General features: G+C 43.1%; 5 protein-coding genes across 13 annotated transcripts; 2 read left to right on the top strand and 3 right to left on the bottom strand.

Moving 5' to 3' along the window:
• Positions 1-8913: 8913 nt before the first annotated feature.
• LOC100136615 (differentially regulated trout protein 1) lies at positions 8914-11099 on the bottom strand. Of its 2 annotated transcripts, XM_036981854.1 has the most exons (7): positions 11082-11099; positions 10710-10768; positions 10446-10586; positions 9967-10135; positions 9698-9775; positions 9380-9491; positions 8914-9135 (listed from the first exon to the last, which is right to left on the bottom strand). In XM_036981854.1, the coding sequence occupies exons 5-7, from the start codon at positions 9746-9748 to the stop codon at positions 9032-9034; spliced, it is 267 nt and encodes an 88-aa protein (XP_036837749.1). In that variant the 5' UTR covers positions 9749-9775; positions 9967-10135; positions 10446-10586; positions 10710-10768; positions 11082-11099; the 3' UTR covers positions 8914-9031.
• Positions 11100-16438: 5339 nt separating this feature from the next.
• On the bottom strand, positions 16439-22690 carry LOC110527502 (ras-related protein M-Ras). 4 transcript variants are annotated; one of them, XM_036982997.1, is made up of 6 exons: positions 22542-22690; positions 20832-21043; positions 20386-20539; positions 20136-20235; positions 18863-18942; positions 16439-17774 (listed from the first exon to the last, which is right to left on the bottom strand). In XM_036982997.1, exons 2-6 carry the CDS (start codon positions 21022-21024, stop codon positions 17675-17677), a joined length of 627 nt encoding a protein of 208 aa, XP_036838892.1. In that variant the 5' UTR covers positions 21025-21043; positions 22542-22690; the 3' UTR covers positions 16439-17674. The 4 variants fall into 4 exon arrangements, with proteins under 4 accessions (XP_036838892.1, XP_036838890.1, XP_036838891.1 ...); XM_036982995.1 differs by having other exon boundaries at positions 20136-20539; XM_036982996.1 differs by lacking the exon at positions 18863-18942.
• An 825-nt stretch (positions 22691-23515) lies between these two features.
• On the top strand, positions 23516-62622 carry LOC110528814 (tyrosine-protein phosphatase non-receptor type 4). Of its 4 annotated transcripts, none has more exons than XM_036982992.1 (27): positions 23516-23917; positions 28314-28468; positions 41617-41724; positions 41812-41829; positions 42458-42500; positions 42597-42675; positions 42814-42858; positions 42969-43021; positions 44283-44403; positions 44699-44786; positions 44991-45079; positions 45943-46006; positions 47878-48050; positions 49197-49265; positions 49502-49648; positions 49868-50026; positions 53060-53210; positions 53323-53463; positions 53584-53743; positions 54612-54814; positions 55442-55532; positions 55682-55746; positions 56041-56187; positions 56378-56506; positions 56684-56832; positions 57182-57317; positions 57943-62622. In XM_036982992.1, exons 2-27 carry the CDS (start codon positions 28331-28333, stop codon positions 59725-59727), a joined length of 4551 nt encoding a protein of 1516 aa, XP_036838887.1. In that variant the 5' UTR covers positions 23516-23917; positions 28314-28330; the 3' UTR covers positions 59728-62622. The 4 variants fall into 4 exon arrangements, with proteins under 4 accessions (XP_036838887.1, XP_036838886.1, XP_036838888.1 ...); XM_036982991.1 differs by having other exon boundaries at positions 49865-50026; XM_036982993.1 differs by lacking the exon at positions 41812-41829.
• A 2622-nt stretch (positions 62623-65244) lies between these two features.
• On the bottom strand, positions 65245-71103 carry LOC110527501 (ras-related protein ralB-B). 2 transcript variants are annotated; one of them, XM_021608813.2, is made up of 5 exons: positions 70950-71103; positions 69475-69656; positions 69088-69296; positions 66431-66608; positions 65245-66184 (listed from the first exon to the last, which is right to left on the bottom strand). In XM_021608813.2, the coding sequence occupies exons 2-5, from the start codon at positions 69586-69588 to the stop codon at positions 66074-66076; spliced, it is 612 nt and encodes a 203-aa protein (XP_021464488.1). In that variant the 5' UTR covers positions 69589-69656; positions 70950-71103; the 3' UTR covers positions 65245-66073. The 2 variants fall into 2 exon arrangements, with proteins under 2 accessions (XP_021464488.1, XP_036838885.1); XM_036982990.1 differs by having other exon boundaries at positions 71033-71053.
• Positions 71104-75743: 4640 nt separating this feature from the next.
• On the top strand, positions 75744-86476 carry LOC110527500 (inhibin beta B chain-like). The gene is made up of 2 exons (XM_021608812.2): positions 75744-76975; positions 84093-86476. The coding sequence occupies exons 1-2, from the start codon at positions 76561-76563 to the stop codon at positions 84866-84868; spliced, it is 1191 nt and encodes a 396-aa protein (XP_021464487.2). The 5' UTR covers positions 75744-76560; the 3' UTR covers positions 84869-86476.
• The last annotated feature ends 41794 nt before the right edge of the window (positions 86477-128270 follow it).

The following is a 128270-nucleotide window of genomic DNA, read 5'->3' as shown; positions in this document are numbered from 1 at the left end:
CCGTGCAGTAGCAGAGAAAACAGTCTATAACTTGGGTGACTGGAGTCTCTGACAATTTTGGGCTTTCCTCTGACACCGCCTATTATATAGGTCCTGGATGGCAGGAAGCTTGGCCCCAGTGATGCACTGGGCCATTCGCACTACCCTCTGTAGCGTCTTACGGTCAGATGCCGAGCAGTTGCCATACCAGGCGGTGATGCAACCGGTCAGGATGCTCTCGATGGTGCAGCTGTAGAAACCTTTGAGGATCTGGGGGCCCATGCCAAATCTTTTCAGTCTAATGAGGGCGAAAAGGTTTTGTCGTGCCCTCTTCACAACTGTCTTGGTATGTTTGGACCATGATAGTTCGTTGGTGATGTGGACACCAAGGAACTTGAAACTCTCGGCCCACTCCACTACAGGCCCGTCGATGTTAATGGGGGCCCGTTTGGCCCACCTTTTCCTGTAGTCCACGATCAGCTCCTTTGTCTTGTTCACATCGAGGGAGAGGTTGTTGTCCTGGCACCACACTGCCAGTTCTCTGACCTCCTCCCTATAGGCCGTCTCATCGCTGTCGGTGATCAGGCCTATCACTGTTGTGTCGTCAGCCAACTTAATGATGGTGTTGGCCACGCAGTTGTGGGTGAACAGGGAATACAGGAGGGGACTAAGTACATACCCGTGAAGAGCCCCAGTGTTAAGGATCAGCGTGGCAGACGTGTTGTTGCCTACTCTTACCACCTGGGGGCGGCCCGTCAGGAAGTCCAGGATCCAGTTGCAGAGGGAAGCTAAGGACTCCCAGAGTCCTTAGCTTAGTGATGAGCTTTGTGGGCACTGTGGTGTTGAACGCTAAGCTGTAGTTGATGAACAGCATTCTCAAATAGGTGTTCCTTTTGTCCAGGTGAGAAAGGGCGATGTGGAGTGCGATTGAGATTGTGTCATCTGTGGATCTGTTGGGGTGGTATGCGAATTAGAGTAGATCTAGGGTGTCCGGGAAGATGCTGTTGATGTGAGCCATGACCAGCCTTTCAAGCACTTCATGGCTACCGACGTGTCCTTGGTCATGCAACGCTGAGTCACAGCGTGTGACTATATCTTAAAAGGGCAATCCACAGATGCTACATCCATTTTTGGGCTATAACAAGAAGACTATAAGAAGACTATAACATATAAATGCCTAATTTATAATGCCTCAGAACCAAAGCTTGTTTTACTTCAATGTGTGCAAACATTGTAAATGTAAACAAACACTATATAGCCTCCAAATAAACTTCAAACTATATTTTTTCATTCCTTGCATCAAGAGCTCTGCATTTTTACCAACACAGAGGCAGGGTAGCCACTTTGTTATTGTTTCGACTACGGGTTACACCTTTAAGCTCTATCTCAGGAAATGCCAGAGTAACTCAATAAATTACGCATGTACATTTTATTCACTTGGTGGTCCAACCACACTGCAACTTTCAGGAGGAGGAATACCCCCTGCTCCATTTAAAAAATGGTTAAAGAATATGTGCTTCTATGCATGCGTGTGTGCAGAGAGGGGATCCTTGCAAGCATGTGGTGGAGGAAGTAGGTAGTTGGTGTGGGGTCTTGTAGTCTCCTGCAGGCTGCTGAATGGTATTTTCCACAACCCTGGTGGTTTCCTTCCCCCCTGACTGGGGGAAGCCTCTGCCAATGGGGTGTCCCCTACAGTATGGGTCATAAAACCAGGGTCGGGAAACCCCTGTGTCTACGTGGGAAGGTAGGAATGGACGTGATACGAGTTGCCTACTTTCAGCCATCGACGTATGTGTGTGTGATTGTGTGTGATTGTGTGTGTGTTTACGCATCCGTGTGTGAGTGTGTGAGTGTGTGAGTGAGCGGGGGGCTTTCCGCTGGCAACCTTTGTTAGCTTTTGGAAAACAACAATCACGTGTGGAGCATGAGCATACAGTTCCCTAAGGAGGTGTAACGATCGGTTATTGGAGTGTAATGAATTAAATAATTAACTATTGACACAGGCGGAGCTTGTCTCTCAGCATGGGTGTTTCAGTCAATACACTGCTACACAGAGTCGCTTGACTCTAGGGCTGAGTCCCAAATAGTACCCTATTCCCTACATAGTGCAGTACATTTCACCTTATGGGCCCTGGTCAGAGTAGTGCAAGAGCACTATGGGCCCTGGTCAAAATGAATGCACTATATTAGGGAATAGGGTGCCATTTGGGACACAGGCAAAATCATCATTATCTGTATAGAGTTTGAATTATTAATACATTTTGGTTTAATTCATGTCAAATGCATGATCATGATGTATTGTTGGGAACTGACAAATGTAGTTTCTTTCAGCGTATTAATAATGCATGTCTGTCACTGTGGAGTGATCTTCATGCTGTGCCCAGCTAAACAATAAACTATTTGTATTGGACTATGCTGTAAGTAGGAGCTCTGTTGACATCTAGTGGAGGAAATATGTATCCGTTTATATTCATTGTTGACAAATCGGCCCTGAAATCATGTTGTAATTATGTTGTAATATTTTCTGAGTTGAAGTTTGAAACTGCAACCTAAAAAAGATCTGTAACCTAAGACTATAACCTAAAAAAGATCTGTACCCTAAGACTATAACCTAAAAAATATCTGTAACCTAAGACTATAACCTAAAAAAGATCTGTACCCTAAGACTATAACCTAAACAATATCTGTAACCTAAGACTATAACCTAAAAAAGATCTGTACCCTAAGACTATAACCTAAAAAATATCTGTAACCTAAGACTATAACCTAAAAAATATCTGTAACCTAAGACTATAACCTAAAAAAGATCTGTATCCTAAGACTATAACCTAAAAAAAGATCTGTACCCTAAGACTATAACCTAAAAAATATCTGTAACCTAAGACTATAACCTAAAAAAGATCTGTACCCTAAGACTATAACCTAAAAAATATCTGTAACCTAAGACTATAACCTAAAAAAGATCTGTACCCTAAGACTATAACCTAAAAAATATCTGTAACCTAAGACTATAACCTAAAAAGATCTGTAACCTAAGACTATAACCTAAAAAAGATCTGTACCCTAAGACTATAACCTAAAAAAGATCTGTAACCTAAGACTACAGTGCAGTGTTCTGGGAATTGTGACATGGCAGGCTGCCATGGGAATTGTTCTAGGATTGCCACCTGGATCTTTCCCACTTGGTCACTATAGTAACAGCAGAGCAGCTCAAGTCTTGGGTGGTGGCAAATAGTGCTGCTCAGTGCTCATGTTTTATTCCATCAACTTACCTGACCAATCACATGCTAAAGAGTCAGATGATATCTGTATAGGCCCATCTATTTTATCAAACTGAATCATGATTTCAAGTTAAAGCTGACATCAATAAACAAATGCAAACTGTTGGGGAACGAAGCAACTTTCATTTTGTAACTACTTCACAACAGTAACGGATGGTAAATGAACTACATATGTGGTACTCTTGCGGTGCCAGACATCACACCAAATTATAGAATCAACTATGGTAGTCAACGGTTGTCTCAGTTGCATCGGCCAGAGGAACAGCACCAGACATGAATGTTCTCACTCTTGTCTCCAAACATCCGGCATTCTGACATCTGCATGCATCTCTTGAATGTTGAGGGAGCTGTGGAGAGAGGATTGAAAATACCAGATACCTAAGAGACAACCTGGGCCTGTATTTATAAAGCATCTCAGAGTTTTGATCCAGGAATAGGTCCTCCGTGTCCATATAATCTTATTCAGTATCATCTAAAAGGCTAAACTGATCCAAGATCAGCACTACTACCCCAAAATGTGTGTGTTTTACTGATCATTTAACCTTGGCAGGTCGCACAAGGTAAAGTGGCCAAGTGAAGGAGGGAGCTACACACGAAGTGAGTGTTTGAATGTGATTCTCGCGCAGATGTTTTTTCTCTCGCTTTGGCAGGTCTCCAGTGTGTCTCAGTTATGGTCTCCACAGCCACCATCAATATGTTTGTTTCACCTTAGGCCCTCTCCTGGAAATACAGTAGACCAGCATTATCTCTGGTGTAGTTTAGTAGCTTGGTTAAACCTGACTGAACGAGTCACGTTTAACAATGGGGAAAACATTTGTTTAGTAGCTTGGTTAAACCTGACTGAACGCTCCATGTTAAACATTGATGAAAAAATGATTTCACAATGGTTCAGTCTGGTTAATAACCAGGCAAGTATTCAGTGAGACAGTTTATCATACCTAGTAAGACACAGAGTACTCTTTTTGGGCAGACTCTCCATAGCTTAAAGCCAGCAGCAGGAGAAGGAGAGAAACACACACCACTTTCATATTTCCTTCTCTTCAGGTGTCTTTTGAGCTGTCATTTTAACGATAGAACATATGTCATCAACGAGTGCTTAGTGTGACTAACGTATATTGTCGGTCCTGTTCCGCTGCTTCACATGCAGGCTTGTGTATAATGATGGACATGGTGAAACCCAAGTAGCACAATTTAATTGAGACAAATATTTGTAACACTTTACAACTTTTTAAGCATTTTAGTGTTTGTGTTTGTTCTCGTAGCGTATTGTTATAGTGTGTTGTTATGAGCAATAAATAGTGAAGTAGTTGCAGGTAGGCTAGAACTCAAACAGAATCTCTGACCTGGTTAAGTTTCATTTAGAGACGTTCTTTCTGGTCCAATCAATTGTATTTTGATTCTAGCTTTCCTTTCCCTTCTCCTCTCCATATGTCACGAAGCAGCTAATATACTTGAATCTACTCTCTGATATTCATTAGGCAATGTTTCATTTATTCAGGTTTAGCACAGAATTTCCCAGGTGTCCTCTTGTCTGGATCTGAATATCAGAATGGGAATTCCTGGTTTTCAGAAGAGATTACGCAAGACAAGAAAGTTTACAGCGATCAGTGCCACAAAACAGGGACTGTTCCAGATCTGGGCCGAAAATCGTTACATTTTGTACTTTATTTGAAAATACAAATAGTTTTAAAAAGCAGTCATTTTTGGGATCTGTATTCAAATAGTTGTAGTTACCTCCAAAGTAACTATTTGCTCCACCGGATTAACTTTCCCCAACTCAGCTATTCAAGGTCTGCTCTGTTCCACATTGGGACATTCAACATTGGGACAGAGTGTGTAATGACACTTTTAAGCTGAATGGAGTCTAGTTTATAGCTGATAAATCACATACAAGTCATATACAGGACTAGTTTATAGCCTACATGATGTATTACCTAGTACCACCACAGAATATACAAACTTGCTCAGTGCAGTGCTCATGTTTCATCTGGCTAATCACAGGTTAATTATGTCAATCATAAATAATAATTAAATGCAAACTATTTGGAACAAAGAAGCAAAAGTACAACTTTATTTCTGTTACTTCTTGACAGTTTCAATCATGTGCATTGATTAGTACAATTAATGGACTGTATAGTATACAGTATGGTAGACAGAGGATGTGTCTCTCAGTTGCATTGGTTGGTGGTGCAGCAATAGGCATCAATGTCCTTGTTGCTTCCCAGCAGCAAGCATTCTGACATCTTCATGCATCTCTTGAAGTATGAGATAGCTGTGGAGAGAGAGAAGCGAGCCAGGATAAAACACCAGATACAGAAGAGACAAACCAGCACATTTTCTTGATTGGATAAAGCAAACGTTTTCCTTAGATGTCAATCAAAAGGATCCAATATTTTGTGTTTTCCCGATTGGTTACTGATCCTAGGGTTAAACACAGTAAAGTGCCTAGTGAAGGGGTATATACAGATGAAACTCAGGGTATACTGCCTAGTGAAGGGGATAATAGATGCAGTACGTACGAAGTGGGTACTTGAATATGACCATGGCACAGGTGTCATGGTCAACACGGCAGGTCTCCACTGTGTTACTGCAGCCATTGCCAATACATCGGTTGCATCTCAGGCCCTCTCCTGGAGAAAACAGAAGAACAGCATCATCTCTTGTATTGGAGTGTGTCTGGTTATCCATTGTGTATAATGATAGAATGGAGATGAGAATAAGCTAGCTTTAATCTGGTACATGTGTTTAATTGGCATGGTTCCTGTCAAATAAAGAAATAAAATTAGATGATAATTGTACATGAAGTTTAATTGGTGGGTGTCCAGTGAATGTAACACAACAATCAACAGTGAAAAGAAGGACGCCTGTACAGAATAAAAATATTCCATAACATGCATCCTGTTTGCAATAAGGCACTAAATTAAACCTGCAAAATATGTGGCAAAGAAATTAACTTTATGTCCTGGATACAAAGCGTTACTGTATGTTTGGGGCAAACCCAACACAACACATCACTGAGTACCACTCTTCATATTTTCAAGCATACTTTCCTTCGGCAAGGACTAGTGAGTTTTTAAGTGTAGAAATAAACAGAATAGAGCAAAGTACAAGCAAAATCCTAGAGGAAAACCTGGTTCAGTTTGCTTTCCAACAGATCCTGGGAGACAAATGTACCCTTCACCAGGAAAATAAACTTAAACACAAGGCCAAATGTAAACTGGAGCTGCTTACCAAGACAACATTGAATGTTCCTGAGTGGCCTAGTACATTTTTTGACTGAAATTGGCCAGAACATGGCTGTCTAGCAATGATCAACAACCAACCTGACAGAGCTTTTTTTTCTGGCCATTCCCCTTGAAATTTCAGGAAATTTCAGGAATTTCAGAAAACTTTCAGGTGCCTTGGTGGAAAAGTGGGGTAACATCTCACAGCAATAACTGGCAAATCTGGTGCAGTCCATGAGGAGGAGATGCACTGCAGTACTTAATGCAGCTGGTGGCCACACCAGATACTGACTGTTACTTTTGATTTTGACCCCCCCCCCCCCCCCTTTGTTCAGGGACACATTATTCAATTTCTGTTAGTCACATGTCTGTGGAACTTGTTCAGTTTATGTCTCAGTTGTTGAATCTTGTTATGTTCATACAAATATTTACATATGTTAAGTTTGCTAAAAATAAACACAGTTGACAGTGAGAGGACATTTAGTTTTGTAGTGGTAGTGTCTGCAGTAGTAATGGTGGTACTGTAACTGGTCATAGTTGACAAAGTAGGGTAAAGGAAATGTTAGGATAGCCTGAACGTGCAAAAATTGGTTTGGGGTATCTAGCTTCAACGGTTCAAGAGTTACTGTTGGTGGGTTATTTTATACAAATGTATATAGTTACAGTTTGTCAAAAAGCCATTATAATTTAGGATAGCCTGAACATGTGAAAGTTAGTTTGGTGTATGCAGTTTGAACAGTTAAAGAGTTGCTGTTGGTGAGTTATTATATGCTAAAATAAGACCTTGTTGGGCAGACTCACCAAAGCTACACACCAGCAGCAGGAGAAGCAGAGAAAAACATACAGCTTTCATCTTTCCTTTCTTCAGGAGTCTTTAGATCTGTCGTTCCAACAATAGAAAATAATGCATTATCAAAGACTCCCTTTCTATGGTGGGATTATCCTGTCCAACAATTACAACATGTACTGTAAGTCTATGTAGGTCTACACACTGTAGGTATACCTCTTATTTGCTTTAAATGTGCAGAAACATTCTGAAACCAACCATTTCACAACCCAAGTGGCACAATATCATGAGACAAAGTTATGAAGAGCAATAGATTGTGGAGTAGTTGCTCACCTGATTGTATTTCCTTTGGATGTGTGTTGAGCTCTCTTTTACTTGACTTTCCTCTCCTTCTCCTTTTATACAGCATAATATGCTAATAAAGCTGCTATCTGTGAGTCACTTGTGTGAGATAATGGCAATATTTACTTAGGTTTAGCACAAGTAGTTCCCTTAGCCTACTCTATATACAGTGGCAAGAAAAAGTATGTGAACCCTTTGGGATTACCTGGATTTCTGCATATATTAGTCAGACAATTTGATCTGATGCTCATCTTAGTCACAACAATAGACAAACACAGTCTGCTTAAACTAATAACACACAAACAATTATACGTTTTCATGTCTGTATTGAACACACCGTGTAAACATTCTCAGTGCAGGGTGGAACAAGTATGTGAACCCTTGGATTTAATAACTGGTTGACCCTCCTTTGGCAGGAATAACCTCAACCAAACGTTTTCTGTAGTTGCGGATAAGACCTGCACAAAGGTTAAGAGGAATTTTGGACCATTCCTCTTTACAAAACTGTTTCAGTTCAGTAATATTCTTGGGATGTCTGGTGTGAACTGCTCTCTTGAGGTCATGCCACAGCATTTTAAATCGGATTGTTTATTGCTGCCAAAGGAGGGTCAACCAGTTATTAAATCCAAGAGTCCACATACTTGTTCCACCCTACACTGTGAGTGTTTACACGGTGTGTTCAATAAAGACATGAAAACGTATAATTGTTTGTGTGTTATTAGTTTAAGCAGACTGTGTTTGTCTATTGTTGTGACTAAGATGAGCATCAGATCAAATTGTATGACCAATTTATGCAGAAATCCAGGTAATTCCAAAGGGTTCACATACTTTTTCTTGCCACTGTACTTTTTGAAACAGTTGCTTTCTCATGTCTGTATTCAAATAGTTAAACAAAAGTACTTACTTTCTGAGATGTGTATTTACATTTTAAAAAGTAGTCGATTTCTGAGATCTGTTTTCAAATAGCTTAGAAAAGTAGTCAATTTCCCGGATTTAAAAAAAAAACTTTCCGGAAGCATAGTTAAAACTATAGTTATCCATGGTCTGCTCTGTTCCACATGTGACAGTCGACATTGGGACAGAGTGTGTAATGATACATTTAAGATATCAAACCCTCAACAGAACAACTAAATGTAGTCTATATTTTCTGTGGAGGTATTGGGTAATACATAATATAGGCTGTATATGACTTATCATGTATAAACTGAACTTGCTCAGTGCAGTGCTCATGTTTCAGGCCATCACCTGGCTAATCACATGTTAATGATGTCAAACATAAATAATCAATAAATGCTAACTGTTTGGAGAAAAAGTACAACTTTATTTCTGTTACTTCTTGGCAGTTTCAATCATTTGCATTGATTAATACAATTAATGGACTGTATAGTATACAGTATGGTAGACAGAGGATGTGTCTCTCAGTTGCATTGGTTGGTGGTGCAGCAATAGGCATCAATGTCCTTGTTGCTTCCCAGCAGCAAGCATTCTGACATCTTCATGCATCTCTTGAAGTATGAGATAGCTGTGGAGAGAGAGAAGCGAGCCAGGATAAAACACCAGATACAGAAGACAACAAACCAGCACATTTTCTTGATTGGATAAAGCAAACGTTTTCCTTAGATGTCAATCAAAAGGATCCAATATTTTGTGTTTTCCCGATTGGTTACTGATCCTAGGGTTAAACACAGTAAAGTGCCTAGTGAAGGGGTATATACAGATTAAACTCAGGGAATACTGCCTAGTGAATGGGGATAATAGATACGTACGGAGTGGGGGCTTGAATAAGACCGTGCCGCAGGTGTCATGGTCAACACGGCAGGTCTCCACTGTGTTCCTGCAGCCTTTGCCAACACAACGGTTGCATTTCAGGCCCTCTCCTGGAGAAAACAGAAGAACAGCATCATCTCTGTTGTATTGGAGTGTGTCTGGTTATCCAATGTGTTGACTGGGAGACTGGAGCATAAATAATGGAGATGAGAATAATCTAGCTTTAATCTGGTACATGTGTTTATTTGGCATTGTCCCTGTCAAATAAAGACATGAAATAAGATGAAGACCTTGTTGGGCAGACTCTACACGCCAGCAAAGCTACACGCCAGCAGCAGGAGGAGCAGAGAAAAACATACAGCTTTCATCTTTCCTTTCTTCAGGAGTCTTTCGATCTGTCGTTCCAACAATAGAAAATAATGCCTCTATGTGGTGGGATTATACAATGTTCAACAATTGCAACATGTTATTTTGATTTATTTGAAATGTGCAGGAACATTCTGAAACCAACCATTTCACAAGCCCAGTAGCACAGTATCACGAGACAAAGTTATTAGGTGCTGTAGATAGTAGAGTAGTTGCTCACCTGATTGTGTTTCCTTTAGGTGTATTGAGCTTCCTTTACTCTCCTCTCCTTCTCCTTCTCCTTTTATACAGCACAGTATGCTAATAAAGCTGCTATCTATGAGTCACTTGTGTGAGATTTTGGGCAATGGATTTACTCAGGTTTAGCACAAGCAGTGCCCTTTGTCTCTCTGTAAAAGAATGGAAATTCCCGGATTTCATGAGACAAAGGTTTGCAGTGTCGTGTTCCATACTGGGACATTCCAGGACATTGGGTTAGGAGAATTTCGAAATATTAAAGCGCAACAAAACAACTGACTAGTGTGCGAAGTTTATCTAAGAGGTGGTGTTGGATGATGAATCATTCATATCACATGTAAACAAGTTCATATTATGACATTTAGACATATGTTGAAATCAGGAACAAAAGGTTAAAATATCATTTTGCAATACTGAATGTATTTCATTGCTATTTGAACTGGGCTCCTGCCACACGCATACCAATGATACAGAAGGTGAGTAGAGGCCATGGGTCTTATAAGTTGCAGTTGTTCCAGTTGCAGCAGGTGACTCTCAGACCCTCGGTCACACCAAGCTTCAGGCACTCCATCATCTTGAAGCAGGACTTGTGGAAGGTGTTCTCTGGAGAAATAGAGAGAGAAAGATAGAGAGGGGGGAGAGACATGATGATGACGATACCCACAGGGCACAGACATCAGTTCAACATCTAGTTTTGATTTACATTTGGTTGAGTTGTCAACTTACGTGAATTCAACACGAAATCAACAAGAACTGTCACCGTGTCATTGGATTTAGGTTCAAAGCTGGGTGATAAAAAGAGGAAATGCCCTGACGTTGATGACCTTTTTCCAACCCAATCAGTTTTCTATGTTGATTCAACGTCATCACATAGATTCTTGTGGGGTTAAAATGACATGGGAACAACATTGACTCAACCAGTTTTTGTCCAGCGGGTAATGACTTTCGACTGAGTGATAATCTTGTAGGCCTACCTAGTAAATAGATTTCTGTTGTTTGTGTGTGTATGTCTTTGATGGATTTCTGGTTGGATTAATAAGGCACTGTGGCAGTGATTGTGGGTGTATGCCATGCCGACTGAATGGTGCTCGGACTCACCATAAGGGGAAGGGTAGGTCACTTTGGCACAGGCGTCCAGCTCGGGAGGACAGGTCTCCACAGTCCCCACACAATCACCACTGCCTGGCGTGGCCCGGACACACTTATGGCCCTGCAGGGCCTCACCTGAGAGAGGGGGGAGAGAAAGAGAGAGAGAGAAATAGAGAAACATTAACGAAAACCTGAGTAAACCTTGAAAGTCACTGGCCACAGTCATAGTGTGTAGCCTAGTGCACACTACTGACCTAGAGGGAGGGTTTTTTTTTATTTGAACTTTTGAAAAGAAAAACATTAGGATGGTTCAACATGAAGAGATATTTACCATAGATGACGGCCACCAGGAGCAGGAGACCAAAAGCAAAGACTTTCATGTTTGGATGTGGTTCTAAGAGAACGAACGACACATTTCAACAGTGTAACCTATATAGACACGACAGTTAACATATTGTTCAATACCTTTACAAGTCTTTGTGTCCTAGGCTCAGACAGACGTTTCAAACAGGGTCAAAAAAGTGTGAAGTCAGTGCCCTTTTGTCCATCTTACCTTCTGTACCTCTGCAGGTTTCAGTGTAACTCTCCTTCCTCCGGCCCCTCTTTTATTCAGAAATATGAGACTGATAAACACAATGCTTTGGGAAAAGAACCCGATAAGAAAAGACATGTTCTTTTTAAAGCACGGACACAGGTGCAGTGTCAGACATGAGTACGTACAGTACTGGAATGGGTAGCCTACCACTCAAATGAAAGAATCATTGGGTTTAATATTCCTTAACTGTCATCGGCTGTAATTGTGTTGTAGCTGTGTGATTGCGCTGCGTCGCAGTTACAGGAGCTAAACACACTTTTTCATCTTCCACCTACTTTTCATTTTTTTTAAAGGGTTGAAAAAGGAGGGTGGGGGAGTAAAAAACAAGATGAACTATTTGAAATGAACCTGTAAAGCTTTGAAAATGACAACAAAAACAATGAAAAGAAAAAATGGGGAAATATAAAGAAACATTAGGCCTTCCTAACAAGCCAATGTGGTGGGTAACCTTGAAGAGAAGCCAAACCAAAGGATGAGGAGGCTGTGTAGCTTGCGCTGTGAACCTACCTGATGCTGCAGGTCAGAGATGGGTCCCATTATGTCTGGCGAAAACCAAACACTGCATTCCACAGTAAGAACCTCATACCAACGGTCAAGCATGGAAGGTTGTCGTGTGATGGTTTGGAGATGCTTTGCTGCCTCAGGATCTGGGCGACTTGCCTTAATATAGAAGGAACCATGAATTATTCTCTGTATCAGAGAATTCTACAGGAGAATGTCAGGACATCTGTCTGAAAGCTGAAGCTGAAGCGCAGCTGGGTCATGCAGCAAGACAATGATCCAAAACACACATGAAAATGGCTAAAAAAGTTTTGGAATGACCTAGTCAAAGTCCAGACCTAATCTCAATTGAGATGTTGTGGCAGGACTTGAAACATGCAATCCATGCTTGAAACCCCACAAATGTCACTGAGTTACAGCAGTCCTGCATGGAAAGGTGAAACAAAATTCCTCCACATTGACGTGAGAGACTGATCAACGACTACAGGAAGCTTTTGGTTGGAGTCATTGCAACTAAAGGTGGCACAACCAGTTATTGAGTGTAAGAGGAAATTTACTTTTTCACATTGAGTGTTGGCATTGAGTGTTGCAGACTTACATAACTTTGTTTATGAAATTAATGACATAAGTATATAATTGTTGTGTTATTGGTTTACTCAGGTTCCCTTGATCTAATATTAGGTTTTAGTTGAAGATCTGATAACATTCAGTATCAAAAATGGTCAAAAATAGAAGATTAGAAAGGGGGCAAATGCTTTTTTACAACGTTATACTGACAATATGACAAATAAAATGGGAGTATACTGTACATTTAAAACAGGTTAAAACAATAATGTTCTCACTTTATTCGATCCCAGAAAACTAGAATATAGCCTAGCAAGCAAATATGAAAAATCTGATATATTCTCAATGTAGCAAGGTGGTAAAAGCGCATAGCTGTATTAATTTATATCCACTAGATGGCACTGTCCCTTTACGAGATTCATAAATGAGGTGTGCAAGCAGTTATGGGATTGCGCATGCGCAGTGTGTGAGTGAGAGCAAGCAATTAGACTGGAGAGCTGTTGAAATCCATCGTTGGTCCAACATTACTTTAGGTGGGCAAATCATATATATTTTTTATCTTACTCTTGTACCGGAATATATCATAGTTTGCATAATCTGCAATGTATAAGAGTTTGTTTTGCAATATTGATGCCAGATGGTCATGTTAGCCTGTTGATACTTTCAGATTGACATGGTCATGTTAGCTTCTTTCTCAAGAACTCCTTGACATTATGTTGGCCTATTTAAAGAAGCATGTTAATTATCTACGCTGCTGTTGGTCTTTGTACTGTGTGTCGTGCTCTGCCTTATCCATTGTACTACTCTCTGAGCTGGACCATTTCCCCCTATATTACACTTTTAGAGGTTGATCACAAAGGATCGCATTACTCATCATCAACCCTCTTCACTATGACACACACTTAGTCACAAGCCTAATTTGGATTATTGTGAATTGAACATCACTGGCTAAATTGCAGCATGCTTAGAAAAAGGGCCACATGAATAGGATTTGATATATTCAGAAGATTTTCAGCGTCTAAATCTAAGAAACAACAAATTGATCCATTACATAAACTAGATTTGGCTATTTCAGTGCTTAGCTTTCTGTGGGATACAGTGCCTTCAGAAAGTATTCATAGCCCTTGAAAATGTAAAATGGCTTAAATCTTCATATTTTTTCTACACACAAATCTACACATAATTCCCCATAATGAAAAAGTGAAAACATGTTTTCAGACATTTCTGCACATTTATCGAAAATGAAATACAGAAATATCAAATTTACATAAAATATTCACAGCCCTGATTCAATACAAGTTAGAATCCCTGTTAGCAGCGATTACAGCTGTGAGTCTTTCTGGGTCTCTAAGAGCTTTGCACACCTGGATTGTACAATAGTTGCACATTATTCTTTAAAAAACTCTTCAAGCTCTGTCAAATTGGTTGTTGGTCATTGCTAGACAGTCATTTTCAAGTCTTGCCATAGATTTTCAAGCGGATTTAAGATAAATCTGTAACTAGGCCACTCAGGAACATTCAATGTTGTCTTGGTAACAACTCCAGTGTATATTTGACCTTGTGTTTTAAGTTATTGTCCTGCTGAAAGGTGAACTTGTCTCCCCATGGTCTGTTGGAAAGCACTCAACCAGGTTTTCCTCTAGGATTTTGCCTGTACTTAGCTCTATTATGTTTATTTTTACTCTTAAAAACTCCCTAGTCCTTGCAGAAGACAAACATACCCATAACATGATGCAGCCACCACCATGCTTAAAACATACAGTAACACTTTGTATTCAGGACATAAAGTTAACTTCTTTGCCACATTTTTTTTGCATGTTTAATTTAGTGCCTTAGTGCAAACAGGATGCATGTTTTGGAATATTTTTTATTCTGTACAGGCTTCCTTCTTTTCACTCTGTCATTTCGGTTAGTATCGAGTTAAAAAGGACACGTCTTTGTAGTGGCCAGGGCTGGATCTAGGCTTACGGGTGTGAGATTTGGTTGAGGGGCCCCGTCAACAAGAGGGCAAGATGTTTTAGTAGACCCCCTCTTGACGGCAGAGAGAAAAAAAGTTTTAAAGTTAATTTGCAATTCTACCCATTTTGCCATGAAGCGTACAGAAAATGTTGCCGTTTTCGAGCAAGTTTTCTGTAGTTCCACACATTTTGCCATGGGGTGGAGAGAAAATGTAGCAATTTTATAACACATTTCATGCAATTCTGCTCGTTTTGCCATTTGGCAGAGAGAGGTTTAGTGGTTCTAAAGCACATTTTCTTCAATTCTACCCATTTTGCCATGGGGTGGAGTGTTTTAAATGGAAATTCTGCCACTTTTCAACCTTGTATTCATCATCTTCATCACAGTGTCTACATACAGTGCCTTCAGAAAGTATTTAGACCCCTTGACTCTACACACAAGACCCCATAATGACAAAGCAAAAATGTATTACAAATAAAATCAGAAATGCCTTATTTACACCATCCCTATGGTGAAACATGGTGGTGGCAGCAACATGCTGTGGGGATGTTTTTCAGCGGCGGGGACTGGGAGACTAGTCAGGATCGAGGAAGAGTTGAACAGAGCAAAGTACAGAGAGATTATTAATGAAATCCTGCTCCAGAGCACTCAGGACCTCAGACTGATGCGAAGGTTCGCCTTCCAACAGGACAACAACCCTAAGTGGCTTCGGGACAGGTGTCCTTGAATGGCCCATCTAGAGCCCGGACATGAACCCGATCGAACATCTCTGGAGAGACCTTAAAATAGCTGTGCAGCAATGCTCCCCATCCAACCTGACAGAGCTTGAGAGGATCTGCAGAGAAGAATGGGAGAAACTCCCCAAATACAGGTGTGCCAAGCTTGTAGCATCATACCCAAGAAGACTCAAAGTTGTATTCACTGCCAAAGGGTCTGAATACTTATGTAAATATAATTTTTCCGTTTTTTATGTTAAAGAAATTAGCAAAACATTCTGAAAACCTGTTTTTGCTTATTCATTATGTGGTACTGTGTGTAGATTGATGCAGGGGGGAACTATTTAATAACTTTTAGAATAAGGCTTTAACCTAACAAAATGTGGAAAAAGTCAAGGGGTCTGAATACTTTGCAAAAGCACTGTATGTCAAAACAGCGCGCTTCTAGGATCTGTGGTTAAAAAGATAAGGTCCTAAAAATGGGCCCCTGGGCACATGCCCCAAGTTTAGATAATTGGCCAGGCAAACTTAGTAATCTAAAAATTGTTCGCTGACATGGCTAATTGAGTGACTGTCAGTGACTGGCAAAACAAGAGAAGAACTGCTGATGCACAACCACACTTTTAACTTGCACCTTGTGTATTCTACTATTCTAACTTGCAACAGTAAGTTCAGACCCCGACTGAGTTCCAAAAAAACCCACACATAAGCGACTGCTTATGTCGCTTATGCCTGGAGCCGGCCCTGGTAGTGACTTGGTACTGATACACCATCCAAAGTGTAATAATAACTTCACCGTGCTCAAAGGGATACTCAATGTCTGCTTTTTTCAAGTCCGACTGTAACACAACAAAATGTGGACAAAGTCAAGGGTTGTGAATAGTTTCTGAATGCACTGTATATCCCCCAGAACAAAGGGCGAAATGTACAACCATGCTAAATGTTGTTCCATTCTTGCAGTTACATTTATCTCCACTGGAGGGCACCATCAACTCACTAATATTCACTGAGATTGACAGAGAGAGACAGTCTTCTGTTTCATTATAATTATGGTTTTATCCAGACAAACCAGTTTACCCAGGATGTGTACACATATAATAGAACACAAAATGTATTAACACACATTTATACTTTGCCTACACGTCTTTTGTTCCATCAATTTCTTAGTTAAACTCTGTGCTTTGTGCCTCTCTGGGGTAGCCTTGTACTAATGATAACACAGCAATACATTACTTATATAAAATAAATAGTGAAATAGTAGCAAAGAAATCTAATATTCACATGTAAAAATTTGATTTCATCGTCTAGGATATGTTCACATCCAGGGCACTCACGCACGCACACACACACCACAATAGTGTGTTGAAAGCGTTTTGAGAAGTGCACGACTACATCCAGTGAGCACTGATAAGTCCAAATGGTCACGGTTCATAAGTGTACATTCAAATAAGACATTTGGTGTGTTCAATAAGCTACAATACAGTTCTATGACAGTCTTGTTCAGAGATTATAAAGACGTTCTCCATGTAGAAATTATGGGGCTACACATTGGCTGCCTCCCAGGCTTTAACACAATGTCTGGAGTCCCTTTGCCAGATGCTATCCATTTGGAATCTCTCTTTCTCTCTCTGTGTCTCTTTCCTCACTTTCCCTTCTTCTCTCTGTTGTCTGACAGGCCCACTGATTCCAACACAAACAGACATATCCTCTCCCCTCCTCTCACTCCCCTCTCTAATATACTCCCCCTCACTGGGGAAAGTTCTCAGTTTCCTCCCTCCTTCCAGTGCTTTATTAAATGGCCTCCATCTTAATGATAGGGACTATAACAAGAAAGCTATTTAAAAACAACAAGGACCAAGTTTTAAAGGCCTACCTCTTAGTAAAACGATGTTTGTGTGACCCTGCTACAGTATGTCCTAATTATTTACAGATTATCTTTGTGAGCCCATATGTCCAGTTTCTCTGTCAAAGAGCTTCATTGGTAGATAAAGGCAGTATTGATGCCACTTTATCGCAATGTAGTTGAGTAAGTTAGTGCACATTCCCAGAAGAGCTGTAAATTAATCCACTGGTCCTTTTAGGGCGAGTCAGTCACATCCCGTGTCTGGGAAACTCCTGTGCTGTTGGACCTGACCCTTCCACCTAACTCATGTGCCGGGATAGAGGGTACAAACTGCCTCCTGGAACTCTGTGTAGAGAGTAAACACTCCTAAATGAAATCATCTTCCCCCTGTCCTGTAGGGAGCAGCTGTACAAGTAAAAAACCATCATAGGACAACACAGTGCAGTCGGTGGGAGACAGTGGACCTGTCGGCTCGCCACTTGGTTTTCCTCTTCTTCTTCAGGCTCCTCTCTGGAATCTGTTGCCTGGGTGTGAGTGTGAGAGAGAGAGAGAGAGAGAGAGAGAGAGAGAGAGATAGAGAGAGAGAGAGAGAGAGAGAGAGAGAGAGAGAGAGAGAGAGAGAGAGAGACAGAGAGAGAGACAGAGACAGAGAGACAGCGAGAGAGAGAGAGACAGCGAGAGAGAGAGAGACAGCGAGAGAGACAGAGAGACAGAGAGAGACAGAGAGAGAGAGCGAGAGAGAGCGAGAGAGAGAGAGAGAGAGAGAGAGACAGAGAGAGAGAGAGAGAGACAGAGAGAGAGAGAGACAGAGAGAGAGAGAGAGACAGAGAGAGAGAGAGAGAGAGAGAGACAGAGAGAGAGAGAGAGAGAGACAGAGAGAGAGAGAGAGAGAGACAGAGAAACAGAGAGACAGAGACAGAGACAGAGATACAGCGAGAGAGAGAGAGACAGAGAGAGAGAGAGAGAGTGAAAGAGAGAGAGAGAGAGACAGCGAGAGAGAGAGAGACAGAGAGACAGCGAGAGAGAGAGAGACAGAGAGACAGCGAGAGAGAGAGAGAGAGAGAGAGAGAGACAGAGAGAGAGAGAGAGAGACAGACAGAGACAGACAGAGAGACAGCGAGGGAGAGAGAGAGAGACAGAGAGAGAGAGAGAGAGAGAGAGAGAGAGAGAGAGAGAGAGACAGAGAAACAGAGAGACAGAGACAGAGACAGAGACAGAGACAGAGAGACAGCGAGAGAGAGAGAGAGAGCGAGAGAGAGAGAGACAGAGAGAGAGAGAGAGAGTGAGAGAGAGAGAGAGAGAGAGAGAGAGAGACAGAGAGACAGAGAGACAGAGAGACAGAGACAGAGACAGAGAGACAGCGAGAGAGAGAGAGAGAGAGAGAGAGAGAGAGAGAGAGAGACAGAGACAGAGAGACAGCGAGAGAGAGCGAGAGAGACAGAGAGAGAGAGAGAGAGAGAGAGAGAGAGAGAGACAGAGACAGAGAGACAGCGAGAGAGAGAGAGACAGAGAGAGAGAGAGAGTGAGAGAGAGAGAGAGAGAGAGAGTGGCTCTCATAGCTTTTGTATCAAACAGACAACCCTTCTCTAAATAATCTGTGGCGGTAACATACCTGATTACTCTAACTAACTCGTGGAACGCCTTGTCAACATTCATGGCTGGGTCCTTTGCACTGGTTTCAATGTAAGCTATCTGTAAATTAAAAAGCTCAGAATTGAGTATGGAGATCAAACAATATCTGTAGATTACATACAGTGGCAATACAACGTATGTGAACCCTTTGGAATTACCTGGATTTATGAATAAATTTGACATAAAATTTGATCTGATCTTCATCTAAGTCAGAACAATTGGCAAACACAGTGTGCTTAAATAACAAACAAATTATTGTATTTTCTTTTCTTGTCTATATTGAATACATCATTTAAACACTCACAGTGTAGGTTGGGAAAAGTATGTGAACCCCTAGGCTAATGACTTCTCCAAAAGCTAATTGGAGTCAGGAGTCAGCTAACCTGGAGTCACTGCTGTCCAAAAAAAGTTTGCATAAGTCTAAAGTTTGCAAAAGTGCACCTGGATTTTCAACAGCGCCACTGGCAAAATATTCCATGGACAGATGAAACTACATCGGGAAAAAAGGCACAGCACACCAACATCAAAACCTCATCCCAACTGTAAAGTATGGTGGAGGGAGCATCGTGGTTTGGGGCTGCTTTGCTGCCTCAGGGCCTGGACAGCTTGCTATCATCGACGGAAAAACAAATTCCCAAGTTTAGCAAGTCATCTTGCAGGAGAATATAAGGCTATCTGTCTGCCAATTGAAGCTCTACAGAAGTTGGGTGATGCAACAGGACAACAACCCAAAACACAGAAGTAAATCAACAACAGAATGGTTTCAACAGAAGAAAATGCGCCTTCTGGAATGGCCCACTCAGAGTCCTGACCTCAACCCAATTGAGATGCTGTGGCATGACCTCAAGAGAGCGGTTCACACCAGACATCCCAAGAATATTGCTGAACTGAAACAGTTTTGTAAAGGGGAATGGTTCAAAATTCTTCCTGACCATGTGCAGGTCTGATCCGCAACTACAGAAAATGTTTGGTTGAGGTTATTGCTGCCAAAGCAGGGTCAACCAGTTATTAAATCCAAGGGTTCACATACTTGTTCCACCCTGCACTGTGAATGTTTACACGGTGGGTTCAATAAAGACATTAACATTGTTGGCATGTTGTTCGTTTAAACAGACTGTGTTTGTCTATTGTTGAGACTTAGATGAAGATCAGATCAAATTGTAGGACCAATTTATGCAGAAAACCAGGTAATTCTAAAGGGTTCACATACTTTTTCTTGCCACTGTACATGTAAAGTTCACACATTCACTCACACTGTGTTTACTAGCCATCTCCCTCCCCTGATCACTGGGTATTTTACGTAAGTGCAGCAGATCCACTTTGTTGGCCACAAGAACCATAGGAAAGGATTCCCTAAAAAAAATAAGGAAAATAACAATGAATAAATGAACGAATGGATGGATGGACAGAGTAATAAATGCATGAATGCCTGAATAACGGAAGGCAGGAATGACTGTTGTCCTGGCCACGGCCACCAGTGGGAAGCTAAGTAGTAAATCCCACCGGTCCTTCACCCTGAGGATGAGTTGATGGAAGCGGTCCACATGTTCAAAGCTGGCCTTGTCTGTGACAGAGAACACGATGAGGAACCCGTCCCCGGTCCTCATGTACTGTTCCCTCATAGCACTGAACTCCTCTTGGCCTGCTGTATCCAGAACTGCAGAGACAAGCACGATCAGACAGGTCCCACATATAACATCTACACTGAGAACAGTATTATGAATGATCCTGATTCATAAATATGTGTAACTGTGTGCTGATCCCTCACATCTAACAATGGCAGCACAATAATGCTCTCCTTTTTTTCTCTCCTCATAACAGAACATTCAATCTTGTTCTTCAGTACATTACAAAGGTTATTTCTGGGGGAAACGATATAGTACTTTCGGCTAGGTTAACAGGTTGGGCTTTTTATTTGTCATGTATGTGCTATCTATAAATCCATTTACCGTCCAATATGGCCCACTGGGCATCAATCTCAGTGTGTTTGAGGTAGGAGTCCTCGATGGTGGGGTCGTAATCAGGGACAAAGATCTTCTGAAAGAACTGAATGGTGAGCGCACTCTTCCCCACTCCCCCATCCCCCACCACGACCAGCTTATACGTGGGGAGATTGTCACTGGGAACAGCGCTCGTTGCCATAGTGACAGCTATGCTATACCTGGAACACAGAGGGAAGACGGAAGATGGTGTATGTCTGACTGATGCCATTTAGAATGGGCTTTTTGCCCCTCTCTTGCTCTGGACAAAAATACATGACACAAATCACAAATGAAATGGCACAGGTAATAGTGTGGTAATAGATCAATATACATCTTAAATTAATATTATAAAAGCAGAGATCCTTCTTTTTCACTGCAATGCATAGAAAACACAGTAATTTATCTTCCATCCCTTACATGGTTGCTTACTCACTGGGCCAAAACAGTATCATTCTTATGTTGGAATACCCACTCTTTTTTTCCACTGAAAACATCAAACACTCAAACAAGGCTGAGGTCTGTACTGTAGCAGTCTAGTCCTTGTCTGCTGGATCTTTACTGACGTACTTAAGTCAGGGAATCACCCACCCACACACACACGCCATGAGTAAGGAAACTTAGCCTGCAGCTCCATACAATGACACTGGCCTAACAGGATGAGGTCACACAGAGAGTTCTTCCTTCCTGCAGTCAACAATGGTGGGAAGTGGAGGGTTTCCTTTCTCAGTGGATACTGTAGCCTGCATCGCTGGCCGGAGCCGGAACGGAGCCCAGATGCTTGTGGAACTTACAGGCCCTCCAGAACAATATTTGTAGCCAGAGAATGGGACAAGGGCAGACCAACCAATAACAATTCTCAGTCGAACCTGGGGCCTGAGGAGACCTTATGATCTGATTTGTCCCCCAAAGTGTTCAGAGCAACAACAAAAACACTTTTTTTTTTACATAAAAGGCTGTAAAAAACACCAGGAAATCAGCTCCAAGTGATTTTAATTTAACAAATCTGTTCCCAAGTATTCCCACGCACAATAGAGAGACATGTGATCTTATACAAACGACAGCGAGTTATTAAATTACTGTTTTATATAACATTATAAAACAGTAATTATAACATCATATCTATTTGGGGTCCTTGTGGACAATTTGTAGTCTACAAATGATTTGTAATTATGTTCCAGCCCCCGAACACCAGCTCAAGTACAAATCGTCCCGCGGCTGAATATAGTTGATGATTTAATGCTGTTCTAATCGCACATTATGTAGGCCTACCTACCCAGCACAACCTGTTGATCGAGGACTATGTAGTCTGGGTGATTCCTTATTTCTCAGACACACTTCGCGCACACATACACCTCATTTGTGATCAGTCAGCTCTGTGATTCATAAATCCCCATTCATCTGTGATTCACAAAATCCCATATCCCCACGGAACAGTTTTGTTTTTATAGTGCCAAATTCGATCCCATAATAAAGTTGAACAATTCTTTGCTTAGGCATAACCAGATAAAGTGCGATTCGGTATTGTAAAATGGCTCGCCATACCATATTATTCCAAGGTATAATTGGACTTTCACACACATTTCAGTAGGATACAGCTAGCCGTGACTTTACATCTTAAAACACCAGACATCCCAAAACATCGCAATATGTCGTAGCCGATTAAATAAAATAGCTTACCCCAATATATTTACTGTAAAGTCGCTTGCATGAAGTCACATTTCCTGCCTTCTCATGTTGTAAAGCTGACCTCATTCAGAGCTGTACATTTATATCAAATCCATTTCATATCACAGCTGCTGGAAAGTCCAGCATCTGCCACAAAAATGTAACAGTTACTTTGCGTTGCAACAGCTGATACGATAGGTTTGCTTCACGCGGGAGAAGGGGGGTCAACATTTGTTATTTTAGCCCAAATAATCCCTTATTTTAATGATTATAGGTCCCATTTAGAGTTTGTCGCGCTTAATTTAAGTGCTTCAATTATTGACTTTCAATGTGTTATGGTTTTAACCTGCCATTTTTGGAGGTAAAGTATGACAACATTTGAACAGCATCCCCTTGTTGTAGAAATGGAGCATTCCATAGTGACTCAAATCCAGATGTGACCATGTAAAAATAATTATATTTTCAACCAATGTATAGCCTATTGCTTATTTACAAAGTATCTATAAACTATCTACAAAAACGAATAAAGAACTATTTATTAACAACTTACAAACTCCATATGAATCATTTTAAGTGGGCCTTATTGTTATTGTTACTTACGTGTTACCTAAAAGCGAGCAGTTCTAAATGGGAGTGTACAATAATGGGGATCACTATCAGAGTTTCTGCGTTTCATTTTGAAACTATATACAATAATCCAGTTATTACCATTCATCTCAAAAAGAAGTGGCATGGACATCGAATTGGCCACAAGATGGGAGTATAGGATATTTATTTGCAAAAGTAACTACATGTTTACTAAGCTTTTAATATATCACACACAAACTACATTCATGGAAAAATATTTGAAGTTACCTACAATCTAATAATAATAATAATAGTATTCATATTTCCCCCATTTCTCACAATGTAGGCTGCGCGCGTGCGTGTTGTGAAACCTGCGCCTCAAATGCCACGCCTACTAGTTTGACAGACATCAACCCCCGTTCAAAAAAATGTGTTGTGGAGTTCAAGCCATGTTTCGTTGATGCCCCATGGTTTATGCTTCAGCGATATAAATGATAAACGTCTTCACACGGGGTTGTCTTTGAATTGAACTACAGTTTGGGGACCGCGGAAAGGAAGTTCTGTTTTTTTTGTGTGATCATACCTACCTGCCAGTGCTTGCCTTGCCCGCATTACAATGGTTGCGTCCTGTATTGACGTTTGCCTGGGTCCATCATCGCTGTGGTGCTGAAAATAAACGAACCCGTGCGGCCGTAGCGAGTGCATGCTGCTGCGAACGATGAGTAGGTTTCTGTGGACCTGCAGCGGTTGAATTGCACCACCTCGCCCACTTCTTGATTTTATCCCTCAAAACCTGGACTCTACCGGCGCAGTTTATGAAGGTAACATTAAGCAGCCTGCATAATAATAACGTCATGCCATGGTTAGCTTGCTAGCTTGCATAGCACAGCTGATGTAGCAAGTTAGCTAACTAGCTGCCCATCTATCCAGAGACAGTATAGCTACACCTCTGCGTTAGCTGATGCTAGTCTTAGTGACAGTGACAAGTATGTGATGGCCTGGTGGCTAGCTTTCTAGCTAGCTAACATCAATGTGTTATTTTTCTGTCTCTGTCATATGCCAGTTGACAGGCTTATAGGCTACAGTTAACTAGAATGGAACCGAACAGAATAGAGTGTGCACTTCTAACCTATGTCTGGTTCTGGGAGGGAGTGCAGGCCAGGGGAGAAGGTAGAGGCTAAATATATGTCTGGGTCAATAGATGGATAAACCTCTTTCTTGAATCAGTACACAGAGAGACCCCACTGATTCTGATTACAGGTAGGGCTACACACTGGTTTAGCTGGTTGACATAATGAACTCCACTCAGAATTACGTACAAGTCTTGTTTGTCTGTAATAATGCTGTTATGACACATATTCATGTCGTATTCATGCTGCTGGATGCAAGACCCCGTGCTCGGTTCCTATCACAAGAAACATGGACGCTCTAGTTTAGTGCACCGACTGACTTGATAAAAACACTAGGCTTCTAATCTACCTGCTGTTACAAAGAAAGGCTGAGCGAATAGAGCTTCACAGAAATGGCATCGTCCCTGGAATCTATAGAATCCCCACTGATGTCATCATAATATTCCCTCCCCTGCCTCCTTGCTGACCATAGTGGAATATAGAGGAGCAGCCATTTGCTATCACACAATCTCAACTGTCTCTCTCTCTCTCTCTGATAAAGAGCTGCAGGGCTATAGTGGAGAATGATGAGAAAGGGTGGAAAGAAGAGGAGGATTGTATCCTACCCACACGGCTCCATCTCTCTCCATCTGTCCAAAGCAGCCTCACATTTTTTAGACTGGGCCAGTTATTGTCAAGTGCAACACTCCGTTGCTCGGTTTCATCTGTTTCAGCACACTCCCCCTTCTCCCCAATCAAATCCCATGTACTCCATCACTCTCATTCACTGCACTGTCAAAAAAAGCCTTGCACTTGACAATAACTGGCCCAGTCTAAAAAATGTGTGTGCTGCAGACAACGAAAAAGTGTGTGGTAAATGACAAACACATATGTGCTCATGAAGCTCTAAAACAGGATGAATCACTAGGGGGTCTACACTGTAGTGTCCCTACCTCCACAGTTCGGGGTGGTGAGTTAGTAGCTACACTGCTGCTGGGGCTAAATATCTGAATGAATGAGATGTGTAGCAACAAATGCCAATGGAGCTTTAAGAATGGGAGAGGAGGAAGGAAGGAATCAGGGAGAATGAGAATGGCCTCAAAGGGGGTTCTATCAATGGCAACGCTCTCTACCCTCCAGCTCACAGCCATCGACAACATATTTGTGTTTGTTAGGCTATTCATCATTATGCTCAATTCTGTGTGGACATATGTTGCAAAGGAATGCAGCTGATTTAATTTGCGACCCAGAATCCTTTTCAGAGTGAATCTCTTCTGTCGTGAACAATGTTGTTTAGATTTGTGCCCAGGGTTAAATGGCTTGTTAGCTACTGTTGGCTTTAGCCTCACAATGTTAAGAAGGCTTACTAGGCCACGCACGGAAAAAACTGAGAATAGTGGAAAGAGAGAAAAAAAGAGGGCATACGCTCTCTAGTGTCACGCATGAGTGTGTGATCTGTGATGTATGTGTGGTGCTCCACAGTTGATCTAATGATGGTAGCCCTCCAAATGGCATCCTATTCCCAACATAGTGCACTACTTTTGACCAGAGCCCTATGGTGAATATATGCCATTTGGGACTCAGATGTGGTGACTGAGGTCTGCAGAGTGGAAGATCTGAGAGGAAGGGGAACTCCCTTTGTGTGTGGAACATAACCTACCTGGGTTGTGTTCAGTAGACCACACTATAGCAAAACGTGTTGAAATGAAAATGAGTGTTTGTTATTGGACAAGTCCAAGCAGTCCCTCCTTGTTTTAGTCATTTTTTTTCCTGTTTCATGCCTAATGAACATGACCCTTGTTGTTTGTACTGTATTCTCTTGGGGGGAGAGATGTGTCTGAACTGTACACACAGCATGCTAATCCAGTGCTGGAGTGGGTGGGAGTGTTTCAGGAGCCAAGGTTTAATAAAACGATTATGTCCCTTAGCTGTCATAACAGTTTATTATACACAGATGCTTTGAAGAAGGAATGTAGCCTAAGTACACAATATTTTTCTGCTTTATAACCCATAGTTATACCGTGTCAGATAGGTAATGCTGTCCTGTTGTACTTGCTGTGAAAATACTAAGACAACGGTAGGCCATTATATCACCTGATTGATCTGTAAAGCAATGTGTAGCCTACTTTATTCAGGGGTTAGGTTACTAACTTCGGTCTAGGGCCTAGGAGTTGCATTGGGATTCAAGGTAGCTCCTCTGCATTTGGCATGGTGTCTGTCTGGTCTCTCCACGCAGCTCCAGCAATCCAGAGCTGTGGCTCTATTACTGAAAGGTCACTCAGCCCCAGAGACTCAGCCTATGATTTGAACTCTGTTATGGTGGGTGGTGGTGTTGGCAGGCGAGCCAGGTTGGAAGCGGGTTACACTGACACTGACACACAGTCTATCTGTTCCCATCCCTCAAGTTCATGGTTATTGGATGGACCCACCCCACACTCAAGGCTAGCTGCCATGGCCATTCACTGCCAACTTTGTGTGGTTGTCCTGGATGCTATGGTGATAGAAAGTGCAGTAAACAAACACAGTAAACAAACAATGACAGTGAAGGTCAAAGTAGGTATATATGGATCAGTATGTTTATTAGGATTCTACTGTGACTGTTCCATGTGTTGACATCTGCACACTGGAGGTTATGTTTTTGGACTGCAACTTTGTTCAAACGAGGGCCTACGTTGTAAATAACCTTAGTCTAAACCTGAGACTCATTGGGACATTTGGCTTTTTTCTATTGGTAGGCGTAAACAAAAACGGTCATGTCCTGAATAGACTTGAGTAGATAATAAGGTCTGATTCAGGCCAGGACAGCTCCACTCCCTAGATATTGTTTAGGCCTAGTTTGACCATTTCATTCAAGAATTCAGAACATGGAAAACATAGACAAAGTGCATGTGAACTGTTAAAAACACGTTTAAATAATGGGAAGGATAAACATGATAGAATAATAGCCAGTAGGTTTTGAAGCGTCTGATCCCCCTGATTTAACCTCTTAACTGTGAGAAGTTGGGACCCGTGACAGGGTATTGGCCCATGTGGGAGTTCTGGAGACGGGTCCAGTCTGACAACACCGTACAGCGACTCAGCGTGTCTTTGTGTGTTGCACTGTGACATTCACAGGAACATCATTGTCACTGACAAAAACTCTGCTGCTGGTGTGGCCATTGTTTATTTCGGGACCTTTCTGTGTGCAGTCAATGGATGATGTCATGCAGGAAAAAGGTCAAAGGTGATATAGCCTAGCTTAGTTGTTTTAAAACAATTTCTATGTTTCTGCAGTCACTTTTCTCCCTAAAATTGGATATGATAGTGAAATATGATTTTAATAAGTATTTATCACCCTTCCCCCTGTCATTACAACTTTATAACTCAGAATTAGGCCTAACAGCATCCATCAGAGAGAGAGAGAGAGAGTGTGTGTGGTGTGTGTGTGCATGTGTGTGTCTGTGGGGACTCTGGTGGGGACGTGAAGACTGCTAACCCTCTTGGGGAAGTCCTCTTTAGTGTGTGTAGCTCTCTTCCTCCCAGCAGTAGTGAACTGGGTCATGCCTCACTGAATCCTTTCATTGTACTGCAGCCTGACTGTAAGAGCATGGACCATAAAGGATCAAGGGCCTTGCATCTGACGGGGATCTCTTTCTAGATATTACTAGAATGAAGTATGACATCATCAGCGTCAGTCACAGATTTAAGGAGGAGTGCGTTGTCTTTATTCTTTTTACTTGACTCAATTATGCCGTTGCCAACTGTTTTAAAAAAAATGAAAATGAACAACATTTTGAGAAATGGTATACTGGTGTTGAAGAGGAGGCTAAACATTCTCCATTGCAATTGTTTTATTTAACTAGGCAAGTCAGTTAAGAACAAATTCCCTACCCCGGCCAAACCCTCCCCTAAACCGGATGACGCAAGGCCAATTTTGCACCGCCCTGTGGGACTCCCGATCACGGCCGGTTGTGATATAGCCCGGTATCGAACCAGGGTCTGTAGTGACGCCTCTAGCACTGAGATGCTGTGCCTTAGACCGCTGCGCCACTCTGGAACAATGTAATGTATTTAAATGCAGTATAATATAAGGTCCCTAACCCTTCTGTTTTGTTTCTCTGTGTTGCAGACCCAGTGTGGACAGTAATGACCTCACGCTCCCGGTTGCCAGCTGGCAGTAACGACAATGTCCGAGCATCAGAGCTGGCACAAGACAGGCAGCACACAGAGGTGGTCTGTAATGTTCTTCTGCTGGATAACACAGTTCAAGCCTTCAAAGTTAATGTAAGTACTGTACTATACTACTCCCGGCATCTACACTGACTGTACAGCCATACATCTCACCATAGAAAATGACTGGGTTAGGGCCTTCTCTCTCTTCTCTAGACCAGTTGTCTATCAATAGGCTACACAATAACCAAGTAGGCCTATAAAGATAAATTACTTTGTTTAAAGGGCAATTCTGCCACTTTTCAACCTCATATTCATTACCTCCAGAACCATACTAGTGTCTGCATATGTGAAAACGGCGTGATTCTATGATATGTAGTTAAAAAGATAAGGAATGTCTTTAAAAAAATGCTTCTCTGACATCACAGGGTAGGATTAAAACTAAGAAAAATTTTGATTTATCGAAACCTGCAGTGAATTTCTAGCCAGAGGGAGGGTATTTTCTTGCTCCCCACAAATCTTAGTGTTTAAAAATGTAATCGGGTAGAACTTTTTAACTTAAATATTTTTCTACAAGATGTTTTTCACAAACAGTGCATTCGGAAAGTATTCAGACTAGTGATGCACCGATATGACATTTTTGGCCGATAGCGATATCCAATATTTTCCTTGCCCAAAAAACAATACAGATATTTAAAATTGTAGCTCCCTTTTAAGCATTCTAGTACAGTTAAATAGTTAACACACACACATGGACTCAGCAGTCTAAGGCACTGCATCTCAGTGCAAGAGGCGTCGCTACAGTTCTTGTTCGAATCCAGGCTGTATCACATCCGGCCGTGATTGGGAGTCCCATAGGGCGGTGCACAATTGGCCCAGCGTCGTCCGCGTTTGGCCGGTGTAGGCCGTCATTGTAAATAAGAATTTGTTCTTAACTGACTTGCCTAGTTAAATAAAGGTTACACACACACACCACACTGACCAAAAAGTTACTTTATTGGCATTTATGTATGTCCCCATTACCAGTAAAACATTATCAAAACATATTTATTTCACTTATTTGCTGTGCTGTTTCGTGGTTCATTTGTTAAGTTGTTTCATTCTCAACCAGGATTTCTATGGAACGCCGTTTGGGTCTTTGCGTGTCAAAAAATATAATATTTAACACTACTAGACGTGTCAAATAAGCTTGTTGACCAATCAGGACCTGAATATGACTGCACGTCACCTAATAATTTAACGCGTTCGTACATTTTTTTCTGCGTAGTTATTACACATTGATTACACTATCACTCGTATTTCATATGTCACAACGATTCATATATACGTATGCTATGATGCTGGTAAAGTTGTCTCGCACACCTACAGTGCTGGTCATTTAAAAAAAAGCTAGATAGCTCATGGATGTGAACAATGTTCTTCCCCAAAAACATAGCAAAACGACATCTGTTTCAGTAGCTATAGTTAGCTCGTTAACTATATAGCTAGGTGTCATCATCTAAAATAACCCTAATTTAAAAGAGTTATTATTTGATTAATGGTGGTCGGACCCATCTATGTGAAGCTAGCCACAATAAGGATTAGCCACAATAGTGGACTTTGCTGTTAGCCTTCAAAATAAAAGTATGACAGAATTCTACTATTTGTATTCATTTGCATCACTGTCAATGACATACTTTTATTCTGAAGGCAAACCGCAAATTCCACTATTGTGCCTAATCCGTATTGTGGCTAGCTTCACAACACATAACCCGGTCTGGTCGAGCCTCATTAGCCAGATAAAGCTAGCTGGCTGCTTATAACGTTTGCTTTGGGCAACAGGGTTAAGTAGCTGGCTAGCTATTTATTTTCATGAACTTAAATTTCAATAGGCGAACAACAAGTGGCAACCTAGCTAATACTTACAAGGATTCCTAAATCATTGCTAAGAATAATGAAAATGACTGCGGTTTCTACATGGTCATTGTTTTCAGGCAGGTTGTATTGGTGCTAGCAGCGACCCCAGAAGTTGCAGTACAACAAATTATGCTTTATTACCAACGCGGTATTGTAAACACATCGTTCGTGGCCGGTGTTTGCTTGTTTGCAGACTTTTTTGTACAACTTTGACAGTGCTACTGAATCTTTTTTGACACGCAAAGACCCAAACGGCGTTCCATAGTATGTATGTCGTGAAGCTAATAGCAGTGACGCTATTACTGTGTAACTCTGGTAGGGCAACTTCTGAAAAATATCTCACTTGGTAGTGTGTACCGGTGCTCGACCAGTCGGCGAAAGCCAACATCACCCACGGCAGAGAACGGTTGATTGTCAAGGGCAATGAATGCCATTATCTTGGCTTTAATCGATTTCGCCTTTGAGATGTCTCTCTGAAATCGTGTTACTCTTTCAAATGACTGCTCGACTTGTTGACTGCTCAATCCACACAGAAGTCATTACGTCATGTACCTACGTTATATAGGTAAGCACGTCAGCTTTGACATCGGTTTTGCACTTCCGCGTTAAACTAGACATCAAGATATGTTCACCGATATATCTGCATCCCTAATTCATACCCCTAGACTTTTTCCAGATTTTGTTAAATTACAGCCCTATTCTAAAATTGATTAAATCTTATTTTTTCATCATCAATCTATACACAATACCCAATAATGACAAAGTAAACACGTTTTTTGTATTTTTTGCATATTAAAAAATTACAAATAATGAAATATCACATTTACATAAGTATTCAGACCCTTTATTCAGTATTTTGTTGAAGCACATTTTGCAGCGATTACAGCCTCAATTCTTCGGTATGAGCTTGGCACATATCGAAGCTTGGCACACCTGTATTTGGGTTTCTCCCATTCTGAATTTCTCTCATTCTTCTTTGCAGAACTTATCAAGCTCTGTCAGGTTGGATGGGGAGCATTGCTGCACAGCTATTTTAAGGTCTCCAGAGATGTTTGATCGGGTTCAAGTCAGAGTTCTGGCTGGGCCACTCAAGAACATTCAGAGACTTGTCACAAAGCCACTCCTTCGTTGTCTTGGCTGTGTACTTAGGGTTGTTGTCCTGTTGGAAGGTGAACCTTCGCCTCAGTCTGAGAAACTGAGCACTCTGGAGCAGGTTTTCATCAAGGATCTCTCTGTACCTTGGTGGTTCCAAATTTATTCCATTTAAGAATGATGGAGGTCACTGTATTCTTTGGAATCTTCAATGTTGCAGGCTAGAGGTCGGCCGATTATGATTTTTCAACGCCGATACCGATTATTCGGCCGATTTAAAAAAATAAAAAAAAATGTATTTGTAATAATGACAATTACAACAATACTGAATGAACACTTATTTTAACTTAATATAATACATCAATAAAATCAATTTAGTCTTAAATAAATAATGAAACATGTTCAATTTGGTTTAAATAATACAAAAACAAAGTGTTGGAGAAGAAAGTAAAAGTGCAATATGTGCCATGTAAGAAAGCTAACGTTTAAGTTCCTTGCTCAGAACATGAGAACATATGAAAGCTGGTGGTTCCTTTTAACAAGAGTCTTCAATATTCCCAGGTAAGAAGTTTTAGGTTGTAGTTATTATAGGAATTATAGGACTATTTCTCTCTATACCATTTGTATTTCATTAACCTTTGACCTGCACTTTAGTATTGCCAATGTAACAGTATAGCTTCCATCCCTCTCCTCGCTCCTACCTGGGCTCGAAGCAGCGTTACCCATGCAGAGCAAGGGGAACAACCACTCCAAGTCTCAGAGCGAGTGACGTTTGTAACGCTATTAGCGCACACCCCGCTAACTAGCTAGCCATTTCACATCGGTAACACCAGCCTAATCTTGGGAGTTGATAGGCTTGAAGTCATAAACAGCTGCTGGCAAACGCACGAAAGTGCTGTTTGAATGAATGCTTACGAGCCTGCTGCTGTCTACCACCGCTCAGTCAGACTGCTCTATCAATCATAGACTTAGTTATAACATGATAACACACAGAAATACGAGCCTTAGGTCATTGATATGGTCGAATCCGGAAACTATCATCTCGAAAACAAGTTTATTCTTTCAGTGAAATACGGAACCGTTCCGTATTTTATCTAACGGGTGGCATCCATAAGTCTAAATATTGCTGTTACATTGCACAACATTCAATGTTATGTCATAGTTACGTAAAAATTTTAGCAAATTAGGCGCCCCAAACTGTTGCATATACACTGACTCTGCATGCAATGAACGCAAGAGAAGTGACACAATTTCACCTGGTTAATATTGCCTGCTAACCTGGATTTATTTTAGCTAAATATGCAAGTTTAAAAATATATACTTCAGTGTATTGATTTTAAGAAAGGCATTGATGTTTATGGTTAGGTACACATTGGAGCAACGATACGCACCGCATCGATTATATGCAATGCAGGACACGCTGGATAAACTAGTAATATCATCAACCATGTGTAGTTAACTAGTGATTATGATTGATTGATTGTTTTTTATAAGATAAGTTTAATGCTAGCTAGCAACTTACCTTGGCTTACTGAATTCGCGTAGGCAGGCTCCTCGTGGAGTGCAATGTGGTTAGAGCGTTGGACTAGTTAACTGCAAGGTTGCAAGATTGAATCCCTGAGCTGACAAGGTTGTTCTGCCTAGAATGAATGCATTCTTAACTGACTTGCCTAGTTAAATAAAGATTAAATAAAGGTGTAAACAAACAAATAATAATAATAAAAAATCGGCGCCCAAAAATACTGAATTCCGATTGTTATGAAAACTTTAAATCGGCCCTAATTAATCGGCCATTCCGATTAATCGGTCGACCTTTACTGCAGACATTTTTGGTACCATTTCCCAGATCTTTGCCTTCACACAATCCTGTCTCTGAGCTCTACAGACAATTCCTTCGACCTCGTGGCTTGGTTTTTGCTCTGACATTCACTGTCAACTGTGGGACCTTATATAGACAGGTGTGTGCCTTTCCAAATCATGTCCAATCAATTGAATTGACCACATGTTGACTCCAATCAAGTTGTAGAAACCTCTGAAGGATGATCAATGGAAACAGGATGCATCTGAGCTCAATTTCGAGTCTCATAGCAAAGGGTCTGAATACTTATGTAAATAAGTTATTTATGTTAAATGTGCAAACATTTCTAAAAACCCGTTTTCGCTTTGTCATTATGGGGTATTGTGTGTAGATTGATGAGGAAAAACATTTAATTTAACATGTAACGTAACAAAATGTGGAAAACGTCAAGGGGTCTGAATACTTTCCGAATTCACTATAGTATATAGACACTGGTATTGTGCTGAGATAATGAAAATGTGGCTGAAATGTGGTGGAATTGCACATTAAAGTACAGATGCATTGTAGTAGTAGGGATCAAAGGAGCCTGGGTAATTTTAGATATCTGTCATTAATAGCAGCATAGCAGAGACAGCAGAATGTCTGGCATTCTGGTTTTAAAGGAGACTCCGGGGGTCACTAGCCAATGGAGTAAACACTTACCAGGACGGAACTGCAAACCTCACAATGGCTTTTCCGAGCCAAGCATAGGGGATATCTGTCCCGTGTGGTGTACTGTGGGGAACGGGGGCAGAGAGGCATGATATTAGTGCATTCCCCCTAATTATAACACATACCCAACAGCACCTCAGTCTAACCCACGACCATCTCTGTTGCCCCGATACTTTTTGTTCTGTCCTGGGTCAAATCTACTCTGCTGCAGCCCACTAATCCCCTGGTCATGAATTAAGATGAGTCCATTTCAGGGACTACAGAGCTGCCATTATGAAGTCCTTTGTCTTTAGGTGAATACAGGCCCTCATGTTTGTGTGCATATGTGTTTCATATGGTTTGTTGGCGGTGATGTCGGTTCATTCCTCTGGGAACCATCCAGTGTGCACAGACACGCATCATGTATACATACACAGGTGAAGTCAGTACTGAATGACAACTGGCAGCTCCTTTATCATGTCCACTGGCATTCTACTGCCATGCATGCACCACCTCCAATACTTGCACTGCACAGGGAATCTACAAGAAGGCTTCTAACAGGCATCTGTTTTAACTACTGGAGCTGGAGAGCTTCAGTGTTTTAGTAAAGCCCCTCATTGGCTGGTAGTTTGGTTCCCCAACGTGGCTACTGTGCATTAGCCTAGTGGTTGGAGAGAGTATGACCTGATAGCTGCTGACCTCTATGGTCATGATGACCGTAGTAAAATTCCACGTGACTCGTAATCTCCTCTTATGCACTCTGGACATGTTGTGGTAGTACCCAACTCGCTAACGGTCTGGGTGCTAATGGTCTGGTACTCAGGGCTCTGTTGTCCCACCATCAGATACTAATGGCCTGGTACTCAGGGCTCTGTTGTCCCACCATCAGGTACGAATGGTCTGGTACTCAGGGCTCTATTGTCCCTCCATCAAGTCCTAATGGCCTGGTACTCAGGGCTCTATTGTCCCTCCATCAAGTCCTAATGGCCTGGTACCCAGGGCTCTGTTGTCCCTACATCAGGTCCTAATGGCCTGGAACTCAGGGCTCTATTGTACCTCTAACCACTCTGACATCAATGCAAATGCAGTCGAAAATCACATCAAACACTTATCATCAAAACAGTATGTGATTTTAAACCCGCCTCACTGTGATGATCAATTTGAAGAAAGGAGTTCAACAGCAGGTTGAAACTGAGTGTGAAACATGGTCGTTGTGGATGTTGTTTCCAAGCTGAACACAAAGTAATGGACAGCGCTTTCTAAGGTTGATGATTCATTCAGAACACCCATACGCATATTAAGAGCTTATGAATCAAAATTATATTTGTGCCGTTATACAACTTAGCCTACCGCATATTACGCATGGCAAAAAAACTAAACAGATTTAAGATGTCTTTGGTCCATAATAGGTCTAGCCTATACTCCAAAATTAAACACATTCGAATAATCGGCTTTGAGTGGATCATCATCCATACTGGGTAGACTGGTTACCTTATGCTACGCTCCAACATTTCTATCCACAAGTCTGGGAGGGAACTTATAGTCCTAGGCGATGCTGTTGGTTGTGCAGGGTAGCTAACAGTTAGCCTACAATTATAGTGCATTTTTATTTTGAATGCCCTAGTAATAGTTGTATTTTAAATGTATTATTGTTAATTGTGTGACATGACCTTTTAGCTACAGAATATCTCACCACCGTGCGTTTCCATCTCCTCCTCTCTCTCCTTCATTCCTTTAGCTACAGAATATCTCACCACCGTGCGTTTCCATCTCCTCTCTCTCCTTCATTCCTTTAGCTACAGAATATCTCACCACTGTGCGTTTCCATCTCCTCCTCTCTCTCCATCATTCCTTTAGCTACAGAATATCTCACCACCGTGCGTTTCCATCTCCTCTCTCTCCTTCATTCCTTTAGCTACAGAATATCTCACCACCGTGCGTTTCCATCTCCTCTCTCTCCTTCATTCCTTTAGCTACAGAATATCTCACCACCGTGCGTTTCCATCTCCTCTCTCTCCTTCATTCCTTTAGCTACAGAATATCTCACCACCGTGCGTTTCCATCTCCTCTCTCTCCTTCATTCCTTTAGCTACAGAATTTCTCACCACCGTGCGTTTCCATCTCCTCTCTCTCCTTCATTCCTTTAGCTACAGAATATCTCACCACCGTGCGTTTCCATCTCCTCCTCTCTCTCCTTCATTCCTTTAGCTACAGAATATCTCACCACCGTGCGTTTCCATCTCCTCCTCTCTTTTTTATTTATTTTTTTTATTTTACCTTTATTTAACCAGGTAGGCAAGTTGAGAACAAGTTCTCATTTACAATTGCGACCTGGCCAAGATAAAGCAAAGCAGTTCGACAGATACAACAACACAGAGTTACACATGGAGTAAAACAAACATACAGTCAATAATAAAGTATAAACAAGTCTATATACAATGTGAGCAAATGAGGTGAGAAGGGAGGTAAAGGCAAAAAAGGCCTTGGTGGCAAGGTAAATACAATATAGCAAGTAAAACACTGGAATGGTAGTTTTGCAATGGAAGAAAGTGCAAAGTAGAAATAAAAATAATGGGGTGCAAAGGAGCAAAATAAATAAATAAATTAAATACAGTTGGGAAAGAGGTAGTTGATAGGGCTAAATTATAGGTGGGCTATGTACAGGTGCAGTAATCTGTGAGCTGCTCTGACAGTTGGTGCTTAAAGCTAGTGAGGGAGATAAGTGTTTCCAGTTTCAGAGATTTTTGTAGTTCGTTCCAGTCATTGGCAGCAGAGAACTGGAAAGAGAGGCGGCCAAAGAAAGAATTGGTTTTGAGGGTGACTAGAGAGATATACCTGCTGGAGCGTGTGCTACAGGTGGGAGATGCTATGGTGACCAGCGAGCTGAGATAAGGGGGGACTTTACCTAGCAGGGTCTTGTAGATGACGTGGAGCCAGTGGGTTTGGCGACGAGTATGAAGCGAGGGCCAGCCAACGAGAGCGTACAGGTCGCAATGGTGGGTAGTATATGGGGCTTTGGTGACAAAACGGATTGCACTGTGATAGACTGCATCCAATTAGTTGAGTAGGGTATTGGAGGCTATTTTGTAAATGACATCGCCAAAGTCGAGGATTGGTAGGATGGTCAGTTTTACAAGGGTATGTTTGGCAGCATGAGTGAAGGATGCTTTGTTGCGAAATAGGAAGCCAATTCTAGATTTAACTTTGGATTGGAGATGTTTGATATGGGTCTGGAAGGAGAGTTTACAGTCTAACCAGACACCTAAGTATTTGTAGTTGTCCACGTATTCTAAGTCAGAGCCGTCCAGAGTAGTGATGTTGGACAGGCGGGTAGGTGCAGGTAGCGATCGGTTGAAGAGCATGCATTTAGTTTTACTTGTATTTAAGAGCAATTGGAGGCCACGGAAGGAGAGTTGTATGGCATTGAAGCTTGCCTGGAGGGTTGTTAACACAGTGTCCAAAGAAGGGCCGGAAGTATACAGAATGGTGTCGTCTGCGTAGAGGTGGATCAGAGACTCACCAGCAGCAAGAGCGACCTCATTGATGTATACAGAGAAGAGAGTCGGTCCAAGAATTGAACCCTGTGGCACCCCCATAGAGACTGCCAGAGGTCCGGACAACAGACCCTCCGATTTGACACACTGAACTCTATCAGAGAAGTAGTTGGTGAACCAGGCGAGGCAATCATTTGAGAAACCAAGGCTGTTGAGTCTGCCGATGAGGATGTGGTGATTGACAGAGTCGAAAGCCTTGGCCAGATCAATGAATACGGCTGCACAGTAATGTTTCTTATCGATGGCGGTTAAGATATCGTTTAGGACCTTGAGCGTGGCTGAGGTGCACCCATGACCAGCTCTGAAACCAGATTGCATAGCAGAGAAGGTATGGTGAGATTCAAAATGGTCGGTAATCTGTTTGTAATCTCTCTCTCCTTCATTCCTTTAGCTACAGAATATCTCACCACCGTGCGTTTCCATCTCCTCTCTCTCCTTCATTCCTTTAGCTACAGAATATCTCACCACTGTGCGTTTCCATCTCCTCCTCTCTCTCCTTCATTCCTTTAGCTACAGAATATCTCACCACCGTGCGTTTCCATCTCCTCCTCTCTCCTTCATTCCTTTAGCTACAGAATATCTCACCACCGTGCGTTTCCATCTCCTCTCTCTCCTTCATTCCTTTAGCTACAGAATATCTCACCACTGTGCGTTTCCATCTCCTCCTCTCTCTCCTTCATTCCTTTAGCTACAGAATATCTCACCACCGTGCGTTTCCATCTCCTCCTCTCTCCTTCATTCCTTTAGCTACAGAATATCTCACCACCGTGCGTTTCCATCTCCTCTCTCTCCTTCATTCCTTTAGCTACAGAATATCTCACCACTGTGCGTTTCCATCTCCTCCTCTCTCTCCATCATTCCTTTAGCTACAGAATATCTCACCACCGTGCGTTTCCATCTCCTCCTCTCTCTCCTTCATTCCTTTAGCTACAGAATATCTCACCACCGTGCGTTTCCATCTCCTCTCTCTCTCCTTCATTCCTTTAGCTACAGAATATCTCACCACCGTGCGTTTCCATCTCCTCTCTCTCCTTCATTCCTTTAGCTACAGAATATCTCACCACCGTGCGTTTCCATCTCCTCTCTCTCCTTCATTCCTTTAGCTACAGAATATCTCACCACCGTGCGTTTCCATCTCCTCCTCTCTCTCCTTCATTCCTTTAGCTACAGAATATCTCACCACCGTGCGTTTCCATCTCCTCTCTCTCCTTCATTCCTTTAGCTACAGAATATCTCACCACTGTGCATTTCCATCTCCTCCTCTCTCTCCTTCATTCCTTTAGCTACAGAATATCTCACCAGCGTGCGTTTCCATCTCCTCCTCTCTCTCCTTCATTCCTTTAGCTACAGAATATCTCACCACCGTGCGTTTCCATCTCCTCTCTCTCCTTCATTCCTTTAGCTATGTGTGGACTGAATTAAGTGTTATATTTATTTCTCAGCTGCTCATACAGTTGAAGTCAGAAGTTTACATACACCTTAGCCAAATACATTTAAACTCAGTTTTTCACAATTCCTGACATTTAATCCTAGTAAAAATTCCCTGTCTTAGGTCAGTTAGGATCACCACTTTATTTTAAGAATGTGAAATGTTAGAATAATAGTAGAGAAAAGGATTTATTTCAGCTATTATTTCTTTCATCACATTCCCAGTGGGTCAGAAGTTATAATACACTCAATTAGTATTTGGTAGCATTGCCTTTAAATAGTTTAACTTGAGTCAAACGTTTCGGGTAGCCTTCCACAAGCTTCCCACAATAAGTTGGGTGAATTTTGGCCCATTCGTCCTGACAGAGCTGGTTAAACTGAGTCAGGTTTCTAGGCCTCCTTGCTCACACATGCTTTTTCTGTTCTGCCCACAAATTTTATATGGGATGAGGTCAGGGCTTTGTGATGGACTTTGTTGTCCTTATGCCATTTTGTCCTTATGCCAGTATGCTTGGGGTCATTGTCCATTTGGAAGACCCATTTGCGACCAAGCTTTAAATTCCCGACGGATGTCTTGAGATGTTGCTTCAATATATCCACATCATTTCCCTGCCTCATGATGCCATCTATTTTGTGAAGTGCACCAGTCCCTCCTGCAGCAAAGCACCCCTACAACATGATGCTGCCACCCCCGTGCTTCACGGTTGGGATGGTGTTCTTCGGCTTGCAAGCCGCCCCCCTTTTTCCTCCAAACATAACAATAGTTATTATGGCCAAACATTTCTATTTTTGTTTCATCAGACCAGAGGACATTTCTCCAAAAAGTACGATCTTTGCCCCCCATGTGCAGTTGCAAACCGTAGTCTGGCTATTTTATGGCGGTTTTGGAGCAGTGGCTTCTTCCTTGCTGAGCGGCCTTTCAGGTAATGTTGATATAGGACTCGTTTTACTGTGGATATAGATACTTTTGTACCTGATACTTTTTGCCCTTTGCTGTTGTTCTGGGATTGATTTTCACTTTTCGCACCAAAGTACCGTCATCTCTAGGAGACAGAACGCGTCTCCTTCCTGAGCGGTATGATGGCTGCGTGGTCCCATGGTGTTTATACTTGCGTACTATTCTTTGTACAGATGAACGTGGTACCTTCAGGCATTTAGAAATTGCTCCCAAGGATGAACCAGACTTGTGGAGCTCTACGATTTTTTTTTCTGAGGTCTTGGCTGATTTCTTTTGATTTTCCTACGATGTCAAGCAAAGAGGCCCTGAGTTTGAAGATAGGCCTTGAAGTACATCCATAGGTATACCTCCTATTGACTCAAATTATGTCAATTAGCCTATTAGAAGCTTCTAAAGCCATAACATAATTTTCTGGAATTTTCCAAGCTGTTTAAAGGCACAGTCAACTTAGTGTATGTAAACTTCTGACCCACTGACATTGTGATACAGTGAATTAAAAGTGAAATAATCTGTCTGTAAAAAATGTTTGGAAAAAGGACTTGTCCTAACCTAAGATGTCCTAACCAACTTGCCAAAACTATAGTTTGTTAATAAGACATTTGTGGAGAGGATACGTGCATACGGATTGTTCCCCCCCTTGCCCCTGTTCCCGCCCATTTGATAATGAGCCAATCTAAATCAAAACTAATTTTACATATTAGACCAGATTAAATTTAGAATTGTCTGATGGGTGAAAATAGGATCAGTTGATCAGAGAACAGCTGTGCAGTGCAGCCTGAGACAAGGGACAGAGCTTCTTTTTTTCTGCGACTCTCTCAGATCATCAATTGCCTATAGTCTCATCATGCATCCCATATATATTTTAATTTCTGAGACATTAAGGTTTGTATCATTCCCAACTAAAGTTGCCAAATAACTGAACATCTAGTGTATAGGACCTGTTTCAAATGATCACTTTTACCCTCAACATATCCACTTAATGGGAAAAATATCCTTCTATTTTATTCAGCTAAATTCAATTACATCCTTCTTACTATTGCACGACAATAACCGGATGACAAAATGTCATGACTGCCACAGCCCTTGTGGTGTTTTCTTATTTATGCAGATACTGAAGGTTTTCAGTTATTATTCATTTCCTCTACATTATTGATCACTTAATGCCAGTGACACAGTCAAACACAGTCGGAGAAGTACTTCCGTTTCAGTGCATGGGGGTCATAGTGAAGCTCCATGGAAATCACTGTTTCACTGAAACATGCCAGTCAACCGGTTGGTCCAGTTTCTTTACATTACTGAGAGATTGGCGTATGTAGTTAGGTGATTGAAACATGCTTTTTTTCTGCTTTCCTGCCTGGTTGACATTACAAGGTAGACTGTGATTGCCGAGCCTCAGTTGAGATTGAGAAGTATGGTGTTCCTCAAGGCTCCATGTGCGGACCAATGGTCTTCCTACTACTAGTAGCCTATGTGACATGGGCCAATCAAATCAGGCAAAGTCACTGTGTGTAGTATAGTTTGTGTTCCTTCCTTCTCACAGCTCTCTGTAAATAATACATGGTCTGGTTCTGTGTTCCGGATGCCTGTAGTTGCACATTGCCCTGACACTTCTGTGAGGCCTCAGTTAGAAACCCAGTAGGGTAAGCATTACACATAGTTGTGTGATAGTTTTACAACAGCCCTCTATCAAATAAGTATTTTTGCGCTACTCTTTATTGGAGGTGTCAATCACTTTATGGCCAACACACTTCTCAGTCCTACGTTGCTTCAGTTGTCTGTATTATGAGATGGTCATATATCTGTACTACAGGATTGTGAAGATCTTGTCTGGTTTCTCTCCCTGCAGAAGCACGATCAAGGACAGGTCCTGCTGGATGTAGTGTTCAAGCACCTGGAGCTGACGGAGAGAGACTACTTCGGCCTACAGCTGGCCGACGACTCCTCAGACAGTCAGGTGAGGCCTCTTCTCAGAGCCCAGAACCAAATCTTGCGTACGCTAGGTAATTAGCGAGCTGCTCGATTGTCTCGTTTATTTCAACAGGCTGTCGCAACAGGTCAGGTGAGGCCACGTCGGACTACATTGCAGTCGGACTACTTGCAGTCGGACTACATTGCAGTCGGACTACATTGCAGTCGGACTACATTGCAGTCGGACTACATTGCAGTCGGACGGCGCAGAATCACTGATCTCCAAATCAACTGGCTTCCAAAATGACTCATTATTATGTGATCAGGATTAGCGGATGTACGCCGAGCCCTGCTCTGGCCGATCCCCTCAAACACTCTGATCGGCAGCATAGCAGCATCTCATGAATGGGCTCTCTCCAGCCCCGTCAGCAAACTGTGGCGTTTCTGCAGCAAACCGTTTGAGATACTAAGAAGGTTATGGGTCATGATCGGCAAACGATAGAGTTGAAACAGCGGCTAGAATAGTGTTTAGAGGCTACAGATTGTGTTTATTTAAAGTTGACAAAATAACAATGCAAATGTTCATTTGTGACAGCTGAAATTCAGACTTTGATACGTATGTATATTTTTGATGATTCTATCTCGCAGGACAGTTTGATTTCTATTCTGAACTTGCTCTAATGTTTTGAGTAAAAATGTATCTTCATTTTTTTTTTAATGGCCTATTTTCCCTCTTGTCCCATACCGTGTCTGCGGTTGTCTCTATCCATATTTTACAGAGGTGGCTGGATCCAACCAAACCGATTAGAAAGCAATTAAAAAGTATGTTTGATACATTTAGAACATTCTCGAGTATTTTCAATATTCTATTTATCGCTCGTTTTAGTCCCATTAATCTGGTTGTTTGTTTTCCTTCAGGGGGATCTTCACACCGTTTGAATTTTAGGGTTAAATTCTTTGTAACCGACCCCAATAAACTCCAGGAGGAGTATACAAGGTAAGTGCTTAATGGGTGGCATTGTGACAGAAATAAGCAGTACACTTATAGGCCTTCCTCTATGCTATTCTCCATACAGTTTGATTAAAGTGGACTTAAAAGCTCTGTTTTCACCTTGCTGTTTTGGGTCCCCTTTAGGTACCAGTACGTTTTGCAGATTAAACAGGACTTACTCAGTGGGAGGTGAGTGTGGATTTGATAAACGCACGGCTCTGTATTTGGTTGGTTTATTCAAACATTTGAATAATCTTCATGTAGTGAATTTGAGTAATAACTGAGTCCTCGGCTCGCAGGCTGCCGTGTCCGTACATCACAGCCGCTCTTCTTGCTTCATACGCCGTTCAGTGTAAGTACTTCGATTATTCCTCTCAGCTATTCAACTACAACTGTACGACTGACTTATGGTCGCATACATTCTGCCTGACACCTTGTAACTAACTGTACTAATGATAGAATATGTTCCGTAGTGTATTTTCCCTATCTCCCAGCTAATATCCACCATGGGATTTCAAGCATTGAGAGTATGGGGGGGGGGGGGGGGGGGGTCAGGATATTACAGTAGCTTGGAAACCCCAGACTGTAATACTACTTCATACTGTACTTGTCTTGTAATGATGCTGCTTTCATGTGGCCTGGCTGCTGCGGGTCTTTGTTTACACATTGACCCCAATACGCTGCTGAGAGGGGAGGAGTAACAGCACAATTGCCACAACCAGGCTGGCAGCAGGGCAGAAGAACACTGCTCATTGGTTGTTAGCTTAGTAGGCTGGCTGACTGACTGACGGACTGACTGACTGACTGACAGACTGACTGACTGACTGGCTTGCTGGCTGACTGGCTGGCTGACTCTCTCGTGGGGTTGTAGTAAACGTATCACGCTATGTGGGAGGTATAGAGGTCACAGGAGGAAATGAAAAGTGGCCATGGTGGTCTCACCGCACTTACTGTAATAACAACAAAAGAATGGAGGACATTTCACAAGTGCCAGTCTGTCTGTCAGTCACAATTCAGACCAGGATAGTTAGTGTATACTGGGATATTACTGTTCATTTTTCCCACTGTGTTCACATACTGATGTAGTTTCTGCTCAAATGAAAGAGCAAGGCTCTTTATTAATTGACTCACATTATTGTGCTACATACTTTTCTTAAAGTGTTTCGGAAATAGAGGCACTTAACCCCCAACTTCCTCATGTCTGCTCCCTTTTCAAATGCCACCCTGTTCCATATATAGTGCACTATTTTTGACCAGAACCCTATGAGCCCTGGTCAAAAGTATTGCACTATAGAGGGAATAGGGTGCCATTTGGGAAGAAGGCAGACTGTTTATACAGTATGGAAACACTGAGACACTCAGCAGGACGACTCATCTCTCTGTCTCTCTTTTCTAAACATTGACAAAAAAAAGTCAAGTGTTTGGCTCCTCTCAAGCTACAAAAGTCCTGCTTCTTTCCGTTTGCACACAAAGGAGAAGTTTGACCAGAAAATGTGTGAACGAATGGGAGCTGTGCAGGAGGGAGAGAAGGAGAGGAGTAAAGGCTTCATTGTGCTTTGTGTCACACACACACTTACACACTCACACACTGTGTGCTTTGTGTTGTGTTGCAGCTGAGCTAGGGGACTACAGTCAGAACGAGAACTTGCCCGGCTACCTCTCCGGATACTCTTTCATCCCCAACGCACCACATGACTTTGAGAAAGAGATTGCCAAACAGCATCAGCAACACAAGTAAGAAGCAATCTCTCAACTGATATTGTGTGTGTGTGTGTGTGGATAAATTGGTGTAAAACGGGAAATGCACAGAAAATATCAAATAACTTGTAGATTAAACAGGGATGGACTCTGCTCATTCACTGCAGCTGAGGTTGAGGCGGCTCAGACTTTGTGCCCAGGTCAGAACAAGGGCTGTCATTGTTTAGCCTCTCACGTAGATGGTAGCTTGGCCTACTCCCTGAATGGCCCGTGGAGCCAAGTAAAGTCGTTCTCTCTCCCTATCTCTCACTCTCACTCTTTCTCCTTTCAGGGGACTGCCTCCTGCCCAGTCAGAGTTCAATTATCTAAACACAGCACGGACGCTAGAGCTCTATGGAGTCGAATTGCACTATGCAAGGGTAAGTGTTCAGTTGTGAAATGGAGTGATGCATGCATACTATGCTCCCCAATCAACCTTCTTCAACGTGGTTTCATTAGACAGTGTGGCGGTTAGCACCCTTCTCCATTGCCCAACTATAGGGTTTCTGTTATGTAGAACCCACCCACAGGAAGTGTGGACACCTTACAATCCTCCCTGCCCTTTTTCCCCTCCTCCGTTACAGGATCAAAGCAACACTGAGATTTTAATCGGAGTGATGTCAACTGGGATTGTCATCTATAAGAACAGGGTACGAATCAACTGCTTTCCATGGTGAGTCAAATCAATTGAGTATATTTCCACATTCAGCCACATTCTCCATATAGGGGAGCCATTGGATGGGACACACAGATCCTAAAAAGTTTTATAAACTGGGTGGTTCGAGCCCTGAATGCTGATTGGCTGACAACTGTGGTGTATCAGACCGTATACCACAGGTATGACAAAACATGTATTTTTACTGTTCTAATTACTTTGATAACCAGTTTATAATAGCAATAAGGCACCTCGGGGGTTCGTGGTATATGGCCAACATACCACGGCTAAGGGCTGTTTTCAGGCACTCCACGCTGCATCGTGACTAAGAACATTGTATATTGGCCATATACCACACCTCTTCAGGCCTTATTGCTTAAGTAACAAACAGTAGTAGCAAACATAGCATGAAAGCGGCATTTACGATGCTCTACTTCTTTTCATGGCCCAGATTCAGCCATAACTTACTCTAGCTCTACTGTAAAGTGACAACATGAGCCCTCTCCCCGCTGTCTGATCTTGCCCTACTCCCTTTGATGGGTACAGCACAGTGAGAGTTTATCTTCATGAAAAGAGACTTCTGTAGAAATGAGTAATAGCGTAACTGTGTCAGGTTGGGACACAGTGCGGTCTATATTTAGACTCTCTCTCTCTGAGTCATGCTTTAAGGAACCAGGGAAATAGGCCTGCAGGCACAATGGAACTATAGAACATGATTTGTTTCTGATTAAAGCACGGAGGGGGATTCTTATGGATGATAACATGTATTCTCTAAGCTTATCCAGTGGCTTCAGAACGCTGGATAAGTTCGCTGTTGTGTAGGAAATTACGGGAGAGATTCCATCCCGTGGGTGACAACAGCTTCTTTTTCTTTCTTTCAGGCTACAGATTGTAAAGATCTCGTTTAAATGTCGACAGTTTTTTATTCAACTCAGAAGAGAATTGGTAAGTATGTCCGGGTTTCAACTGGGATTGCATCCCTACTATTGTGCGAGCTCAAATTCTCTCTCGTCATTATGAATAATACATAATACAAAATATACATAATGCACTTTGTGTGTGTACTAGGCTGGTCATATGAAACTAAATCTAAAATGATTTGATCCCAACTAGGGTGTCTAGTAGTGGAAGACACACAAAAACACCTGGTTGAAAAATGCAAGCCAAGGAGACCTTTAAAAGCAATTGTACAGTACTTGATATCTAGATGAATTGATGTCATGCGCTTATAATTCATGTATCCGAGTAGAGAAGTACTACAGAGCACACCATAGTGTCTGGCCTAGAAGAAGCCATCTCATGGCCAGCTATGCAAGTCGAAGGGTGATTTCTTCCTCTGTATCCGTGTTCTTTTAGCTAGATCTGTGTGACGTCAGTTGATCAAGTGTGATAATCCAATCAAATGTTATTGGTCACATACACATGGTTAGCAGATGTTATTGGTCACATACACATGGTTAGCAGATGTTATTGGTCACATACACATGGTTAGCAGATGTTATTGGTCACATACACATGGTTAGCAGATGTTATTGGTCACATACACATGGTTAGCAGATGTTATTGGTCACATACACATGGTTAGCAGATGTTATTGGTCACATACACATGGTTAGCAGATGTGATTGGTCACATACACATGGTTAGCAGATGTTATTGGTCACATACACATGGTTAGCAGATGTTATTGGTCACATACACATGGTTAGCAGATGTTATTGGTCACATACACATGGTTAGCAGATGTTATTGGTCACATACACATGGTTAGCAGATGTTATTGGTCACATACACATGGTTAGCAGATGTGATTTGTCACATACACATGGTTAGCAGATGTGATTGGTCACATACACATGGTTAGCAGATGTTATTGGTCACATACACATGGTTAGCAGATGTGATTGGTCACATACACATGGTTAGCAGATGTTATTGGTCACATACACATGGTTAGCAGATGTTATTGGTCACATACACATGGTTAGCAGATGTGATTGGTCACATACACATGGTTAGCAGATGTGATTGGTCAAATACACATGGTTAGCAGATGTGATTGGTCACATACACATGATTAGCAGATGTTATTGGTCACATACACATGGTTAGCAGATGTGATTGGTCACATACACATGGTTAGCAGATGTTATTGGTCACATACACATGGTTAGCAGATGTTATTGATCACATACACATGGTTAGCAGATGTGATTGGTCACATACACATGGTTAGCAGATGTGATTGGTCACATACACATGGTTAGCAGATGTTATTGGTCACATACACATGGTTAGCAGATGTGATTGCGAGTGTGGCGAAATGCTTCTCGATCCGACAGTGCAGCAGTATCTAACAGGTAATATCTAACAATTCCACAACAAAACCTAATATCTAACAAATTCCACAACAAAACCTAATATCTAACAATTCCACAACAAAACCTAATATCTAACAAATTCCACAACAAAAGCTAATACACCCAATCTAGTAACGGAATGGGATGAGAATATATAAGTATAAAATATATGGATGAGCAGTGACGGAGCAGCTAAGATGCAATAGATAGTAAAGAATAGATAGATAGTCATGAGATGAGCAATGCAAGATATGTAAACATTCTTAGTGGCATTATTAAAGTGACTAGTGATCATGTTGATCTTGTGTGATAATCACACACACCTACTGTACCATGCTTCATGCTGTACTGTACGCCTAAGTGTGCTGAGCCCACCACTAACCTCGCACTCTCTCGCTCTCTCCCTCGCTCTCTCTTTGTCTCCCTCCCTCCCTCCCTCCCTCCCTCTCTCTCCAGAATGAGAGCCGTGAGGCGCTGTTAGCCTTTAACATGGTGAACTACCGAGCCTGTAAGAACCTATGGAAGGCCTGTGTAGAGCACCACACCTTCTTCAGACTAGACCGACCCTTACCACCACAGAAGAACTTCTTTGCACATGTCTTCCATCTGGGCTCCAAGTACCGCTACTGGTGAGTGGGCCTGGGGAATGTTTGACTGTATCCCAAATGGCACCCTATTCCTTATATAGTGCGCTACTTTAGACCAGGCCCTGGTCAAACGGAGTGTACTATGTAGGGAATATGGTGCCATTTGGAAGTGCATAGTCTCTGTTGACGTTAGCCTTTAGCAGATTTGGTCCTTGGAGCTGAGGTTGCATATTAAAATGTGTTTTGAAAGAGAGTCAGTGATCAAGTTGGGATCCCAGCAGGCAGAACTGGCTAATGATGCCGTTTCAACCAGCTTTTCCCGCTAAGATTATGTTTGTTTGTCAATGTTTACATGAGTCTTGTCAATGATAGTGTGTGTAACTGTATATAGCTGCTGTCTAAAGGTGTCTAAACCTCACCATAGAAAACAGTACTCTCTTAGAAAAAAGGGTTCTGCGGTTGTCCGCATAGGAGAACCCTTTTTGGTTCCAGGTAGAACCCTTTTTGGTTCCAGGTAGAACGCTTTTTGGTTCCATGTAGAACCCTCTGGTGAAAGGAAAACCCCAAAAGGTTCTACCTGGAACCAAAAGGGGTTCTTCAAAGGGTTATCCTATGGGGACAGCCGAAGAACCCTTTTTGATTCTAGATAGCAACTTTTCTTCTAAGAGTGTAGGCTACACATGACCTAATCCTTTCAATTTCTCCTGACTCACTCCGTTCAGATCCAGTCCTTCCTAATTTGTGTTGCCCTCAGGATAACACCATCATCATTTTGCTGAAGCATATTTACATTTTTGTACCAATCACGACGGTGCCATTTGACCCACTGTGCCTCACAGAAATCGTGTGGGCTGGTTTGCATAACACAGGAATATGTTTACTGTGCCGCCTACAACTGCCAGTAGAGACCCAAAGCACCAGTCCTCTCAGCTTTGCCAATGCCTTGTCACGCCGTGTGAGTGACTGACTAATAGTGTGACAGAGTGAAAAGAGCTGTGGTTTCACACACTGGGGTGTGTCAATATTAATACTTCCTGCTGGCTCACAACACACATTAAAATGTCTAAATGGTAAGAGGTGCAACACTGGTTTGGTCCCCTCTTACTCCAGGATATGACAGTGTAAGGGGCAGAGGTTGGTGTATGACTGTTTTCCGTTAAATGAAAAATGTTTCTGTGTTATATGCAGTGGTAGGACAGAGGTGCAGTCTGTCCAGTACGGCAAGGAGAAGGGCATCAAGGACAGGGTGTTCGCCAGGTAAGACACTTTCTGAAGCCCAAATGAAGTAACACTGGTGCTTACTGATAACTAAGAGAATCAGAAATGTGAGAACATGAAGAGACAGGGATGGAGGAATCTTGCACTGAATAATGAGCAAAAGTCTAGTGAGTTGTAAACCGTTTTCATCCTGCTAAATTGAAATCTGGTGAACGTTTTACTTGCTGCAATCCAATCTAACAATGACAATGACCTCAATATCATCTACCAATCAGGTCTCCCAGTAAGCCCTTGGTGCGGCGGCTGATGGATGGAGGGATGGACTGGGAGTCAGTCAGCCGGAACTCCAGAGCCTCTCTGTCCGATGACCGCCTGGAGACCCAGAGCCTGCCCACACGCTCCCCACCAGACACCCCCAACCAGTGAGTAGCCCTAACCCGTAGTGTAAGCAAACAGTACATTCCTTAGTGTCAAATCTATGAGCGGGACTGAACAAGTGCACACTTCGGGGAGACGGAGGGGGAAGGAAATTGGGCTAATCTACAGTTGAGGAGGAGGAGCGATGTCAAGTAACTCTAAATAACCTTGGATGACAGTACACTCGGGTACCTTACATCTCCCTCCTCCTTTTGTCTCAGCAGGAACTCCAAGTTTGCACAAGAGCGCCTGCGGCCGTCCTCCGTGGGACACCTGCTGGACCATGTGAACTACCACGACCATGCCTCGTCCTGCCAAACCTTTACCAATCACAAGTCAGCCTCGTCAACCCAGGCCAACTCCATCAGCCTAGATTCTACCCCGTAAGTCTGTCTGCCACACACTCCCACGGACACACAGCCCTGAGTCATTTCAAACCAAAAGAACAGAAAAAAAGAAGAATCCTGCACACTGCTCTTGATAGTATCACTGCTCTTTAATAAGCTTTACATATCGATCCTCAAGGCCGATGTCATGCACCTGCAACAAAGATAGCTCAGATGTGCCTTCAGAGTGCCTTTTGAATTTTCAAACCAAAAGACCGGGCCATGAGCATCTCTTTCATCGAGACTTGATTGGGTTGAAGCGCGCACGCACGCACGCGCACACACACACACACCGCCCTCTAATTTCGATGTCTTTACAAACCGTTTGTTTTTATTATGTAAATACCCCGGGGCTGTAGCACCAAGCTCTGCTTGCCTGAAGACTACAAAATAGGCCTCTTTCATGGCTGTCATTTAAGCGTCCATAATGAGGTTGGAGCTCGGCAGGCTGGCCGAAGCCAAAGAGCTGCAGCAGGTAGGTTGGGGCTGCAGGCACATCACAATGGTGAATGCTTGTTATGTTACTAACACAGATAGTGTGGGCTGAACCATTGCAAATCTTCTCATAACATCAAGGAAATATGCCATTACCCCGTTTCTCTTTCACTCTTGTAAAGTGAAGGATGGTGACACACAGACAGTATTCTCTGCATGTGAATTTGAGAAAGAACAGAATTCTTTGAAGTGGTTTGGTGCGTTTGTTTCGACTCTCTCTCTCTCTCTCTCTCTCTCTCTCACCTCTCTCTCTCTATTTCCCTCTTTCTTTGGATAGGCACTTCTTCAGTCTAACTGTGCATATCGATTTTGACCTCATCGCTCTCTGTGGTCCCTCTGTGTATCTCAGTGTAAACTCCTTTTTGAGGGGTCCATGGGGCTCGACACTGTTTGTTTCGGTGAGCGCTGCCCCAGCCAGTTAACCTCCACCAGGGTCTGCTCAGGGCTGCTCCGAGGCAAACAGCAGGCTAAACAACATGGATGTTCTCTGACTGGGGGAAGTACATGAACAGTACATGAACACATCGAGCTGAAGGTAATATGCTGGTAGGACACACAGCGCCTCTCCCAAGGGGCTCATAAGCTGCTCTAGTCCACAGGTTGAGGCTATTGCACTGAGCAATGATAGGAGATAGGGGGGAAGAGTTCCTATGAACTGAGAAAGCCCTCTGCTCTGACTGAGCCCTGTAATGATTCAGTGGACACAGAAGATGATCATTGCCTTCTGAGAAATGGAGTCACGTGAAAGGAACATATTCCATTGAGAGGTTAAGCTCTGGAACATCAGTTTCCGCTGTGTAGTTAATGTTGAGTCAGAGTGTGTTTCCAGGTTCATATATAACCCTCAAAAAGGGGAAAGCACACGCAATAACACGCTTAATTTCTGTATTTATTGACTTGTTCTCAATAAAGCCAGCACCGGGGTTGATGTTTGGATATACAGTGCTTTGCGAAAGTATTCGGCCCCCTTGAACTTTGCGACCTTTTGCCACATTTCAGGCTTCAAACATAAAGATATAAAGCTGTATTTTTTTGTGAAGAATCAACAACAAGTGGGACACAATCATGAAGTGGAACGACATTTATTGGATATTTCAAACTTTTTTAACAAATCAAAAACTGAAAAATTGGGCGTGCAAAATTATTCAGCCCCCTTAAGTTAATACTTTGTAGCTGCGATTACAGCTGTAAGGCGCTTGGGGTATGTCTCTATCAGTTTTGCACATCGAGAGACTGAATTCTTTTCCCATTCCTCCTTGCAAAACAGCTCGAGCTCAGTGAGGTTGGATGGAGAGCATTTGTGAACAGCAGTTTTCAGTTCTTTCCACAGATTCTCGATTGGATTCAGGTCTGGACTTTGACTTGGCCATTCTAACACCAGGATATGTTTATTTTTGAACCATTCCATTGTAGATTTTGCTTTATGTTTTGGATCATTGTCTTGTTGGAAGACAAATCTCCGTCCCAGTCTCAGGTCTTTTACAGACTCCATCAGGTTTTCTTCCAGAATGGTCCTGTATTTGGCTCCATCCATCTTCCCATCAATTTTAACCATCTTCCCTGTCCCTGCTGAAGAAAAGCAGGCCCAAACCATGATGCTGCCACCACCATGTTTGACAGTGGGGATGGTGTGTTCAGCTGTGTTGCTTTTACGCCAAACATAACGTTTTGCATTGTTGCCAAAAAGTTAAATTTTGGTTTCATTTGACCAGAGCACCTTCTTCCACATGTTTGGTGTGTCTTCCAGGTGGATTGTGGCAAACTTTAAACAACACTTTTTATGGATATCTTTAAGAAATGGCTTTCTTCTTGCCACTCTTCCATAAAGGCCAGATTTGTGCAATATACGACTGATTGTTGTCCTATGGACAGAGTCTCCCACCTCAGCTGTAGATCTCTGCAGTTCATCCAGAGTGATCATGGGCCTCTTGGCTGCATCTCTGATCAGTCTTCTCCTTGTATGAGCTGAAAGTTTAGAGGGACGGCCAGGTCTTGGTAGATTTGCAGTGGTCTGATACTCCTTCCATTTCAATATTATCGCTTGCACAGTGCTCCTTGGGATGTTTAAAGCTTGGGAAATCTTTTTGTATCCAAATCCGCGCTTTAAACTTCTTCACAACAGTATCTCGGACCTGCCTGGTGTGTTCCTTGTTCTTCATGATGCTCTCTGCGCTTTTAACGGACCTCTGAGACTATCACAGTGCAGGTGCATTTATACGGAGACTTGATTACACACAGGTGGATTGTATTTATCATCATTAGTCATTTAGGTCAACATTGGATCATTCAGAGATCCTCACTGAACTTCTAGAGAGAGTTTGCTGCACTGAAAGTAAAGGGCTGAATAATTTTGTTGTTGATTCTTCACAAAAAAATACAGTTTTATATCTTTTATGTTTGAAGCCTGAAATGTGTTTGAAGCCTGAAATGTGGCAAAAGGTCGCAAAGTTCAAGGGGGCCGAATACTTTCGCAAGGCACTGTATACTGTATTCGTATTTTGCCGCAAGGACTCATTTGGATTTGCCTGTGTCCAGGTCACCAGACTCGACCATCGACGGCCTGCCGCCCGCTCTGCCCCCTAAGCAGACCAGGAGGCCTCTGTCTAGCCAGTCCCACTCTCAGCAGGAGTTGGGCAACCACATCAATGAGCTTTATGACACGCCTCTGTCAGAAGACAAGACTATGGTAGGAGAGAGACCTACGTGCACACAGGCGCACACTCACGCACACACACTGTGATTTCGTTTTACTTAAACGTTGTTTTGTCCTCTTGTGTTTCTTCTTCTCCCTCTCACAGCCCAATGGAGTGCTTCCTCATGACAATCTGGTGTTCATTAAAATGTGCCCCGACGAACAAGGACGATTTGGATTCAATGTGAAGGGTGGGCTGGACCAGAAGATGCCTGTGATCGTGTCCCGAGTGGCCCCGGGAACAGCGGTACGTGTCCTACTACCTGGGCCACCGTCACTGCCAAACCCCTGAACTTCTCAAATGACCTTCACAGGTAATGAATAATGAAAAACACACTGTTCTATTCTGTTTTAATGCCCTCCCCAGGCTGACCTGTGTGTTCCCCGGCTGAACGAGGGAGACCAGGTGGTGCTGATCAACGGTCAGGACATCTCAGAGCACACCCACGACCAGGTGGTCATGTTCATCAAGGCCAGCTGTGAGGAGAGCGACTCAGGAGAGCTGAACCTGCTGGTCAGACCCAACGGTGAGGAGAGAACAGAACAGGCATCTTAACAGGCCTTGTGGTCCTTTACGGTCATTTAGGATCTTTTGCGGTCCGCTGTAGCTCAGTTGGTAGAGCATGGCAACGCCAGGATAGTGGGTTTGATTCCCGGGACCACCCATACATAAAAAGTCACTTTGGATAAAATCTTCTGCTAAATGGCTTGTGTAATTATTCCATTTTTTTTACAGCAGGGTTTGTAAAACCATAGCTTGCCTGTCCCCGAGGTAAGAGGGAGTGAGGGACCACAGTGAACCCCAGGAAGAGTAGCTGCTGCTTTTGCAACAGCTAATGGGGATCCTAATAAAATACTAAATAGCTTGCCTGTCCCTGAAACAAGAGGGAGTGAGGGACCATAGCTTGCCTATCCTATATCGGGTCAATACACATCCACTATACTATGGGCATTGGTTTGATTAAATTTGGAGTCCTTTGCGGTGAAACTGCCACGTCCGTTTGGGATATTACAACAACAAAGACATTACTTCAAACGACAAACACTGTTTTATTCCCTCGGACATCGTTGCACGCGCGATAGATCAGAAGAGTATGTACTACGATATATTTATTTTTTATTACGTTTCTTCTCCTTTTCAAAACCAAAACAATAACAAGTGCGCCTGAGGCAGCCAGTGGCACTGAGCCTAATGCGGATCTCAGCTTCTAAGTCAAAGCATCAGTCTGACAGTGTAATGACTTAGGAGGGGCGTTTTTAATTTGGCTCCTGCCTTTCTGACGTTCCCTTTTCTTTGTTTTGCTGTTGTTGTTGCTTCGTTTTTCTGACTTCCTGTCACCGGCATTGGATGTGCAATGTTCAATCACGCTGTCACCCTTCCTGTCGTTCCTCCAGCCATGTATGACCTGGTGGAGGAGGAGAAGCTGGAGGATGGAGATACAGAGTCTAACTACCAGTACTCCCCAGAGAGGGCGCCCCAGGACCAGCCCCATGACCAGCCCCATGACCAGCCAGACCACCACCCATCCTGCTGGAGAGACTCCATACTACAGCTGAAAGAAGGCTTGAGCACTGGGGCCGTACAGCAACAGTTTGATGTTAGTCCACATATACTACAAAATATAGTTTATGTATAGCCACCAAATGATATTACAATTCAATTCCAACCTGCGAGTACTGGGTCCATACAGGCACAGTTTGATCAAAGATTTGTATAACTATTTGCATAATTCCATTGGGGAACGCCTACTCTGTGAAGTGCTCGTGTGCAATAACTACATTGTATATGCAATAACTATATGCTTGTTGTTCACATGGGCCAAGTAACTAGCATTGCCTCTGTTGCCCCTGTGTCTGAACTGCTCCCAGTCCACTTTGATATTATCAAATGCAGTTGGTTATTCAAGGCTTCCACCGGTTCTAGAATGTATTTCACATTGCACATGGCTAAGACTGATCACATAGCATGTAAGTCATTTACCAGAAAGAGAGACGGGCGAGAGTGAAATAGAGAGATGAAAGGAAATATTGAATGTCTATTGCTTCCTGTTATTGCTCCACACTGCCTCAAATGTTTCCTGTTTGTGTTCCACTGATAGGTTATCAGTGAGAATTGTGGTTTAGTGTAACCTAGAAACCAAGCTCATGTCACGGCCCGGTCTGAACTTCAGTTAACTTGGGACAAATGTTAACCATTGTTTTTTTGTTGTTGTGATGTTTCTCAGCAACTCTACCGGAAAAGGCCTGGATTGACAATGTCATGTGCCAAATTACCTCAGAACATTTCCAAAAATCGATATCGAGACATTTCACCGTGTGAGTATACTGAACCATCAGAACTGACCTCTTCTGTCACATATGCTGTACTTCCTCATACAGTGACGTAAGTAAATGCCCTCTGTCTCAACTGCCACCGCTTTCTTCTCTCATCCTCTCTCTCTCTTCCTGTATCTGCCGTCTCACAGATGACGCCACCAGGGTTATTCTGAGGGGCAAGGACGGGGACTATATCAATGCAAATTACATCAATGTGAGGGCCTTCTCCCTTCTTCTTTTCTTGATACTCAACACTCTTTGATACATACGCCACAATCTTTGATTTTATGACCAAGACCGGACACCTTCCTTCGACTAGGTAATGAATATCACAGAGACAAAAACACCCCCGGAAAGAGATTAGACTTTTCTTGATAGATACTCAACACTTCTTAAAGTGTGTGTACATAGACTGAAACATGGATTATGCTTACATATATGAATTTGCCAATATGCAGCTGTACGTATGTGTATATTTGCCAACCCATGCCATTCTCCTGGCCCATAGATGGTGATCCCAGCGGCCAGTGCTGTAAACCGCTACATCGCGTGCCAGGGCCCGCTGCCCGCCACCTGCTCTGACTTCTGGAGGATGACTTGGGAACAGGGCTCCAACATGGTGGTCATGCTCACCACGCAGGTGGAGAGAGGACGGGTATGTCACGTCCCCAACCAGGGCTCGCTCTCTCCATTTCAGCCCCTTCTCAATACTTTTGGTCTTGTTTTAGAATTTCTTGTGGTAACGTATGAGGTGAAAATTGAAGACGTTTCCATTCCCCACAAAGAAAATAGACAAAATATTCCTCCTCTTATCTCCAATGATCCAATGATTGTTTCATTCCAAGGTGAAGTGTCATCAGTATTGGCCCAACCCTGGTGCCATTGCTACCCATGGGGACTTCCAGGTGTCCTGTGTGACAGAAGAAGAGCAATCAGCATTCCTGGTCAGAGAGATAACTCTCACACACCTGGAGGTAAGGACCATTTCTTGTATCATCTCTCGTGGACAGACTACGTAAACATCGAGCATCTGACCAAAATGACTTGAGATTTTATTTCTGGGTTAACCGAGATGACTTCTTGCACTTAGCGAAAACTGTATGAAAGAAAAGTATAAAAACATCAAAATACATTTGGTTGATTTTATTCAGAGTGAGGAGAGCAGGTCGCTGACTCAGATCCAGTACATGGCCTGGCCTGACCACGGTGTACCAGACGACTACACTGACTTCCTGGACTTCGTCAGTCTGGTCCGCAGAAAGAGGGAGGGCAAGGAGGAGCCGGTGATAGTACACTGCAGGTAAGGTTCTAGTTCTTACACAAACACTGCATACACTAACGAGTAAGCTCTTATCCCCTCCACTCACATCTGTAAGCCATCTCGCTGTTGGTACAGCTTTGAAGTAGGTCTAAGGAATTTTACACAACATATTTGAAAAAAAGAAGCCTTTGTACATCTGCCTCACAACTTGGCTTAAAGAAAAACGTTCCCTTTTCCTTCGAATCAGACGTTAAGACACTTTGCACGTTGTTGTAGCAACAGTGATTGATTGCAGTGTAAGTGGCGGGAACGAGGATTTGAATCCTCTTCTGTCATTGCTGCCATCTTCAGCCTCATCTCACTCATCTCGTCCTTTGTGTCTTTGCAGCGCTGGGATTGGTCGGACGGGGGTGCTCATCACCATGGAAACAGCCATGTGTTTGATTGAGTGCAATCAGCCCGTGTATCCGTTGGATATCGTGAGGACAATGAGAGACCAGAGGGCCATGATGATCCAGACTCCGGTAATCTGATCTGTGATGCATAGAAATGAGACTAGGAGAAGAGCAGAGGCTCTATCCTCAATACGGGTTGGTTGTTTAGCAACAAAGCCGACAGGTGCGCAACTATGGGGCAAAACAGACGGGGTTGACTTAGACCAGGGGTCTCCAACCTTTTCGAGCATAAGAGCTACTTAAAAAGAAATTAGCATGTCGCGAGCTGCTAATTTGTTATTTTATAGCTTTCAAATCGGCCCATTCTTCTCTACACAGCAACTCTTCCCCGGGTCCTTGGTGTACAAGATATGTATTTTCTGCCAATATACCTGGTAAAATAATGGTTAATAAACGATTCTAAGGGGGCCCAAATTGGAAAAAAAATCTTCAGTTTTAAACTTGCAGCATTACAATTGCTCATAGACAAACAACGGAAATTGATGTTCTAAGTCCATGTCAGTGCCTAAATCACATCCGAAGCCAAAAAGATACTAACAAATTCAGATTTGTGTGTAATTCTATCAACAGAGGAATGTGTTGGCCTAAGCTATGTTTCTGCTGTTAGGCTGAATCTAGTTACTCTATGACCTTGCTGTCATCAGTACTGTTCACTCCCATTTAACCTCAGTCTCTTTGCTCTGTTTGCTTACAGAGCCAGTACAGGTTTGTCTGTGAGGCGATCCTCAAGGTGTACGAGGAGGAGCAGGTCAAACCCCTGACAGCCACAGAGCCCCTGACACCTGTAGAGTCTCTGACGCCTACAAAGCCCCTGACACCCGTAGAGTCTCTGACGCCTACAAAGCCCCTGACACCCGTAGAGTCTCTGACACCCACAAAGCCCCTGACACCCGTAGAGTCTCTGACGCCTACAAAGCCCCTGACACCCGTAGAGTCTCTGACACCCACAAAGCCCCTGATACCCGTAGAGTCTCTGACGTCTACAAAGCCCCTGACACCCGTAGAGTCTCTGACGCCTACAAAGCCCCTGATACCCGAAGAGTCTCTGACGCCTACAAAGCCCCTGCTACCCGCAGAGTCTCTGACACCTACAAAGCCCCTGATACCCGTAGAGTCTCTGACACCTACAAATCCCCTGATACCCGAAGAGTCTCTGACGCCTACAAAGCCCCTGATACCCGTAGAGTCTCTGACGCCTACAAAGCCCCTGATACCCGTAGAGTCTCTGATGCCTACAAAGCCCCTGATACCCGTAGAGTCTCTGATGCCTACAAAGCCCCTGACACCCGTAGAGTCTCTGACACCCACAAATCCCTTGATACCCGTAGAGTCTCTGACGCCCACAAAGCCCCTGATACCCGTAGAGTCTCTGACGCCCACAAAGCCCCTGATACCCGTAGAGTCTCTGACACCCACAAAGCCCCTGATACCCGTAGAGTCTCTGATGCCCACAAAGCCCCTGATACCCGTAGAGTCTCTGACACCCACAAAGCCCCTGATACCCGTAGAGTCTCTGACACCCACAAAGCCCCTGATACCCGTAGAGTCTCTGACGCCCACAAAGCCCCTGATACCCGTAGAGTCTCTGACACCCACAAAGCCCCTGATACCCGTAGAGTCTCTGACGCCCACAAAGCCCCTGATACCCGTAGAGTCTCTGACACCCACAAAGCCCCTGATACCCGTAGAGTCTCTGACGCCCACAAAGCCCCTGATACCCGTAGAGTCTCTGACGCCCACAAAGCCCTTGATACCCGTAGAGTCTCTGACGCCCACAAAGCCCCTGATACCCGTAGAGTCTCTGACGCCCACAAAGCCCCTGATACCCGTAGAGTCTCTGACGCCCACAAAGCCCCTGATACCCGTAGAGTCTCTGACACCCACAAATCCCCTGATACCCGTAGAGTCTCTGATGCCCACAAAGCCCCTGATACCCGTAGAGTCTCTGACGCCTACAAAGCCCCTGATACCCGTAGAGTCTCTGATGCCTACAAAGCCCCTGACACCCGTAGAGTCTCTGACGCCTACAAAGCCCCTTACACTTGTAGAGTCTCTGACACCCACAAAGCCCCTGACACCTGTAGAGTCTCTGACACCCACAAAGCCCCTGACACCCGTAGAGTCTCTGAATCCCACAAAGCCCCTGACACCCGTAGAGTCTCTGACGCCTACAAAGCCCTTGACACCCGTAGAGTCTCTGACGGCCACAAAGCCCCTGATACCCGTAGAGTCTCTGACACCCACAACGCCCCTGATACCCGTAGAGTCTCTGATGCCTACAAAGCCCCTGACACCCGTAGAGTCTCTGACACCTACAAAGCCCCTGATACCCGTAGAGTCTCTGACACCCGCAAAGCCCCTGACACATGTAGAGTCTCTGACACCCGCAAAGCCCTTGACAACCTTAGAGCCTCTGACACCCACAGAGCCAGAGGTAGAGATAGAGAGAATTGGCTTTATCCCTCCTGGGACTGACTGACTGACACAGGGCTACATGGGCCTAAGCACCACCCTCTTCTTCCATAGCCTGTCTATCTGTCTGTCTAGAGCCTGTCTGTCTGTCTAGAGCCTGTCTGTCTGACTCCCTCAGTCACAATAGTTTCTTCCCACATCCGCCATCTTGAGTCTGGCAAGAGAGACTACAGTCACAAGCATGGAGACGACTACCGACAACCACTCGAACTGGCCTGGGAGGGGAAACAAAGCACTGTTGCACTTTATGACGACAAAACGCCATACTTTGGAGAATTAACGGAAGAAGAAAAAAAGAAACAAAGTTACGATGATCAACTGGAAATTGGGATATTAGCAAGTGTCCAGGATGAAGAGCGAAGTGAGAAACAGAACAGTAGATGGGTTGGATAATATTGCTGCAGTGCCATTACTTTCAGACAAACCTTCATAATGAACACGACAACTCAGTGGAAAATGGACTGACGTTTGTTTTCAGCCCATCAGTGCATCATCCCCAAGTGTCATATCAGTGGTTTCTTCACAGACTAGTCTTTCTGTCTTTGATTACTCCGTAGACTTGAAGAGTCCATTTTCTTTTTTTGAAATCGAAAAACTATTCATCGTCAACTGAAGATCTGTTCAGAAGTGGGTTGACCCTCTGTGTAAGGTCCTGGAAAAGCGCTCTGACTTCTACCCTATGGCACTACTCATCTTATCATCTAATTTCTCTTATTGAGACTGTAGGTTGTCGGATGGATACTTTTGGGCTTTTATGTGTGTCTACAGATTGGAATCATCTCCAGTGAAGGTGTTTCCCAAACCAAGGTCAAAGGCGGGGGAAGGTTAAGAGCGGTGGAGGCTGCAGAGGGGAGGGCGGCTCATAATCATGGCTGGAGTGCAGTCGTTGGCATGGCATCGGCCACATGGAAAACCACGTGTTTGATACCATTCCATTGACTCTATTCCAGCCATTGTTATGAGCAGTCCTCCACTCAGCAGCCTCCAATGGTTAGGAGAGGCCTCCCTCCTCCTTTACCATAATCTCATTAGCTGATTACCTGCCATTGAGCTCGGCACTATGTGGTGGTGTTGGTGTTGTTGTTGTTGTTGTTATTTTTGAGGCAGCTATTCAACTTTGATTCAGATGGCTCAACATGTGACGGTACATCGGTCTCTCGAAGATGCTATACCACTAGCCCAAAACGGGCAGTATTTTAATGCAGGTTTTGTTATTGCTAGTAACGTAGAATGACCTTGCCATGCAGGATTGGGTTGGTACAGTCCATAGGTGGTTTATCGAGTGTCATTGCATCAGATTTTGAAATTGAATATGAGGTATTCAGAGCTCTCTGATTAAGAGCATCGGGGTATTTGGTACCATGGTACTGTACATCAGGATTTTAGGCAGTTGGTGTACATTACATTCAGATGGTACATACATTACATAAAATGACTGAGCTTTCAGGACCAATAGGTTTTTAGACTTGTGAGTAAAACAAAAAGTTTTAAAATTGTGTTGAAAAGCTATAAGGCTCAAGCTATAGATTTGCTTGTGATATTTTTTTATAAGAGACCCCTTTTGCTTCTTGGGGATGGTCAGCACTTTTCAGCTGAACTTGTAGCATATTTGCTGCTATGTATGATTAGACCCCCCCCCCCCCCCCAAAAAAAAATGTTGGAATTGTATTTAGCATTTTCTTAATATTTGTTGGATATAGACACCCCTATGGGAAATTTAAGCTATATGGTGTCATCTAGATTTGTGTAATGTAACTAGTATACATTGACTATGTTAATTTATAAGGTTTAATGAAATGAAATTAACGTGAGACCAAGTTATTTTTATAAGAGAAGAAAAGTCCCAAACTTTTCCACTTGTGTAAAGTCCTGCTGGAATTAGAAAGGATTGTTATGGGAAAGCATTGCAATAGATGTATGCTGTGTAAAAGTTCTCTCCTTAAGTCCAGTGACAGTGGAAAGAGTTGGGACCGGCAACATGAAGCTCTGTACACTGACTAATAGACTAATCACCATTAATACTGTTCTTTTTTTATGACAATTGAAACCCACAAAGTGATTTTATTCCCATGATTTCCGGTTGAATCGATAGATGCGATTGTGCTTTTGAAATCAGAAAGCTGGCTTGGTCAAACTTCATCTTGCTGATACTTCTGCAGTGGGTTTATGCGGTACTATTGCTGACCATGTTTACAGTGGTCCGTGAGTTGGTTTTGTGATTTGGAAAGGACGTGTATCTACTGAAAGTCGGCGTGTTTACAAAAAGGCCCAATCAGATCACTCACCCCCTGCGTCCCAAATGGCACCCTATTCCCTATACAAGTGCACCACTTTTGACCGGGCTCTAGCCAAAAGTAGTGCACTGAGTAGGGAGCCATTTGAGACTCAGACGGTGTCTAACACTTCACCATGAAATAGACTGAGGCACTGGAATGTTTATTTTACAAGGTTGTCCCCGTTAAGGTCAAACACCTCTTTTTCAAGGGAGACCTGGGTGGTATGTTTTTTTGTTTTTGCACGATGCTTTTCGATCTTATCATCACTTAGGAATAGTACAACATTCTGCACAACTGTGATGTAAATATAAGCTTAAATCTGTGAACTAGTGAAATATATTTAAAGATCAAAATCAGGAGGATGTACAAATGTAATGTTTGTTGTGAAGCTATACAGATATTGAATGTATCGATCTCAAGCTTTTAGTTGTTCGAAAATGTACGGGATGTATAATTTGACTTTTGAGGGGAAATGTTTTTCATACTACTGTACTTGTAAATGCAGGTAAATATCAGTCTGGGCTCTGCCTGGTCTGCGACCTGCTCTGTGTTTTTGTTGTAAATAGAAGCAATATCATGTCAGTAAGGTGCCAATGTTCTGTAAGTAAAGTCAAATTTCTGTTGTATTTTTTGGTTGACATGGTCCTTTCTTTCTATGCCTTGACTGTGAATATGTACACAGCAACAACAACAGACTCATTTGCCTTTCCACATTCACCATTCTAGATTCAACACCGCAGCAACAATCACCATAGAATCAACATCCATTGAAATCAGAATTCTGGCCATTCTATTTCTACTGTATACACAGTCTTTCCTATGACAGTATGTTTACAGTAACACTAATAACCAGGTCAGCTGGTAACAGACAGGCCCAGTTGTCCATGTTCAGCAGAAGGAAACAAAAATAATTCTTACCTTTCTATCAAGACTCTCTGCCTCCACCTAGTGTTCAATTTCAGACTGCTGTGGCTGATGATCGAGGCAAATGACTCAACTAGGCTACAGCAAAGATGTTGTATTATATTCCTCTCTGACCGCAGGAGGACATGATATTGCAAAATCCTGACATCTACAGAGAGACTATAGGTCTGACGAAGCTGTGGCTCGTCTCTTATTTTGTGTTTAGTGACTGAATGACTTGAGCCAGTAGAGGGCTCTCTTGCCAAGCTAGAAGGGTCTTCAGAACTAGTTGAGGTTTCTCAGGCCATAGGTGTTGTAGAGTGTAAGTGAGATAGGATGTACTTGGGGCCTGGGAAGAGGTTAGCCAGCCGTCAATGGGACATGCCATCTGCGTGCTACTGGATCTAAGGGTGACCTGGATCGTATTCATTAAGCACCAAACGGAAGAAAGCAGGCTAAAACAGGGAGGAACTACCTGGACTTGTCCAATAAGGTACACTTTAGTTTTGTTTAGTTTTATGCCGCAAAAATGGTTTGCTACAATGTGCACTAATGAATATGTCCCAGTCCTGCCGCTTTGCAACAGAGTGTTAACAGACTGAAGGCCACATAAGGCCCCTGTCATCCAGTCATTCAAAGTCAAGTTGTACTGCACCGGAATGGTGTTTTATGACACTCAAACATAAAACCTTTTGGTGCTCTGCTGCCCTCAAACACATCAAAGGCACTAGTCAAACCACACCAGCAACAAAAAGTCCAGCACATCCAACAAGGATGCAATTCTGTACTGCACTCTTTATCCACATTTTGAACAGCACCTTTGGCCTTAAATAACTGGCGACTGATACTCAGGAGGTGACAGACCCAGAAGTTGGACAGCAGGGTTGGGGTCAATTGCATTTCAATTTAGGATGTACAGGGGCTTCTTTTAAAAACTGAGCCACACTACAAATTCATTACAAAAAGAGAACTTTATTTGGTAACACAAAAACTGTTTGTATATAACCCATAATAAGTGTGCACACAAACAGTAATTTAGTTTAATGCTTCAGTTTCAAGGGTAGAATTAGAAAGGCAACACTGAAACATTGACATGTTTGTGGAGAAAAAGTGCAGTCGACAAAAGTCAAAAGTCTGGACACACCTACTCATTTTAGAGCTTTTCTTTATTTTTACTACATTGTAGAATAATAGTGAAGACAAACTATGAAATAACATATATGGAATCATGTAGTAACCAAAAAAGGTTTTTTTTAATAAAAAATATTTCATGAGATTCTAAGTGGCCACCCCATGCCTTGATGACAGATTTGCACACTCTCGGCATTCTCTCAACCAGCTGCATGAGGTAGTCACCTGGAATGCATTTCAATTAACAGGTGTGCCTTGTTAAACGTTAATTTGTGGAATTTCTTTCCTCAATTTTTTGGAGCCAATCAGATGTGTTGTGACAAGGTAGGGGTGGTGTGCAGAATATACCAACTAGGGCTAAAAGACCATATTATGGCAAGAACAGCTCAAATAAGGAAAGAGAAACAACAGTCCATCATTACTTTAAGACATGAAGGTCAGTCAATACGGAAAATGTATTCAAGAGCAGTTGAAAAGACCAAGCGCTATGATGAAACTGGCTCTCATGAGGACCGCCACAGGAAAGGAAGACCCAGAGTTACCTCTGCTGCAGAGGATAAGTTCATTAGAGTTACCAGACTCAGATTGCAGCCCAAATAAATGCTTCACAGAGTTCAAGTAACAGACACATCTCAATATCAACTGTTCAGAGGAGACTGCATGAATCAGGCCTTAATGGTCGAATTGCTGCAAAGAAACCACTACTAAAGAACACCAATAATAAGAAGAGACTTGCTTGGGCAAAGAAACATGAGCAATGGACATTAGACTGGTGGAAATCTGTCCTTTGGTCTGATGAGTCCAAATTTGAGATTTTTGGTTCCAACCGCCTTGTCTTTGTGAGATGCAGATTAGGTGAACGGATGATCTCCACATATGTGGTTCCCACAGTGAAGCATGGAGGAGGTGGTGTGATGGTGACACTGTGATTTATTTAGAATTCAAGACACACTTAACCAGCATGGCTACTACAGCATTCTGCAGCGATACGCCATCCCATCTGGTTTCCGCTTAGTGGGACTATCATTTGTTTTTCAACAGGACAATGACCCAAAACACACCTCCAGGCTGTGTAAGGGATATTTGACCAAGAAGGAGCGTGATGGGAGTGCTGCATCAGATGACCTGGCCTCCACAATCCCCCGACCTCAACCCAGTTGAGATGGTTTGGGAAAAGTTGGACCGCAGAATGAAGGAAAAGCAGCCAACAAGTGCTCAGCACTAGATGATTCCATGTGTGTCATTTCATAGTTTTGATGTCTTCACTAATATTCTACAATGTAGAAAATAGTCAAATAAAATAAAAAACCTTGAATGAGTAGGAGTGTTCAAACTTTTGACCGGTATTATATACACGATGTGGATATAGTACATGTTGGATTGTACATGTGGACAATATGTTGGATTATGAATAAGGTGACTTAATTATCTGACTGATTTTCATGCGGTGGACCATAAATAAATTTTAAAAAGTGGTGTAGTAGTGGTAGTAGGAATATAAAATTGATTGCAGTGCAAACAGTAAGACATCAAACAGCATAGCCAATTTCTCTTGGTGATGAGGCTACCTACTCCTACAAGTGAGCATCAAACCAAGGCCATATTTAAGTAGTGTGCGAGTGAGTGATTGTCTGTGATCATAACCTATATATTCACGATCAATGTTGAGGCACTTCATCTAAACAGTCCCCGCTGGACCCGTCCCCAACAGTGGCACAAAGGATGGTTTGCATAACTAACATAGGTTAGGCCACCCCTCTGACTGCCACAATGTGAGAGGTACTGTGTATGGATTTGATGTGTGTTAAAATGGCAGAAGGCTCAGTTCAGTGGGAAGGATCTGTAGATCTGATTTGTGTTCAGTAGGCAAGAAATTGAAGAAAATGCTCCAAAGGGAGATGTAATATATTGTCCAATAAGAAAGGTTTTGAAACATTTTGCTACAGTATGTCCTAATGAACATGTCCCTGTCTAATGCCACTGTGCTGCGGAGGCTCTAGTCTGGTTTGGCTCTGCGTGTCTGACTGAAAGGTCGGGTCTAGATCAAAGCAGACAACATTTGAAAGCCTTCTTGATCTTGCCTTCTTTTCCACCCTTATCCTTGCTCTCTGACATTTTCTTTTTTCGCACCTCCCTCATAAGATCAAAGAACACCTGAAAAGGATGGACAGCTGTTAGTTCAACACTATAGTTACATTGACAATGGAAGTTGATTTACTGTAAAAGGTTGTTTCTAATCATGCTTGCAGTTTCTGATCTCTTTTTCCCGGAAACATATTTTGATAACATAATCCCCCCCATCTAAAAAATATAAATCCTAAGTAAGAAATTACACAAAGGTATATTGTTCCTAGTCCTACTGTAGCAAAGTGGACAGTACGTTTAAGTTTGGTTACATACCTTGTCGACGTTGGCTCGTGTCTTGGCTGAGGTCTCCACGTACTGCACCCCCCACTCCTCTGCCTTGGCCCGGACCTCGTCCAACGACACCTGCCTGCGGTCCTCCAGATCCGACTTGTTCCCCACCACCAACAGAGGGATGGTATCGTTCTCTGCTTTCACCCGCATAATCTGCTCCCTAGGAAGACACAACACATTAGTCCTGGTGAAGACCCAGTTCATCAGGGGGTATGAATACTTCCTGAAGGTACTGTATGTTCCCGTCCACAGAGGGACCAAATCTGAACCCATCATAGACATACATTTCATAAGTTTGGATAGCACAGTACAGCGAGTAGAGTGTACAGTAGCAGAACAATAACATGGGTCACATTAGCTTTAGTTAAAAGGTTAAATACATTTTACAGTAAAGAAAAGTACAGTAGAGTATATTGTACTTTACTGCAACTGAACTCTACCTTCCTGTATTAAGTTGCACCCTACTGTACTGTGATGTCCAGACTTGTAAAACAAGGAGAATGACATATCCATAATTATGCGTTTCTGTGTAGTACAGATCAAGGACCCATGATGTCATTCCATTACCGGGTGTAAATCCACTTCACTTACTGTAGTTCTATTACCAAAATATATATTTTTTTCCAACGCAAGATGCCACATCATAGCTGACACCACTTTCTTTCTGCAAACATCTTTGAATCTTAATTAGGAGCAGATATTCAACTGTTTTTGCCAAACGTGGTCGCATTAAAAACCGGAGGGAGATTCATTTTGGTACATTTTTCATTATGCGGGTGAAAGCAGAGAGTCCTTGTGCATAAAGTTGTATGGTTTCTTAAACTTTGAAATGGTTTTTGTTTGGCATACGTTAAGTGAAAAAAAACAGTCAAAGCCTAATTCCTTTACCATGGAATTGCCCTTCTACATACAATACATAGATCTCGTGGATTGTGGATCACTCAATGTTAACATATATAAAACACTTAATGTTCTAACTAACTAAATACATGTACAGTGGCTTGCGAAAGTATTCCCCCCCTTTGCATTTTTCCTATTTTGTTGCCTTACAACCTGGAATTAAAATGGCTTTTTGGGTTGTTTGTATCATTTGATTTACACAACATGCCAACCACTTTGAAGATGCAAAATATGTTTTTTATTGTGAAACAAAGACGAGGAAAAAACGGACAACTTCAGTGTGCATAACTAGTCCCCACCCCCACCCAAAGTCAATACTTTGTAGAGCCACCTTTTGCAGCAAATACAGCTGCAAGTCTCTTGGGGTATGTCTCTATAAGCTTGGCACATCTAGCCACTGGGATTTTTGCCCATTCTTCAACGCAAAACTGCTCCAGCTGCTTCAAGTTGGATGGGTTCAGCTGGTGTACAGCTATCTTGAAGTCATAACACAGATTCTCAGATTCTCCTGACCCCTCCTGTCTCAGCCTCCAGTATTTATACTGCAGTAGTTTATGTGTCAGGGGGCTGGGGTCAGTTTGTTATATCTGGAGTACTTCTCCTGTCCTATTCGGTGTCCTGTGTGAATTTAAGTGTGCGCTCTCTAATTCTCTCTTTCTTTCTCTCTCTCTCTCGGAGGACCTAAGCCCTAGGACCATGCCTCAGGACTACCCGACATGATGACTCCTTGCTGTCCCCAGTCCACCTGGCTGAGCTGCTGCTCCAGTTTCAACTGTTCTGCCGTATTATTATTGGGCCATGCTGGTTATTTATGAACATTTGAACATCTTGGCCATGTTCTGTTATAATCTCCACCCGGCACAGCCAGAAGAGGACTGGCCACCCCCCATAGCCTGGTTCCTCTCTAGGTTTCTTCCTAGGTTTTGGCCTTTCTAGGGAGTTTTTCCTAGCCACCGTGCTTCTGCACCTGCATTGCTTGCTGTTTGGGGTTTTAGGCTGGGTTTCTGTACAGCACTTTGAGATATCAGCTGATGTACGAAGGGCTATATAAATAAATTTGATTTGATTGAGGTCTGGGCCTTGACTACGCTATTCCAAGACATTTAAATGTCTCCCCTTAAACCACGCAAGTGTTGCTTTAGCAGTATGCTTAGGGTCATTGTCCTGCTGGAAGGTGAACCTCCATCCCAGTCTCAAATCTCTGGAAGACTGAAACAGGTTTCCCTCAAGAATTCCCCTGTATTTAGCACCATACATCATTCCTTCAATTCTGACCAGTTTCCCAGTCCCTGCAGATGAAAAACATCCCCAGAGCATGATGCTGCCACCACCATGCATCACTGTGGGGCTAGTGTTCTCGGGGTGATTAGAGGTGTTAGATTTGCGCCAGACTTAACATTTTCCTTTATGGCCAAGAAGCTCAATTGTAGTCTCATCTGACCAGAGTACCTTCTTCCATATGTTTGGGGAGTCTCCCACATGCCTTTCGGCAAACACCAAATGGTGTTTGCTTATTTTTTTCTTTAAGCAATGGCTTTTTTTCTGTCCACTCTTCAGTAAAGCCCAGCTCTGTGGAGTGTACAGCTTAAAGTGGTCCTATGGACAGATACTCCAATCTCCGCTGTGGAGCTTTGCAGCTCCTTCAGGGTTATCTTTGGTCTCTTTGTTGCCTCTCTGATTAATGCCCTCCTTGCCTGGCCCGTGAGTTTTGGTGGGCGTACCTATCAGCGTAGACGTACCTGAACTCTGAGGTGGCAGTGAACGACTCGTGTTCGGTGATGGAGAAGACTAGCAGGAAGCCCTCTCCGCTCCTGAAGTAGTTGTCTCTGATGGCTGCATAGTCCTCCTGTCCAGCTGTGTCCAGGATGTCGATCTGGACCTCCTCTCCATCCAGCACCACCTTCTTCCTGTAGCTGTCTGCCTTGGTGGGCTCATAATCCTCCACAAACTAGGAGGTGGGAAGGAATTATTTTATTTACAGAATCGTAAACTCTTTTCAATGGAAAAGCAGTATTGGAGGTTTGAGTGGCAGCTTGCCCAAGTCTCTCTTTAGCCTCAGTGTCCACCACATGCTACAAAGGGAGCAATGTACAGAGTCTGGTAAGGATCAGACTTATCGCTCTTACCTCGTCATACATGAACTGCAGAGTGAGGGCTGACTTCCCAACACCTCCACTTCCCACCATGATCACCTTGTGCAGCACCAGAGAGCTCTGGTTCTTACTCTTTCCAGTAGCCATCTTTGGATTTGGACACTGTCCACTGCTACTACACTAATGGAAACTGCCTCCACCAACACCAGAACTTCCTACAGTTGGACACAAACATGTAAATTAGCCTACAAAACTAAACATTCAAACATAAAAAAAAAGTTGCAGAAAAGTGTTCAGAGAAAGAAGGCAGGGTTTTGTATACGTATGTACATCTAATGTCAAAACAGATCCACATGGACCTAAAAGGTTGACAAAACAGCCAATTTCAAAATGGCAGCTGGCTGAAACATAGGCTGTCGAAAAATCCTATTCGACTGACCCCTATAATTGAATTCATGACGGCAGCAGTGGTGTGGCAGCCTTCAAGGGCAAAATTATGTAGGTTACAATGATAACACAGGCATGTTGTAGCCTACTACTACCTAGCCTACTGTACTTTCAGTACACACCTTCACAGCAGTTTTTTTTTTTAAATGAACCTCTGATTCGCTATGCAGTCGATACGTAAAAAAGTGTAGATTCTTAAACCCTTACCGTGTACCTATGTTTGTCATCTGTTGAAGCGTGTCTGTTTGCTGAACCCCCCCCATTTAACATTTTTATGGAGTAGAGACGTCCCAAGGACCCCAGATAGCAAGGACCATAGTTAAAATAATCTGAAGGAATGATGCAATGGATTTATAAATCAGGCATACAACAAGAGGAGAAAGCAAAAGAAGAAAATGTGAGAGATCCTCTTGTAAGTGTCATCAACTGAATGTTGGCATCATGTCAAGTGTAGCTGCTGCTTCTGCAAAAGCTAATGAGGATCCAAATATGATTTTTGTATTAAATTAACAATGTATTGAAACAAGACCCGAGGAAACATTCCCACAACGTAATAGGCCTTATTGTCAGTTCCAAAACAGGAACTAAAATCATAATAAAACACTGTTCCCAACTATAAGACCATAACTTCCCCATAACTTTTGGCTATTTTTAAAACAAAGCAGCTAAACATATGTCCCTTTTAAGTGCCCTAACTTCTGCCCCAAAATCCAGGGGCCAAACTTTTTTTTTGGGGGGGGGGGCATTTTTTTTATCCAGTCAGATAAACACTCCCAACAGCCTACCCGACTGCACCCCTGTCAAAATAGATCCAAATAAATTGATTTGAGACTTCTGGTACTTTCTACCTGCCACTTTCTCTCAAGGAGCAGCTCTCGATTGGATAGATACAAATTAGATGTGGTCAACCGAATATTGGATGAGAATATGTCAATCGACAGACGTTGCGCAAACAGTGGTATGTTGGACCAAAATAAAATATAAATAAAAATCCGCTTCTGATATCGATTTCCACTTGTACATACTTCTACAAAAGTGCATAGAGATAGCAAACGTCTCACCTCGTAATGTGTTTGGTGTCTTTCTTTGCTGTTATCCGGTATACACCATGGGAAAGCTAAAGTAGAGGGCAAGTTCCACTTACCAGCCGCAAATGCGGATATTTTGACCACTCCCGGACGTCGTGTGATAACGATTATATGAACCGGATGTGACGTCATATGGAATTGTGCCACCAAAGACCGTACAATATGAACAAGATGGGCTAGGACTGCTTCTCTCCGATCACACTTGTAGGCGATGTCATGACGACGTTGATGCCGCGTTAAAAATAAACCATGATGTCAGTGATCTTCACTTCGGAATGTCGAAGCTCTAGAAAGAGGCATGGTGTTGTCTTAAATACAAGGAGTGAAGTGTTACAATTTACCCCATGGGCAGGGTTAGTAACAGTGCTTGGGGTGAATATTGTAACAGAATGAAACATGTGTGAGAGCAACATTGCCATGTTTAACATTTTGTTGGGCAGAAATTATAATAACCTTAAATAAAATGTGTATTATTTTACCCTCCACTAAATGGTATTTCTCAACCAAACAACAACTAGGCTAAACGAAACACCTATACCTGAACGTTTGTGGTGTGTGTCTGTGTGTGTGACTGTTGGACATGCTCATTTAATCAGAGTCACATTTGTGACAGTTGTATATCTGTCCTGGGGTACAAGCTTGGTGGGCCCATAATTTGCATTCCCAGCACTGCACCCAGACCTCCTTGGAATTGTTAAAGTGCTCCATGCACACACGTTTTCCTTCTGGAATATTCTGGTTCAATCTGCTTTGTTTTGCCTTTTTTCTTAGGCAGGGTCGTTTTTTTGTTGTTGTTCAGTGTGGTTTGTCTTGGCTTGCTTCTTTCCAGCTATTGTTTTCGTCAGGGCAATTTTTCTTTTTGCCTTCTGAGTGCTTGACTTTTTATGCTTTTCTTCCAGTGCCTGGGTGTATCTGTCAAAATCACAGTTTTCTCCTCTTCCTACTCCTTGTTGTAATTTTCCCGAACCCTGCTTTTAGGAAGGGGCGTACATCAACTGGGTTGAAATTAGAAGAGTAATCAGGTGTTTCCCAACCACAGCCTGATACATGTGGGGAGGTGCCCTGTGAAGTGACTGGAGAGGTGGCCTGGAAGGCAGTTGGAGAGGTGTCCTGGAAGGAATTTGGAAAGGTTGCCTGGAAGGCAGCTGAAGAAATGGCCTGGGAGGCAGCTGGAGAGGTGGCCTGGAAGGCAGTTGGAGAGGTGGTCTGGAAGGCAGTTGGAGGGGTGGCTTAGAAGGAAGTTGGAGAGGTGGCCTGGATAACTGTGGGCACAGGGGCCTGAGCGGTGTCTGAAGAGGAGACCTGGGAGGCAGGTCTTTCCGGGCTTCATCCTCAAACAGGCATCACTGGCTGAGTTCACCATTTTCTTCAATGGCCCGTACATGCTTACATTCTTGTTAATCTAACTGCACTGTCCAATTTACAGTAGCTTTTACAGTGAAAGAATACCATGCTATTGTTTGAAGAGAGTGCACAGTTATGAACTTGAAAATGTATCAATAAAACAATTAGGCACATCTGGGCAGACTTGATACAATATTTTGAACAGCAATGCAATGGTTAATTTGATCAGTCTAAAACGTTTCACGTACACTGCTCCCATCTAGTGGCCAAAATCTAAATTGCACCTAAACTGCAATAATACAGTGGGCTTTCTCTTGCATTTCAAATATGAAAAATTACAACAACAACAAAAAATGTTTTTTCTTTGTATTATCTTTAACCAGATCTAATGTGTTATATTATCCTACATTACTTTCAAATTTCCACAAACTTCAAGGTGTTTCATTTCAAATGGTATCAAGAATATGCATATCCTTGCTTCAGGCCCTGAGCTACAGGCAGTTAGATTTGTGTATGTCATTTTAGGTTAAAATTGGAGAGAGAAATAGGGTCCGATCCTTAACACAGGCTTAGGAGATCTTATACGTTTTGTTCTATGGGATAATAGCAGTTAACATGACCTTTATGAATTATGAAGCCTTTATGTGCTTTTTCTATAACATCAATTATTTTAAACTCACAAAACGTATAAAATCTCATAAACCTGTGTCTGCCACAGACCTTGTTTTCGGGGTTTATCCAAAAACCCTCCAAAAACACCATTCATTTTCCTAATTTTGTCTAACAAACCATGGCGGAGTTAGTGCCTACAAAAAGTGGAACGCTCGTCGGAAGAAGTGGACCAAGATGCAGCGTGGTAGGTGTTCATACTTTTATTACAGCTGACCACTAAGCAAAAGAACGTCACGTTCTGAAGGCTACACAGAAGAAGAAGAAAAACATCCCACAACCTAAGGTTGCAAAACAGGCTGCCTAAGTATAATTCCCAATCAGAGACAACAATAGACAGCTGTCCCTGATTGAGAACCATACCCGGCCAAAACATAGAAACACAAAACCTAGAAATAAAGAACATAGAATGCCCAAGCAAATCACACCCTGACCAAACCAAAATAGAGACATAAAAAGCTCTAAGGTCAGGGCGTGACAAAAAACTCCATTAGGCTACTATTTATTTGTATTGCAATCAGGCCAGGGCAGTTTCTTAAGGAAATGGCAATGGCGAATGTGATCAAATGTCTCTGGAGGTGTTGGCAGAATGTTTAAAACTTTTACAGTAACATTTGCTGTATCTGACCATTTCTGAAAGAAAAAAAACAATTGCAAATTGTTGTGGACCTGTAAACAGATCGTTTGAATTCGATAATGTTTTGCATTTACTTTTCCCCAAACTTAAATATGCTGCACTGCCCACAAATTCTGAAACGTTGTCTAGTATGCTCAACAAAATGTAAAACCTAGTAGGCCAATTTACGGTGGTATCCTACACTCTTCAAAGCAAAAGATCAACTGTCTGTTCATCTCTTAAATTCTACTGTAGGCTATATTATAAACCGCGCTCCCTTTTGGATGCACAGAGCAAAATACTTGAAATAATAGCCTAATTTATAGGCCCAATTAAATGAGAGATGCGCATGGTAATTTGTTGTAAGGTTAAAAGTTATTCTGTAACATGAACCTATCATGGTCAGGAAAGGTGGGGAGGAAATTATTCTGCATGAAAATATGTATTATGTTTATAGATTAAATGTTGTTTACTTGAGGCATTTGAAATTACAGTAGGTTATTCAGATACACAGTAGCCTAAAAAAAAATTTAAATGGTAAAGGTGAACCGCCGGTTCTACCCTTAAGCTGCGCTCCGAATCGGATCGCATGGAGCAAAATTGGGTATTTGAAATCGAATTACTACTATAAAGTGGGTCCAATTAAATTAGAGACGGGACGTTGTAAGCCTAATAGGCCTATGGGCAGGGGTGCAACTTTCACTGGAGACAAGGGGGACGTCCCTCCCACATTCTGAAATTGCATTTTTCGCAGGTCAAGTTCAGTTTTTTTTTTATGGCGCACGTATGTTTATGGGTAGCCTATGTATTTTGTATGTAGGCCTACACAACGTTTATAAATGAGGCCCCATGGTTAATTCCAAGTAACTACAGTTAGAAATAGAATCCAAAAGTGTTTCTGCCCTCCAGGACCGGAATTGCACAGACCTGCATTTGACAAATACATCGGCTATAGGTCTGTAGGCCTGTAGGCCTATGACAATTAGAAACAGTGCAAACGTTTTAATTTATCTATACTAGCCTACACAGTATTTGTATGTGCATTGTTTCCCCTCAATATTATCCAGCATATTTCATGATTTATGCTGTAAATTCATGTTTTATTTTTAAACTGTTGGATAGATATGCCTATATAAGCTATATGGCTCAGGTCTATCGGTGTATTGCCTGGATTCAGATTGCAAAAAAATGTGTGCGGTTCATGCAATGTGTAGTTGCAATATTTAGAAGAAAGGTGGCAGCATTTCACAACTTTCAACTTGATGTGTTTGTTGTAGTATTGGGAGAGCGCACCTAAAAAAATTGCTTTAAAATATGTTGGGCATTCACAAATTGCCGTGTTGCCAATGTTAGGTCAAAAGTATTATGAGATATATGTATTTAGGCATATAATTCACTCATATTTGAGTGACGACAAAACAGAGCTCTGACTTGAATTGGTCAATGTTTTTGTGTCACTTCAAATAATGAAAGTGGTGCCTTTGGTAGTGTCACCTTTGGCGCTTAAATCTTTATGACCTTGGTGTTGTTTCCAATACAATCAGTATTGTTTAGGAGATGCTTATGGTCGCCATGCTGTTTTGCTTGAGCCACAACAAGAAAGGCCTGTCAAAAATCTGTCGGTACCATTCATTTTTAATTTTTTAATTAGGAGCATCTATAGGGGACACGTTTTCTGTTTGTTTAATTCATGAAAAAGCCACAAAAAAAGAGCATTTGGATAGCATGTGTTGATGGAAATGTTATTATTAGACCTACAGGCTTTATAAGGAACATATTAAATGTTAATGTATTTTATGATGGACGTTTATTGACGATTGTAGATCGTTTCCACTGTAAAGATAGCCTATGCTAATGATTATATATCTTGTGCGCAAATCAATGCATTATGCACAAGTCATTAGTCAGTCTGGTAAACAATTGGTTACTCGAATTCTTAAGTCATTGTTTTATCTCTCCTAATTCGTTTTCCATAGGACATAAGCATTTTCTCTGGACATGAGAGCTAAGGAGGATAGTTCACCTTAAGCCTAGGCATAATCTCCTACCAAATACTAGGAGTCTGTTGAGTTGGTGGGACGTCCCACGTGGTTTCAACTCCCTGTATAAAAACTTTCAGTCTATGGAGGGCTCCTAAATCGACCTAGCAAGAGAAAGGTTCGTCCGATCATCAGACCTCTTTATGCTCAAGTATACCAGGGCAATTTCATATCGGGAATACAAATCCAATTAAGATGCATTTTAATAAGGATACACAGGAACAAAAACTGAAGGAATAAGTCCAAAGCAAATGACAAACTGGATGCTACAATATGCGATAAGTTATTATTTGACCGACCCTTCAGCTTTTTCCATCTATGGAATATCCTGACTTGAGTTTATCAACCAATGGGTGGTTTTCTATTCGTTTAGTTTGTCCTCTTCTATTCGTTTCTAAATGATGGTTATTGTGGATTGCAGTTCAATTAAACCATGGCATGATACGTCAGGCATTGAACTGAAACTCAATTGACGGATAATGGTAGCCTACTGGTTTTTAAATTGTGTTACCTTGAAAGGGTGAAGCAAAGGCATTGAGACAAGCAGAACGGACTTGACTCCCAATGTGCCCCTGAAGTGAAGTCAACTGAGTGACAGACATCGGGAATGAACACAGACACGAAATAAGGGGAATATTTCAAGTTACGGTGAAAGGAATATTTAATTCCATCAAAACGCGCCTGAATTGAGTGAAATATTTATTATTGCATGGACTCCTTGCAAATGTATACGGACTAACGGGATTCTACAACTTTATATTTATTTTCATTCGAAATTAAGAAAATATTTTCTTAAAAACGCCAAGTGAATAGCCTACTTTTGACAGCAATATTGTGCATACCTTTTTATAGTAGAAAACGAATTATAGGCTTATTGCACTTTAAATATCACGACTTTTTTTTCTTCATAAAGAAAATGATTAACTGTATAATCAAAGTGGCATTATTTGTTGCTTGTGTGTTGACTGTCCGCTGCAAAGAAGCGGCGCCCGGATCCTTGAGACCTTTGCCGGGAACGGAGACGCAAACCGTAGCTCAGGAAACTTGCACTTCGTGTGGCATCGGTCAGCCCGAGGAATCGGGACGGGTGGACATTGACTTTCTGGAGGCGGTGAAAAGGCATATCTTGAGCAGGTTACAGATGAGGGTAAGACCCAACATCACCCATCCTATCCCGAAGGCGGCGATGGTGACTGCGCTTCGGAAGCTCCACGCGGGTAAAGTCCGCGAGGATGGCAGAGTAGAAATCCCGAATCTGGATGGACACGCGACCAGCAATGCCAATGACGTGCTGGAGGAAAGCGCGGAGATAATCAGTTTCGCAGAGACAGGTGTGTAATTGTTGTATATTACAGGCAAGCTACCGTTTACTCTATTGTACTAGGCAAAAAAAACTACAAATAAAACCACTTTTACGCAAAGACCAACCTGGGTCTGGTGCGCGTAAAGTTTGGACCACACAGTTGATCAAGGTGATGTCTCGCATCATCCCCGGCCCCGCTAAAAGCAGAAAGGGTCTGTGATTTGAAAACAATACAGTCACAAATTCCTTACAGTAGGCACAGTAGTAGCCTACTTTTGGAATATTGTGTATTTGTATTTAAAGGGTAGGGAGCATGAAACCAGAAATCAACTGATGCGGGTTCCATGCATACAGGAACATTCAGTCAAATAGCTTGAAATATAAAACGAAACAAATCCAAATGTTGCTTGTGTTTATAATTTATAGATGTTTTAAATTATTATTTTCCCCAAGCTGTTCTGCTTGGGGACACTTTGGGTTATTTGGTAACCCAGCGCTGGTTAACTAGTGTACAGAACAGATGTTTGGTTATTTTGACCCAGCCAGTTGAGTTGGGTGAATAATCCAACATGTTGGTTTGTTGGGATTACCCAAACATGGGTTAATTTAACCATCAGTTGGGTTTTTGTTACTCTCATACTGGGTGTACCCAGCTGCTAGCTGGGCCCTTTTGAATGTAATCCTTAGTTTATGTTCAGGAGGCGTGTCTTACTAGGGGCATGGCTTTCAGCTAAATCTTATTGGCCACCCATGAGTTTAGTTTATTAGGATCCCCTATGGTCATCTCTAAAAGGGTTTTGTCAAATTAACAGTTGCCATTTTTTGGAATGCATGTGTTTGTTATATTTGATACCATCCTACCTATGCCGCTCCAGCCATTACCGCAAGCCCATCCTCCCCAATTATGGTGCCACCAACCTCCTGTGGTCCACATAGAAACCTACAAATAAATGACAAAGTACAGAACAGTAATAGACAAGAACAACATAAAATATTACAATAAATTCAAAACAAAAATAGTTTTATATATAGGAAAGACATCAAGATGCAACAAAAACACTATTTACACACTATTCACATATACAGCTGAAGTTGAAAGTTTACATACACTTTAGCCAAAAACATTTAAACTCAGTTTATAATTCCTGACATTTAATCCTAGTAAAAATGACCTGTCTTAAGTCAGTTAGGATCACCACTTTATTTTAAGAATGTGAAATGTCAGAATAATAGTAGAGATAAGGATTTGTTTCAGCTTTTATTTCTTTCATCACATTCCCAGTGGGTCAGAAGTTTACATATACTCAATTAGTATTTGGTAGCATTGCCTTTAAATTGTTAAACTTGGGTCAAACGTTTCATGTAGCCTTCCACAAGCTTCCCACAATAAGTTGGGAGAATTTTGGCCCATTCCTCCTGACAGAGCTGGTGTAACTGAGTCAGGTTTGTAGGCCTCCTTGCTCGCACACACTTTTTCAGTTCTGCCCACACATTTTATATAGGATTGAGGTCAGGGCTTTGTGATGGCCACTCCAATACCGCGACTTTGTTGTCCTTAAGCCATTTTACCACAACTTTGGAAGTATGCTTGGGTTCATTGTCCATTTGCGACCAAGCTTTAACTCCTGACTGATGTCTTGAGATGTTGCTTCAATATATCCACATCATATTCCTTCCTCACAATGCCATCTATTTTGTGACGGGCACCAGTCCCTCCTGCAGCAAAGCACCCCCACAACATGATGCTGCCACCCCCGTGCTTCACGGTTGGGATGGTGTACTTCGTCTTGCAAGCATACCCCTTTTTCCTCCAAACATAACGATGGTTATTATGGCCAAACAGTTCTATTTTTGTTTCATCAGACCAGAGGACATTTCTCCAAAAAGTTCTTTGTCCCCATGTACAGTTGCAAACTGTAGTCTGGCTTTTTTATGGCGGTTTTGGAGCAGTGGCTTCTTCCTTGCTAAGTAGCTTTTCAGGTTATGTCGATATCGGACTCGTTTTACTGTGAATAAATGTACTTTTGTACCTGTTTTCTCCAGCATCTTCACAAGGTCCTTTGCTGTTGTTCTGAGAATGATTTGCACTTTTCGCACCAAAGTACGTTCATCTCTAGGAGACAGAACGCATCTCCTTCCTGTGCGGTATGACGGCTGCATGGTCCCATGGTGTTTATACTTGCATACTATTGTTTCTACAGATGCATGTGGTACCTTCAGGCGTTTGGAAACCAGACTTGTGGAGGTCTACACATTTTTTTCTGGGGTCTTGGCTGATTTCTTTTGATTTTCCCATGATGTCAAGCAAAGAGGCACTGAGTTTGAAGATTAGCCTTGAAATACATCCACAGGTACACCTCCATTTGACTCAAATGATGTCAATTAGCCTATCAGAAACTTCTAAAGCCATGACATCCTTTTCTTGAATTTTCCAAGCTGTTTAAAGGCACAGTCAACTTAGTGTATGTAAACTTCTGACCCACTGGAATTGTGATACAGTGAATTCTAAGTGAAATAATCTGTCTGTAAACAATTGTTGGAAAAATTACTTGTGTCTTGCACAAAGTAGATGTCCTAACCAACTTGCCAAAACTATAGTTTGTTAACAAGAAATTTGTGGAGTGGTTGAAAAACGAGTTTTAATGACTCCATCCTAAGTGTATGTAAACTTCTGACTTCAACTGTACATATCAATATTCTTATATTCAGTACAGTTAAATTAGATATTTAGAAATAGGAGAGGCGTTGTGACACGATATGTTTTTTAAATCTGTCTTTTGAAGCTAGACTTTCTTTTGCCTGAGTAACCTCTGATGGAAGAGCATTCCATGACGACATGGCTCTATACATACCTGAGCTACACATTCAATCTGTTTTTGGTTTGGGTACAGTGAAGAGACCCATAGAGGCGTGTCTGGTGCGGTATGTCTGTTTGAAGTGTATGCAAATAGATTATACAAGTGGTTAGGCATTTTCAACACACAAATGTTTCTTAAAAAGACTACAAGAGAAGTAATCAATTTCTCCTCAACCCCCAACCGTGAAAGACTGTCATGCATGTTGTTGATGTTAGTTCTGTGTGTGCAGTTAAGGGCAAGGCGTTCTGCTTTTCTAGGTCTTTCTTCGCTGCAACTGACCATATTACCTGACAGTAATCAAGATGGGACAAGAGCCCGAACAACTAGTACAGTTGATCTTTGTTTCGAAAATGAGGAACATGTTTTTATAACAGACATACCTCACTCCATCTTCACAACAACTTTGTCATTATGACTTGACCATGATAACTTTAGGCTCGGCCTTTGGTAATTTGGCTTCCCCTGTTATTGCCACAATGTTATGGTCACTACAGCCAATGGGAACTGATATTGCTCTGGAGCAAAGCTCTGCAGAGTTAGCGAAGATATTATCTATACAAGTGGATGTCACAGATCCAACACTACTGTTCGTCATGTTCATCACACTGCGAAGAACGTTTTAATTTATGACATATTATATAGTAAGTTATACCACCTTATTGTGTCCCAACAATGGGATTTACAGAGGCTTTTAGGGAACTTAGGGAATGATGCTTATATACTGTACACTTCTATACGCATCATTAAAGCTACAAAGAAGTCCATGTTTAACCATAGCATGTGATAGCTATTCAACAGAACAGATGAGCAGGAATGACATTTACTCAGGTGGCTAAAAATAACTATCTGAATGCCACGCCCCTTACTAAATGATGCCTCCAGTCTTCTGATCCTCTGGGTTATATCTCAATAACCCAGCGTCAATAACCCAGCATCAATAACCCAGCGTCAATAACCCAGCGTCAATAACCCAGCGTCAATAACCAAGCGTCAATAACCAAGCGTCAATAACCCAGCGTCAATAACCCAGCGTCAATAACCCAGCGTCAATAACCCAGCGTCAATAACCCAGCGTCAATAACCCAGTGTCAATAACCCAGCGTCAATAACCCAGCGGTTTTCTAAAGAAAAGAACGTGACCCAACACCTGCAACCCAGCAGTTAGGTCAACCAAACAACCAAGCATTTGTTAGAGTGTGAGCATAGAAAAAGTGTGTCCTCAGGCTTAGGTTCACACCCCAGAGACTCATAAATAATGTCACTATAACAGCCTCATAGCACTCATCTTCAAAACAACACATATAATCCATGGTTTGCATAGAATAGATTAAGGGTAGGTATAATATCACATTCACGTTCAAAGGAATGATATGGACAATTCCAAAAGGATTTGAAAAGCCCCATAATATTTTCACATTACTCACAAAAGCTCTGTAACTTTGTACTGTATACTTGTGTAGATTCAGTTGGGTGTCCTTCCTTGTGCCTCTTTGCCCTCCTTGCCAGTTGGCAGTATTACCCAGGGTGGTAGCTGCTGCCAGCTGGTCGTGGCACTGAGAAGAGCTCACAGAACAATTTGCTTAGAGATGCTGAAGGGGGGACTGGAAATGATCAATGATGCCACCTGCTTGGGCCCACGTGTATTCAAATCAAACTTTTCATTGCCTCTTATTCTTATAGCAGTTTAAGTCACCCCAGAGTTTCTCTAACCGTCTGCGCATCTCTCCAACACAATTAGTGTCAGTGATTTGGTTAGCTGATCAAAGCCAACCCTGTTTGGTGCTTCTCAAATACACTTAGAAATAATTGTGCTATCTAGAACCTAAAAGGGTTATTCGGCTGTCCTCATAGGATAACCCTTTTTGGTTCTAGGTGGGAACCCTTTTGGTTCCAGGTAGAATCCTTTTGGGTTCCTTGTCAAACCCTTTTCACAGAGGGTTCCATATGGAACCCAAAATGGTTCTTCTACCTGGAGCCAAAAAGGGTTCTCCTATGGGAACAGCTGAATAACCCTGACAAGCTGACCTGAAATCAGGGCTGCTTTAGAATGGCTGTACATCTACATAAGGTCAGCGCTTTGTGTCAGGACCATGCATGCTGAATGTAGAGTGAACTGGAATGGTGAACTCACTGCCACTGACTGTTCCGTATTAGAATGCATGGTGTGAGGGACCATCTCCCTTATATAGTCCTAGAGTGGGACTTGGTTCCTGCCTGCACAGTACTCATTGACTTCGTCATGCTTGCCTGTTAGACCTTGTATTTGCCGTTGTTGCGTACGGTTACTACAGCAGTCGCCCGACAAAGATGCCACAATGTCAGCTATAGTGATAGCATCTGAAGACGCTTTCTCTGCAACTCTGTTTCTGTTCCTGAGAAGGATAAAGAAAGAATGCTGTATACTGCATTGGCGCTCTCATAAGATCACCTGACAAACCCCTTTCTGATTGGATGTGTCTTTTTGGGGAATATTCTGTTCTTGAGTATCCTGTTCCATCTGAGACAATTTCCCTCTTTACTCACAGAGTGAAAAATGGACCCCTTAGGTTTGTTTCACAAAGCCTCCCCCGTTGAAAGAAGAAATAACCGATACAGTAATATATCAACGTCATCCATTGGTAAACAGAAGATAAATAGAACCTCCATTTCAATCGGGAGACACTAGGTCTTACTTTTTTGCTTATTGATGGTCATGTCTTGACAGCTGTGCTGCTACCCATGGCCTGGTGCTAGTACAGTCAGAGTGTGGTCTATAGCTGTCTGTTGAGTTTTTGAGTTTAGTAATAACAAGGAGATGACCTGTCTTGTGATGTGTGAGGCAGTGCAGATGGAGACTGGCTGGGCAGGCCAGAGCAGCCTCCATTATAGCTGATGCCTGATGATGGGGCACAGGCCCGCCCAGGTCGGGTCCCCTCGCTTTGGGGCGGCAAGCAGATAGGCAGGCAGCACAGCTCAGTGTTCAGGCTGGAGAGGTGACCCTTTCCTCCACCTGACAGTCACAGAGGATCCATGTAGAGTGCTGCTGACGGTCTCTCAGGTTAGACGTTTTCACTCTCACTGGAGGACTGGGGAGAAACCATCTATTTCGGTTACTGCCTTGGCTATTGAAGAGTGTGGAAGAGTAGGAGTTGCTTTGGTCATGTCATGTGACAAGTGCACGTTAGATTTGAAATTGACTTTGGACCCTGACCCTACCCTAACCCGAACCTGAACCTACCCACACATGAAAACAATATGGCACAAGCCAAAAAACGACTGAACATTGGCACACACTGTGCAGCCAGAAAAAGGTTTCTGTGGTGATAGTTGGGTTGTTGGGAAGGCCAGCTAGTTTCATGTAAATTCATTTTTTCCTTCATCATAAATCCACAGTGAAGCTGTGCTCCTCTTCACTCAATGTGCCTGGCTTTACCGTGCCTTTGCTTCCTTTACATCACATTACTGTGCATTGTGTAAGCAGTTAGGCTCAGTAAGCTCTCGTTTTTCTGCAGTATTCACAGCAAAGCCTTTGAGCCTTTGTACTTGGCTCTGATAAACCCTCTTCTCCATACCCACCCCGACTCAGGGCCAGGGGCAACTTCAAGTGGGCCTGATCCCAGATCTGTACTGTCATTGTCACTGTCAAGGCTCCCTATAGGCAAGGGCCAGCTGGAACTGATTCCAGACCTGCTGATGCTGCGCTGTCGTTGCAGACCTCATGTAGGCCTATGTGACAAGACCAGGGCCTGTATTCATAAAGCGTCTCAGAGTAGGTGTGCTGATCTAGGAACAGGTCCCCCCTCTTATTCATGATGATCTAAAATACAAAACTGATCCTGGATCAGCACCCTGAGACGCTTTCTGAATACGGGCCCTGGACCAAGAAGAGGCTGAGTGTCTCTGTTAGAGCTGTTTCCCAGTGTACACCCATCCACCAAATCCCTTTAGTACCAGTCCAAACTCTGTTTACATCCCAGGCCAGATAAAGATGACATTAAGACAGGCTATAACCAGGGAGGCCATAGTAACCGTCTATCTCAATTTAATCCCAAACTGTTGAACTGTTCCCAATGTGTCCAGTTCTTGTCCAGCTATTCATCCAACAATCCAAGCTTGGAACCACCCAGTGTGGTAGTATCTTCTTGACGCTTTGTCCAATAGCAGTAAGGTTTTTGAAAGATGTTTGTTTACACCATAAAGCCAATGAATCTGTGTGTTTGTTTCCTCTTTTAGCATTGCCATACTAACCTTTATAGGTTTAAACTGACTTTTAACAGACTTTTCCTGTTCTGTTCCTGTCTTTCCCAGATGAGCTGGTATCATCGAAATCCAGCCTGTTCTTCCTGATCTCTAACGAGGGAAACCAGCACCTGTATGTGACCCAGGCCACCCTCTGGCTGTACTTAAGGCTGCTTCCTAACACCCTGGACAAGGGCCAGCGGAGGAAGGTCACAGTCAAGGTGTACTACCAGGAGCCTGGCCTGGGCAGCAAGTGGAACCTGGTGGAAAAGCGTGTCGAGCTGAAGAGGAGCGGTTGGCACACCTTCCCCCTGACCAACGCTATCCAGATGGTGTTCGAGAAGGGCGGCCGGCGGCAGAACCTGGACGTGCGCTGTGAGGGCTGCGAGGACCTGGCGGTCTTCCCGATCCTCGTGAACCAGAACGACGAGTCCCACAGGCCGTTTCTAGTCGTACAGGCCCGGCAAGCGGACAACAAGCACCGCATCAGGAAGAGGGGGCTGGAGTGTGACGGGAGCAGTAGCCTGTGCTGCAGGCAGCAGTTCTATATAGACTTCCGCCTCATCGGCTGGAACGACTGGATCATCGCGCCGTCGGGGTACTTTGGGAACTACTGCGAGGGTAACTGTCCAGCGTACATGGCGGGGGTGCCAGGGTCGGCGTCGTCCTTCCACACTGCAGTGGTCAATCAGTATCGGATGAGGGGCATGAGCCCCGGCTCCATGAACTCCTGTTGCATCCCCACCAAGCTCAGCACCATGTCAATGCTCTACTTCGACGATGAATACAACATCGTCAAGAGAGACGTACCCAATATGATCGTGGAGGAGTGTGGATGCGCTTGAGTTGAGACTGCATGTGCTTCAAGTGGACTTTTAAGAACATGTGTAAACAAGAAAAGGATATTCCAAAATGAATTATAGAAATCAAAGTGATATTTATGGACATAAGGCATACGCACATGCACACACAACTTAATTCATTTACGCATATCCTACACACTCATTCTCACATATGCCTGAACAAACACTTGTATATATATTTATGTCTGTTAATAATATTCTCTGGTCAAAGCCTTTTTTCTTTTGCCAACATGTGAACATATGCTTCTATCCCAATTCATGTAGGTGTCATTATCAGAGGGATTGGAACTAGCTGGTACTTGTCGCATTATATATATTTCCAAGATTGCCATTTCTATTCTGAAAATGGAGAGTTCTATTTTCGATACTCTGACGAAGGTGGGAAAGAGCCTGAGATTATGAAGGAGGTGCACTTGCTGATAGACGATTCCCAACCCCGCCTCTTTCAAGAAAGTATGACTGCAAAACGTAGAGTGAAAGCACTGACAACTCACCTCTTATACAACTTCAGCACTTCTAACAAGAAATACATCTTGTTGATGTGTCACAAGATACCATTTTTATATAAAACCGTTTTCATTTTACGGGCCAGCGTCCGGAAATCAAAATGGCTTCCGTGTCAGAAGAGTGAGTGGAACATAAAAATACATTCCAACACACTGAATGCTGAAGCTGTCATCAAAACCTGGGAGTTTAGGCGGTGACGTGAAACAGTGACAATAGGGAAGAAACACTGACCTTCTGTTACTTCCTTCTGAATCCTTCCTTTCTTTTGTTCACACTTTTAACGGGAAGAGTTTAATTTCTTCAAGCAGCTGTAGCACAACCAGTTTCCACTCTCATTTCAGTCGGGAAATCAAAAGCGAAAGAGTTGCCATGTTGTTTGGTTTAAAGTCCTGGTGCAGCATAGCACTTCCTAATGCACATTAAATAGCACTTGCCGATTGAAATGCCTTTAAAGAGTACAATGTGGTACACCGACACTTGCTCACAATCCTTTTAAATATAAGTGCCGCATGAGCTATGCAATGTATAGTATTGACCCACAGACACCAGACAAACTGAAATTTTTGTTGCAGTTATTAACTATTACCAGTACTTGAAATGTAATCTTTCGCTTCTTCTTCAAAGTGAATGATAGTTACAATATTTGCACTGAAAAGTTGCGTGATTAGTTAAAAAAGAAAGAAACTGCCATTGGAAAAAAAGTTATTTTTATAGAAAGCAAATTGAGTTCTGTTCAAATGTATCATACCTAATCATGGAACCAAAGAGGCCAAGATTTTTTTTTGCTATTATAAGAGGCCATGGTATTATTTTGTAAAATACTTTGTGACCAGTTAAGAGGCCTAAACACTGCATCAGGATACAATATTATGGATTCCATTTTCAGTTCAACGTCTTCTTTTCTATTTTGTATTGACAAATATTTTTTCATCGACTTAAATACTCTTCGGTTTTCTAGTTCAGTTCTTGTTCCAGAATCATTTAGAAAAAACACGTCATCTCTGTACAGCTGATGTAAGATATAAATATGATTTTAAAATATTTTGTTCTTTGTAATTGTTGAAAAATAAAATGTCTTATTCTGAATTAGGTTGGAACTCTCTTGAGTCTTTCTGGGGGGCTACTTCAATATGTAAGATATGGCAGGAGTGGCCAACTCTAATCTAGTCGTTAAACGTGTGACCACTCAAACTCGAACACACACACACACACACACACACACACACACACACACACACACACACACACACACACACACACACACACACACACACACACAATAATTAGTGCAGAGTGAATCTGGGCAGAGCTCCAGGGCTCAAGTGGTTGGCCCTAGGTCACACTCTCAGTGATTGGTAAACAGAAGCAATCAACAACATTAGCTGATAGCATCAGATCTGGTTACCTATAGGCTCTCGTTTGTTTTGCAGTAGTGTTTTTAAAGAACGCCACTCAGTGTTAACCTGAGGGTGAACAAAATACCTCACACGTCAGAATCAGTGAGAGAGACAGACAGGGCAGGACTGCACATGCACAAACATATGCGCTCGCGCACACACACACACACACACCAATGCCAGGAGACCACACATGACAGCCCGGGCCTCTTGAGAACACGATGCTGTGTCTCTCACGTCCATCAGCAAGATAATCACTTTAAATGTATCTAGCACTGTCTGCCAAGGGAATTAAGTGTTTTTGTCAGCCGGGTGAATTAACATGTTTCAGATAAAAACAGACCGTCTATCAATCTGGCAGTGAAGGGATGAGTCAGTGTTATAATCTGGTGTTGTGAGAGAGGGGGTGGAGAGAGAGAAAGAGAGAGAGAGAGGGAAGGAAGGAACGAAGGAAGGAAGGAAGGAAGGAAGAAAGAAAGAAAGAAAGAAAGAAAGAAAGAAAGAAAGAAAGAAAGAAAGAAAGAAAGAAAGAAAGAAAGAAAGAAAGAAGGAAGGAAGGAAGGAAGGAAGGAAGGAAGGAAGGAAGGAAGGAAGGAAGGAAGGAAGGAAGGAAGGAAGGAAGGATGGAAGAAAGAAAGAAAGAAAGAAGAAAGAAAGAAAGAAAGAAAGAAGAAAGAAAGAAAGAAAGAAAGAAAGAAAGGAAGGAAGGAAGGAAGGAAGGAAGGAAGGAAGGAAGGACAGAAAGAGAAAGAGAAAGAGAAAGAGAAAGAGAAAGAGAAGGCGAGAGAGAGGAGTGAGAAATAACAAAAAGAGAGATGTTTCCTAAATTACAGAGAGAGAGACAGAGAGAGAGAACGACAGAGAGAGAGAGAGAGGGGAGGATGGACAGAGATCGAGAGAGAAAGATAGACAGGCAGAGAGAAGGAGTGAGAAAGAGAGAAGTTTTCTAAATTACTGGCAGCACAAACTAGTTGTTAAAGTTGAGTGTTGAGAGGTGTAGTTCCAGGAACAGTTCAACAAGGACGGGACAAGGAGGGGGGTATGGAGTGTGCCGCTCAGGTCCCAGGTGACAGGCCGAGCTGTTTTATCATGTAGCAGAACATTCAAAACATTAAAGGAGCCACCTCTCCTCAGCTACAGGAATGTTAATGACACAACAGAGCTTCAGGCTACGCTAGTTTGCTGCACAACACTGACTGACTGACTGAACAGCCACATGCTTTTAGCTAAATTGAACATATTGTAGCGAAGTGAGGACAGGCAGGCTGAGATAGGCAGGCTGAGATAGGCAGGCTGAGCTAGGCAGGCTGAGATAGGCAGGCTGAGATAGGCAGGCTGAGATAGGCAGGCTGAGATAGGGAGGCTGAGATAGGCAGGCTGAGATAGGCAGGCTGAGATAGGCAGGCTGAGATAGGCAGGCTGAGATAGGCAGGCTGAGATAGGCAGGCTGAGCTAGGGAGGCTGAGATAGGCAGGCTGAGCTAGGCAGGCTGAGATAGGGAGGCTGAGATAGGCAGGCTGAGATAGGCAGGCTGAGCTAGGGAGGCTGAGATAGGCAGGCTGAGCTAGGCAGGCTGAGATAGGGAGGCTGAGATAGGCAGGCTGAGATAGACCAGCTCTGTATTTGGACACTAACTGACAGCATGATCTGATCAGAATCACATGGCATGAATACAGCTAAAGCCAAGCATATGCTGCTACAGGTATATTGATTTATGGTATGGGTGATTCGCTAATCTCATTTTTAAGATCATAAATTCATACGAGCACAGCTTTCTATGACAGCGTACTCACCAGCTCATGCCAGTCAATTAAACCTTCTCTTGAGACACTTATTGTATAAGTCAGGCGTTCCATTTGCCAAGAACTTTTGAAGATATGTTAGTTAGAAGTTATTAGTCATAACTTATGCAATTGATCTGTGGGCTATATACAAGACTTATCCGAGTTGGTTATAGGTTCAGCTGTGGTTGAATAAGTAGCTGCAGGTTTTCATTGAGCTGAACCCATCAAACCATACGCCAGTCACAACCTACAGATCGTCTTTTTACATGTGCTTGCCCATCAACCCTGGAAAGGCTGTCCTGAATAAAGGTGTGAACGTCTCCCTCACTGTTAGATCGAACTGCTTGGTTTATTGTTTTTTGACTGTCAAAATGCCAAATTGAAAAATGTACCTACTAGAGACAAACATGTGATTTTCACTCAGAAAAACCTTGCATACCACAAGATCCTTCTGCCCTTCCGTACTACAAACTACCCCAATATCCACAAATATGTCACACATGGCCTCTTCTGTACAGTAGGAATGCTCTTCGGTTTCATGGAATTGACTCAGCTCCCCTCTCAAGGGGCTTTATAGCTAAAACAAGAGACAACAAAGAAACATCTGAAGAGCCATAACATGTTGTCATTGACCCCTAGTGACCTGACCCAACTCCAACCTCATCCCTCCTCTACCCCTTCTCATTCCTCCCAACTCCAAACTCACCCTCCTCTCTTCAACCTAACCCCTCCTCTCCCCCGTCCTCACTCCAACCTCATTGAGATGGCTGGGTGGGGCCTTGACAGGGTGACAGGACAAGTCAATGTTGTTCTCGACCAGACAGTCAAAGTTCACAACAAGTTCTCAGCAAAACACTTGATTGATCTATACACAACAACAGGCACATTCTTGTAAACGTCAGTGAGATGCCTGCGGTGTTGAAAATCCCTGAGTGTATGTATGAATGAACCATGTACGCTCTATGAGTGCACCTCAATGGAATGTGGTAACATAAAACATGTCTATAATTTCACAGAACACAGGAACAAAAGAGGACTCAATACTATTATTATGAGAGAGATAACACTCTCGTAGACAACTTTAAAGTGAACACAGGTGCCCGTCGATTATGCACTATGATTATGGGCTCTGGCCTTCCTCCTGCCCTTGTGGTTCTCTTCTTTTTTCTGTCTTTCTCCATCATAGAAAATGGGACTGAATTACGAGGCTTCACCTGATAATCCCCTTCTTGGATAGGAATGTAAAAATGAAAAACACCATTCCATGTGAAGACCGGCATACACTGCCTTCAGTTTAAAATGAATTCAATTGAGATGTTTGGTCACTGGCCTACACACAATACCCCATAATTCAGTTTTTCAAAATGTTTACAAATTAATACAAAATGAAAAGCTGAAGTGTCTTGAGTCAGTAAGTATTCAACTCCATTATGGCAAGCCTGAATAAGTTCAGGAGTAAAAATGTCCATAAAAAGTCACAAGCGTTGCTCGCTCCGTGTGCAATAATAGAGTTGAACATGATTTTTGAATGACTGCCTCATCTCTGTACCCCACACATACAATTATCTGTAAGGTCCCTCAGTAAGGTCCCTCAGTCGAGCAGTGAATTTCAAACACAGAATCAACCACAGAGACCAGGGATGTTGGCAATTCTCCACGAAGAAGGGCACCTATTGGTAGAGGGGTAAAAATAAAAAAGCAGACATTAAAAATCCCTTTTACCATAGTGAAGTTATTATTACATTTTGGATGGTGTATCAATACAGCCAGTCACTACAAAGACACAGGCATCCTTCCTAACTCAGTTGCCTAAGAGGAAGGAAACCGCTCAGGGATTTCACCATGAGGCCCATAGTGACTTTAAAACAGTTACAGAGTTTAATGGCTGTGATAGGAGAAAACTGAGGATGGATCAACAACATTGTAGTTACTCCACAATACTAACCTAATTGACAGAGTGACAATAAGGAAACTTTTACGGAATTAAAATGTTCCAAAACATGTACTGCATCCTGTTTGCAATAAGGCACTAAAGTAATACTGCAAAACATGTGGCAAAGTAATTAGCTTTTTGGCCTGAATACAAAGTGTTATGTTTGGGGCAAATCCAATTCAACACATTACTGAGTACCACAATCCATATTTTCAAGCATAGTGTTGGCTGCATCATGTTATGGGTATGCTTGTAATCACCAAGGACTAGGGAGTTTTTCAGGATGAAAAATAAATGGAATGGAGCTAAGCACAGGCAAAATCCTAGTGGAAAACCTGGTACAGTGTGCTTTCCACTTTTCAGCAGGACAATAACCTGAAACACAATGCCAAATCTACAATGAAGTTGCTTACCAAGAAGACAGTGAATGTTCCCGAGTGGCCGAGTTACAGTTTTGACTTAAATCTACTTTAAAATCTATGGCTAGACCTAAAAATGGTTATCTAGTAATGGTCAACAACCAATTTGACAGAGCTTGAAGAATTTTGAAAAGAATAATGGGCAAATGTTGCACAATCCAGGTGTGGAAAGCACTTACAGACTTACCCAGAAAGACTCACAGCTGTAATCGCTGCCAAACGTGCTTCGACAAAGTGTTGACTGAGGGGTGTGAATACTTATGTAAATGAGATATTTCTGTATTTAATTTTCTACACATTCGTAAACATTTCTAAAAACATGTTTTCACTTTGTCATTATGGGAATTGTAAGCAGATGGTTGAGAATTTAATTTAATTTTATCCAAGTTGAATTCAGGCTGTAACATAACAAAAAAATGTGTAAGTCATCCGGGTATGAATACTTTCTGAAGGCATAAACATTATTCCTAGTTAGGGAAAAGGATTAAAGAAGACGGGACATTACATGTCAGCCCATTATCAGCCTCAAAACATAATTGATGCTTATCAAAACAAAAAATGTGGTGTTAACCAATTGATGCTCATGTCAGTTGGCCATGCTCCCATCAGGTTTTGCGGTAGCAATGGGAAAAGATGAGCGTCAACCAAATGATGCTTATATCAATACATTGCTGTTAATGGGAAATTGGTTGACACTGTCTACCAATTGATGATTATGTCAATACATTCCATTTAATTCCATTTTTAGTCAAGTCGGTAAATAGATATCCTTACGGTCCCATTCTCATTTTTTTCTAACAGTACCAAAAATTAGAACAGGTCATGGTAGAAATAGTTTTAGTTACTCAGCTCCGTGGTCCTGGAAATCTCTCCTAAACATTTAGAAATTTGATGATCTAGTTTCGTTGGTGGAATTTAAACACTTGATCGATGTATATATCATAGAAGAGTGTAATTGTTTATAGGCCAGCTGTTTTTAGTCATGACTTTCATGTTTTTAATGTAAAATGTTTTTTTTTTATACTGTATGTGTGTTTATAGTTTTGTTTAATGTTGTGTTAGTGTATGTAAGTTGTTTTGTCTGAAACGATGTTCCCCCTGCTGCTATTGGACCAGGTCTCTCTTGGAAAAGAGATGTTATCTCAATGAGAAAAACCTGTATAAATAAAGGTAAAAAATAAAAAATAAATATAAAACATTTAAAAAAAGGTAAAGAGGAAAAGATGAGACTCACAGACAGACAGTTCTTCTCTCTTTCCCCGTCTCTGTATTCTCTCTCTCTCTCCCTCCTCTCTCTACCTCCCTCCCCCTTCTCTCTCCCTCCTTCTGTTTCTATATTTCTACCTCCTCTTTACCCCCCTCCTCTTCTCTCTGTCCCCTTCTTTCACTCCCTCCACCTCTCCCCCTCTCACTTTCTCTCTTTCCCTCCCTCTCTCTCTCTCTCTCTCTCTTTCTCCCTCCTATCTCCCTCCTCTCGCATCCCTTATCTCTCTTCCCCTCCCTCCCTGTCCTCTCCTCTCAATCCCTCCTCTCCCACCTCTGTCTGTCTGTTGACTCTCTCTCCCATCCCTTATCTCTCTTCCCCTCCCTCCCTGTCCTCTCCTCTCAATCCCTCCTCTCTCCCACCTCTGTCTGTCTGTTGACTCTCTCTCCCATCCCTTATCTCTCTTCCCCTCCCTCCCTGTCCTCTCCTCTCAATCCCTCCTCTCTCCCACCTCTGTCTGTCTGTTGACTCTCTCTCCCCTCCCTCTCTCTCTCTCTTTCTCCCTCCTATCTCCCTCCTCTCGCTTTCTCTCCCATCCCTTATCTCTCTTCCCCTCCCTCCCTGTCCTCTCATCTCTCTCTCCCACCCTCCTCTCCTCTCAATCCCTCCTCTCTCCCACCTCTGTCTGTCTGTTGACTCTTTCTCCCCTCCCTCCTCTCGCTGCAATGTACTGACGTAAACGTCAACCCTTTGACACTCATCACTTCCTGTTGAATGCAATGTATTGACATAAGTGCCAATTAGTTGGCACTCATCTTATCCCATTGACTGTAAATGTATTGACATTAGCGTACACCCTGTGACACTCATCAATATATTGACACAAGCATCAATTGGTTGACACTCATCTTTTCCCAATGACTGTGATGTATTGACATAAGCGCCAAGTGGTTGAAGCTCATCTTTTCCCATTGGGACCGCAAAGCCTGCTGGGTGCACGACCAATTCACAGAAGCTTGAATTGGTTGACACATAACTTTTGGCAACAATGACATGACAAGATTCCGTTTTCCTATGGTATCATCTTGCACATGGCCAAAAATACCAGCAAACTCCATTGACACACTATATCTCAAAGAGACAGAGTGATACTAGCTATGGGCAGAAGTAAAGTGTCTCGTTTCAAACGGCGTCACCACTTTTCTGGCTCTCGTTCTCATGAGTTTATTACCGGGAATGACTGGAATGTTCCACTTCAGTTATCAAAATATGTACATCTCTAGATATTTCCACCCAAGGCATCAACACACAACGATTCATAGCTCTTAAATCTAAACGGTTCCCTCTTCCTCGAGTTTCATTAGGCAGATCTGTCTTTGTCTGACCACCGTAGCCCAGTGATGTTTTCAGACAAAATGTTTAACTTGTGAGCGGTCTGTTAAAGAGACACTCAGACAGGCCAGTCAGGCCACACAAGATGAAGTCTGTGTTTTCACAGACTCATTGAAGCAACACAAGAACTGCAATCCATTAAAACCTGAGACACACACACACACACATACACACACACACACACAGAATTCACACACAATGATCAAGTTGTTAGTCAAAGCTTCTTTCCTGCAGCCATCCATCCCCACGCAGCATCAGTGCCCTGCATACTTATCCTCTCCAGTCAGGCTCCACACATTCAGCCCACTTCAGCCCAGCCCAGGTCTCAAGATGATAAGATGATAAGTCAGATGCTCAACCACCCCGTACCAAACACTTGGCTGTGCGTGGGATAACGTTGGGAGAAGGTTGCTAGCTTGTACGATAAGAAAAGAATGATCTCAAAGGCCTAGCTAATGTCTCCACCTCTGAAAATAACCTGTAGGTCATTACCCCTTACAATCCCAGTGGCCTGTGGTCGGTAACGTGATGTGTGCACTAGTCTGTTCAGAGCACATGAGCTGTGCTGATGATGAACCAACAGATGACCTTCACATTGTTATTGAACCACAGCCTTGACAAAGAGGGCATCTACAAAGAGAGAAAACACCGTGGCAGAGGAAGGAATGACAACAGGCAAACATTTACCGCTATTCTGCAGCTTTGATCAATTATTCAATTAACATGGATGAAGAGGCGGCCTCCCGGGTGGCGCAGTGGTTAAGGGCGCTGTACTGCAGCGCCAGCTGTGCCATCAGAGACTCTGGGTTCGCGCCCAGGCTCTGTCGTAACCGGCCACGTCCGGGTTAGGGAGGGCTTGGTTGGTAGGGATGTCCTTGTCTCATCGCGCACCAGCGACTCCTGTGGCGGGCCGGGCGCAGTGCGCGCTAACCAAGGTTGTCAGGTGCACAGGGTTTCCTCCGGCACATTGGTGCGGCTGGCTTCTGGGTTGGATGCGCGCTGTGTTAAGAAGCAGTGCGGCTAGGTTGGGTTGTGTATCGGAGGACGCATGACTTTCAACCTTCGTCTCTCCCGAGCCCGTACGGGAGTTGTAGCGATGAGACAAGATAGTAGCTACTAACAATTGGACACCACGAAATTGGGGAGAAAAAGGAGTAAATATTTTTTTTTAAAAACATGGATGAAGAATAGAGAAAGAACACTAAGTGACTGACCTAGACAGTGCAGATCTAGACTGTATCCTAACAGGTGATATGGTGGTGAACTAGGACAGTCGTGCAATGTGTTCTAGTAAAAGCATGGGCAGAGAAACGTGGTCCACTCGGGAGGCTTGTAGCATGTCCTTTTTACTTTTGAGACCTAGCAGAGTAGCCACAACGTTGTTCTGCTAAATGCTACAGACACCGGCGTGTCTCTTTTACTGTGGGACAACTGAGGATAATTGATCCCTCGCAAACAAACATGCGCACACACACACGTGCATGCACGCACGCACGTACGCACACACGGCCTGGGTGCCGTTGGAAACACGGAGCAGCATCGCAGCATCTTTGCCTCATGAATATTGATGCAGGAAGTTTGTTGCTTGTTGGGAGTGAAGACAGCCCCGCCCCCCCCCCCCCCCCCCCCCCTCCCCAGCCTCATTAGAATATTCATATTCCTCAGGGCTCATGAGAATGACGTCAGCCTGTCTTGCTCATAAATATTCATGCGAGATGTCCTATGAAGATTTAGATAGTGCAGTACGTTGCTCCGTGAAACGTCTCTCACAGTAGATCAGTGACCTTAAATAATGAGAGTAATTCATAAAAATACTGTAAAGTAGCGAATATTTTTCTCCTTGATGAAGGAAGATGCTGATCCTCTTTTCTAGGTCACAGAGAAGCGAGAGGATTGGACTGATGACTTGCATTTCATTGGTTAGTAAAGATGAATACATATATTACATTCACTTATAATTTAGTTTTACTAGAAGATCACCGACACATTGTTTTTGTAAGTTTCCATTGTTTTATACTGTATATAGGGAGATCTAGGTCAGCACACATATGTTGAGTACATAACAGTGGGCCTTAATTGCTCTTTCCAGTATCTTCTGGTCAGGTTTTGTAGGACTACCATTTTAGTAATCGGCCAAAGAGGTGTCAAAAGCAGCCTGAAACCTATAATTCTCTCAAATTAGGTCACGGCAGACATGTCTTCACCCTGACATCCATGTTATTTAAGGACACATACGTGCAGTATCAGTGTGACATCTCTAGAAGCTCTAGAATCCCTCAGAACCATTTGCAGTGTTTCGTTGGCAGAATGAAGAACATTGACTGCCTGAGAGGGCCCAGAGGAGATACAGATCCGCACTGTTCTATGTATTGTTCACACTGGCTTCTGCCCAGGCAGGTTCCAGCATGCTCCTGGAGTCCCGAGTTAGATAGGTGGGGCGTTAGGGGTTCATATTTCCAACAAGTGTATTTCTGGGGGTTTTTCTCTTTTTCTATAGGGTGTTGCCTGCCTGCCTCCAGGGGCCGGATTCACAAAACACTACTTACGAAAAAAACATAAGAAGTTTCTTATGGAAAAAAATGGGAAGTTCATAAGATAAAGGCAATTCCTCAAAAGGTTCTTAGGAATTCGTTGTTTTCTTATGGACTTCGGAAATATATTTCTTAAGAACTTAGTAAATATCTTATTGACATTAGTGGCATGCTTAAAACCAATAAATAAGCCTATGTGACAGGGATGATAGGATTTGGTTATTTGGTTATTTTTCACACATTATGGCCGTCAGACGAGCCATATCAAAATCAAACATGGATAACCAAGAAAGGAGATTGAAGTGATGGTGGAGGACATAGCAGCCAGGAAAAGGTTGCTGTATGGGAGGCTTAATAACTGCGGGGTCACTGCAGAGACCAAAAAGAGAGGATGGGCGACAGTGGCTGAGTCTGTCTCTGCCGTCGGGGGTATGGCAAGGGACAGTGACGCTGTAAAAAAACAAGTGGTCCGACATGATGGTGGTAGAGTGACTGCTCGACCGGTAAGTTAGTTAGCTACGTTAGCTAGCTAACGTGTAAAGACATTAGAGCCAACATAGCTAACAACATTAGCGTTGGCTAAGTCAGCCAAGTGCTTCTTTGCAAATTGACAAGATAGCGCTAGCTATTTAACACTTCTAGAATATTGTAATATGTTGTTAATTACTAGCTAGCTAGATAATGCGTGTTTCATTTGTATTCTTGCTGTATTTAAAAAATCTGGTAGCCAACTGGGTCTGTGGTGCAAGAAAACGTTAATGGTTACAAAAGTATCCATTCGTCTCAAGACAAGGGTTTAGCTGTCCTAAAGTTTAAAAAATTAAATTAAAAAAATACATTTCCAAGAAGAAATCCTAAAGCATTATTTTCAAGAATCCCATTTCTTCTTAACTTTTTTCTTAGGGAAAACCTTAAGAACATTTCCAATAACTTTATTGAGGAATAGCAACTTTGCTTAACTTTCTTCGTAGCTAAGGAAAAAATGGCAGTTAAGAAGAAATGTCTTCTTAAGAAGGTTTTGTGAATCCGACCCCAGGTTTCCATATTTCTGCTTAGCTAGCTGCATCTCTTTAGGGCACATACTTCTGGGCCACATATTCCCAGTCATTAGTTCCAGAGATTTGGGGGCCCCTAGAGTGCTCCTCCTGTGTTGAGTAGTGCAGTTCCCATTGTACTACGCAGTAACGCTGGGGCCTGATTGAGCTGCTGATTGCCTCAACGTTTAGGGGGAGCAATTACTGTGCCTTGCAGAGTCTGTCTGGCTGATGTATGTAAGGGGCTACAGGGAATAGGAGCACACACACATGCGCACGCACGCACGCACACACACACACACACACACACACACACACACACACACACACACACACACACACACACACACACACACACACACACACACACACACACACACACACACACACACACACACACACACACACACACACACACACAGGGTCGCCACCTGATTATTAACTAACTCCACATTCCTAATTATTGGTAGTCGTATGCTTATGTGAAAGACATAAAGAAGCGCTGTGTTTATCGAGGTTGCATGCACTCTATAGAAATCCATACACACGCTGGATAGTAAAGCAGCTCATCCAATAGGCCAATCTGATGCATGTTTATTATGGGTCAGCTGAAGACCAGCCATGCTATTTTAGGGTCACAGCCTCACAAGCAATCCACTAATCGGCTGGTATTAGTGACTTCACCAGTTAAGAACGCAGTCGCCAAAAAGATTGTACAACGCACATGATTAACGGGGCTTAAAGAAACTTGTGTGGGAATACCAAAATGCTATTATGGTCTTAGGTGGATTTCATGTTGGAATGTTTGCTTTAAAGCCTCACTCTTTTTGTTCCTAAAGAAAGAGGACTTACTACGCCTTATTTCTTTAAGCTGAGTCACTAAGTTGTTTACTACGATGACTTAAACCTGCATTTTACGCAGACCCGACCAAATTCATATAGAAAAGTATGTTATAGATCTGTCATTCTCATTGAAAACAAGTCTAAGAAGTGATAGATCTGTTCTCTGTGCGCTATTTTTATGCTTCCGTTCTTAAGTTGTGTTTTTTTTGTCTTTTCATTTCGGTTTTGTACACCAGTTTCGAACAGCTGAAAATACAATATTTAGGATTATGGTAAGGTTATTTCACAGCGATTTACATGGTACAATGTCATGGAATGAGCATGTTTTATACATTCAGTCAAAATCAGGTAGGAACCATATCAAGCATCAAAGATGTACAGGTATATTATTGACTTTCAGTAGTCATTTGTACAGAAACTACAGCGAACACTTGACAGAAAAGAGACCATTTTGAAAATATTTAGAAATGTACTCAATGCTTGCCCTTAAAACAGTACCTTTCTTGTGATCAAAGAAATAGTGCACATACTGTAGGTGACTAGATTTAAAGACAACGTAGACAATGAACCACTGTGTTCTTAGCTTATATTGCTTTCGCAATAAATCTAACCCGATACTGACAGATAGCTGATTTATCCTATATCTATTTGCATAACTAATCACTCACAGTGGTGGTTTTGACTCCCAAAACAGTTCAGCCAACATCTCATGGACTCATTAACCTTCCTTGTTTCCAGCCCGACTGACTGCTGACTGACCTGGTAAGTGCACGTGCTAACAAGTGTAGAATAAAGAGCGCCCGGCTCCACACACCATTCCCCAGGAGAGATGGCAACCGTTCAAGAAGCCAGCTATGGAGCTATGGAGCTAGGGAGTTGCTGCCTGCAACTAATCTGTTCCCATTCACAATTCATTACTGGGATTCAAACCCCGGGTCCCCGGCTCAATGAATGACATCACTCGCAGCTTGTGTTCATACAACATTCAGCCGGGCTGAGATCTCAGTTGAGGGAACATGAGCAAATATTGGCAAGGAGCCTCTAGGAACTGAGGGTGGACACGTCTCTTCCGCTCGCAAGCAGGGCTTTTCTTTCCAGCACCTACTTCTCCTAATCACACTTCTTGTATTAGATGTTGGATGGACACCCCATTAAGATGGGATCACCATAGTCAAATCTATAGGGAATGTATGGTGAGTGTATGGTGAGTGTATGGTGATTTAAGGTGGTTGTGTGTTATTAGGGAGAGAGGCCTGATAACAATCATGTGGGGCCTGTGTATGCATGTGTGTGTGTGTGTGAGTGCGTGTGTGTCTGTCGTTTGTGTGTTGAGGAGCACAATTGAGAGATTTGTAAGGGGGTTAGAGCTCTGTAACCCCCCATGGGGCCAGAACAGAGTGTCTGCAGTCTGTGTGCTCCGAGGGCAGAACCCAGTACACTGAGCCACTGTCCCCCACTATGACCCTGTCCATCATTTACTACGGTAGCACCACAAGTGGAGCCAAACACTGTCTATCAAACTAACGCTAGTGTAGCCAAATAATGTCCATCACACTACCACCAGCCCAGCCTGGAAGTGGCCCGGGGAGAAAGAACGACGTTGAATGGCACTGGCCCTCCCTTCAACATTAAACAAACAAGAGGAACGGTGTATTTTGATTCAACGTTAGGACTTTATTCCCCTTCAAAACAGCATGAAGCGTAACATATGAAGCACAACTGAGAGAGGTTGGTTCGTCAGGGTACAGAAGTGGCTGACGAAAGGCTTCAAGAAAAAAAAACACTTTAGACAGATGTCATGTTAAGAAAATAAATCACCATCAGTCTGGGTCTCTCTCTCTCTCTCTCTCTCTCTTTCGCTCTCTCTTTCTTTCTTTCTTTCTCTCTCTCTCTCGCTCTCTCTCTCTCATGCCTTCTAATCAAGCCAGGAGAGTACAGAAACCAGCTGGACGGCTGATGTGAAAGGGACCGTTTCATGAGAAAACAGGTGAGAGGCCTCTCTCAAGTCCTTGATGATTTAGGGTGACTGCTAAACAAAATACAAATGGTTTTAGGATTTTCCTGTCCTATGACAGTGGATGAAATATTACACAGCGCGGCACATAATTCAAGTGTTTTAGGAGAAGTCTGAATCAGTTCCTGTTGCAACACCCGAATGAGGGGACTTTCTGGTTTCGTGTTGCGGTGGAGCGGACTTGCAGTATACACAGGGACAACAGTTGAAATGATAGAAGTAAATAAGTTACACAGCCATAACTCAAAAGAACTAAAACAAGCGCTACTCCTCTAGAGATGATGCACATGATAGTCCATAGGGATGGGCTGGGGAGGGGGAAGGAGGAGGAACGGCATACACCACAGACCAAGATTGGGTTGGAAAGCTCCGTGTGAGAACCAGTGGCACTAGGCTGGATTCCTAATGCACTGACTATCCTCCTCCGGGCCGAAGTTTGAAGCGGTCGGCCTGTGCTGGGAATACCAAGCGCCTGGCACTCTGCTCTGGGAACAATGGGATGGGCGTGCTGCTGCTGCGCCAGTTCAACTTTTAAAGATTGTGAAGCAGAGAGCAGGGAAATCACTGCTGCCTATCGCTACAGCCCTCTGACGGACATCTCCAAAGTGAACACAGAAAGAGATATTGTGATGGAAATGATTCTGTGGGCTCAATATTAACAGTGATTTTTTTTTTTATGATTGAAGACTTTACTGGGATTTGAAGGAAGTTAGTGTTCAATGTGAATTTGTTCAAGATAAGAGAGAGATAAAGTATGTCTCCCCAGCAAATGATGCGTTGGTTCCAATGTGGTCATTTAGGCCATCAACATGACTGGAATTAGAGGCGACAGTGCCGTCCATACATGTCAAGGTCTGGAGTAACGTGTGAGATCTATTTCAGTAAATCTCAGTCATTTCTCCAATCCTTTATGAACTTCGTATGACACAATCACTTTCCCAGGGTGTAGTTATGCTTTACATACACGTTTAAAGGATGTAGAATCATACAGTCTGGAGCATCATATTATATACAGTACACACTTCCATATAATTACACATAGAATCCAGAGGTGTAATTTACAGGATCTCTCTGCATGCTTCTGCATTCTATCAAGTTGATGCCTGGAAAACCAAACTAAAACATCTGTACCTAGAAAGAGCACTGCAGCCCCCGGGGGAGGGGAGGAAAGGTGGGGCCCCGTCTTCTTGAAGATAGCTCATATTGACAGATCGGCCATGTTTCATCCTCTGGCCTTAGCCAGTCAGCCTGCCTGCCTGCCTTCCAGTCAGTCAGTCAGCTAGTCAGCCAGTCAGTCAGCCAGCCAGTCAGTCAGCTAGTCAGTCAGCCAATCAGCCAACCAGTAAGTCAGTCAGTCAGCTAGTCAGTCAACCAATCAGTCAGTCAGCCAATTAGCCAGTCAGACAGATAGACAATCAGTCCGTCCGTATGTCCGTCAGTTAGCTAGTAAGTCAGTCAGTAAACAAGTCAGCCAGCCAGCCAGTTGGTCAGTCAGTCAGTTACTCGGTCCGTCAACCAGCCAGCCAGTCAGACAGTTAGTCCGTCCGTCAGTCAGTCAGTCCACATGTCCTCTGTGATGAATCATCTGCCAGTAATTAGCCCTATACAGCCGCTGACACCTGATCTCCTCACAATCACAGCAGCACTGCTCAGGGGCGTCATCCATGAAAATCTGAGGGGGCATAAAGTACATGAGGATGGCTGGGGCGGTCGAAGTTGTAGAATTTTGCATTTTTCAAACACCTGAAACAGCTTTTTCTAGAACCATAATCATTATGCTTGATTCTATGTCAAAAATATGTTTATTCTTTTGCATATCTAAGCATACCTCTTGAGCTGTCTGTATCCTCCTGACTGGTGGTTATTTTTTTAAAGAAATGAAATATGCTTCTCTGCTAAAATCAGGGTAAAAGATTGAAAGGAATGTTAGTCTTATTCAGTACATTTAGTAATTGGTTGCTTTTCTAAAGTCGACCAACCTTGCCAGCAGGGATGACGCCTAAGATAGTTAGTTAGACAAGCTGGCTACTCTAACTTGATTGATAGCCTGAAATGGCTTCTTGGTACCTAGTTATGAGGTTGGGAGATTGGGATCCTATCTGGGCTAGCTAAAGCCAACGTCATAAAATTGCTAACCGGCTAGTAGTATTACACAGAAACAACAACAAATATTTTTAGATTTTATATATATATATATATAACAAATTTGAGGGGGCACGTGCCGCTTTTGCCCCCAATGGGCACGATGCCTATGGCACTGCTCACTTTTTCGTTTCTGCGCCCAAAGCTGAATTAGAGGGAGATTAGCATACTAAGCACATGGCACTGTCCCTGTATGGAATGTTGGAGATAATGTCAGTCCTTTCCATAGCCTACATCATTCTGGAATCACACAACCTTCTGGAATCCTCCCTCTATGAATACATGCTGCTAGCACTTTACATTACTTAAATACAGTGCCTTGCGAAAGTATTTGGCCCCCTTGAACTTTGCGACCTTTTGCCACATTTCAGGCTTCAAACATAAAGATATAAAACTGTATTTTTTTGTGAAGAATCAACAACAAGTGGGACACAATCATGAAGTGGAACGACATTTATTGGATATTTCAAACTTTTTTAACAAATCCAAAACTGAAAAATTGGGCGTGCAAAATGATTCAGCCCCCTTAAGTTAATACTTTGTAGCGCCACCTTTTGCTGCGATTACAGCTGTAAGTCGCTTGGGGTATGTCTCTATCAGTTTTGCACATCGAGAGACTGACATTTTTTCCCATTCCTCCTTGCAAAACAGCTCGAGCTCAGTGAGGTTGGATGGAGAGCATTTGTGAACAGCAGTTTTCAGTTCTTTCCACAGATTCTCGATTGGATTCAGGTCTGGACTTTGACTTGGCCATTCTAACACCTGGATATGTTTATTTTTGAACCATTCCATTGTAGATTTTGCTTTATGTTTTGGATCATTGTCTTGTTGGAAGACAAATCTCCGTCCCAGTCTCAGGTCTTTTGCAGACTCCATCAGGTTTTCTTCCAGAATGGTCCTGTATTTGGCTCCATCCATCTTCCCATCAATTTTAACCATCTTCCCTGTCCCTGCTGAAGAAAAGCAGGCCCAAACCATGATGCTGCCACCATGTTTGACAGTGGGGATGGTGTGTTCAGCTGTGTTGCTTTTACGCCAAACATAACGTTTTGCATTGTTGCCAAAAAGTTCAATTTTGGTTTCATCTGACCAGAGCACCTTCTTCCACATGTTTGGTGTGTCTCCCAGGTGGCTTGTGGCAAACTTTAAACGACACTTTTTATGGATATCTTTAAGAAATGGCTTTCTTCTTGCCACTCATCCATAAAGGCCAGATTTGTGCAATATACAACTGATTGTTGTCCTATGGACAGAGTCTCCGACCTCAGTTGTAGATCTCTGCAGTTCATCCAGAGTGATCATGGGCCTCTTGGCTGCATCTCTGATCAGTCTTCTCCTTGTATGAGCTGAAAGTTTAGAGGGACGGCCAGGTCTTGGTAGATTTGCAGTGGTCTGATACTCCTTCCATGTCAATATTATCGCTTGCACAGTGCTCCTTGGGATGTTTAAAGCTTGGGAAATCATTTTGTATCCAAATCCGGCTTTAAACTTCTTCACAACAGTATCTCGGACCTGCCTGGTGTGTTCCTTGTTCTTCATGATGCTCTCTGCGCTTTTAACGGACCTCTGAGACTATCACAGTGCAGGTGCATTTATACGGAGACTTGATTACACACAGGTGGATTGTATTTATCATCATTAGTCATTTAGGTCAACATTGGATCATTCAGAGATCCTCACTGAACTTCTGGAGAGAGTTTGCTGCACTGAAAGTAAAGGGGCTGAATAATTTTGCACGTCCAATTTTTCAGTTTTTGATTTGTTAAAAAAGTTTGAAACATCCAATAAATGTCGTTCCACTTCATGATTGTGTCCCACTTGTTGTTGATTCTTCACAAAAAAATACAGTTTTATATCTTTATGTTTGAAGCCTGAAATGTGGCAAAAGGTCGCAAAGTTCAAGGGGGCCGAATACTTTCGCAAGGCACTGTAAGTGCTCTATCCCACAACCCCAACCTTTTGAGGACCCCAAGGACTCAACTAACCCCATTCCAGAAGTATTCAGGCAAGAATGTGATAACTTGTTTCTAGTTATCGCAACAAGGGAGTTCTTTTGGAGGATGTTATTCTGCCAAGGTTATGTTGGGATGTGAGTTGCCAGCCTGCTGCGTAGACACCAGGAATCTTGTGGATCCTAAAATAATCATACATTATTGAAACCTTTTCTTAAATAAAACAGTCGTTTTCTGTGTGACATTTCTGCACGTTTGTCCCTAAATGACATTCACTTGACACAAGATGGAGAGAGACATAAAGAGAGAGCGAGTGAGAGAAAAAGAAAGACAGAGGGAGAGAGAGAGATAGAGGGAGAAAGAAAGAAAGAGGGAGAGAAAGATATAAATATATATATATAGATATATATATATATATAGAGAGAGAGAGAGAGAGAGAGAGATAAAGAGGGAGAGAGAGAGAGAGAGAGATAAAGAGGGGGAGAGATAAAGAGACAGAGAGAGAGAAAGCGTGAGAGAGAGAGATATAAAGAGAGAAAGAAAGAGGGAGAAAGAGAGAGAGAGAGAGAGAGAGAGAGAGAAAGAGGGAGAGAGAGAGAGACACAGAGACAAAGAGAGAGAGGACAATCTAGCCTATGCATCCCAGTTGAATACAAATGAATACGGAACTAAATACACTAATACTTTATCAGATATATGAGTGAATACACAATTAGCATAACCACATAGATATATCCCTTTGCCCCCAAAAGGCAGGCAATGGTTCATTTCCATGAGAAGTGCTGCTCACACCAAAAGCCATTTTACAAACCTTTGTTTCAGCTAAGCAGCTGTCAATTGCCTAACATTATGCATTTTGCATTCTTCTATGCTAATTATTTTGAGGGACAATTTTTCTACAATAAGCATTCGGGCCGCTAACAGAAAGACCTTTTATGGCACAAACCCCAGGGAGCTATAAGCTGTTGCCAAGTCCAACAATGGCTTACTGCTCGCTCCGAGGCCGTCGGGCCCGGCTCTTAATAAGGCATGACGTTCACAGCACACTGTATCCCCGAGCTCCACACACGCAGCACCTGGTCCGACGCCGCCTGGCAATTAATGAAGATATCAATCAATATTGACAAAAATATATAGGGAATCACTTAGGGATGGAGCGTGGAATAGTTGTGACGTAGTATTCAAGTGGATCTTAGATTTTCTTCCAGTTTATGAATCAATAAAGTGAATCACGTCACGTGTGAAAAGGAACCGGCAGGGTAGCCTAGTGGTTAGAGCGTTGGACTAGTAACCGAAAGGTTGCAAGTTCAAATCCTGTAGCTGACAAGGTTGTTCTGCCCCTGAACAGGCAGTTAATCCACTAGGCCGTCATTGAAAATAAGAATTTGTTATTAACTGACTTGCCTAGTTAAATAAAGGTTAAAGAAAAACTGACCAGGGAGCTGGTCTTCTTTTTTCACGCCACTTTTATGAATAACATCATTGTTCATGACGTTTGAGGGGAAATGACACAACATAATTACTATACACACATCAAGCGTCTGAACATTCTCACTCTCGTTCATTTCGTAAATACTGGTTGATCATTTCCAAGAAACGTTTCAATCTGCTGTGAGCGAGGGATGGATACGTTTCTCATCCCTCGGTTTTCACCAATTGCCCTGTTTAATGCCATCGGCGCTCCATTTGGTCTGATAATCAGGAGTCGGCAGGTTTAACTCATATCCACGTCATCCATATTCTCTGATTCATAGTCAACAAAGAGGTTTGTCCATAAGTGAAGAATGACTCATGCATTACCAAGGCTCGAGTTGAATAATTCAACTGAACAGTGAAGTGTAGTTCAGATGCTCAACTACACTTCACTACTCAGTTGAATTATTCAAACTTCACAGAAAATATTCATTCAAAGACAAGAGTTTTCATAATAACGAATATTATAAAACTTTATTGAGATAATAGACAAAATTCAACGAGAGAAGGTGAGGTCTAGTTAGAGCGAAGGGGAGTCGAGATATGTTCCATATTGATCATCAACTACTGTAGATGTTGTGATTGCAATGCAGCCCCTAAAAGGAACCGAATTAGCTCACTCAAGCATTGCACGTGAGTGTGTGCATTTGTGCGCGTGTGTGTGTGTGTGTGTGCATGGATGTGCGCACGCTCGTGTGTGCTCTATCTTTGACTTCATTGTGTTCCTTGAATTATCCCATTCCATAGCCCCAGGCCGCCTCTCTCCCTGGACAAGCGAAGTCAACTCAAATTGGGTTATTGGACACCTCAGGCTGAACAGGCAAGCAGGAGGGCCACCATGAGTCCAAAATAAAGCAGCAACACTACTCCCCAAAATAGTTTCCTATTATAGTCATCAGCTTAGAATCAGGTTAAACCATGGAAACTTCTCGCTATGACTAAGTGGGTTAAATGTTAAATCTAGGCTTCTTTATTGAGCTATAAAGCTATTCTGTTCTGGCCCCATAGATATGGGTACTTTTCATAATAAAAGCCCAACTCAAACAGATAAGTCCGGACAATAATTTAGAGGTCATTGCTAAGACCCCCAGGGAGAAATCAATTCCAATTCATTGTGAATGGTGCAAGGAGATTACTTTCAACTATCTGAGCTCTGTGAGGATGTGACAGGGAATGTACCAGAAACGAATTCAACCCTTTATTCCCGCGGCACAATCCGAACCATGCAGACAACGGGAGGGTCATCACATTAAGGACAAATCATAGTGTGACCTACACTCTTAGAAAAAAAGTGCTATCTAGAACCTAAAAGGGTTCTTTGGCTGTCCCCACAGGAGAACCCTTTGAAGAACCTTTTCTGGTTCCAGGTAAAACCCGTTTGGTTCCAGGTAGAACCCTTTTGGGTTCAATGTAGAATCCTTTCCACAGAGGGTTCTACATGGAACCCAAAAGGATTCTACCTGGAACCCAAAAGAGTTCTACCTGGAACCAAAAAGGGTTCTCCTATGGGGACACCTGAAGAACCCTTTTGGAACTCTTTCATCTATGAGTGTACATTCCTATCAGAACACTGTACACATTCACTGTGGTGTAAGACCACAGTGAACGCTGAAAGTATTATGCAAAGGGTATCCCTTTAAAAAAGTCCCCACCGAATCAGTGGTGACGCAAATTGTAAACTCAAACCCTTACCAATCAGGCATTGACGTGCTACAGTGTATGTCCTGCATGAATCACGATACGTTTCCTAAAGATCCCACATGAACAAGGTGTTTCAGAAAGCACAGCTCAGCTTAGCATGGGCTTGTCTCAGCCGACATCTCTCTCTTTACGGCCTCTCTGACAGTAGGATGAGACGGACCTGCCATCAAGGCAAAAGAAGGACCCTACTAAGATAAATGAACAGATACCACCCAGCTACACCTCTCAAAGATAATTTGCAATTTGTTTCATTTATACTCTATAGCAGGGCTGCCCAATCCTCTTCCTGGAGATCTACTGTCCTGTAGGTTTCAGTCCAAATCTAATTTAGTATATCTGATTCAGCTGGTTAAGCAGCTAATAAGTAGAATCAGGTGTGTTAATTAAGGTTGGACTGAAAACCCACAGGACGGTAGATCTCCAGGAAGAGGGTTGGGCAGCCCTAAGATGTTTACAGGTAGAGGTGGTCTAATCAAAGGTAATACATTTTTCTGGTGGGAAAATCAACAGAAAGAGAATCGATGCTTACCAGCCAGGCCCATGCATACACTGACAACTAGTGAATGAGAACCTGCAGTGCTGTCCACCTCTCTTGTCCCATTCTAAGCTTGAATGGGGCTATATAAGGATTAATGACCATTCTGCATCCCACACTACAGGAGGGCAGGGCAATGGAGAACATAGAATTGTAATTAATTTGTTAAATAGTTCTAGAACATTCCTCTATAGTGGAGAGTGATGGGACACGACTAGGACCCCAGTGTGCCAGAAGAATATGCATGCGTGCATTTCTATCTGTGTGTGTGTGTGTGTGTGTGTGTGTGTGTGTGTGTGTGTGTGTGTGTGTGTGTGTGTGTACACTGCGAGAGAGGTTTGGGCAGGGTGACAGGCAGGTCCTGAAGGATCTTTACACACATCGCCTCATGGTGCCTGTCCCTGGCTCTGCCCTCAGATTAAGGGGAGCTACCCAGGGGTCAGTGGTGCGGCGAGCCTCGCCACGGGCTCTTGCCATGTCAAGTCAATCAGTGTCAGTCTCACTCTGTCCCACTAACCACAACTGGACTGATGGGCAGAGAGGAAAGGGACTGGATGTGACTGGACACATCAGATGCATTCTGCACGCCTGTTAGCTAATGATTCCGTTCCGAAAACGCTCATCTGCTGCGGTATCTAAACACACATCGACATTCTGGGTTAGGCTAGCTGTTCAAGTTAACTGCTATACTGCCAGACGTAAGACATGCTGTCTGGCTGACACATTTCCAGCCTGGAAATGAGGGGGGAATTCACCCCATGGAGGTTGATATTCTCTGGGATTTCTGATAGCAAGGTCTGCACTGGTACAAATCATTAGATGATGTTGTGTCAATTCCTATTCCTTGTATTGCAGATTTTTTTTATAAACTGGTTCCATACATAATTTCTATAATAGGTAGACAAGGTTACAAAGTCTCATTTGGTTACTTTAATTAAACTGATAAACATGAGCGCTCCCCACAGTGCTATATTTGGAACAGAGTGCCTTTATATCCTTGTATTATCCTTGGGTGGGTTCATACCATAGCCCCCCGAAACCATCCCAAACAACCCACCCCGACACACACCCCTCCCCATCACATCCCACTCTACCCTCCCAATGTTTTTGCCTTTCTGGTCCAGTTCCCATTTATTTTTTATTTTATTTTACCTTTATTTAACTAGCCAAGTCAGTTAAGAACAAATTCTTATTTTCAATGACAGCCTAGGAACAGTGGGTTAACTGCCTGTTCAGGGGCAGAATGACAGATTTGTACCTTGTCAGCTCGGGGGTTTGAACTTGTCTGTCTTTCCATTGATTTGGTACACTGCAGAGCATAAACACTGTCTTTCCATTGATTTGGTACACTGCAGAGCATAAACACTGTCTTTCCATTGATTTGGTACACTGCAGAGCATAAACACTGTCTTTCCATTGATTTGGTACACTGCAGAGCATAAACACTGTCTTTCCATTGATTTGGTACACTGCAGAGCATAAACACTGTCTTTCCATTGATTTGGTACACTGCAGAGCATAAACACTGTCTTTCCATTGATTTGGTACACTGCAGAGCATAAACACTGTCTTTCCATTGATTTGGTACACTGCAGAGCGTAAACAGAATTTGTTTCATCCCTCATATTTACGATTGACAGGCTTATCTTCTCAGTGGCTGAATGAGTGGATCTTCTGACCTTATGAGGAGATGGGCAAAAGGAATAGATTTTTCTAAGCTGTTCATTTGCACATTTTGTGTGCGAACATCGACGTGACTTGACACATTAAAGTCAATGTGAGTTTAAAAGTGGTGGTCCCAGCAAAAAGAGGGGTTCCATACACTCCTCAAATTATTTATTTTTTAAATGGTGAAATAAAACCTTGGGGTGGGAGGTCTTAGTGAAATGACCTTGGAGTGGGACGTCTTAGTGAAATTACCTTGGAGTGGGACGTCTTAGTGAAATGACCTTGGAGTGGGAGCTCTTAGTGAAATGACCTTGGAGTGGGAGCTCTTAGTGAAATGACCTTGGGGTGGGAGCTCTTAGTGAAATGACCTTGGAGTGGGAGCTCTTAGTGAAATGACCTTGGGGTGGGAGCTCTTAGTGAAATGACCTTGGGGTGGGAGCTCTTAGTGAAATGACCTTGGGGTGGGAGCTCTTAGTGAAATGACCTTGGGGTGGGAGCTCTTAGTGAAATGACCTTGGGGTGGGAGCTCTTAGTGAAATGACCTTGGGGTGGGAGCTCTTAGTGAAATGACCTTGGGGTGGGAGCTCTTAGTGAAATGACCTTGGGGTTGGAGCTCTTAGGGAAATGTTTTACTTTTGATGGTTGGAAAAGCCAAGGTCATCAAGGTGGGTGGGGAGGGTTACCGTAAATTTGCAGCCCTAATGGTGCAATTTTCATCAGATTACTACATAATGAGTCAATTTCATTCAAGTAAAAAGAGTCAAGAATGGCTGGGAAATAACAGTGATACTGTAGTTACTCATGTTTTCTATCAAAGAATGAGTCAAATTCCCCTGAGTTCTGAATTCCATTTGTGGTTTCCCAAGGAGGCGGAAGCAGTGTTGCCAACTCATTTTCAGGGGAAGTTACTAGAGGCAGGTCGATTTGTTGCTAAAAGTTTCTAAATGGCGTTGTGATGTCATTGCGTGATGACGTAATTACGTAATAACGTAAAACTGCGTCATTACGTAGAACACACAATAAAGTTACTCTGGCCATCTCGGCGAAAAATATGATTTGACATATAAACACAACACATTTTATATGATCCCATTTTTATTTATAAACACAACACATTGAATTATTGAACAATTACACATTATTGAATAATTACACATTATTGAACAATTACACATTATTGAACAATTACATTTGATTTACTTTATTTTTAACTAGTACCCCTACACATTCTGAACAATTATATTTTTAAGCAGTGTATTGGTAGTTAGTTAACATGCTACCTAACTGATCAACAATTATAGGTACAGGCTAATAAAAAGGTATATATGCTATCTTATTATTTAAGCAACTGAACTCAAATAATGGTGTCTGCACTAGGCATCTCTCTCCAGCTCTCTCCGAGTTGTTGTGCTGCTTGGCTGGCTAGCTGCTCAATGGTTTCCTCCAGATATTGCCACTGTTCTCGCACACACTGCAGTACACACTGCCACCATCAGCTGTGTGTCTCCGCCAGTTCCAGAAAGTCCACTCCTTGCAAACGTACTGTAAATACGATGAATCATAGATTGGCAAGGAAATCCGCTTCATCTTCACTGTCCAACTGCATTGTCACGGAGCTGGAACCAGCAGAAGAGGATGGAGTGGCTTTAAAGCTGTACGCTGCTGTGGTGCCAAACTGCTGCAGAACTTCACCTGGTAGTTTATGCTCAGTCCAAACCGCACCAGGAGTATGGAGCTGAGAGTGTGCAGTGACATTCTAGTTCTTAACTTTGACTTGACCACACTCATTTGGCTGAACAGCCGTTCAACCTCCGCATTTGAGTGTGGCAAGGGAGCCTTGCTTGCAGCTCCTTGCTTAAAGCAACAATGTAGTTGATGCACTGTCTCCGAATGACTATTTTGTCCTCTGGCGCAAGACTGAGATGGTACACCGTGCTCTCAAAAAGGTACCCAAGGTATGGTGATGGACTGAGATGTCCATCAATGGCATCCTTCAGGTTAGGAGACCGTAAAACGGCAGCCATCTCCTCCGGCGCCATCTTAACTTCACTGCAACTTGTACGTCGGACAGGATTGATTTCAAGAATGTCAGGTAGACACATTGGTCTTGCATGGCGTGGAGCACATCCGCCATGTAGCCATGCTCACTGGCCTTGGTCAACTCCAAGTGGAGTTTCAGTCTTCCCACTTGCTCAATATATGAGTTACCGCAGGCTCCATCGATAGCCAACATGTGGCACACACTTTTGGTGATCTGCAGGGGTTTCTGGCCACAATTAATTGTGGCATACACTGCTTTGTACGCCTCTTGCCGTTTTGGGGAAATGGAAAACCAGTTGTAAGTTTCCCTGATTAAGTACTCAACACTCCTAGGCATGGTTTCTTTGGATGCTGCACAGACAGCCAATTGTAAAGACTGGCACACACAGCGGATGTGTACCAAATTGGGCAATGCACATTCTTCCTTTAAAATCTTGTGCACTCCGTTGTGCACCCCAGTCACCAAGGATGCATTATCAGTGCCAATACCCTGAACATTCTCTTTTTTAAGGTTACACTTCTGAAGAAACTCAACTACCGCCTTTGCTATTGATCTGGCATCACCCCCCTCCAATTCAACCAGCCCGAGAAATGTGGACACAACGGTTCTTTTTTTTAGCACTGAAATATCGAATCACCACACCCAGGTATTTCGAGACACTGACATCAGTGGACTCATCCAAAAGGAGACAGAACTTCTCATCCCCCATGTCTGATGTTACCCTTTTGAGAAAATAAGGAGCCAGTACTCCCCTAATCATTTCTGTGCACTTGGTGAGGTGCATTTGGAAGTTTGTTGTTGACACAGAATCTGAAAAGGCAGCTTTGCAAGCCATACCTAAATGGTCGCATGCTAGCAGCGAACAATGCTCTGCAGTAGCCATTGCCATAGTAGCTTCTGCACTTTTGCAGTTCTCCACTTTCTTAACCAACTGTGGTGATGTAGACTGCGTTGTGGGCTTGTTCGATTTTGATGTATTTACATGCTTTGCTGTTGCACAATGTTTTTTGATGTCATACATTTTTGCAAGAATATCTGATTTGCAGTACGCACAGTTTGCCCGTCAATCATCCCCAATTACTGGCTTCAACCAGCCTTTAAATTCAGGTACAGACTCCCACTCTTTTCTGTACTTCTGGCTGTACAATTTTGATTGGGACACGTTGATTGATGTTGTCAGTTCTGTTCAAGATCAAACATTTGTGACCAACTATATTCATTGGGTTTGTCTCGTCGAACGCATACTACTGCTGCTGCAGTCAGCCAACAATGATTTGCAGTTTGCTGAAATGGCTGCTGGCCTGCTGCTGCCTGTGCATGAGCTGAGCTCCTGTTGCTGACAATGCATTTGAGTCACTTCTCAAAAGTTGCTAAAAGTTCCAAATACATTTTTAAAAGTAGCTAAATTTGTTGCTAGGTGCTGTTTGAAAAAAAAGTTGTCAGGGTACTCTGAAAAGTTGCTAAATCTAGCAACAAAATTGCTAAATTGGCATCACTGGGCAGAAGGCCCTCATCATTGATGGGTCTCTTTCTATGAAATCCAATAAAAAATCATAAACTAAAAGGCGATAGTTAAAACATGCCGGACTGTAATTTAAACCAGGGCTCTCCAACCCTATTCCTGGAGAGCTACCACCCTGTATGGTTTTCACTACAACCCTAATCTAACGCACCTGATTTTAATAATTAGCTAGTTCATAAGCTGAACAGGTTAGTTACAACTGTGGTTGTAGCAAAAACCTACAGGAGAGTAGCACTCCAGGAACAGGTTGGAGAGTAAACCTACAGGAGGGTAGCTCTCCAGGAACAGGTTTGGAGAGTAAACCTACAGAAGGGTAGCTCTCCAGGAACAGGTTGAAGAGTAAACCTACAGGAGGGTAGCTCTCCAGGAACAGGTTTGGAGTAAACCTACAGGAGGGTAGCTCTTCAGGAACAGGTTTGGAGAGTAAACCTACAGGAGAGTAGCTCTTCAGGAACAGGTTTGGAGAGTAAACGTACAGGAGGGTAGCTCTTCAGGAACAGGTTTGGAGAGTAAACCTACAGGAGGGTAGCTCTTCAGGAACAGGTTTGGAGAGTAAACGTACAGGAGGGTAGCTCTTCAGGAACAGGTTTGGGGAGTAAACCTACAGGAGGGTAGCTCTCCAGGAACAGTTTTGGAGAGTAAACCCACAGGAAGGTAGCTCTTCAGGAACAGGTTTGGAGAGCCCTGAAATAATTAGGGAAGAAATGCACCCTGAGAAAAAATTGATTCCCTGAAGTGTTGGTTTTCACACAACTTTGAGAATGTGCTTGATAAAGAAGGCAGAACTAATCCGAAATGGTGAAAAAAAAAAAAAAAAAAATGGCAATACGAAAGCTGTTAGTCATAACAGAAAACACTGTAAAGACTTTCTCTGCTGTCTTGGTAATTGAACACTGGCTTTGAAGCTTGATCTAGCCTCACTCTGTAAAAAAAAAAAAAAAAAAAGTAACTTTCCAATGAAACTTAAACCTACTGTAGTAGCCCCATGCATAGCACAGCCATTAGCAGTTACAAATACACTTGGGTTCAATTCAGGGAAACGTGTGGAACAAAGGTGATCTTTGTCCAAGAAAGTGTCTAACCGGTCTGAAATGAAAATGATTCCCTGTAATTTTGTTAGAACTACTTATAGAGTAACATCCAAATCACTGACATTCGGTTTTAGCTAATTACCATCAATGCAAATATTTTGATTGTTTACCTTCCTAGTGCTTTGTTCTATTGGGACAACCATCCTCTCTGTTCCGTTTTTAGACCAGGAATCCCCAGCCAAGTCTGTAACTGACTGTTGCCACGTCATTGTGTATTCGCTTTTCACCTCCTAACAAGAACATCAATACAGGAATCAATTAACTAGTAATTTAATTAAACCTCTAGGAATTCCCTCACTCCCAAGGGAGAGGAGACCCAGATTAGTCCATTACAAGCTCATAGGTTGGTACAGGATCTATAAGAGGTGCTATATCTACAATGGCGGCCATTCTTCCCAGAATGAGGTGAAACTTAGAGTGGACAGAGAGACGAGAGAGGCCCTGCTTGTAGAAGACCGCTCCCTCTCTGATTGTTAGGAGAGAAGCCCACGAACATAAGCTCCTCGGAACTGAACAAAGATCACAACTCACAGGACACCCTTCAGCTCCTCGCTCCCTCGCCCCCTTTCAATCCCCTCTTTCGTTTTTGGTACTTACTGATCCAAAATCCTCTCTCTTGAGCGATTGTAGTGAACCACAAGATGGCCTGGTGCTCTGTTGTACTGGGGTTGTGTGTGTAGTGGGATGGGACGGTATGGGGGCTGAGGCCTCACTTCAGAGTGTGGTGGGCCCTGGGCCCTGGCTTCTCTGCAGCAGTCTGGTACTCATATAACCATGAATCTACTGCCATATCTGCCTGGCCTGCCAAACTACCAGCCAGCAGGAACAATACAATACAACACTGATCAAGGAAGGAACAAACATGGCCGCTTTGGCTTTATTCTCCATTACGCATAAATCCAAAACGGCCATGAATATCAAAACGACTATAGACAGCTGTATGTAGTGGTTGGAGATAAACATGATATCTGCATGCATCTACGTTTTATGCTCAAAGAATAATGCCAAGAATTGAGTCCATGAACACATTAATTAACATATAATATAGCCTATATGAACATTTATATGTGGCATTCATGGTTTTCATCCAAAACCCTTTGGCGGAGTCAATAGAGATCTGGGTGCTTCGTTTCTCACAGATTCCTCTGAATGAGGGGAACAATACGTATTAAAGGCAATAGACATATTTACATAATTTATGCATTTCCAAGGCTTTTAAAACTCCTTTTGCTGTTCGAGTTAGTGACCTTACTATCCCTCTTCACAATGGGCTGAACAAACATTATTAATTAGGTCCCAGGACCCAGAGAGCAAACAGTCCCCTCGGTCCCAGGCCTCTGCCATAAGACTGCAGAGGAGAAAGGATCCCCAGTACAGGAGGCTTGGGAATGGACTCGGTAGATATACAGTTTCATCAATCATAGTCAAGGAGGTACTAGATCTTGGTCATGCCTTGAGTTGTATCCTGTAGAGAGATGTCTCACAGTGATGATGTAATGTCCGTTATTGTTTGGGTGGTTGATATCGCACTGATTATGTATGCTTCTAGATGATTGACGCGCTATCATCTTTCTAAATAACGATGATAAGGTTTTAAATCGAATCAATTCTAATCCCACCACACATTAGGGAAACGAATGCACTTCTCAAGGCAGCTTTGTGTGTACCGTGGCGCTGTTTAAAGTTGCCGATGGGTTTACAACAGGATTTCACTCTCCCTGAGCTCCCTGAAAGACTATGCAAATCACCATGCCAGCAAATACACAGCGCCTGATGAAAGCCAACCTCAGCCTTTTGGATGAGACTTTTTGAAAATCATTCGATTCAATTTAAATCCCAAAGTGGATTTTTACAGTAGCAAGTGATCCTAAACATTCTTCTTTGTGTGACAGGTGAAATATTTCTCCTAGGAGAGAGAGAGCAGAGGAGTCAAAGGCAGGCAACCTATCTTGTTTGAATCCTGACTAACACAAAGGCTATTGAAAAGCGGACAAGCTCATGCATGAAGGGCTCGGCATGGTGAGAGGGGAGGCAGTTGTATGCAATTGAAGCGGAGACGAGCGAGAATAAAAGGATGCGTATTCTTCCTCCGCCACTCTACTGTAATCTCGGCTGTTAAACGCCATCTCTCACAGGGACGAAACAGAGACCATGGACAGGGAGGCTTTAGAAATAACTTCACTTCTCTTCAGCCATGGTGGCTGACCTCAAGAATCTGATAGCCTCTCTCTCCTTTTACGGAAGGTTCTACAACAAAAACCTTTTATCGAAGTGCTGAATGGAGCTTTTAAGAACGAGGATTGTTTCTCAAATCTATCAATTCATCTCCTACAGCCATTTACGCTTACCAAATGCAGCCTCCTTGCAGACTGCCCTTATTGTGTAATCGGTGTTACCATGCAGGTGCCAGGGTTGACCTGAGAGACTAATCGCTTGACCTCAAAACCCATTTAGTGGACCGTTAAAGAACACATAAAGGATGTCTGTCCCCATTGGCTCTGGACCCCAATTGGGGACGACCTTGTGGGTAACGGGAGAGGGTGGGAGGTACAGAATAGAGAGAGAGAGGTGGGGTTAGGTGAACAGGTCGACAAGGTCAATTTACGATGTTAAAATATCGTCTAAAGCCTTTTGTTAGGCCTTAATTCTGTGATGTGTGCCTTTGTCCCAAAGAATTACATTCAATGGGATTTTCAATCAATTCGGAGGCGAAGTAAACGTTATGTCAAGTTCAAAGTAGACCATGTTTAAGATCTTTTCTTGCATGTTTGTTGAACCAGTAACTAGGGGCCTGTTGATTTGGCCATATTTGCAGATCTTTTCTGGCCCTTGGCTCACAGTTTGTTCACTATTTAAAAGGTCCAATAAAGTCCAGAAGATCCTCAGAAGATATAGGCCTGGTTAAACACAGTAAATGACTGGAGTTGTACTCTTTCAAAGTAGATTATCAGGTCAGGTCCATTTGACCTTGAATTATCCTTGACATATGTTTGGCCATTCTGTTGACGATCCAGAGGTAAAACGTATTAAGGGCCACTGGTTGAGAGGTCAAAAAGGTTGCGACCCCTGACCTTTGCATTTCCAGCACTCTTCCAACCATTTGTCAATAAATATTGACCCTAGCACTAAGACGTTAGGCCTTCAGCTTAACCCTTGGATCTTAATGGGGTCCAAAACCATTACTGACTGGAAATCTACCCAGGCTCAAGAAAGCTTATACAGAACCATATCTGTGACTTGTGGCAATGGGCTCAATGTGTACTGTACATACAATCTTCCAAAAGCGTTGGGATTTGCTCTCATTGTTCTGCTATGTGAGGTTCACACTTGTTACCGTATATTTGAGACCAGGCTATCGTAGAGCGAGAATTATTTGTGCTCACTACACAAATGATAAAAGGAGTACCAGAGTAAAGGGGGTTCCAGACCATAGGTGTCACATATGATGACGCTGGAGAGATGAAGCAGAAACAGGGAGTAATAAATAACGGACAGACAGGAACAGCGTCAGCAAGAGACAGGAACAGCATCAGCAAACGAGTAACACCAACGGAAAACTAATGAATGCAGCAGCGGGGAACATAACTGGGGAACTGACAAATATAGGGGAGGAAATAAACAGGTGATGAATGAGTCCAGGTGAGTCCAATATCGCTGATGCGCGTGACAAGGGAAGGCAGGTGTGCGTAATGGATGATAGGAGTGAGTGATGCAGGGCAGCCTGGCGCCCTCAAGCGCCAGGGGGAGGGGGGCGGGGGCGGGAGCAGACGTGACAGTAACACCCCCCCAAGGGGCGCCACCCGGCGTCCCACCTGGGTGAACCGGCCGAGAAATGGGCGCTGGGCAAGCCAGTTGGGGTGTGAGAGCCTGGCGAGCCGGCTGAGGCATGGAAGCACGACGATCCGGCTGAGGCAAGACGCCTGTTGATCCTGCTGCAGAGAGGGAGTCCGATGATTCGGTAGAGAGTGACGTGGGATGGGAAGCCGCCGAGCCAACCGATGGAAGGAAACCTCTCAAGCCAGTCAGGGTGTGAAAGCCCAACGAACTGGCTTAGACACCCCCGGTTCCATCGACGGTGGAATCCACCCCGACGTCACCAACAAAACAAACAAAACAACTCCTGGACCGGCTGGGCGAACAAGAACTGACGATCCGGCTGAGGCCCGATGTGGGATGGGCGCCATCCGAGCCAACCGGGGCAAGGAAACCTCTTGAGCCAGCCAGGGTGTGAACACCCGACGGGCTGGCTTAGGCGCCCCCGGTTCAATCAGTGGCGACCCAGAGCCGATGCCATGTCCGTTCTTTATTAAATGTTCGTCTCTCCAGCGTCACCTCATGTGACAATAGGAATCCTTATCATAAAACAAACAACTTCTCAGCCACCTCCTCAGCAATTATCTAGACTTGGGGATGATTTACAAAGCATTTACCAAGTATTCTACACATCGGAGTAGCTTCGAAATCTCTATGTCCCCTCACTGAACACGTATAGTGCAAATACTGCTCCTCTTTCTACAGTGGAAAAGCATCCCACTGGGGACAGACGTCAATTCAACGTCTATTCCACATTGGTTCAGCGTAATTTCATTGAAATGAATTGGAAACAACATTGGTTCAACCAGTGTGTGCCCAGTGGGATCTCTCAGTCATGGTAGGGAGCAGGAGAAAGCTGAGTACTCACACTTTCATAGCTCTATCTCGTTGGAGGAGCTGGGAATAACTGCATATGAGCAATATTGTTGCCACTGACTCTCAGACACATCAATCGACAGAAGGCCATTTAAAGGGCTCTTTCCCATGGGAATAAACTCACGTTATATCTTCAGACTGATATACAATGCAGCATACTTCTCAGGAAAAGGTTGTGTCAGGGTTAACAAAGATATGTGTCTCTAGAATTGCAGTGATGGTCCATGATCGTGAATGTTTTTGGAATAAAATGTGCTGTTTGTGCTGCTCCGAGAAACGCTCATATTTAGAGCACGAGAAAAAGACAGAAAGACAAAACACATTTGCAGATGGCCAATTAAATCTCTTGAGGTTACACACAGATACAGGTATCTCTGTACTGTAGTCGCAACATCAAGCTAAAAACAACACGATCTGTTCTCTTGTCCAAACTGGAATGTGCCATGTGAGACGCCACAAAAGTGAATCGCATAAAAATCAACATTTTAAAAATGTACGATTTGAATCTAAACAACCGGTGCATCTCCTGCTATAAAACAGATATGCACTATTGCATTCACAAGAGCGTTTGACAAGAACACATCCGTGTTTAAATGTAGCGCAGAAACCAATGCCCTGGAAACAGAACATCAAACATTAATTGTTGGGGTTCTGGAACTACAATGAGTCATGTTGATGACTCTGCTTTCATGTGGCCCATCAAACACCAGACACATAGAGAAGCGTTGAATAGATCTGTCCTCTACAGGACCCTCGTCCGACAACACCTATGGGCTGGGTTGAACTTGTTTGAAATTTGTCATGTTTTATACCTAACTTTTAACCGATGAATATGAAGTCTCTTCTGAACGTGGCCGACATTCATATAAATATACTAGTTAGCTGTAGAGTTGGTTAAGGCTTGCGATACAAACTGAAAGCTTAACCTCAACAAGTTCCCTCCGAGCACACACAAACACACAAACACGCACGCACGTCCCTAAAGATGAGCTAGAGGTTTGTTTTTGTGTTGAGGGGTGTCTATTGTGGCCTGTTGAATCCCACCCCAGGGTCTACACAATGTGGCATAGGGAGGGTTAATCAGCACTATCCCACTAATTGGCAAGACTGTGCTTTTCCCACGACCTCGCTATTTAACACATTATTAGCTGTATTGTTCTGTCCATTCAGCATTACCTCATCATTATCATATACTATGGATACAGATGTAGGATCTTAATTTGAGCCAGTTTGCTACAGCAGGAAAATAATCCTGCAGAAACAGGAAACATAAATTATTATGTGGACTACTATTCAATGACTGTTTTTGTGGGGGGTGATACATTTTTCGTTAGAGCAAATCAAGTCTGACATTTTAAAGTGGAAATTCCAAACTTTTAAGCCTTTTTAAACCTCGAACACACTACAACTTTGATCAAATTAAGATCCTACATCTGTACTTCACAAACACAGATCAAGTGTGACTATAAATCATATAAATCTGTCGCAAATAAATGAGCTGCTATGTGCAACAAACTCATTGACCCAAACTTCTGGCCTTGAACCTACCAGTACAAATAGCACCATACAACCTGTCAAAGCCATGCGTACTACAACTATGATTTTTAAAAGTCAGAGTAAAATATAGGACAAGTCTTGAACTTGGATTAATCATTGTCAAGGACACCAGACCTGTGTGTCTTGTCGTGGCAGTGCACCGAGGTTACAGGTTGCCCCAAGATGGACAGAAGGCCTTATTGCCAACTGACCAGCTACCTATTTACTTTCTATTTCCACTGTATATTCACCCGTCCAAGTCTACAGCTCAGCCAGCTCTGTATCCAACCTTCTCCTCCTCTGACCCCAAAGTAAGTCACAATTGTGTTTAACAGAGCTTTTTTTGAAGGGCATCTCTCTGTCACGTTCTCTCTGGTTTTTGGGAGGCAGTCGGCTCAGAGAGAGAAGAGTAGAATTGACAAAGCTTGAAAATGTGAACAAAAAAGCATCTGTGGAGGAGCAATACAACAAAGTGCGCATGCATGTTGTCCCTGCGTGGCACACCCCCCTTAGCCACGGCAACTGAAAAGCATGCATAGCTAACGCTTGGGATTTTGTGCAGTCTTTTGTCTGGCACATAGGCTCTGCGAGAGGCCTTGATTACAGAGTTTGGCATCATACCCAATCATTTTTTTTTGCTAATGGGCCGTTGTACATCACTGACATGCGTAATACGAAATGTATTCTTCAGCCTCACCGGTTAAATTCATTTGAAACACTTTACCCCGACAAAACAATGGCCACTGGACATGCCTATTATCTGCCAATTTATTACAGAAAATTGTCGGGCCTCGGCTCGGGGGTGACAGTTCTGTGAGAGTGAGAAAGAGGGCGGTTTGGCAGGAGCGATGATCAGACCACGCCCAGAGAGAGAGCGAGAGAGAGAGAGAGAGAGAGAGAGAGAGAGAGAGAGAGAGAGAGGGAGAGAGAGAGAGAGACAGAGAGAGAGAGAGAGAGCGAGAGAGAGAGAGAGAGAGAGAGAGAGAGAGAGAGAGAGAGAGAGACCAGATGCGTTTAAAGCTCCAATGGGCTCTCTTCCTCTTTCAACATCATCTAAAGAGAGCAACATTACTTTTCAGATAAAATAAATGCACCACTCACTATTCAAATACATTTCCATCCGATTATCAGATGGCCAATGATAAAGAGATATGAAGCCAGCTGACAAAAAAAAAAGAGCTTAATGTATAAGCTACATGTTTTTTTTTTACAGAGTAAAAAATATGCTTTCAGTCAGAAAGCCATTCCGGTGACAAAGCAGTCCAACTGTCTGAGTGGCTGTGAATAAATTCAGGGATGACATGGTGAAGTGGTGCCAGTAGAAGATGGGATGGGACAAAACTACCAACTGCTGTGCTTACTGAGCAGTTACTGAACACTCTGAGTCTAAGCAGAGAGCAGAGAGCCCAGAAACGAGGCCATCTGAGGACACTGACCTCAGACAACCTCTCTAGGCACCTTATCTATGGTGTGGATAGAGAAGACAAGCAACCAGGAAGAATGTGTGTACACAGACACACGTTTACATTACATGCATATGTAATGTACATGTACTGTACACACACACACACACTTTCCCAAACAATCCCACTGAGTGCAGACGTCATTTCAACGTCCTAGTTTTGATTAGCATTTTCTTCAGTTGTCAAATAATGTGAAATCGACGTCAAACCAACAGCAAATATCACCATCATTGGATTAGGGTTCAAAGTTGAGTGGAAAAAAAAGATTCAATTCCTTTACGTCGATGACCTTTGTAAATGATTCAATGTCATCACATAGGTTTATTTTGTCGAAATGACATGGAAACAGCATTGATTGAACCCGTTTTTGCCCAGTGGCATATCACTACAGCAATGCGTGAAGAGCTGTGTAGTAAACTCACCAAGACCATCCCATTGCACCCCATAGTGCACTCAGACCCACTCTGACTGAAATACTGAAGATATAGAGAATGCTGTGAGAGGGAGAACATTGCATGACCAGAGTGATGTTCCTGGGAGCAGAAGGAATGCACTGCGTAGCCCACTGATTGTGTGTGTGTGCTCTTTAGGTCATCATTTTAATGCACTCCTGCAGCACTGAGGCACAGTTGCCCAACAAACACACGTCATTGGAGTGGTCCCCTGCTGGGCTCCTATTACTGTCAGCAGTGAACAACTTGAAGCACCCAAGCAGCAGTAAACTCCAAATCTCATCTCCTTGACCCTTTACGGACAATAAACAGCCTCTGATTACGGCACACAAGGCACAGGCAGAGACAGGCTCTCACAGCACAACACGGCACTCCTCCCCTTCCTTTGGCCTGTAGTCAAATTCAAAATACGTGCCCGAAGGTTGTGCCAAACGGTAAAATTTTTTTGACAGGCTTTGCCTTTTGGTAAATTGAGAATTCTGAGAATTGTGGCACTTAGGGTCAGTAGCTTAGTGTGGCGCTCCGCTCGGCTCACACAAAAGGTCATGCTTAAGTCGTGTTGCTGCTGCTGCTTCTGCCTGCTAGGGAGGGGAAATAAAAATTGCTTCTCTGCGGACATGGCATCCCGCTGAGCGCAACATGTCGCCTCATATTCAAGCAGGGCTTTAGGAAAATTATAACACATCCTCAGCGCGCTAGCGGGATATTCACCACCGCTTCTCCCTCCCTCCCCGACCATCTGTGCCCCCTCTCACAGACATTGTGTAAAAATGTCAATATCGTTTGAATTCCTTTATGGCCACCTATCCCTTCCTTCCTCTGGCCCTGAAAGAGATGTGGTCAGGGCGATTGTGGGGTGCAAACTAGAGCTGATCCTCGGTGCCTCACAGCTACTGACAGCAGCTTTTATTAATGATGGGCTCCCCCGCCCTGCTTTCAATAGGTGGGCTGTGGTAACAATGGCTGTTGTTGGGGCATTGGGAGGACGTTGAGAAGGAGAGAAGGTTCCTTTTGAAAAAGCCGGCCTGCTGACAGGTGTTGGTGAAAAGGCGCTGCCCATGTGCCCTCACAGGTGTGGGGAATTAGGGAGCTCAGAACACCTGCGGTCTTCTTCTTGTCTTCTTCTTCACGCTAACGATTTCACTGTGTGTATCGCTTTGGCTTTTCATATGGCCGGACGCACGCACTACATCGGTGAAAACAAGATCAGGATAGAAGATGACAACACTGGCCAGGCGTTTGGCCACACACGGTTGACAGTTAGTGTAGCTATGTTTGGCAAGCCTGGTCTCATAGACTAGACGTAACATAGCAAACGTACATCTGTAACTTGTTAAAACAAGATCCCATGAGGGAGATTTGATTAATTGATGTCATTGGGGAAAAATTCCATTGTGAAATCTTGTGATAATGAACTGCAGGTTGTGGTGGGGAAACTCACAATCTAACATGACAAGGAAGTGGTGATTAATAAACAACAATACGTCTTGCATGAGTAGCTAAAATCTTTTACTACTGATAATTAAATCCTTGGCTACTGAGGGCAGGGGGATCCCACTGTGCGTCAGTTTATCAATGCAGAACTAACACACTGACAAAATTAAACACTAGAATAGACGATGAGTAAATCTCTCTCTTACTTAATCTTTTCAGCCACATAAATATGTATCCTGTGACCTAGAAAAGCACACAATGGCAACTTTTGCCTCTCGGAGTCTGAGTAAGAACAATGATGGCATTCATAGTGGGTCCGTTTGAGTGGCAGGGCAGGGCTGATGTCGTCAGTGAACCCTGTCATTAGCAACACAACCTGGTGTGTCTCCTTAATCACAAACCATTAAGACTGCTCACGGCAACAACACCGCCATTATTCTCTCCGTGAGCCCAGCGAGCCACATGCAGGCAGCACACACCACAAAGATGCCTGTCATCCTCTGTCTGATGTCTGCCCTGGGTTAGTGCTGCCTTAGTGGGCAGCAACACTAAGGCCGATCACCTTCTACACTGGCTGAACGTACATCTGCATTTTAGAATCTCGGGTTAGGTTGAGGGTTAAGGGTTACGGTTATAGGCCTAGGGTTAGTGGATATTGAATTAAACAATGATTTGAACAGTTGAACATCTATGAGAATATGTAAGGGGACTCTCCAAATAAAGTGTTACCAAATGTGGCAGCACGAGCTCATCCCATTCTCAAGAGCGGAATACAAACCATAGGACATACTGTAGGGTTGATAGACCCCCTCCTCCATATGAAGAGAACAGGAATGTCCGCTGGGAATTTGGGCATACACACAGACAGGTTCCATGGAGCCAAGGCTTTTACATTATCATAATTGGAGACAAAGGGACATGTTGGCTGGCTGGAATCTGTCCCACTGTGATATCATGGCCTCTGACTGCAGGAACAATGGCCATCATGATCGGGGTGGACCGTGCTCTTTTCAGTTGTCAAGAGAACACATGGACAACTAAAAAAAGACACCAGCCTGTCACAAATGTCATTTTACAGTGTGAGCTTTGTTTTGGACAGTGTGGGCTTCTCACAGGGAGTTTTCACACACGCTTTTCCGAAACGTAACACTTTCACGGCATTGAGTGAGTGTAAGAGAACGTTCAGTAAGAACTGAGTTGACAGTTTTAAGATATTAACTTGTGTTCTTCTCAGCATAAGCACAACATGTTGCGTTCTTTGGTTGAGAAAGATGCTTGAAGAGATTAAAACAGCGATTACAAATCTAAGTAGGATTGTTTTTAGCAATGTTTCAAACAATAGAAACTGAGAAAAATACGTTCATTTATTGAATGGCTCAGTTTTGGACACTAAATATTGCTTGTCGGTTAGGAGCAAATACATGGCAGGCAGAACCACAGTCAGAAGAGATGTAATGTGGAAAAACATATCTGTTGTTGGGGGGGGGGGGGGGGCATGATGAACACATGTTCAAGCCCAGAGGAAACCAGGGGATTTGAGGATCCATCTGTTGGCCAAAGCCTTTGGGAAGAACACTAAGATGGACTTAGGACATTATGCTCTCCTCTCCACAGGTGGGAATAGTAGGGGCTTGGTAGGGGCTTCACGGGCCCGGGACCTTCTGGGGGAGCAGTCGGGAGGAAAGGGAGGTAAACTGTTGGGCAGCTTAGGAAACCAAAGGGTTGTAAAGATGCTTAATTGCTGAGCCGCTGCATAATCTAATTTTAATTCATATCTTACACGCATTAGGAGGAGGGAAAAATCTATGACAATCAAATGAGGAGACATAGGGTATGTTATGTCAGTGTTCTCGTGACTAAGGGCCTAGATCTGGGGAATTCATTTGTCCTTTAATTCAGCTTTCAACTTTTGTCATCATTTTTTGTCAGCAAAAGTCAACATTTTTAGTTCCGCGAGAATTTTGCCCTTCAAATGCAGGATAATTACAGAAATCACAAATTGCTTTATTTCAAATTCCACCACTTTAGGGTGGGAGACAACATACAGTGGGAATTGAGTAGCCTACAGTGTGAGGCCAGAGTGAGAGCAGTTGGCCATTACAGTGGACATCTTGTCCTGGCTTATAAGGTTATTGCATATAGTACTTGTTTGTTTGTTTGGCGTGTGAGACAAGCTGGAAGTTATAGGCTTTCAATGTGTATCAATGGGACGTAAGAGCAATAACACATCCATTCTAGGCTTCTGTAACAGAGTTCGCCTGAGCACTCTAGATGCACCGCGTGACATCATCAGGACTGGACACCTGTAGTCACACAAGGTGGATATATTGTTACGGTGAGTGAATGAGGACCCAAAAGCGAACTAACTTAAACAGAGCTTCTTTAATAACCAAACATAGGTAGGCTCAGATAGACCGGCAGATTCCGACAGGACAGGACAAGGTTACAGCAAACATGACGATAGTCTGGCTCAGGCATGAAACACAACAAACAAGAATCCGACAAGGACAGGAACAAAAACAGAGAGAGATATAGGGGACTAATCAGAGGGAAAAGGGGAACAGGTGGGAGAAGGGGTGACGAGGTAGTCAAGAGGAGACAAGGAACAGCTGGGGGAAAGCGGGGGAGAAAAGGTAACCTAATACGACCAGCAGAGGGAGACAGGGTGAAAGGAAAGGACAGAAAGACACAACATGACAATACATGACAGTACCCCCCCACTCACCGAGCGCCTCCTGGCGCACTCGAGGAGGAAACCTGGCGGCAACGGAGGAAATCCTCGATCAGCGCACGGTCCAGCACGTCCCGAGAGGGAACCCAACTCCTCTCCTCAGGACCGTACCCCTCCCAATCAACGAGGTACTGGTGACCACGGCCCCGAGGACGCATGTCCAAAATCCTGCGGACCCTGTAGATGGGTGCGCCCTCGACAAGGATGGGGGGGGGGGGGGGGAAGACGAGCGGGGACGCAAAGAACGGGCTTAATACAGGAGACATGGAAGACCGGGTGGACGCGACGAAGGTATCGCGGAAGAAGAAGTCGAACTGCGACAGGATTAATGACCCGAGAAATACGGAACGGACCAATGAACCGCGGGGTCAACTTGCGAGAAGCCGTCTTAAGGGGAAGGTTCTGAGTGGAGAGCCAAACTCTCTGACCGCGACAATATCTAGGACTCTTAGTTCTACGCTTATTAGCAGCCCTCACAGTCTGCGTCCTATAACGGCAAAGTGCAGACCTGACCCTCTTCCAGGTGCGCTCGCAACGTTGGACAAAAGCCTGAGCGGAGGGGACGCTGGACTCGGCGAACTGAGATGAGAACAGCGGAGGCTGGTACCCGAGGCTACTCTGAAAAGGAGATAGCCCGGTTGCAGACGAGGGAAGCGAGTTGTGGGCGTATTCTGCCCAGGGGAGCTGTTCTGACCAAGACGCAGGGTTGCGAAAAGAAAGACTGCGTAAGATGCGACCAATAGTCTGATTGGCCCGTTCTGCTTGACCGTTAGACTGGGGGTGAAAGCCGGAAGAGAGACTGACGGAAGCCCCAATCAAACGGCAAAACTCCCTCCAAAATTGAGACGTGAATTGCGGACCTCTGTCCGAAACGACGTCTGACGGAAGGCCATGAATTCTGAAAACATTCTCGATGATGATTTGTGCCGTCTCTTTAGCAGAAGGAAGCTTAGCAAGGGGAATGAAATGAGCCGCCTTAGAGAACCTATCGACAACCGTAAGAATAACAGTCTTCCCCGCTGACGAAGGCAGTCCGGTGACAAAATCTAAGGCGATGTGAGACCACGGTCGAGAGGGAATGGGAAGCGGCCTGAGACGGCCGGCAGGAGGGGAGTTACCGGACTTAGTCTGCGCGCAGACCGAACAAGCAGCCACGAAACGACGCGTGTCATGCTCCCGGGTGGGCCACCAAAAACGCTGGCGAATGGAAGCAAGCGTACCCCGAACGCCAGGGTGGCCGGCTAACTTGGCAGAGTGAGCCCACTGAAGAACGGCCAGACGAGTAGGAACGGGAACGAAAAGAAGGTTCCTAGGACAAGCGCGCGGCGACGGAGTGTGAGTGAGCGCTTGCTTTACCTGCCTCTCAATTCCCCAGACAGTCAACCCGACAACACGCCCCTCAGGGAGAATCCCCTCGGGGTCAGTGGAGCCTACTGAAGAACTGAAGAGACGAGATAAAGCATCAGGTTTGGTGTTCTTAGAGCCCGGACGATAAGAAATCACGAACTCGAAACGAGCGAAAAACAGCGCCCAACGCGCCTGACGCGCATTAAGTCGTTTGGCAGAACGGATGTACTCAAGGTTCCTATGGTCAGTCCAAACGACAAAAGGAACGGTCGCCCCCTCCAACCACTGTCGCCATTCGCCTAGGGCTAACCGGATGGCGAGCAGTTCGCGGTTTCCCACATCATAGTTACGTTCCGACGGCGACAGGCGATGAGAAAAATACGCGCATGGGTGGACCTTGTCGTCAGAGAGGGAGCGCTGAGAAAGAATGGCTCCCACGCCCACCTCTGACGCGTCAACCTCGACAACGAACTGTCTAGAGACGTCAGGTGTAACAAGGATAGGAGCGGATGTAAAACGATTCTTGAGGAGATCAAAAGCTCCCTGGGC

The sequence above is a fragment of the Oncorhynchus mykiss genome, chromosome 7 (genome assembly GCF_013265735.2).
Source record: "Oncorhynchus mykiss isolate Arlee chromosome 7, USDA_OmykA_1.1, whole genome shotgun sequence".
In the NCBI taxonomy this organism is placed as follows: domain Eukaryota; kingdom Metazoa; phylum Chordata; class Actinopteri; order Salmoniformes; family Salmonidae; genus Oncorhynchus; species Oncorhynchus mykiss.
This window is presented reverse-complemented; position numbering and strand designations above follow the sequence as displayed.

Coding starts and splice junctions, on each gene's coding strand:
- LOC100136615 (XM_036981854.1), bottom strand. CDS start 9,748: ATGAAAGCTGTATGTTTTTCTCTGCTCCTCCTGCTGCTGGCGTGTAGC. Junction 9,492..9,697: donor TGCTGCTGGCGTGTAGCTTT/GCTGGCGTGTAG, acceptor CTGTTTTCTCCA/GGAGAGGGCCTGAAATGCAA. Junction 9,136..9,379: donor CTTATTCAAGCCCCCACTCC/GTACGTATCTAT, acceptor CTCTCTCCACAG/CTATCTCATACTTCAAGAGA.
- LOC110527502 (XM_036982994.1), bottom strand. CDS start 21,024: ATGGCAACGAGCGCTGTTCCCAGTGACAATCTCCCCACGTATAAGCTG. Junction 20,540..20,831: donor CCAGTGGGCCATATTGGACG/GTAAATGGATTT, acceptor TTGTCTCTGCAG/TTCTGGATACAGCAGGCCAA. Junction 17,775..20,135: donor AGATGGCTAGTAAACACAGT/GTGAGTGAATGT, acceptor ACTCACACCCAG/GCAACAGATTCCAGAGAGGA.
- LOC110528814 (XM_036982991.1), top strand. CDS start 28,331: ATGACCTCACGCTCCCGGTTGCCAGCTGGCAGTAACGACAATGTCCGA. Junction 28,469..41,616: donor TTCAAGCCTTCAAAGTTAAT/GTAAGTACTGTA, acceptor CTCTCCCTGCAG/AAGCACGATCAAGGACAGGT. Junction 56,833..57,181: donor CCGGTGATAGTACACTGCAG/GTAAGGTTCTAG, acceptor GTGTCTTTGCAG/CGCTGGGATTGGTCGGACGG.
- LOC110527501 (XM_021608813.2), bottom strand. CDS start 69,588: ATGGCTACTGGAAAGAGTAAGAACCAGAGCTCTCTGGTGCTGCACAAG. Junction 69,297..69,474: donor TGCAGTTCATGTATGACGAG/GTAAGAGCGATA, acceptor CCCACCTCCTAG/TTTGTGGAGGATTATGAGCC. Junction 66,185..66,430: donor CACGAGCCAACGTCGACAAG/GTATGTAACCAA, acceptor CATCCTTTTCAG/GTGTTCTTTGATCTTATGAG.
- LOC110527500 (XM_021608812.2), top strand. CDS start 76,561: ATGATTAACTGTATAATCAAAGTGGCATTATTTGTTGCTTGTGTGTTG. Junction 76,976..84,092: donor AATCAGTTTCGCAGAGACAG/GTGTGTAATTGT, acceptor TGTCTTTCCCAG/ATGAGCTGGTATCATCGAAA.